Source organism: Aythya fuligula, chromosome Z, assembly GCF_009819795.1.
Source record: "Aythya fuligula isolate bAytFul2 chromosome Z, bAytFul2.pri, whole genome shotgun sequence".
Classification (NCBI taxonomy): Eukaryota; Metazoa; Chordata; class Aves; order Anseriformes; family Anatidae; genus Aythya; species Aythya fuligula.
The window spans coordinates 78,511,727-78,655,905 of record NC_045593.1 but is presented as its reverse complement, the minus strand read 5'-3'; the positions used below and the strand labels follow the sequence as shown (position 1 = coordinate 78,655,905).

Sequence of the window (144,179 nt, the reverse complement as noted above, 5' to 3'; positions counted from 1 at the left end):
CTTTTTCTTTTTCTTTTTCTTTTTCTTTTTCTTTTTCTTTTTCTTTTTCTTTTTCTTTTTCTTTTTCTTTTTCTTTTTCTTTTTCTTTTTATTTTTATTTTTATTTTTATTTTTATTTTTATTTTTCCTTTTCTTTTTCCTTTTCTTCTTTTTCTTTTTCCTTTTCTTTTTCTTTTTCTTTTTCTTTTTCTTTTTCTTTTTCTTTTTCTTTTTCTTTTTCTTTTTCTTTTTCTTTTTCTTTTTCTTTTTCTTTCTCTTTCTCTTTCTCTTTCTCTTTATCTCTCTTTTTCTCTTTTCCTTTTCCTTTTCCTTTTCCTTTTCCTTTTCCTTTTCCTTTTCCTTTTCCTTTTCCTTTTCCTTTTCCTTTTCCTTTTTTTTTTCCTTCTTTTTCCTTCTTCTTTTTCTTCTTCTTTTTCCTTCTTCTTTTTCTTTTTTTGTGCTTTCCCCACTATTAAGGTAAATCTAAATGAAATCACCCCATGTGTTTGCATTTCCTTGCACAATGCTAGCTTGTACAATCAGTCCTTGCTGAAAGTAGGTGGCAGGGGCAACACTTTTCCCACATAACCTCTGACTGTAAGTGAGGGATCCCGGATGGCATTTTTGGCAGTGGGATCTGCTGAGCAGCAACTGCTTGCTTGCTTTGGAGTGAGAGGTCCTAAGCAAACACAGATTCAGGCAGGGGTGGTTTGGGGTGCTCGGTTGCTCTTGGAAGAGCACCAGCCAAAGGAAATTTATGCTGTTGCCCCCACAGAAGGCAGCAAGCCTCCTGCCACATCTGGTCTCCCTCACCCCAAAATGTCTCTTCAGGGTGGAGGGAAAGAGATGTACAGGTTTGCCTTAGACCTGTGTTAGGCTCTGCTCCACAAGCTGTGGAGCCTCTCATGCTCCCAGCAGGCTGCATGGGCATATTAGGCTGAAATTGCACATGCCATAGAAGAGCCAAGAATGACCATGAAGCTGGGTATCAGACCAGTGGGTATCAGCCCTTTTACCTGGGGAGGCCCCTTTTTTCCTTCAACCATACAATTAAATCCCAGTTTATTATATATATTCTGGCCCATCTTTCAGATTGGTTTATTTGCCTCTGCAAAACCAGATCACAATACATCACTGGAAGAGGGTTCCTCCTCTGCCTGGCTTTCTCAGAAACTTCTAGCCAGGGTTCTACATTGGTCCTGCAGAACACTCCTGTACCTTTATCCCTGAATCTCATGCCATGGGTAATTTAGATAGCTGCAAGCAAATGCTAGAACACTCTGCCAGTGAGTATTTGTAACAGTACCTTCACATGTCCTCCCAGGAATCTGTGCTGAGTTCTCCCATGCTCAGATTGCACAGACACACAGGTGGTTGAGTGAACCCATGAAACACTGGGACATTGCTGCAGAAAGGTGCTCAGTTTTTGAGTTAACCATTAGCCACATACCTTATGCCACAAAAGTGGACATAGCAAAACTTTAGTCAGAAAAGCTCGTGGTTCATGTAAGGCAATATAATTGATCAAAAGTAAACTGGATTTCTCCAGTTTTGAAGACATAACATCCCATTCACTACGGGCTGAATCTATACTTAAACCATGTGTGACCACTATTTTAATCTCTAATGGAGTGAAATTAAGGCTATTAAAGATTGTCAGTTTCTCATTACTCTAGGAGACACACACCTTATTGTGATATGCTATACATCTTTTACAAAGTCTGACAGCTTTTGTGAGTTTTTGCAAGCTCGAGAGCATTACCTACTGAATGACACTTTCTGTGTGAGATAGAGGGATGCCTGCTGAGGTCAAAAACTGTTTCTCAGATGCTGGACCATGTAGCATCAGGGTGGGATATCACCATTGTCATATCTCAAGACACACAGGTCTGGAAAATATCTATTATGAAAAGTAATGAGGCAGCAGCAGTTAAATGCTAAGACTGCTGGTTACTTAAATGGTGATACAGCCAAGATAAAAAGAAGTTTACAAAGAAGTTACTGATTTTCCCCTTTAGCTCTTTGCTCATCACCAGTGCAACACAAACTGAAGATTTTCAGCCAAAATATATTATTTCCACAGTGTGAGATCAGCTAGAGGCATTTATACCCCTGTGACCTCAGGAGGTCACTGAACACATAGAGAGGCAGTGCTGGATTTCCAGGTACAGACAGCACTGGACGCTTGGAAGAGAGTAAGAAAAACAAAACAAAACAAAACAAAAACAAACAAACAAACAAACAAACAAAACAACAACAACAACAACAAGAAAACAAGAAAATAAAACTACACATTAACTTTGGTGGGTTATCACCACAGAAGTTGAGAAGATTGTTTTGAATACACTTTATTATTTCTTTACAAAGGAAGGGCAAGATCTGTGAGCTTCAGAGATGTAAAGTGAAGCTTAGCAGCAGCTGGGGAAGGTTTGAAGATGTGCCCTCGAAGGAAGGTGGCTACTCCAAGCCACACATGCAGCAGAGTAGCCAACTGTGTTGTGTGCAGGGACAATTGTTTTGATCTGCACACACTTTTGAGAAGCATAGTGATTTAACAGAAAGAAGATTTACTCCAACAGGAATGAACTGCAGTTATCCAAGTAGCCTGAAGATTTTTTGGACCATGCATATTACCTCTAGTTGCAAATGTAACTCTATTTTCAGGGCATTACCTTGGATGTTTCAGAATACCTGTAGCACCAGCACCAGTTATCCCATGTTCTCCCTTCATCTAACAGCACTTCCCTCCTGCTGTTGCCGAGGCACAGCAACACCACAGCCCCAGTGCTGACCTCAGCAGCCCAGAGTCATCCCTAATCCCACTCCCTTTGGAGGACCAAAGCTGTGCCTGGAGCCAGTTGGGCAGGGCATGACAAAAAGGGTTAAATTTTTGTGATTTCATTCATCTCTCCTTTGGCAAACACTTTTTTTTTTTTTTTTCCTTCCGACCTAAATCATTCCATGATTCTCTGTAATCCTCTAAGGTGAATGCTGATGGTGTTAATACTGCCTTGCAGTCACTCATCTGACTCCATTAATATACAAATATCTTTTTTTTTTTTTTTTTGCCCTGAAAAACAAAGCTTCCAATATGTAAAGCTTGTGATAAAAACAATGTGATAAAATATAAAGTAACTTACTTAGTGTAATTACACATCAGGTACTGTCCACTGTACTTGAAAGCTCAAAAAACGTTTGTTGACCAACCTCCAAGCTTTTCCATAATTTTCATATTCAGAATCTCATGTTCAGGAGGAATCTGCTACTCAAGCAACAGTAAGGGTTGCTGGATGTCTTAAGCTTTTCACTTTAGAAGTCCTTTTACTTCAGGAGTAGGTTGATGTCACTTTAAGTATCTTGAAAAATCTTGTATCTCCATTGCTTGTCATTTTAAACTCGAATGTTCAGCTATATATGTACAAACAGCTGTTCCTAACAATTTCCCAGAACAGGAAAGCCAACAAAAGTGTAGTCCACTTGTACAAACACAGGCTAAAAGTTGTGTATTAAGTCCTAAAGGATAGTAGCAGCTTAAAAATATTGTAACGGAGAGTGCAAATAAACACTGTATTACCAAATGAGAAATCAAACAATTAGGTCTATTTACTGAAAACTACAGCTGTGTATCTTTTGCTATAGCTAGCAATGATGCTCATGTGCATTCACTGAGGATGCCATTGGTTGGCTGCTCTAAATTATTTTGTATAAGCTCAAGTTCTTCCCTAATACAAAGTTAACATGGATTGATTTTCCATTTTCAAATCAATACCTATGTTGTGTTCCTCCCATCATTCTCCCTGCATTTTTCTCACTGACATAACAATTCCCTTTTATAACAGTATTAATTTCACGTGATTTTGGTCTGTCTTAGTCTGCCTCCAGAAATGGCTGTCTGGAAAGCACACCCTTGGGGAGGGAGCCAGGCTGCCGGTATGAAAGGGACACAGGACAGAAGGAATCAAAACATCCCTTTTCCCTTATTTATTTATTTCTCCTTCAAACCACTTTAACTGCTCCTTGACAGTGACGACACAGTGCCAACAGATAAACCTTTGCTCCAAAATGCTGCAGATACCACATGGAGATACCAGATGGATATTGGCTCCACAAGACGAAATGGTGTGAATGATTAGGTGTCATGAATCGCTCTACGCTGTGTGTAGGATCTCCTTATACACTGCAACTACTAGAAAACTAGCACAAACTGTCCAACCCGTTGAAAAGAAGACAATTTTATTTTACCCAGAGCAAAGAGAGATAACCAAATGTGAGGAAAGGGAGTCAAAAGGCTGTAGAGATGCATTAGAGATGCCAGCCTGGGAATCACAGGGCTTTGGCTTAAACGTCCACCTGAGGGCCAGCTCAGGTTGCAACACTAACAAAAAGGTTTGACAATGACTTTTGGGGAGGATTTAAGAGTTGGAACAGTCCACGGTCCTGACACCACTGGGGGTGTTCAAGTAAAGGTTGGAGCTGGTGCATAGGGACGTGGTTTAGTGTGTGACATGGGAAGCAGGGTGATGGTTGGACCGGATGATCTTGGAGGTCTTTTCCAACCTTCATGTTTCTATGACTCTATAGTACACTGCTCAGAGGCTAGAGACAGAGCTGGAAAAGAACATGTGGAACATGTGGACCAAGGCAGATAAGGCTGCGGTTTGCTAGGTCCTGCATTTTTGCCACCTAAGCCAACCCATAGAAGTGGCCTAAAAGAGAGCTGGAGAGGGACTCTATCAGGGAGTGTAGCCACGGAACAAGGGAGAATGGCTTTGAACAAATGGAGGGGAGATTTAGACTAGATGTGATGTGGGGAAGAAATTCTTCAGTCAGAGCACAAGCGCACCTGGGAATTAGGGCTGAAGATGCACCTTGCTTCTCTTCTTTTGCATAAGGAATAGAGCTAATTACCTAAAAACCAGTGTTAAAAAGAAATGCAGGGCACAAGATGGGAGGTGCAGGGCAGTCCCCGTGGCCAAGGCGCAGCCTTTCACTCTGACAAGCCAAATGGCCCGGGGGAGCCAGCCCCACACAAGGGGCCCTCAGCCCCCTATCCCTCCTCCTTCCTCCACGTGAGGGCATCTTCCAGAACACTCCCAATGCAGCCGCCCAAACTTGGCCACGCATGGGCCACTGCATCACTGAGGCTTGCTGAGGTCACAGTGGCCACCACTGCCCCGCCTTTGCCTATAAAAAGCCCCCCCTGCCGCTGGCCCGCCACTCGCTGAGCTTCTAGGCCCTCTGAGAGCCGGCATTGGCGGCAGAAGGAAGACCAGAAGCAGCAAGGTGAGAGGCGGTCCTCGTTGGTGTGAGCGGACAGCGATGCAGTCCCAGCAAGCACCAGCAAGGAAAGCAACTGAGAAGAAGCGTCATGGGCAGAGGCAGAGCACCAGCGGCACAACAGACACCAGTGCCCAAGGCAGCTCTGGCATGCAGCCCATTGACCACTATAAGCGGTACCATTGGCACCGCAATGATGCTGGGAACAGGCCAGCCCCTCAGCCATCCAGCAACAGGGGGCCTGGGCCTTCCCAGTGGCGCAACGGCGGCGTGGGGAGAGAGTGGCAGCATCAGATGGACACCCACGTGAGGCACAGGCGTGCCCACAGTCCACAGCAGAGCGCGGGACCCAGCCATGGCCGCTACACAGATGGCAGCGTCGGTGCCACAAATGGCAAGGAAGCACACCGTGGCATGGGACAGCGGCGTGGAAGCGGACAACCCTCTCGTTCCGCACCCCAACCTGGAACCGTCCCAGATGGAAGGCATCCCATGCGGCCTGTCCCAAGAAGGGACGGACTTGAGCATCAGCCATCCCGGGCCATGCGCAGTCCTTCCCGGCAGCCATCCAGAGACTCCAGGCCTCGTTCCTATGATTGGCGCAACAGCAGCGTGGGGAGAAGGCAGGAGGATCTGGCAGACAGCCATGGGGAGCACAGGCGTGCCTATCATCCCTACCATGGCGCGGGACCCAGCCGTGGCCGTAGCACAGACGGCAGCGTCGGACCCATGCATGGAAATCAAACGCACCGTGGCATGGGACCAAGGCATGGAAGTGGACAGCCCTCTGGTTCCACACCCCAGCCTCAAAACCTCCCAGATGGAAGGCATCCCGTGCGGCCAGTCGCAAGCAAGGATGGGCATGGTCATCAGCCATCCCGGGCCACGCGCAGTCCTTCCCGGCATCCATCCAGAGACTCCAGGCCCCGGTCCTACGAGTGGCGCAACAGCGGCGTTGGGCAAAGGCAGCAGGATCTGGCAGACAGCCGCAGGGAGCACAGGCGTGCCTATTATCCCTACCATGGTGCGGCACCCAGCCAGGGCCATAAACGAGATGGCAACGTCGGATCCACGCATGGCAATCAAGCTGACAGTGGACGTCGGCATGGAACAGAACGATCCCGTGGTTCAGCACCCCGGCCTGGAAAACTTTCATCTGGAAGGCATCCTGTTTGGGCAGTCCCGGGCAAGGACTGGCTCAGCCTTTTGCCCAACACCGAGGAGCCCATGGAGGTGGAACCTCCACAAAACATGGATGAACCAATGCAAGTGGATCCACCTCGGCCAGAACAGGCATGGGACTTCCGCAGTGTGTCTTTGCTGTCTGCTCTGCAAGCACGACAACAGCATCGCAGGAGTGCACGGCCAGCCCCCTACTCGTCGTCGCGCAGGCTCCATCGCAAGCATTAGCTTGCGATGGAGCCCCCAAACACCATGGACGTCCTGCAGGCTTACCTGCAAGACGTCCCGGCAATAAACCACTCTGTTGCCAGTTCTCAGGGGTTGTGTGAGTGCTTCTTTCCCATCCCCCAGCCCTTGTGCCAGAGGTGGCATCCCTTCTGCACAGAGTCTCAAGGAAGAGCACAAGAGAGGAGCCAGCTTCCTTCGGGCTGCTGCACTGGGGTGACAGCAGGAGTCCGCAAGGGCCACCATGCAACTCTACCATTTGTGTCAATAGGAGACCGAGGGGTGAAAATCGGAGTGTGTAAGCAGTTAGAGGTGTCTAATTTCTTATCCTAGGAGTGAGTTCCTCTACCTGAATATTTGTTAAGGAGAGACGTGGAGAAAGCTGAGGTACTCAACAACTTCTTTGCCTCCGTCTGCACTGGTAGGCAGGCTTCCTCAGTCTTTCATTTCCCTGAACCCCTAGATGGAGGCTGGGGGAGCAAAGTCCCACCCTGTACTGGGTCTGGCTGGGATGTTACCTTTCCCAGCAGCAGCCCATACAGTGCTGTACTCTGCACTTGTAGCTGGAATAGCAGTGTTATCACACCAGTGTTGTGCCTACTGCTGAGCAGCACTGGCACAGCATTGGGCCTCTCTCTAACCCTCCTAGGGGGTGGGCAAAAAGTGAGAAGAGAAACATCACTAGGGCAGCTGACCTAAACCAACTACAGGGATATTCCAAACCATGTGGTTTCACACTCAGCAATAAAAGGTGGAAATAGGAAGAAGAGGGGAGGGGTGGGCTCTCGTTGTGAAAACATTGGTCCTCCTCCCGAACACCGGCTATGTGCGTTGAGGCCCTGCTTCAAGGATGTGCTCAAGCATTGCTCATTTGTGGGAAGTAGAGAGTAATTTATTTCCTCTGCACTTCCACATAGCCTCCATTTATTTTATTTGCTTGTTTTCCTCCCTTCTTTTTATCTTCCCTTTCCCCCCTCCCTTTTCTCCTTTCCCTTTTTATTTCCCTTTAGTTAAATTGTTTAGTTCATAATAATCTTTCTTTAATTATTATTATTATTTCCCTTTAATTAAATTATCCTTATCTCAACCCGTGAGTTGTTCTTTGCTTTACTTCTCCCCTTCCTCATCAAAAAAGAGGGGGAGTGAGAGAGCAGTTGTGGGGTTTAGCTGCCCAGCATGGTAAAACCACCACAAACCCCCTGTAAGGGAAGAGTGGGTTCGAGACAAGCTGATGAGTCTAAACAACAGTGACAGTTCTATGGGACCTGATGACATGAATCCCAGGGTACAGAGGGAACAGGCTGGTGTAGCTGTCAAGCCTCTCTCCGTCCTAGCTGGAAAGTGTTGGCAGTCAGGCAATGTCCCTGGTGAGTGCAAAAAGGGAAACATCATACCCCTTTTTCAAAAGGGCTGAGAAAGTCAGGTCGTTTAGAAAGCAGAGGAACTCCTACTCAGTCTGGGGAGGGAGAAGAAGAAGACAAGATAGGCTACTCCAAAGTGGCTGGGCCATCAGAGGAACAGGAAGATGAAGAGGGAGATATCATAAGAGCAAAGGAAACAAAATTACCTAAAAACTTGTGGTAAAAATAAAGCCAGGGCACGGGATGGGAGGTGCAGGGCAGTCCACGTGGCCTTTCTTTCTGTCAAGCCAAACTACCTGTAGTAACCAGGCCCAGAAAAGAGTGGCAGCCAGTACCCGTGCATTCCCCCAGCCAGATGTGGTGGTTTTACCGTGCTGGGCAGCTAAATACCACAACCGCTCTCTCATTCCCCCTCCTTAGATGAGGAGGGGGAGAAGTAAAGCAAGGAACAACTCACGGGTTGAGATAAGGATAATTTAATTAAAGGGAAATAATAATAATAATTAAAGAAAGATTATTATGAACTAAACAATTTAACTAAAGGGAAATAAAAAGGGAAAGGAGAAAAGGGAGGGGGGAAAGGGAAGATAAAAAGAAGGGAGGAAAACAAGCAAATAAAATAAATGGAGGCTATGTGGAAGTGCAGAGGAAATAAATTACTCTCTACTTCCCACAAATGAGCAATGCTTGAGCACATCCTTGAAGCAGGGCCTCAACGCACGTAGCCGGTGTTCGGGAGGAGGACCAATGTTTTCACAACGAGAGCCCACCCCTCCCCTCTTCTTCCTATTTCCACCTTTTATTGCTGAGTGTGAAACCACATGGTTTGGAATATCCCTGTAGTTGGTTTAGGTCAGCTGCCCTAGTGATGTTTCTCTTCTCACTTTTTGCCCACCCCCTAGGAGGGTTAGAGAGAGGCCCAATGCTGTGCCAGTGCTGCTCAGCAGTAGACACAACACTGGTGTGATAACACTGCTGTTCCAGCTACAAGTGCAGAGTACAGCACTGCAGGGGCTGCTACAGGGAAAGTTAATATTCCAGCCAGACCCAGTACACCAGCCACCCCGTATTACTTGTCCAGCATGACACCATATGGTATGCAATACCCCTTTGGCCAGTTGGGGTCAGCTGTCCTGCTTCTGTCCCTTCCTAGCTCCCACTGTACTCCCAGCCTGCCTGCTTGCAGGATAGAGCAAGAAGGTGAAAATAGTAGCTGTCTCAGCAGGCATGTGGGGATGGGGGCTGTCTCCTCTCCTGCCACGAGGTCTGTACGGATGCTGTATTGGGAGTTGTCTCTCGCCCTGTTGATCTACAATGTGCTTACTAAGTCAGGGTTTGATTACCTCAAAAAGCTGCCGTAGTTTAAGATGATCAAGCTGCAGCAGAAGAGGTATGGTCTTTGCTGTCGAAGGAATTCTTCATTCAGAAAGGCATTTAAAATGATAATAGTAATAAGATATTAACTTATATATTGTACATGGGTGAGACCAAAGTTTATTTTAACCCTGAAGAGAGCAGCCTTGGATTCTAATATATTTGGAATCAAAACTTCCATCTTCTGCTTAGAAAAAGTCACACTTGCTTTTAACCTGTGAAGGAACGGTGCCCTTAAAAACCACAAAACCATTTCCTGGGTCTGCTACTGATTTTTGTGTATTTCCTCTCCCAAGCCTCTGCATTATAGTTTTCCATACCATGTAGGAAAATTATTTTTGATTAACAACTTGAACACACTAGTGTAAGAAACACAGGAGCAAAACTCCTGCCATTCACCTGCTACCAAAGGCAACCACACCATTTCTTCCCTCTTCTGAACCGATCTCCTCCTGTGCTAAAGTAGTAAGGACTTCTACCATCACAGAACTTCTCACCACTGGATGAAGCAACTTCTACAGCTTACAACCAGAACTCATGTGGCTGGTACATCAAACTGTTGTGTCTGTGCAGGACCACAACCTGTGTTTGCATTGTGTGTAGCTTCCCCATTCTTCTGACCATCCCAGAAGCAGGATTCTGGATCCCTTCCTGCTTGAATTTGGTTGCCAGTGTCATGAATCCATTCTCATCCTTGGAAGAAATTCCTCAATGACACATCTCCAGGACTGATTTCTCTCTCCCTTTTATTTTATTTTATTTTATTTTATTTTATTTTATTTTATTTTATTTTATTTTATTTTATTTTATTTTATTTTATTTTATTTTATTTTATTTTATTTTTTTCCACCTGCATTAAACCATAAGTTAGCCTCTATCATAGTAGCAGCTGATGGCTTCTTCACTTGAATATATTTGTTTTCCATGGAAGTCAAAGTTTGCATTGCATTGTGTTTTACAGGCCCTTAAATTTCCTTCTATTTCTACCGCTTGGGTGTTCAGGTGATACATATTTTTCTGTATTTCCTCATTTTTCTTCTTTCCTTAGAATGGCTGTGCTTGGCTTCACCATGTTAACAACCTTGCTTGGCATGTTTGCATGTTACAGCTTCCACCAGTGCTTAGTCCAAATATCACTTGTATCCCTTTCACAGCTTGTCAGGAAAAGCAGCATGGTCACAGAGGCTTATGCGCATTGCTGCTTACAATAAGTAATACAATGAAAAGTGGTATGTTTTTGCGGAAAGAGAATACATTTGCCTTTGAGTTTTAGTGCAGCTGAACTGAAAACATTTTTTTTCCCAGTTGTTTTCAGTATGTAAAGACTTAAACATTTCCTGGAGCACTGAAGCTCTGAGGCAGCTGTGGTGGGCTGCCCAGCAGGGCAGGATGCAAGCCTTTTAATCGAGCTAAGAAGGTGGTCACCCATTCGCCCTGCTACCATAGCTCTGGTTCACACCAGGATTCATACCTCTCTGCCCATGAATGCCATGAAAGTTGATGGACTGAATGGATTATCACCACAGAAGTTGAGAAGATTGTTTTGAATACACTTTATTATTTCTTTACAAAGGAAGGGCAAGATCTGTGAGCTTCAGAGATGTAAAGTGAAGCTTAGCAGCAGCTGGGGAAGGTTTGAAGATGTGCCCTCGAAGGAAGGTGGCTACTCCAAGCCACACATGCAGCAGAGTAGCCAACTGTGTTGTGTGCAGGGACAATTGTTTTGATCTGCACACACTTTTGAGAAGCATAGTGATTTAACAGAAAGAAGATTTACTCCAACAGGAATGAACTGCAGTTATCCAAGTAGCCTGAAGATTTTTTGGACCATGCATATTACCTCTAGTTGCAAATGTAACTCTATTTTCAGGGCATTACCTTGGATGTTTCAGAATACCTGTAGCACCAGCACCAGTTATCCCATGTTCTCCCTTCATCTAACAGCACTTCCCTCCTGCTGTTGCCGAGGCACAGCAACACCACAGCCCCAGTGCTGACCTCAGCAGCCCAGAGTCATCCCTAATCCCACTCCCTTTGGAGGACCAAAGCTGTGCCTGGAGCCAGTTGGGCAGGGCATGACAAAAGGGTTAAATTTTGTGATTTCATTCATCTCTCCTTTGGCAAACACTTTTTTTTTTTTTTTTCCTTCCGACCTAAATCATTCCATGATTCTCTGTAATCCTCTAAGGTGAATGCTGATGGTGTTAATACTGCCTTGCAGTCACTCATCTGACTCCATTAATATACAAATATCTTTTTTTTTTTTTTTTTGCCCTGAAAAACAAAGCTTCCAATATGTAAAGCTTGTGATAAAAACAATGTGATAAAATATAAAGTAACTTACTTAGTGTAATTACACATCAGGTACTGTCCACTGTACTTGAAAGCTCAAAAAACGTTTGTTGACCAACCTCCAAGCTTTTCCATAATTTTCATATTCAGAATCTCATGTTCAGGAGGAATCTGCTACTCAAGCAACAGTAAGGGTTGCTGGATGTCTTAAGCTTTTCACTTTAGAAGTCCTTTTACTTCAGGAGTAGGTTGATGTCACTTTAAGTATCTTGAAAAATCTTGTATCTCCATTGCTTGTCATTTTAAACTCGAATGTTCAGCTATATATGTACAAACAGCTGTTCCTAACAATTTCCCAGAACAGGAAAGCCAACAAAAGTGTAGTCCACTTGTACAAACACAGGCTAAAAGTTGTGTATTAAGTCCTAAAGGATAGTAGCAGCTTAAAATATTGTAACGGAGAGTGCAAATAAACACTGTATTACCAAATGAGAAATCAAACAATTAGGTCTATTTACTGAAAACTACAGCTGTGTATCTTTTGCTATAGCTAGCAATGATGCTCATGTGCATTCACTGAGGATGCCATTGGTTGGCTGCTCTAAATTATTTTGTATAAGCTCAAGTTCTTCCCTAATACAAAGTTAACATGGATTGATTTTCCATTTTCAAATCAATACCTATGTTGTGTTCCTCCCATCATTCTCCCTGCATTTTTCTCACTGACATAACAATTCCCTTTTATAACAGTATTAATTTCACGTGATTTTGGTCTGTCTTAGTCTGCCTCCAGAAATGGCTGTCTGGAAAGCACACCCTTGGGGAGGGAGCCAGGCTGCCGGTATGAAAGGGACACAGGACAGAAGGAATCAAAACATCCCTTTTCCCTTATTTATTTATTTCTCCTTCAAACCACTTTAACTGCTCCTTGACAGTGACGACACAGTGCCAACAGATAAACCTTTGCTCCAAAATGCTGCAGATACCACATGGAGATACCAGATGGATATTGGCTCCACAAGACGAAATGGTGTGAATGATTAGGTGTCATGAATCGCTCTACGCTGTGTGTAGGATCTCCTTATACACTGCAACTACTAGAAAACTAGCACAAACTGTCCAACCCGTTGAAAAGAAGACAATTTTATTTTACCCAGAGCAAAGAGAGATAACCAAATGTGAGGAAAGGGAGTCAAAAGGCTGTAGAGATGCATTAGAGATGCCAGCCTGGGAATCACAGGGCTTTGGCTTAAACGTCCACCTGAGGGCCAGCTCAGGTTGCAACACTAACAAAAAGGTTTGACAATGACTTTTGGGGAGGATTTAAGAGTTGGAACAGTCCACGGTCCTGACACCACTGGGGGTGTTCAAGTAAAGGTTGGAGCTGGTGCATAGGGACGTGGTTTAGTGTGTGACATGGGAAGCAGGGTGATGGTTGGACCGGATGATCTTGGAGGTCTTTTCCAACCTTCATGTTTCTATGACTCTATAGTACACTGCTCAGAGGCTAGAGACAGAGCTGGAAAAGAACATGTGGAACATGTGGACCAAGGCAGATAAGGCTGCGGTTTGCTAGGTCCTGCATTTTTGCCACCTAAGCCAACCCATAGAAGTGGCCTAAAAGAGAGCTGGAGAGGGACTCTATCAGGGAGTGTAGCCACGGAACAAGGGAGAATGGCTTTGAACAAATGGAGGGGAGATTTAGACTAGATGTGATGTGGGGAAGAAATTCTTCAGTCAGAGCACAAGCGCACCTGGGAATTAGGGCTGAAGATGCACCTTGCTTCTCTTCTTTTGCATAAGGAATAGAGCTAATTACCTAAAAACCAGTGTTAAAAAGAAATGCAGGGCACAAGATGGGAGGTGCAGGGCAGTCCCCGTGGCCAAGGCGCAGCCTTTCACTCTGACAAGCCAAATGGCCCGGGGGAGCCAGCCCCACACAAGGGGCCCTCAGCCCCCTATCCCTCCTCCTTCCTCCACGTGAGGGCATCTTCCAGAACACTCCCAATGCAGCCGCCCAAACTTGGCCACGCATGGGCCACTGCATCACTGAGGCTTGCTGAGGTCACAGTGGCCACCACTGCCCCGCCTTTGCCTATAAAAAGCCCCCCCTGCCGCTGGCCCGCCACTCGCTGAGCTTCTAGGCCCTCTGAGAGCCGGCATTGGCGGCAGAAGGAAGACCAGAAGCAGCAAGGTGAGAGGCGGTCCTCGTTGGTGTGAGCGGACAGCGATGCAGTCCCAGCAAGCACCAGCAAGGAAAGCAACTGAGAAGAAGCGTCATGGGCAGAGGCAGAGCACCAGCGGCACAACAGACACCAGTGCCCAAGGCAGCTCTGGCATGCAGCCCATTGACCACTATAAGCGGTACCATTGGCACCGCAATGATGCTGGGAACAGGCCAGCCCCTCAGCCATCCAGCAACAGGGGGCCTGGGCCTTCCCAGTGGCGCAACGGCGGCGTGGGGAGAGAGTGGCAGCATCAGATGGACACCCACGTGAGGCACAGGCGTGCCCACAGTCCACAGCAGAGCGCGGGACCCAGCCATGGCCGCTACACAGATGGCAGCGTCGGTGCCACAAATGGCAAGGAAGCACACCGTGGCATGGGACAGCGGCGTGGAAGCGGACAACCCTCTCGTTCCGCACCCCAACCTGGAACCGTCCCAGATGGAAGGCATCCCATGCGGCCTGTCCCAAGAAGGGACGGACTTGAGCATCAGCCATCCCGGGCCATGCGCAGTCCTTCCCGGCAGCCATCCAGAGACTCCAGGCCTCGTTCCTATGATTGGCGCAACAGCAGCGTGGGGAGAAGGCAGGAGGATCTGGCAGACAGCCATGGGGAGCACAGGCGTGCCTATCATCCCTACCATGGCGCGGGACCCAGCCGTGGCCGTAGCACAGACGGCAGCGTCGGACCCATGCATGGAAATCAAACGCACCGTGGCATGGGACCAAGGCATGGAAGTGGACAGCCCTCTGGTTCCACACCCCAGCCTCAAAACCTCCCAGATGGAAGGCATCCCGTGCGGCCAGTCGCAAGCAAGGATGGGCATGGTCATCAGCCATCCCGGGCCACGCGCAGTCCTTCCCGGCATCCATCCAGAGACTCCAGGCCCCGGTCCTACGAGTGGCGCAACAGCGGCGTTGGGCAAAGGCAGCAGGATCTGGCAGACAGCCGCAGGGAGCACAGGCGTGCCTATTATCCCTACCATGGTGCGGCACCCAGCCAGGGCCATAAACGAGATGGCAACGTCGGATCCACGCATGGCAATCAAGCTGACAGTGGACGTCGGCATGGAACAGAACGATCCCGTGGTTCAGCACCCCGGCCTGGAAAACTTTCATCTGGAAGGCATCCTGTTTGGGCAGTCCCGGGCAAGGACTGGCTCAGCCTTTTGCCCAACACCGAGGAGCCCATGGAGGTGGAACCTCCACAAAACATGGATGAACCAATGCAAGTGGATCCACCTCGGCCAGAACAGGCATGGGACTTCCGCAGTGTGTCTTTGCTGTCTGCTCTGCAAGCACGACAACAGCATCGCAGGAGTGCGCGGCCAGCCCCCTACTCGTCGTCGCGCAGGCTCCATCGCAAGCATTAGCTTGCGATGGAGCCCCCAAACACCATGGACGTCCTGCAGGCTTACCTGCAAGACATCCCGGCAATAAACCACTCTGTTGCCAGTTCTCAGGGGTTGTGTGAGTGCTTCTTTCCCATCCCCCAGCCCTTGTGCCAGAGGTGGCATCCCTTCTGCACAGAGTCTCAAGGAAGAGCACAAGAGAGGAGCCAGCTTCCTTCGGGCTGCTGCACTGGGGTGACAGCAGGAGTCCGCAAGGGCCACCATGCAACTCTACCATTTGTGTCAATAGGAGACCGAGGGGTGAAAATCGGAGTGTGTAAGCAGTTAGAGGTGTCTAATTTCTTATCCTAGGAGTGAGTTCCTCTACCTGAATATTTGTTAAGGAGAGACGTGGAGAAAGCTGAGGTACTCAACAACTTCTTTGCCTCCGTCTGCACTGGTAGGCAGGCTTCCTCAGTCTTTCATTTCCCTGAACCCCTAGATGGAGGCTGGGGGAGCAAAGTCCCACCCTGTACTGGGTCTGGCTGGGATGTTACCTTTCCCAGCAGCAGCCCATACAGTGCTGTACTCTGCACTTGTAGCTGGAATAGCAGTGTTATCACACCAGTGTTGTGTCTACTGCTGAGCAGCACTGGCACAGCATTGGGCCTCTCTCTAACCCTCCTAGGGGGTGGGCAAAAAGTGAGAAGAGAAACATCACTAGGGCAGCTGACCTAAACCAACTACAGGGATATTCCAAACCATGTGGTTTCACACTCAGCAATAAAAGGTGGAAATAGGAAGAAGAGGGGAGGGGTGGGCTCTCGTTGTGAAAACATTGGTCCTCCTCCCGAACACCGGCTATGTGCGTTGAGGCCCTGCTTCAAGGATGTGCTCAAGCATTGCTCATTTGTGGGAAGTAGAGAGTAATTTATTTCCTCTGCACTTCCACATAGCCTCCATTTATTTTATTTGCTTGTTTTCCTCCCTTCTTTTTATCTTCCCTTTCCCCCCTCCCTTTTCTCCTTTCCCTTTTTATTTCCCTTTAGTTAAATTGTTTAGTTCATAATAATCTTTCTTTAATTATTATTATTATTTCCCTTTAATTAAATTATCCTTATCTCAACCCGTGAGTTGTTCTTTGCTTTACTTCTCCCCTTCCTCATCAAAAAAGAGGGGGAGTGAGAGAGCAGTTGTGGGGTTTAGCTGCCCAGCATGGTAAAACCACCACAAACCCCCTGTAAGGGAAGAGTGGGTTCGAGACAAGCTGATGAGTCTAAACAACAGTGACAGTTCTATGGGACCTGATGACATGAATCCCAGGGTACAGAGGGAACAGGCTGGTGTAGCTGTCAAGCCTCTCTCCGTCCTAGCTGGAAAGTGTTGGCAGTCAGGCAATGTCCCTGGTGAGTGCAAAAAGGGAAACATCATACCCCTTTTTCAAAAGGGCTGAGAAAGTCAGGTCGTTTAGAAAGCAGAGGAACTCCTACTCAGTCTGGGGAGGGAGAAGAAGAAGACAAGATAGGCTACTCCAAAGTGGCTGGGCCATCAGAGGAACAGGAAGATGAAGAGGGAGATATCATAAGAGCAAAGGAAACAAAATTACCTAAAAACTTGTGGTAAAAATAAAGCCAGGGCACGGGATGGGAGGTGCAGGGCAGTCCACGTGGCCTTTCTTTCTGTCAAGCCAAACTACCTGTAGTAACCAGGCCCAGAAAAGAGTGGCAGCCAGTACCCGTGCATTCCCCCAGCCAGATGTGGTGGTTTTACCGTGCTGGGCAGCTAAATACCACAACCGCTCTCTCATTCCCCCTCCTTAGATGAGGAGGGGGAGAAGTAAAGCAAGGAACAACTCACGGGTTGAGATAAGGATAATTTAATTAAAGGGAAATAATAATAATAATTAAAGAAAGATTATTATGAACTAAACAATTTAACTAAAGGGAAATAAAAAGGGAAAGGAGAAAAGGGAGGGGGGAAAGGGAAGATAAAAAGAAGGGAGGAAAACAAGCAAATAAAATAAATGGAGGCTATGTGGAAGTGCAGAGGAAATAAATTACTCTCTACTTCCCACAAATGAGCAATGCTTGAGCACATCCTTGAAGCAGGGCCTCAACGCACGTAGCCGGTGTTCGGGAGGAGGACCAATGTTTTCACAACGAGAGCCCACCCCTCCCCTCTTCTTCCTATTTCCACCTTTTATTGCTGAGTGTGAAACCACATGGTTTGGAATATCCCTGTAGTTGGTTTAGGTCAGCTGCCCTAGTGATGTTTCTCTTCTCACTTTTTGCCCACCCCCTAGGAGGGTTAGAGAGAGGCCCAATGCTGTGCCAGTGCTGCTCAGCAGTAGACACAACACTGGTGTGATAACACTGCTGTTCCAGCTACAAGTGCAGAGTACAGCACTGCAGGGGCTGCTACAGGGAAAGTTAATATTCCAGCCAGACCCAGTACACCAGCCACCCCGTATTACTTGTCCAGCATGACACCATATGGTATGCAATACCCCTTTGGCCAGTTGGGGTCAGCTGTCCTGCTTCTGTCCCTTCCTAGCTCCCACTGTACTCCCAGCCTGCCTGCTTGCAGGATAGAGCAAGAAGGTGAAAATAGTAGCTGTCTCAGCAGGCATGTGGGGATGGGGGCTGTCTCCTCTCCTGCCACGAGGTCTGTACGGATGCTGTATTGGGAGTTGTCTCTCGCCCTGTTGATCTACAATGTGCTTACTAAGTCAGGGTTTGATTACCTCAAAAAGCTGCCGTAGTTTAAGATGATCAAGCTGCAGCAGAAGAGGTATGGTCTTTGCTGTCGAAGGAATTCTTCATTCAGAAAGGCATTTAAAATGATAATAGTAATAAGATATTAACTTATATATTGTACATGGGCGAGACCAAAGTTTATTTTAACCCTGAAGAGAGCAGCCTTGGATTCTAATATATTTGGAATCAAAACTTCCATCTTCTGCTTAGAAAAAGTCACACTTGCTTTTAACCTGTGAAGGAACGGTGCCCTTAAAAACCACAAAACCATTTCCTGGGTCTGCTACTGATTTTTGTGTATTTCCTCTCCCAAGCCTCTGCATTATAGTTTTCCATACCATGTAGGAAAATTATTTTTGATTAACAACTTGAACACACTAGTGTAAGAAACACAGGAGCAAAACTCCTGCCATTCACCTGCTACCAAAGGCAACCACACCATTTCTTCCCTCTTCTGAACCGATCTCCTCCTGTGCTAAAGTAGTAAGGACTTCTACCATCACAGAACTTCTCACCACTGGATGAAGCAACTTCTACAGCTTACAACCAGAACTCATGTGGCTGGTACATCAAACTGTTGTGTCTGTGCAGGACCACAACCTGTGTTTGCATTGTGTGTAGCTTCCCCATTCTTCTGACCATCCCAGAAGCAGGATTCTGGATCCCTTCCTGCTTGAATTTGGTTGCCAGTGTCATGAATCCATTCTCATCCTTGGAAGAAATTCCTCAATGACACATCTCCAGGACTGATTTCTCTCTCCCTTTTATTTTATTTTATTTTATTTTATTTTATTTTATTTTATTTTATTTTATTTTATTTTATTTTATTTTATTTTATTTTATTTTATTTTATTTTTTTCCACCTGCATTAAACCATAAGTTAGCCTCTATCATAGTAGCAGCTGATGGCTTCTTCACTTGAATATATTTGTTTTCCATGGAAGTCAAAGTTTGCATTGCATTGTGTTTTACAGGCCCTTAAATTTCCTTCTATTTCTACCGCTTGGGTGTTCAGGTGATACATATTTTTCTGTATTTCCTCATTTTTCTTCTTTCCTTAGAATGGCTGTGCTTGGCTTCACCATGTTAACAACCTTGCTTGGCATGTTTGCATGTTACAGCTTCCACCAGTGCTTAGTCCAAATATCACTTGTATCCCTTTCACAGCTTGTCAGGAAAAGCAGCATGGTCACAGAGGCTTATGCGCATTGCTGCTTACAATAAGTAATACAATGAAAAGTGGTATGTTTTTGCGGAAAGAGAATACATTTGCCTTTGAGTTTTAGTGCAGCTGAACTGAAAACATTTTTTTTTCCCAGTTGTTTTCAGTATGTAAAGACTTAAACATTTCCTGGAGCACTGAAGCTCTGAGGCAGCTGTGGTGGGCTGCCCAGCAGGGCAGGATGCAAGCCTTTTAATCGAGCTAAGAAGGTGGTCACCCATTCGCCCTGCTACCATAGCTCTGGTTCACACCAGGATTCATACCTCTCTGCCCATGAATGCCATGAAAGTTGATGGACTGAATGGATTATCACCACAGAAGTTGAGAAGATTGTTTTGAATACACTTTATTATTTCTTTACAAAGGAAGGGCAAGATCTGTGAGCTTCAGAGATGTAAAGTGAAGCTTAGCAGCAGCTGGGGAAGGTTTGAAGATGTGCCCTCGAAGGAAGGTGGCTACTCCAAGCCACACATGCAGCAGAGTAGCCAACTGTGTTGTGTGCAGGGACAATTGTTTTGATCTGCACACACTTTTGAGAAGCATAGTGATTTAACAGAAAGAAGATTTACTCCAACAGGAATGAACTGCAGTTATCCAAGTAGCCTGAAGATTTTTGGACCATGCATATTACCTCTAGTTGCAAATGTAACTCTATTTTCAGGGCATTACCTTGGATGTTTCAGAATACCTGTAGCACCAGCACCAGTTATCCCATGTTCTCCCTTCATCTAACAGCACTTCCCTCCTGCTGTTGCCGAGGCACAGCAACACCACAGCCCCAGTGCTGACCTCAGCAGCCCAGAGTCATCCCTAATCCCACTCCCTTTGGAGGACCAAAGCTGTGCCTGGAGCCAGTTGGGCAGGGCATGACAAAGAGGGTTAAATTTTTGTGATTTCATTCATCTCTCCTTTGGCAAACACTTTTTTTTTTTTTTTTTCCTTCCGACCTAAATCATTCCATGATTCTCTGTAATCCTCTAAGGTGAATGCTGATGGTGTTAATACTGCCTTGCAGTCACTCATCTGACTCCATTAATATACAAATATCTTTTTTTTTTTTTTTTGCCCTGAAAAACAAAGCTTCCAATATGTAAAGCTTGTGATAAAAACAATGTGATAAAATATAAAGTAACTTACTTAGTGTAATTACACATCAGGTACTGTCCACTGTACTTGAAAGCTCAAAAAACGTTTGTTGACCAACCTCCAAGCTTTTCCATAATTTTCATATTCAGAATCTCATGTTCAGGAGGAATCTGCTACTCAAGCAACAGTAAGGGTTGCTGGATGTCTTAAGCTTTTCACTTTAGAAGTCCTTTTACTTCAGGAGTAGGTTGATGTCACTTTAAGTATCTTGAAAAATCTTGTATCTCCATTGCTTGTCATTTTAAACTCGAATGTTCAGCTATATATGTACAAACAGCTGTTCCTAACAATTTCCCAGAACAGGAAAGCCAACAAAAGTGTAGTCCACTTGTACAAACACAGGCTAAAAGTTGTGTATTAAGTCCTAAAGGATAGTAGCAGCTTAAAAATATTGTAACGGAGAGTGCAAATAAACACTGTATTACCAAATGAGAAATCAAACAATTAGGTCTATTTACTGAAAACTACAGCTGTGTATCTTTTGCTATAGCTAGCAATGATGCTCATGTGCATTCACTGAGGATGCCATTGGTTGGCTGCTCTAAATTATTTTGTATAAGCTCAAGTTCTTCCCTAATACAAAGTTAACATGGATTGATTTTCCATTTTCAAATCAATACCTATGTTGTGTTCCTCCCATCATTCTCCCTGCATTTTTCTCACTGACATAACAATTCCCTTTTATAACAGTATTAATTTCACGTGATTTTGGTCTGTCTTAGTCTGCCTCCAGAAATGGCTGTCTGGAAAGCACACCCTTGGGGAGGGAGCCAGGCTGCCGGTATGAAAGGGACACAGGACAGAAGGAATCAAAACATCCCTTTTCCCTTATTTATTTATTTCTCCTTCAAACCACTTTAACTGCTCCTTGACAGTGACGACACAGTGCCAACAGATAAACCTTTGCTCCAAAATGCTGCAGATACCACATGGAGATACCAGATGGATATTGGCTCCACAAGACGAAATGGTGTGAATGATTAGGTGTCATGAATCGCTCTACGCTGTGTGTAGGATCTCCTTATACACTGCAACTACTAGAAAACTAGCACAAACTGTCCAACCCGTTGAAAAGAAGACAATTTTATTTTACCCAGAGCAAAGAGAGATAACCAAATGTGAGGAAAGGGAGTCAAAAGGCTGTAGAGATGCATTAGAGATGCCAGCCTGGGAATCACAGGGCTTTGGCTTAAACGTCCACCTGAGGGCCAGCTCAGGTTGCAACACTAACAAAAAGGTTTGACAATGACTTTTGGGGAGGATTTAAGAGTTGGAACAGTCCACGGTCCTGACACCACTGGGGGTGTTCAAGTAAAGGTTGGAGCTGGTGCATAGGGACGTGGTTTAGTGTGTGACATGGGAAGCAGGGTGATGGTTGGACCGGATGATCTTGGAGGTCTTTTCCAACCTTCATGTTTCTATGACTCTATAGTACACTGCTCAGAGGCTAGAGACAGAGCTGGAAAAGAACATGTGGAACATGTGGACCAAGGCAGATAAGGCTGCGGTTTGCTAGGTCCTGCATTTTTGCCACCTAAGCCAACCCATAGAAGTGGCCTAAAAGAGAGCTGGAGAGGGACTCTATCAGGGAGTGTAGCCACGGAACAAGGGAGAATGGCTTTGAACAAATGGAGGGGAGATTTAGACTAGATGTGATGTGGGGAAGAAATTCTTCAGTCAGAGCACAAGCGCACCTGGGAATTAGGGCTGAAGATGCACCTTGCTTCTCTTCTTTTGCATAAGGAATAGAGCTAATTACCTAAAAACCAGTGTTAAAAAGAAATGCAGGGCACAAGATGGGAGGTGCAGGGCAGTCCCCGTGGCCAAGGCGCAGCCTTTCACTCTGACAAGCCAAATGGCCCGGGGGAGCCAGCCCCACACAAGGGGCCCTCAGCCCCCTATCCCTCCTCCTTCCTCCACGTGAGGGCATCTTCCAGAACACTCCCAATGCAGCCGCCCAAACTTGGCCACGCATGGGCCACTGCATCACTGAGGCTTGCTGAGGTCACAGTGGCCACCACTGCCCCGCCTTTGCCTATAAAAAGCCCCCCCTGCCGCTGGCCCGCCACTCGCTGAGCTTCTAGGCCCTCTGAGAGCCGGCATTGGCGGCAGAAGGAAGACCAGAAGCAGCAAGGTGAGAGGCGGTCCTCGTTGGTGTGAGCGGACAGCGATGCAGTCCCAGCAAGCACCAGCAAGGAAAGCAACTGAGAAGAAGCGTCATGGGCAGAGGCAGAGCACCAGCGGCACAACAGACACCAGTGCCCAAGGCAGCTCTGGCATGCAGCCCATTGACCACTATAAGCGGTACCATTGGCACCGCAATGATGCTGGGAACAGGCCAGCCCCTCAGCCATCCAGCAACAGGGGGCCTGGGCCTTCCCAGTGGCGCAACGGCGGCGTGGGGAGAGAGTGGCAGCATCAGATGGACACCCACGTGAGGCACAGGCGTGCCCACAGTCCACAGCAGAGCGCGGGACCCAGCCATGGCCGCTACACAGATGGCAGCGTCGGTGCCACAAATGGCAAGGAAGCACACCGTGGCATGGGACAGCGGCGTGGAAGCGGACAACCCTCTCGTTCCGCACCCCAACCTGGAACCGTCCCAGATGGAAGGCATCCCATGCGGCCTGTCCCAAGAAGGGACGGACTTGAGCATCAGCCATCCCGGGCCATGCGCAGTCCTTCCCGGCAGCCATCCAGAGACTCCAGGCCTCGTTCCTATGATTGGCGCAACAGCAGCGTGGGGAGAAGGCAGGAGGATCTGGCAGACAGCCATGGGGAGCACAGGCGTGCCTATCATCCCTACCATGGCGCGGGACCCAGCCGTGGCCGTAGCACAGACGGCAGCGTCGGACCCATGCATGGAAATCAAACGCACCGTGGCATGGGACCAAGGCATGGAAGTGGACAGCCCTCTGGTTCCACACCCCAGCCTCAAAACCTCCCAGATGGAAGGCATCCCGTGCGGCCAGTCGCAAGCAAGGATGGGCATGGTCATCAGCCATCCCGGGCCACGCGCAGTCCTTCCCGGCATCCATCCAGAGACTCCAGGCCCCGGTCCTACGAGTGGCGCAACAGCGGCGTTGGGCAAAGGCAGCAGGATCTGGCAGACAGCCGCAGGGAGCACAGGCGTGCCTATTATCCCTACCATGGTGCGGCACCCAGCCAGGGCCATAAACGAGATGGCAACGTCGGATCCACGCATGGCAATCAAGCTGACAGTGGACGTCGGCATGGAACAGAACGATCCCGTGGTTCAGCACCCCGGCCTGGAAAACTTTCATCTGGAAGGCATCCTGTTTGGGCAGTCCCGGGCAAGGACTGGCTCAGCCTTTTGCCCAACACCGAGGAGCCCATGGAGGTGGAACCTCCACAAAACATGGATGAACCAATGCAAGTGGATCCACCTCGGCCAGAACAGGCATGGGACTTCCGCAGTGCGTCTTTGCTGTCTGCTCTGCAAGCACGACAACAGCATCGCAGGAGTGCGCGGCCAGCCCCCTACTCGTCGTCGCGCAGGCTCCATCGCAAGCATTAGCTTGCGATGGAGCCCCCAAACACCATGGACGTCCTGCAGGCTTACCTGCAAGACGTCCCGGCAATAAACCACTCTGTTGCCAGTTCTCAGGGGTTGTGTGAGTGCTTCTTTCCCATCCCCCAGCCCTTGTGCCAGAGGTGGCATCCCTTCTGCACAGAGTCTCAAGGAAGAGCACAAGAGAGGAGCCAGCTTCCTTCGGGCTGCTGCACTGGGGTGACAGCAGGAGTCCGCAAGGGCCACCATGCAACTCTACCATTTGTGTCAATAGGAGACCGAGGGGTGAAAATCGGAGTGTGTAAGCAGTTAGAGGTGTCTAATTTCTTATCCTAGGAGTGAGTTCCTCTACCTGAATATTTGTTAAGGAGAGACGTGGAGAAAGCTGAGGTACTCAACAACTTCTTTGCCTCCGTCTGCACTGGTAGGCAGGCTTCCTCAGTCTTTCATTTCCCTGAACCCCTAGATGGAGGCTGGGGGAGCAAAGTCCCACCCTGTACTGGGTCTGGCTGGGATGTTACCTTTCCCAGCAGCAGCCCATACAGTGCTGTACTCTGCACTTGTAGCTGGAATAGCAGTGTTATCACACCAGTGTTGTGTCTACTGCTGAGCAGCACTGGCACAGCATTGGGCCTCTCTCTAACCCTCCTAGGGGGTGGGCAAAAAGTGAGAAGAGAAACATCACTAGGGCAGCTGACCTAAACCAACTACAGGGATATTCCAAACCATGTGGTTTCACACTCAGCAATAAAAGGTGGAAATAGGAAGAAGAGGGGAGGGGTGGGCTCTCGTTGTGAAACATTGGTCCTCCTCCCGAACACCGGCTACGTGCGTTGAGGCCCTGCTTCAAGGATGTGCTCAAGCATTGCTCATTTGTGGGAAGTAGAGAGTAATTTATTTCCTCTGCACTTCCACATAGCCTCCATTTATTTTATTTGCTTGTTTTCCTCCCTTCTTTTTATCTTCCCTTTCCCCCTCCCTTTTCTCCTTTCCCTTTTTATTTCCCTTTAGTTAAATTGTTTAGTTCATAATAATCTTTCTTTAATTATTATTATTATTTCCCTTTAATTAAATTATCCTTATCTCAACCCGTGAGTTGTTCTTTGCTTTACTTCTCCCCTTCCTCATCAAAAAAGAGGGGGAGTGAGAGAGCAGTTGTGGGGTTTAGCTGCCCAGCATGGTAAAACCACCACAAACCCCCTGTAAGGGAAGAGTGGGTTCGAGACAAGCTGATGAGTCTAAACAACAGTGACAGTTCTATGGGACCTGATGACATGAATCCCAGGGTACAGAGGGAACAGGCTGGTGTAGCTGTCAAGCCTCTCTCCGTCCTAGCTGGAAAGTGTTGGCAGTCAGGCAATGTCCCTGGTGAGTGCAAAAAGGGAAACATCATACCCCTTTTTCAAAAGGGCTGAGAAAGTCAGGTCGTTTAGAAAGCAGAGGAACTCCTACTCAGTCTGGGGAGGGAGAAGAAGAAGACAAGATAGGCTACTCCAAAGTGGCTGGGCCATCAGAGGAACAGGAAGATGAAGAGGGAGATATCATAAGAGCAAAGGAAACAAAATTACCTAAAAACTTGTGGTAAAAATAAAGCCAGGGCACGGGATGGGAGGTGCAGGGCAGTCCACGTGGCCTTTCTTTCTGTCAAGCCAAACTACCTGTAGTAACCAGGCCCAGAAAAGAGTGGCAGCCAGTACCCGTGCATTCCCCCAGCCAGATGTGGTGGTTTTACCGTGCTGGGCAGCTAAATACCACAACCGCTCTCTCATTCCCCCTCCTTAGATGAGGAGGGGGAGAAGTAAAGCAAGGAACAACTCACGGGTTGAGATAAGGATAATTTAATTAAAGGGAAATAATAATAATAATTAAAGAAAGATTATTATGAACTAAACAATTTAACTAAAGGGAAATAAAAAGGGAAAGGAGAAAAGGGAGGGGGGAAAGGGAAGATAAAAAGAAGGGAGGAAAACAAGCAAATAAAATAAATGGAGGCTATGTGGAAGTGCAGAGGAAATAAATTACTCTCTACTTCCCACAAATGAGCAATGCTTGAGCACATCCTTGAAGCAGGGCCTCAACGCACGTAGCCGGTGTTCGGGAGGAGGACCAATGTTTTCACAACGAGAGCCCACCCCTCCCCTCTTCTTCCTATTTCCACCTTTTATTGCTGAGTGTGAAACCACATGGTTTGGAATATCCCTGTAGTTGGTTTAGGTCAGCTGCCCTAGTGATGTTTCTCTTCTCACTTTTTGCCCACCCCCTAGGAGGGTTAGAGAGAGGCCCAATGCTGTGCCAGTGCTGCTCAGCAGTAGACACAACACTGGTGTGATAACACTGCTGTTCCAGCTACAAGTGCAGAGTACAGCACTGTAGGGGCTGCTACAGGGAAAGTTAATATTCCAGCCAGACCCAGTACACCAGCCACCCCGTATTACTTGTCCAGCATGACACCATATGGTATGCAATACCCCTTTGGCCAGTTGGGGTCAGCTGTCCTGCTTCTGTCCCTTCCTAGCTCCCACTGTACTCCCAGCCTGCCTGCTTGCAGGATAGAGCAAGAAGGTGAAAATAGTAGCTGTCTCAGCAGGCATGTGGGGATGGGGGCTGTCTCCTCTCCTGCCACGAGGTCTGTACGGATGCTGTATTGGGAGTTGTCTCTCGCCCTGTTGATCTACAATGTGCTTACTAAGTCAGGGTTTGATTACCTCAAAAAGCTGCCGTAGTTTAAGATGATCAAGCTGCAGCAGAAGAGGTATGGTCTTTGCTGTCGAAGGAATTCTTCATTCAGAAAGGCATTTAAAATGATAATAGTAATAAGATATTAACTTATATATTGTACATGGCGAGACCAAAGTTTATTTTAACCCTGAAGAGAGCAGCCTTGGATTCTAATATATTTGGAATCAAAACTTCCATCTTCTGCTTAGAAAAAGTCACACTTGCTTTTAAACCTGTGAAGGAACGGTGCCCTTAAAAACCACAAAACCATTTCCTGGGTCTGCTACTGATTTTTGTGTATTTCCTCTCCCAAGCCTCTGAATTATAGTTTTCCATACCATGTAGGAAAATTATTTTTGATTAACAACTTGAACACACTAGTGTAAGAAACACAGGAGCAAAACTCCTGCCATTCACCTGCTACCAAAGGCAACCACACCATTTCTTCCCTCTTCTGAACCGATCTCCTCCTGTGCTAAAGTAGTAAGGACTTCTACCATCACAGAACTTCTCACCACTGGATGAAGCAACTTCTACAGCTTACAACCAGAACTCATGTGGCTGGTACATCAAACTGTTGTGTCTGTGCAGGACCACAACCTGTGTTTGCATTGTGTGTAGCTTCCCCATTCTTCTGACCATCCCAGAAGCAGGATTCTGGATCCCTTCCTGCTTGAATTTGGTTGCCAGTGTCATGAATCCATTCTCATCCTTGGAAGAAATTCCTCAATGACACATCTCCAGGACTGATTTCTCTCTCCCTTTTATTTTATTTTATTTTATTTTATTTTATTTATTTTATTTTATTTATTTATTTTATTTTATTTTATTTATTTTATTTATTTTATTTTATTTTATTTTATTTTATTTTATTTTATTTATTTTATTTTATTTTATTTTATTTTATTTTATTTATTTTATTTTATTTATTTTTTTCCACCTGCATTAAACCATAAGTTAGCCTCTATCATAGTAGCAGCTGATGGCTTCTTCACTTGAATATATTTGTTTTCCATGGAAGTCAAAGTTTGCATTGCATTGTGTTTTACAGGCCCTTAAATTTCCTTCTATTTCTACCGCTTGGGTGTTCAGGTGATACATATTTTTCTGTATTTCCTCATTTTTCTTCTTTCCTTAGAATGGCTGTGCTTGGCTTCACCATGTTAACAACCTTGCTTGGCATGTTTGCATGTTACAGCTTCCACCAGTGCTTAGTCCAAATATCACTTGTATCCCTTTCACAGCTTGTCAGGAAAAGCAGCATGGTCACAGAGGCTTATGCGCATTGCTGCTTACAATAAGTAATACAATGAAAAGTGGTATGTTTTGCGGAAAGAGAATACATTTGCCTTTGAGTTTTAGTGCAGCTGAACTGAAAACATTTTTTTTCCCAGTTGTTTTCAGTATGTAAAGACTTAAACATTTCCTGGAGCACTGAAGCTCTGAGGCAGCTGTGGTGGGCTGCCCAGCAGGGCAGGATGCAAGCCTTTTAATCGAGCTAAGAAGGTGGTCACCCATTCGCCCTGCTACCATAGCTCTGGTTCACACCAGGATTCATACCTCTCTGCCCATGAATGCCATGAAAGTTGATGGACCTGCTCTGAAGCCCTAGGAGGCATCTCTGCAGCCTTCCTTGGGGGACGAGGCCTCAGGCCTCAGGCCTCCTCCTGTTTTGGAGGTATACCTGCAAAACTTCTTTTTTGGGTAGACATTTAACAGACAACAGCCCAGCAGATAAAAACATGGCCCTTCTGGATGAAGAGTCAGCACCTACATTGTGGAAATAACAAAGGGGGGGCGGGACAACGACTTATTAAAGCAGCAAACAGCAGCAGAGGGCACTAAGGATTTAATTTTAGTCAGAACTTGTGCGCTTAGGACTCTTGTCAATATCCAGCTTTTCAGCAGTTACACAATAATATATAAATTGGTAGCTGCTGCTGCTCCTCCTCCTCTTGCTTCAGGTTGTTTTCAGTCTGCCAAGCTCCTGTACTGCAGAACTTCTCACAGCTCAAACTTGCACTGGCTTTTGCAGGCTCACCATCCTCTTGTCAAGGAAATATCTCTGCATGTGTGTGCTAGTTTCTGCACCTGCTCAGTGCAAGGATGCTGGCTGCAGAAATGAAGACCTTTCGCTTAAGAAAGTATCAGACATGGACCCACACCATACCCATAGACTGACCCTTGAACAATGTTCCTTCAGCCACTGCTCTGGAAAAAAACATCCTCACTCCAAAGCTCCTTGCAGGCTGTTCCTTGCTTTGGCAGCCCCTTGCCAACCCACTTGTATCTTGCTGGCATGCCTGTTGCATGCCAAGGGACTTGTGATTTCTCCTACATGCCACTTCCATCCACAGTCTCCATCTTGGGTGAGATGTCCCACAGAAATAAATGGCCTGCCAGGAGATCTGCCATCAGGAAGCTGCCTCTTCCTACCTAGCTTCAAGTTATGTGACTTTTAGGGCACAGCTGGGATACAGGGATGTTTCCAGTAGGCAGCACATCCTCTTGAGAACAAAACAAGTAGCCTGGCTCATTTCTACCCTGTGTAGTGCCAGCCTCTAGAGGAGGTAGAGGTGGAGGACTCTCCATCTGCTGGGAAGTCAAATTCAGCCAATGTGGTAAGGGGCAGGAAGACTCTTGGAATAATGAACTCTATTTGCATATTCATAGGCACATGAAACACAGATGCTCCCATGTGGCATTTGAGCCCTGTGCACTGACCTGCAGCTTGATCCTTGTTTGGTCCAAATGCTCCACATGCTGACAGCAATCTGAGGATGTGCAGTGCACACCTGGACTCCTTTCGGCTAAGGACTGTAACCATCAACACCCCATCCTCTACTAACCTTTCGACCTTCTCCTCTACAGCTGTTTCTGCATCCCATTAACAGGACAAAGTGGGTTAGTCGAGAAAAAGTGTTTAATACTTATGCAGCAGGGGGAGACTACTACAGGAGTACTACTCTGGTGTTTGTCTTGCATGGATTTGTCAAATGCAACTTAAAGCAGAGTTTCTGGAGCAGACACCGGGGAACTGGAAAATATTTGACAGGATTCTGGGTTTACCTGGAAGGCAAGAAAGCAGAGCTAAGGAATACTCGTTAAAATAAATAAATAAATAAGTGATCTGTGTTTGAATCTCTGGCTTTGTCTTCTGTTTCTATAGGCTGATCACAGCATCCTGCCACACTCCTGAGCTTGGTGATGCTGCAGATACTGGAACGCAGCTGCTTGCTGCGGTAATGTCCCGGTGTCCCACCAGACCTGTCCCTGCAATGTGAGTGGATGTGTTCCAACTGCATGCTAGCACTGCACCACTTGGGGTTTAGGTCAGGGTTAAAAAGAGTCTTCAGAGCTGAAGAAAGCTCCATTCTCTGTCTAAATAAACAAGCATGGGTAACAGGTTGGTTATTTTTTTTCTTTTTTTTTTTTCTTTTTTTTTTTTTTTAATAAGGAATGTTGTCAGTCCTATTTTATTATGCGTAATAGAAGGAGGTGAAAAAAATCAATATAAGCACTGCACCTAATCTACTTAAACTACAATCACAATGTTATGTGAATGCCTTACAACATTGTTTAAATCCAACAAGAAGACAAGAAAACAACAAATCTATGCAGGGTTTTTTATACATACGGTGAGAAAGTTTGTAAAGCGTTAAAATATATTTTCTGTTCTGTATGCTTCTGGTACAAGGAAGTGATGTGCAGAATACTGTATACTTATGAGCAGAGCCTTGACTTATACAAGCAAAATTCGACTTCAAAACATATACCGTATATCTTAAAATATTACTCCAAATCTCCTACAGTTGCTCATATAAAGTCAAATCCAGCACCTACTAAAGTTCAGCCAGCTGACTCTCTGACTCCAGTGGGCAATTGACTAAGCCCATGATAACTGTGAAGTACCTGACAGTCTAACCGTATTCATATGAAAAAAAATCACATTGCATAGATTTAAACAGGAAGACATGCAATAACAAGACAAGTCACAGTATAGCAAAACCTTGTTTCTTTGGTGAAACAGAAGCAGATATAAAAGTTACAAAGATTTTAGACTTTCATTCACAAAAAACAGACATTCACATTATACACTATACAAGATAATATAAATAGAGAAAAGTATTATGTGCATTGTTTGGGGGTAGGGGTGGGGAATGAACCGGCCAACACAGTGACGCATTGCCATTTTGAACGCACAAAGACTGGGTATCCATGGTGGAGCAGTCACTGCAATTTTTTAAGAGATGTTGCCTGGGACTGTAATCAATGGTCCCAATAAACCATGGCAAGGTCGCCTCATGGGCAGTTCTGCCTGGGACAAACTTGTACATGTTGGCTGGGTTTTTGATTCTTTTCCTTTCCTTTTCAACTTCTTGCATCATATCCCCACACTAACACAAAGGCATAAGCCTCCCAACTCTGTTTGTATTTGCAGTGTTATTTTGAAAGTTGTATGTATGTATCCTAGGGAACTTACTTTATTTATCCTTTATTATTTATTTTTTTTCCTGTGCCCAAAGACGTGCAGGGAACTTTGCAGAAATAACCAGACACAATCCTTTATGTGGAGAAGTCCTTTCAAACATTACCTTCTACACTTACTATACACATCCAGGTCAGTTGTCGCGCTGACCAGGGTAAGAAATCATAATAGAAAACTCCTACATACACACTGCACCAACTACAACCTAAAACCTCTTTGTGCACACACTTCTTCCTAGAAAGCCAAGATCCTGATTCTTCCATAAGTCACACAGTTCTCACCCATCTAACCACAAACAAATGATCCTGTTTAGCAGGAATTTTGTTCTCTGGGAAAATAGCAAAAGATGGTTCCAAAAGTGGAGCTCAGGGGCTAATACTGCACTGGCGAGCTCTTTTAATCTTCTTTGCATGGGTAAAATAACATCCAATAAATTAAATCAGTATGGCTTACTTCATTTATTTATGTACGCTTCACAGCTGCAGCATTCATACACAAACATTCATTACTTTATAAAAAGATTAAAAAATGGTTATATATACAAAATTATTTACTTTTTTGATTTTTGTTTGTTTTTTACAAAAAAAGATCCCCCAAACACTAGGTCTAACTCCATTTTAGAATGCAGAGACCTGTAATATAGACCTTGTGGTTAATGTTGTGAAAGTCTTTTTTTTTTTTTCATTTTTTTTCTTTTTTTTTTTTTCCTCTTTTTTTCTTTCTTTCAGAAAAGGTGGCCCTGGTTGATAAAGTTAATGTATTAGCACTTGGATTTTTACAGGCCCTCCTTGTCATATACAAGTCCTCCATGCAGTCCTTTCTCATGAATGATGAGGCTGGAATGGAGAGCAGAAAAAAAGTTCCACATTGCAGTCCCTAGTTCATGCTATATCCCCACTTTATGTGCTCTAAATTTTGCATCACATGGACACACACTGTACCTTGGATGGTAACTGCACAGTTTTGCATTAAAAAGAAAAAGTCATGTCACTTGTGTGTTTATCTTCACCTGTAATAGCAAATTTCAGTCAGTGAAGTTATTTCAACCATTTCCAGCCTAGGTAAACAACATAAAAAACAATGTCACAAATGACTGAAGACCTCTGAGGCCATTCTAAACCATAAATATGCCTGAACTTAGTGTGACTTTTCATTTTATATACAGGATTTTTAAAACAACACACAATTAAACAACATTAAAATCATCTTATTTACATTTTCATTGGTGCTAAATTGAGCTGTTTAATATTGCAGAAGGCTGGTATATGTCATAAAATGGTCCACACTGATGGCATATAGAAAACTAATAATCATTATAGGCTGGAAATGGTCTCTTTTTATCCCCATAAGCACTTCTCCTCTATATAATTTTTATTTTTATTTTTTTTTTTGTTTTCTGATAAACACAATATTTTTGGCAAAATGCATTGTGAATACCGGACGTCCATAGTTTCAAAACAATTTGATAATACTCCTATAAGTGATAGAAAAGGCACAGAAAGTTAGAACTTTGGCTGAAATGGTGGAAATCCCCATTCACCATTTAGCACTCAGCGCCTTGAGTCCTGCCATGTCCTGATCCAGCGATGGTAGTGTTTTGATGAATTTAATGATGTTCCCTTTCCTGATGAAGAATGTTTATAGTAGTATTTCTTAGAATAAGTCCTTTGGTACGTGGACGCTGCAATGAAAAGGAGGGAGAAAAAGAATATATTAATTAATTTGAAATGATATCAGCATGAATGGACTGGCTACGCTTCACATTAATTTTCTATTATTTGTGATTAATTAGGGAGTTAACAAATGATTAACTGATACTAAGGCCATGTTACAGACAGGAGAAGCATCTCTTGAAAATAGTTAGACCACATCTGCAGAAGGCATTGTTAGCATTATTGAGAACCTATGAATTCAGAGACTTTGTAAGAATGTTGCTGCTTAATTGAAAAGAATCTTAATGGCTTTTCTAAAAACAGAAAAGTAACATTTTTATTAGTTTTATAATCCCAGTGATTTTTCTACAGATAGTGTGAGCTGTACTGCTGTCATAATCTATAATATAAGGTTTGCGCTTCTTTTAAAAATATACTCATTACTTTTCATTACTTATCATTACAGATGCTCATCTTTACATTAATGAATCTATTGTTTCTGAGGCAGCACTGATTCCTTTTCAGAGAACTTACGATTCATGCATGTAATTTTAGGCATATCCCATCTTCCATTCCCTTGGCACCGGATGGTTGGAATATGACGCTGGATGAAGCCATCTTTGCAGTGATATCTAATAAGTGAGTTGATCTCATAACGAGGTTTCATCTTCCCAAAGGTCTTTGCATTTTCCACAACAGGAGGCTGACCACAGGCAACTTAAAGGAAGACAAAACCCCAGTTTGTAAATGCCTTTCTGAGGTAAATTCTGTCTATGGGGACATGTCAAGAGATTTTAGCAAAAATCCCAAGAGACATGTCCAAATAAGGACAGGTAGATCACTTTTTTCTGTAGTTCTCCGGTTCTGTACATCAAATACAATAATGATGGAAATGGTAAAACTGCAAAATGCATGGTTAATATTTCCTTTTTTGGTTTAAATTTCTGATATAATTTTGAACCAAAAAGTTTTCATACTCACACAAGAAAAGATTTTCACTGGAAAGCTGCAAAACCTGAAGAGCAGTGAAGTATTACAAGCATTTGATTAAAAAAAAAATAAAATAAAATAAAAAAAATCTCATTCTTAAAACTTCTCAGGTCTTCCTCAACAGCAGACTTTTTAAAAGCACTTAAAACTCATGCACCCTTCAACACACAATGAACATGTTATCAAAATGCTGTAAATGATAATTGGGCAACAGTGGAGTGCACAAGAGATTTTGGTTTCTTCTTTACTTTCCCAGTCTAAAAAGACAGAGAACAACTAAAGTGTTAATATACATCCCCTGGCAACTCTCGTGTTTGAGGTTTCATTGACCCAGGCAACTACAGGCCACTTCTGTGTTCAGCAGCATCATGGAGCAGACACTCCTGGAAGACCCTCCTTAGCTTGGTCTAAGGCACATGGAAAATAAGGTAGTGATTGGTAACAGCCAGCATGGCTTCACTAAGGGTAGGTTGTGCCTCACAAATCTGATGGCGTTCTATGATGGGGTTACAGCAATGAAGGATAGGGGAAAAGCAACTGACATTATCTACCTGGACATGTGCAAAGCATCTGACACTGACCGCATGATATCCTTGTCCCTAAATTGGAGAGACAGGGATTTGATGGATGGAGCACTCACTGGGTAAGGAATGGTTGCACTCAAAGAGTTGTGGTAGACAGCTCAATAACGATGTGGAGATCAGGAAGGAGTGGTGAACCTCAGGGATTGGTGTTGGGACCATTGCTGTTTGACATCTTTGTAAGTGACATGGGCAGTAGGACCTTGTGCACCCTCAGCAAGTTTGCTGATGACAGCGAGCTGGGTGGTGTGGTCGACACGCTGGAGGGAAGGGATGCCATCCAGAGGGACCTGGATGGGCCTGAGAGGTGGGCCTATGCAAACCTCATGAAGTTCAACAAAGCCAAGTTCAAGGTCCTGCATATGGGTCAGGGCAATCCCAAGCCCAAATACAGGCTGGGCAGAGAATGGATTGAGACCAGCTCTGAGAAGAATAACCTGGGAATGTTTGTTGACAAGAAGCTCAACACAAGCCAGCAATGTGTGATTGCAGCCTGGAAAGCCAACCATACCCTGGGCTACACCAACAGCAGCACGGATAATCTGGGTGAGGGAGGGGATTGTCCTCCTCTGTTCTGCTCTTGTGAGACCCCACCTGGAGTCCTGCACTCAGCTCTGGGACCCCAGCAGAAGAAGGACAGGGGCCTGTAAGAGCGTCCTGTATGATCAAAGAACTGGAACACCTCTCCTATGAAGACAGGCTGAGGAGTTGGAGTTGTTCAGCCTGGAGAAGAGAAGGCTCTGGGAAGACCTTACAGTGGCCTGCCAGTGCCGAAAGAGGGCTATAGGAAATCTGGGGAGGGACTCTGTGTCAGGGGGTATAGTGAGAAGACAAGGAGTAATGATTTTAAACTAAAAGAGAATAGGTTTAGATTACCTATAAAGAAGAAATTCTTCACTCTGAGGGTGGTGAATCCCTGGTACAGGTTGCCCAGAGAAGCTGTGGATGCCTGATCCCTGGAGGTGTTCAAGGCCAGGCTGGATGGGGCCTTGGGCAACCTCGTCTGGTGGGAGGTGTCCCTGCCCATAGCAAGGGGGTTGGAACCAGATGGTCTTTAAATTCCCTTCCAACCCAAGCTATTCTGTGATTGTATGTAAGCATCAGCTCTAGCAGTGTATAAGTCCAATGTGCCTTTCAGATTCCTTCAGTCTGAACCTCCCCTGGTGCAGCTTTGTGCCATTCCTGTGCATTCTGTCACTGCTACGCACATTGTTCACAGTGGCACGCAGGTAAAGCAGGTCTGCCAAGTACGTAAATGCCTCTTTTGTTGAGATCTGCAAATAAGAAATTTGTCTGGTTTCAACTAGGAGTTTCTATTGTGTACCATTTTGACCTTGACTCAAGAGCAGATTAGGAAAAGTTTAATATGTGGATAGAGAAAAACAAGTTTGTGGGGCTAACTCAGCTCTAGGTTCACTCTATTGGTCACCATAAATCACTTAGAATTTGTCCCTTTGTGTTTATAAAACTGGAATTATGCTATAGTTACTGTAAAGTTTGTACCTGTTCCTTTCTTGCAGGTATAGGTCAGGTGATAATTGCATGGAACATCATTCCACTGCCCATTCTCATGCCATATTATAACAACACAGTCTTCTCCAGCAGAAAAGAAACTGTCTGGCTGGTTTGGTCGCCAGTTCTCATATTGCTGCAGAAAAGAGAAGCACACCCATTATTTCCAGTGTTGGAATATATTTACATTTCATTTTACAGAACACAAAATATTACCGTTGATGATGAGCAACCTCAATTGTTTGGTTCAGGCAGTTAAGCACAAACTACACAAAACTAGATTTACAATATCTTCCCACTCTATTAACAGACAAAAAGTATTTTGATGCTACATTTTACTTACTGTAGACTAGTATCAGGTGAGTAAAACAAGTTGACACAATTCAGTTCAAGGACTATCTCAACAAAAATGTGTTGGATCACACTCTACCTTACATAGGCTGAAAGCACAAAGCCAGGAAATGCAATGAATAAGCTACTACCCCTACTAGTCCATGTCTACTAAATGACAAACCACAGGCTGCATTCTCAAATTCAAATTATTTATTCTTCATTAATGAAGCCATGCAATAGGATGACTTTCAGAATTTTGTGTGAAATAAGTAAAGGTGTCAGAAAGTGGCCCCAGATCACTGCAGATTGATATTGCCATTAAAAAGGCTTAGGTGGCAGACTGAGAGTATAGAGCAGCTTGAGAAATTATGATTCAAATTCTGCCTTCTGCAGAGAAATTACCACCACAGACATCTGGATCACATACATATGAGTGAAATGGAAACTGGCACAGTAGTTTTAGAAGTAAAAATCTGATTGTCAGTATGTAACAAGTTTCAAATGGCAGAAAATAGCTTTAGCATTAAATATATATATATAATATATATATATATTATATATATATAATATATATAATAATATATATATATATATTATTTTTTTTTTCTTCCTGGCACTGCACCTGGAACATACAATTGACATGTTGATTTGGGCAGACTCTGCTTTTTAGGTTCGAAGCTGTCAATTTGCAGGTTTGCACTTAATTTAACCAAACAGCTCTGCACCTCCCAGCTCAGCACCTGCCCCTATCAAGAGGGACAGCAGGAAACCAGCAGGAAAACAAAGGGATTATCATACAGATAGATAATCTATCCAATGTCTTTCATAGGGGACATATGCACTACTGTCCTTGAAGTTAGCAGTGGTGGGATACTGTTTACTCCACTTCTTGTTTCATCTTGATCCCAACTGAAGCTCAGTAACTTGAGATTTCCTTAATGTTATGCAAAGAAAAGCTAGAGGAAATATGGGAAACTATTCTTAGCAATTTTCTTTGTGATTCCTGTTGTTTCACTCCAAGAATTTGATGGTGGCTAAAAATAGATATCTAAAAGAACAGGAATTCACATAAATGCCAGGCTTTAATTGGCAGATAGTCCCTTGTATGGTCAAAATGACAGAGTTCCTACAATGCTTACATCTTTCTGTCTAGAGTTGGCCCACATAAATGTCATAAAAGTTTAGCTTTCTATTTGCTTAGCTTTATGAAATAACCACTATTCATTGCCTGTGCAAAACCATTTTAGTAATACAGTTTACATACTCTATACAAGTAGTATTTACCTTACAAGGAATCAAGCTATGAACAATAACAACAACAACAACAACAACAACAAAAGAGTTAAATGCATATTTCCTGTTATGTGTCCATCACTGGTTTTAATTATCCAAGCAATTTAACAATCATGATTTAAATAAATTTGTTCTGCACTGAATCTGTTACCTCTAGCAATTCATAAAACATCTCCTACTTTTGTGGACCTGCTTAACTTCACCCTCTATGCTTTAGTATCTCATAGTCCTAAACTGCAACACATTCTAACTTCCTTACTGATGTCCAGAATTCAAAAACTCACATCAACTGAGAAATGAAGAGTATAACCTTTTGTAAGCATGGTAGTAAAATACCATATACATGTGTCAAATGGGATCTGTTGTGTGTGGGCCTCCTGCAACACCTGGTACAAAAAATAACCAGCAAAATTAACTAAAGAAAATTCTGCATATACCTCCTGATAATCTCCTGGGCCGGTGAGGACAATGGGAGGTAAGGCGTGTGCCATGCACAGTGTGTATTTTTGTAATTTGGAGTGCTCCCTTTTGCAAAAGAATATGTCGGAAGTGCTGCCTCGCCTCAGGTCTAGTGACTTGGCACAGCCAAGCTGGTGAAGGGTCTGGGAATGTGCCGAGGCCATGTGAGATGCCTATTGCTGGCTAAGGCAGGGTGCACACACACGCCAAGGGCTTAGGTTTACCTGTGTTATGGCCCCACGCACTCGTCTCAGTCACCCCTCACATCTCACCACCTGCCCTACTGAAAGGTAGCATCTGCTCCTTTGAGAATATGCCAAGACATAGGGACACAAGGAAAAAGCTGTGAAAACAGCCAGGTTAATGGTAGAAAAGTTTGGTTAGTGACGCCCTGACAGCAAAGCCTCGCGGCTCTGTCTTGTGGAACTGCAGCTGCAGAGAGCTGCATGCTTCTGCAGGGGTCAGTGTGTGGGAACTGGGATGCTTCATGGCAACTGGGGGCGTGTGAGCTGAAGGTGCTCAGCAACTTGCCAGCTCCCACCCGAGCCCAAAATTTGTCTGCTTTGTTGGCAGGGCTGCAGCATAATGGCAAGGGATTATATCTGGGCTGTGTGGTTTACTCAAGAATGTCTGATATCCTCCAGCATGACATGCTGTTACCTCATATCTAATATCATCATTGCATGAGTTTATTTTGGCTGAATACCTCTGATTTCATTTGGTTTCAGTGCCAGAATTGCTTAGCAGAGGAAGTTCCAGACCGCTGAATTGCTTTCTTAGGTCCCCACCCAGCTCCTCTGTAGTTTTTCAGATCCTTATTTAGCCCCTGATAACATGATAATGATACAAAAAGATTCTCACAGTTTGAGTTGAATAAGTTGTTACAAAAATAAACTAATAATTTGCTTTCTTCTTACAGATGACATTTTTGCATGACCATGAGCTTGACTCTGTTTTCCACTTAAACTACTGTAAACCAGGGGTGACTGCACTATGTCCAGTAAAACTACATCAGCAGAAACGTAATGGGAAAGAACCAAATCCCATGTTACATACTGCATTGTACTGTTTGTTTTCAGAGATATTCCTTACAATCTCTCTACAAAGTCTGTGAAATGTACAGATACCCCTCCCCTTGCAAAAAGAAGTATCCTAAACAATTCATAAATCTCCTGTTGGAAAACACCACTCAAAATAATCTAAATAAGATGCCATTCTTTAAGTGGCTACATCATTTAAGTTCTTTGTATTTCAATGCAATTACTGTCTTGTAGAACAGTTATATTGTACAAAGAAAAAAAAAAAAAAAAGAAAGAAAAAAAAAGAAAACAAAACCCAATATTTTAATTTCATTCCTTGGCAACATCTACCATTTGGGTTTGTTCGTTTTTTAAGATCATGTCCAAAACAGATTAGCTATGTTCACAGAGGAGCCAAAGCCCACTTGTATCATTCCAGCCACCCTGCTACTACCTTCTGTCTTCAGGGAAACTGATGCTGTCTCAGCACACCAGCAAAGCCACGCTAAGCAGTGCTGTGTTGGAGTTGATAAAGTCCAAGGCATCCTTTTACCAACAGTCATGCTTCAATCAGCACCATTAGCACTAGTTTTAGCTGTATCATTCATAAGGTATGATTTAGGGTCCTGAAAACCTAAAGAGATTCAAATGCTAAGTTCATACATGGAAGAAAGACCATGAAAAGAAGAAAGGTACTCAGCAGAAATAATTATATTGACCTAATATTTTACTGCCCTGGCTAATGTCAAAGCAATTAAAATGAAAAGCACTTCAGGACATGTAAGGACATATAAGCTTATAGTGAGCTTCACAGAAGGTCTAGCCCTTTCCTCCAGCTGTGAAGCATGTCTTGCTGGGGAGGCTGCAGGACGCTGACACTGCTGTGCCAGGCTCTTGGCAAAGCCCTCAGCATCCATGAAGGCAGGACACTTGCTTCGTGTTATCAAAAAAAATCTGTGTTTTGGTGTGACCAGAAAACAGCAGGAACTGGCCTTGGCAACAACATTTTGATATCTGTACATGAATTTGGTCCTTTGGAAACCACACACTGTTGTGTCTTGCCATCATTTCATGCCAAAAACAGGAGCTCCCACTGCACTCTTTTTGCCTTTTAGGAAATCTTTCTTGTACAGTCTTTTGGCGAAACTGAAACCCATGCTAACACATTGGACTTAGTTGTTCTAGTTTACTTTGCTGAAAAGTACTGAAAACTTCCCCGCAGAAAGAGGGCAGAAGGTCCATGGGCTGGAGCCACAGTGAGGCAGGGGACCAGCTCCTCAGGCTTCCCACATGGCAGCAGACAACACATGGCTGACTGATTGGCAACTGATAGCCTGGGGAACAGTGGCTATATATTTTCTTGCCTCATGGGAGGACCTTGGATCTGATGATTACAAAAGTCCATGAAGATGTTTTTATAATAAAAGTTCAATTTATTTATTTATTCCCTCCCCCCCTCCCCCCCCCCCCCCCCCCCCCCCCATATCAGACTGAATTAAATCACAGCCTTAATCTGCCAGTTAGGTGGCAGGATGACAGTCCACCAATTAAATCCAAGAAAACCAGGATTACAGCAAGAGCTGTAAAGTGGCTGATTTTATTAGCTGGTCACTATTTTTGTCATTCAGATGGCTGGTAATTAAACAGAATAAGCAGAGCCTTCCTGTCACAAACAAGATCCTGCCTTGTGGGAGATTTGTTATTTAAATTTTCAGATAACCAGCCTTACTTGAGGGACTCATTTCCTTTTTAACGAGTAATCCATTCAGCTCTTTCAGATGTTTGCCCTGTCAAGGTGAATCCAGGAGTGAGCAGTATCTCAGCTTTGAGACATGCACTTAGACATTTCAGCAGTTCCTTATCTCCAAAAGGCACACCAAGTGGCTGAGATCAATAGCATGGGCTTTGCATTCAGAATAGTCAACAAACACCATGTTTAACCAAGCACAGCTACTGATGCAAACAAATGTTACTGCTTGGACCTCATTATTGTGCAAAGGCTAATGATCTTTTCTACAAAACTAAAGCTAGGAAACAGTTTACTTGGAATACATGTCTTATTTATATTTGTAGGGTTAATGGCTTTCCTGCAGGGAAAGTAAAGCATGTTTTCAGCATGTCCAAATGAGTTTAAAGTATAAACCTTTCTTGGCACTTTTTGGGACTTATAATTTCCAATAGTATTTTTATTCTATTTCTTTCTGTCTGCTTCCCCCTCTGATTGCTTCTCAATTCAAGATTAATGTAGCAAATAAAATAAAACAAACAATCAAACAAACAAACTCAAGAACAAAAACAAACAAACAAACAAAAAAACGTAAAGCTGCAGGGACTTGGTGACATGATGCTCTCTGTGCCATGTCATCTTAAAATGAAGCACTATTTCCTGTCTCAGATTTTGTCACTAAATTAGTGTAAGACACCACTGCAAAACTTTTTGGCTGCTATCCTCATTTTTTTCCCATAATTCTGCTATGGAACAGGAATACTTTTTTTTTTTTTTTTTTTTTTTTTTTTTTGTTAACAATAGCATGCATTTCTTAAAAAAAAAAAAAAAAGCCTTTTCAGGGAAATCTAGTGAACAAGTCCAGCACTGGGGAAGTTCTCTTATAGCTTGATTGCTTAACTAAAAACTACATCTCTCTTTTAGAGATGTAATAACTTGTTATTGCCCATGGTTTTAGGTTGGCTGAACCACCACAAGATAGATCAGCACAGGGGTAGAATGAGAATAAAGATCAGCTCAGAATGTTTGTGGCTTATGCTGTTAGACAGCACTGAAACTGTTACTTGAGACACTCATGGGAAGTTTGAAAGGGATTGCATTTCTTTTTGGTAGAAATAAAATCAAACAGATCGCTGAGAAGATTTGGCAATGAATAAAATACTTACATTAAATTCACCTAGTATTTAAATACATTTATATACTGAGAAAGACAAGAAACTACCTTACAGCATAGGCTCTGTTTCACTTAATTTCACCCCAAAGATCTGCAAAAGATCTTCTGTTTAATTTTATGAATGGGAGTAGTTTGACAGAATTTACCAAAAGTATTTGTGAGATTAAAAACTCCAGTCACTGAATGCTTAAGCACATGCCTTGCATTAAAGACATGGGTGGTACCCAAACTCCATAGGGTAGATCCCATGCATACTTTAGGCGCATGCTAAAATAAAAGCTAAATGTTTCCCAGCAAATCTTTGCTGGGAGAAATTTGAGTCAATTGGAAGACAACTGCTATGTCTAAACTTGACTATGGGTACAAAAAATATCACATGCCACAATCCCAATATTCTTAATACAGAGATCACAGTAGAATGACTTCCCTCAAGCCTCTAATTTGTGTTTTTTGTTCATGGGATTTGGGAAAGAGGCAGGATTTGGATTGGGCAGGCACCCAAAATTGGCTCCCCATTGCAGTCACACAGGGAGAAAGAAGGAGCTTTGAACTAGAAATGAAATAAGTAAAAATCATCAGCTGATGTAGCTGAAATAAAAATCAGTATCTTTTTTTTTTTTTGGGGGGGAGGGGGTTATCTAGGAGACGACTATCTTTTTTGACTTTTTTTTTTAAACAGAACCTCAAGGTAACAAACTTTCCACTCAAAGCACAAAGTGGCAGGTATGTCAAGAAATTACCACTAGATGGCAGTGTCTACTCACTACTGAGCCCTGAAGCAAACTAAGTAGCTCCGAGATCACAATTCTTCAGAAAAGATCTCTCTCTTATAAACGGCTTAAAAGCTAACTGAAGTCAATGGACAGCACCCCGATGACTTTGACCTGTTTGATCTGCTCTGCACCAAGTCCTCTTAGGGTAGTGACTTTTATCATGGTTCACACACTCTAGAGTTCAATTTTCTGGGTATATTGTGTGTGTTAGATATCCAGAAGTTCCCTTAGGATGGAGAATGAAAAATGAATGCCACAGGGAGCTGGTTAAATTCTCTTGTTATTGGGCAGGTGTCTTGCCGTGGAAGATAAGTGTGGTAGGATGTTAAATGGCATAATACATGTTTTCTGGGATTAACACCAGCTTAATTACGTATTATCAACGTGATGCAAATTGTGTAGGGTGTGACTTGCTCTTTTTGTGCACAGTTTACAGAAGAGTCAGTGGAAAATGAAAATCCTCCACTTTGTCATTTATTTCAACAGTTATTGCAGGTTTGAAGCTGTCCAAGAGCTTTAGCCCAGGGCCAGCTGTAATGAGGCTCTGAAGAAACTGCTGGCCCCCTTGGTAAAAATAAGACAAAAAAAAATCTTTGTACAAGAGGCCCTTCCTTCAGCCTACAACAGGCTGAACTAAAAACATAACTGTCATTAATAATGTTATATACTTCTCCCCCAGTTAAATGCAGGTCAAATGAGCATCTTAAAAAGAGTCTGTAATAACTGACTGCAGCACAAAATCAAAACATTTGGTAGATTTAAAATCTCCTTCTGCAGGGATCCTGTGGGACATTGGCACAATGAGCTTTTTGTTTGCAGCTGACTACAGTATTTTTTAGTTTGTTTGCTTTATTTAACCCTCGGAGACAGGCTACCTCCCTACAAAACCCCATGCCTTTTGAAGGGCTTTGTGTTAAATAACGTTACTCTTTATGCAAGGGGTGCAGTTTTAGATTTGCTCAGGTCAGACCATTCTGATGCACTGACCAATAAAGTGGGGAAAAGAGAGGGCTTTGTTTTCTCCAGGATTAAACTTGGGTTTGGTTTTACTGTGTTTTTTATGCAGCTACCTAGGACTGACAACCGGAGGGCCAGCACTGCGAACACACAGCGTAAAGCTGCTGTGCTGAAGGGAAGAAAAACTAACGTAGAGTCTCTGGACAGTTTTAAAAGTGGCAATATGCCCCATTACTCTCCTAGCTGGCAGCACTCTCCCAGTGACAGACAATCTGGCCACAGACACTAGCCAGCTCCTTATTACGGCACTAATCTTATGTAATGGGAGTGAGCTTACTGCCCTACAAAGCACTAATTATCAACAGCATTTTCCGAAGGATATGAATAACTCCCCTTGTGAGACAGAGGCCCAAGGCACAACCCCAAGTAGCTATATGCGCTTAATCCATAACATGAATAGCTCCAAAGGACTCCTTTACCGCCGTGCCTGCTCACAAGGGCCCTTAACAGAGAAACGCCAGCAGCCCAAACACAATGGAGAAGCTGCCAAAAGCAACACCAGATTTCTTCTATTTGGATGGGTGTGCTTTACAGCTGTAAAAGTTAGTATTCACAGAGCTAAGTGAATTATTTAAATTCAATTTCCCTAAGATACCTTCAAATGTTGCATTGTATTCACAGTGTCTTTGATCAAGCCAATTATTAAATGTTTCCAATGACAGTGTAAATTTTGTTATTTTGTAGTTTGTATTACATCAAATTTAAGATATACAAGGACCTAAGTAGGAATGGACTTCTTTTTATATAGTTGTATAGAAGTATAGAAGTTGTATAGAAGTACAGACTTCTTTTTATATAGTTGTATTACTATTTGGGCTTTGTTTTTTTCTCCTGTACCACTGTGATTTTACCAAACTTATTTGAGTTTTTTTCAAGAATTTTATAAGTGAAATGAAGACTCTCTATGAATCATTGTAAAAGAGTTATTCACTATTCCATAAAAGCAAGGGAAAATCTACAGAAAAGTGCAAGAATAATTTTGATTCTGTATTATTATTTGTAAACAAGCTCTTATTTGTAGCTGTTTTGATTCCCTTGTAAAATATCAAGCTGAGGAAAACTAATGCTTTCCCATACTAAGTATCAATGGGACAGCCCCACAACCACACTGTAATAGAAGGAAAGCAAATTAAAAAAAAAAAAAAAAAAAAAAAAAAAAAAAAAAGCTTTTAAAAATGTTGTATTATTTCCTTCTGCCTCTTCTGTCTGTCAGTGCAGTGAAATGCATATACCTCAAATGTGCTGAGCAGAAATTTGCCTGATTTTGAGGACACAATGAATAATGAAGCTCTAGGAGTGCTGGGGTGCTGTGAGCACTCTGAGCTCACTTCAGTGCCTTTGTTTTTGAGATTAACCTTCTGGAAATTAGGGTCTAGGTGGATGAGTCAAAATTTGCAGGCTACAAATCCCCTGCCTCTGGCCCACATGATCTTGTGTGTGGCTGATGATACAGGTCCAGGCATGTGGCAGTGCCTTATAGCTCTCACCACAGTGAGAGGTGAACTTGCTCCACAAGCCTGGGTCTCAGTTTCCTGAAAGAACATTTTCTTTTTGTGTTGCACTCACACAGCTGCAATCAGCTCTTTTCCCTTGATAGGAAATGGGAACACTGGAAACACTGCCTAAGTGTTTTTCATGTGGCCCATCAGCTCCAGAAGACAAATCCAACTCTCCCAACCACCGGAAATGCTGGAAAGCTCTTTCTTTTCCAAAAGAAAAGAAGCAAGAACACGTTGTAGATGAGAAAAAAAATTGCTTCTTGCCATACAGCTACAGTACAACAAATCAGAACAAATTGGATTCGTGCAGGTGGCCAGCAATACTTTCCAGTGTTAGTGAAATTACATCTCATTTTGGTTTACATATTGGACTAGGTGCCCTAAGCTTAGCCAAGGAGCTTCAGAGCTTTTGCCCTGACCATATGCAAGAAGCTCCCACTTTGTCTTCAAAGGGAATTTGCAATAAACAAACAAACAAAACAAACAAACAAACAAACAAACAAAAAGGGGGGGGTGGGGGGGGGGGGGGGAGGACAAATATAATGTCTGGCCAATAAAAATGTATATAATGAAATACCAGTTTCATGGAAAGCAATCTGTTTATGTGAAAGTAGTACCTGGACTGCCAGCTGAACTTTAGGGCACCAAAGGTGTGACCTAACTACTTTAATCATGTTATTTTGCAGTTTTCAAGATCAATACATTTTTGGAATACAGGGAGTACAGCATGATGAAAAGGTAATGCTTAGCGGGAAGTGCTTAAACTATCTAGACTGCCCAATATGCTGCACAAGGTTATGACATTTTGCCTGAAAAGCAGGAAACTACTGAGAAGGTTTACCTTGAGAACTACTGTACTACTAAGACCTAAAACTTGTCAAAATCCCCTAAAAGCACACAGATAACTATTCATCAGACAGTTCAGTGAGGTAGATCTAAAGGTCTCCTTACACACTGTTTGCAGGAACAGAATCTCACAATAATACGATTTAAAACTGTACATGTTTCTACTTAAAGATAAATGTTCCTTGTCCTAAGAGTTTGTGTTAAAGAAAACATTTTGAAGTCTTCAGCATTTAATGTTGAACATATATTCAAACATAGTCAATCTACAATACAGGCATGGAAAAATGTCATGTGGATTAAAAAATAAAAAAGAAAAAGTGTTTTGAGCATTGTTACTTGTTTTCTCACTGAATTTGATTGTACCTGTTTTGTTATTCAAGAAACAAACATTTTCTTTGGGTATCTCTGAGAATTAGACCATTTCTTCCAAAAGTTGGTTATTGGCTTTATTTTTGCAAGTCACATAAATTCCGGTTGGTATATGAAAAATAAACACAAGGAGAAATGGACTCTTTTGACTGCTGATTTTTTTGACAGTCACTGTTTTCTACGGGGGATCACCAAGAATGTCAAGATACCAAAACTGATTGACAATAGACAGTCCACTATTAGGCACCTAAATAATTGCCCCTTTTTTCAAAATAAGAATATAAGTGTGAATCTGCCTGGGATAATCTAGGCTCAGTTTAGGCTTCCCAGTTAGAACCCTAATTTTATATGCTCAATTTTTAAAAGTCTTGGTCATATTCTCCCTACACAACCTTAAGAAATCTCCTGTCCCACTGAAGTGGCATGATCTGATCTCACAGAAAACCTAAAGGCCCTTGCATATTTGACTGGCAAAACTGATATCCATTGGTTGGTCAGGGAGGGGAAATTTCCACAACTGCATCTGAGATTCTAACCCTTCTCACATTACCAGAACAATAACAAAGATGAATTCATCACCTTCTCCAGCCCCACCACTGCAGCTTTTTAACACTTATCTCACATGAACAGACAAGAAGGCTCTGCAGAAAAAAAAAATAATAAGAAAAAAACAAAAACAAAAACACGGCAAAACAAAACAAAACTGTATTTTGGGAGCATATGGAAGTGAGGCAGCACATGATTTATGTCATTGCTGCATATGACCATGAAGCCCACAAAAAATAGCTGAGCTGGACATGTGTATTCAAGAGCACACTGTAACTGGAAACAATGTACAGTGCACTTGAATGTATGTTTGTTGTTTTTCACTAAGGAACTCATGCAGGTGCTTTTGTTTGACTATCATATTTAATGGTGGCTGGCATTTAGTTTCAGTTTAAAAATTCTGGAAAAACACTTGGCTTGGTTTTGAGCTGAAAATGCTAAAAAGAGGACTGATTTTCTTCTATCAGACTCATTGGTTGAAATACCTTTTAGGTGCAAATAAAATAATAACAATAAAGAAAAAAGTCACCTGATCCTTTTTCCAGAAACTGCTAATAAAAGACATGCCAACACCTGGCAAAAGAGTTCTTTTCAACATACTAACTATTTGAGTTTTGGTCTTCTTATGTCCATGGAAAATGTGTACCAGAGTAATCCAGACCTTATCCCATATTGTCCAAAGGTAAAGCCTGTGGTTCAGGGATTTCTGATTCCAGTTCTAGGTTTGTGTCTCCTTTTATTTGTTTGGTTCAGGAAAACAAACAAACAAACAAACAAAAAAAAAACTCATGTGAAAGAGAAGTCGCAACTCTTATGTGTAAACACTGGTTATCACAGCTATTAATCTGCGCAGTACTAAGTTAGCTGCAGCACTGGGACAATAATTTCATCCATGATGTGTCTTGCTGCTGCTGCTATTCATTTGTTTTTTCTTTTAAATCTACTGAGCATCACAACCCTTTTTAACCCAAAAACTTATGAAATATTATAAGTATGATTTTCAGATTAAACCAAGCTGTTGTCAGAAAACTATCAAGATAAAGATAAATGAATATATATCACTTCTATATGCACTGTCCACCTGAAAGTTGGTGTGGCTTTTCTGATGTTGATAGTGTCTCCAGCTTATCAGGGGGATCCCCAGCAGACATGAAGAATTTTCTACTACACCAGAATTGTTGAATAGAATTCTAGACAGACAATAATCTCTTGGAGAGGAGCTGGGCAACAAAGACAAAAAAAGCTGATGCACCCTGATATGTAGAACACCAGAAGGCTGTTTAAATTTTGATATGCGCAACAGCTGTCTCTCTACTCATAAATTTATTTTAGAGCCTGAGGATGTATGAAATAATGCTTATTTTCATTATTGTAAATTATATTGATTCATTTAACACTATCATAACTGCTTTTCATCTGCAAATGCATAAATGATGTACATTTTTCAACTACATGGTATTCAAATTCATTGGAACTTAAGGACACCATCAAGGAAATACATTTTATGCTTACAGTTGATTTTTTCATTATTTCTATTTATTACCTGAGGTGTAATGAATCACCACCACTAGAGGATAGTGTCATCAAAGTTAAACCATCCTCAGAGAGTGCCTGTTTCAGACAGTGAGGTGCAAGATGCCACATAAGAAACAGAGAATGAAATAATCCAGAATGAGTGAAGCTCAAGGCCATGACCCATCTTGTGCTCCCAAAAATACACGAGAGGCAAGAGAAAGTGATGAAAAGAAACTCCTTCACTTACATCCTGCGAGACTATGTAGCTCCAAGCACAAATGGGTACAAACATGATTTAAGTCGTTTTCACCAAAGAATAACCAAGCAGTCAATTGGGCAACAAACATTTTCATCTTCCTTCCTTTTCTCCCCATTCTGTCACCTCCTACACATGTTTCCCAAGAAATGGCTCATTTATAAGTTATTTTAAAGGACTTTGTGGCTATTTATATAAAAATGTAATAAGTAAAGCTTGCTTTGATCCAGGTGTCTCTCTACATAAGCTGTAGTCACATAGTATGCAGCAATGATCACTGTGTGCATGTGTGAGCATGTGCACATCTGTGTCCTGTAGTCCAGATGCTTTCTCCTCTAAGAATTCACAACTGGGGGTGGGGGGAAATAATAATCATAACTGCTTTTTTATATATATAGTGCTATTCAGTGGGTGTTAAACAGCAATAAATCACCTGTCCCTTCTACAGAAGTGTCTGTTTTGAATTGGAGATACTGTATCAAGCAACTATTTGATTTAGGTCTGCTAAAGGTGGACAGGGAGTGTTTTCCCTCTCCTTCTGCTGACTTTCCTTCCTTCATGTTTTAAGGCATCAGGAGGTATCAACAGCAACTTAAAACTTTATGGACAGATTATTGGTTGCAGGCCTCCTGAACCACCTAAGAATGACTGCTTCAACATCCTAGCCATCAGACTGCCACACCAACTAAAACAGCTCCCCAGAAGACCTGAAAGGTTTCTTCATGCACTCAAAAAGACAAGGGCTCATATGCAGTATCTTCATCTGAAAAAATGCATTCTGCTCTATATATGTAAGGAATCTTCTTAGAGATGAAAAACAAAATCTTCTGCAGCAGTGACCCCTAAGTAATAGTCTCAGACTTTCTGAGCTTTTCTCTTTGGAAACATTAGGAGATCCCACATATAAAATAATAAGAACTAAAATTAAGATTTTAGAACTACATCACAAATGGAAATTATCCTGAAACAAGACAGTATCCTGGCTGTTTGCTTGGATGCATATTTAGTGACTGCATGTTTTCATGCAGCTTCCCTCAGTTCTGATGGGAAATTGATAAGACAGAGCAAAAAGAAAGGAGTGGATGATTTAATTTCAGAGGCATCTTACCAGTGGGCTACCATCAGTCCAGCGGAAGTCACGCTCAAACATTTTGTCATTGAGGCCAATCCACTGGTAGTCATGCCCAATACCTAATGGGAAAGGAAACAGAAGGATATTTTTATTAACTTTCCCATAAATGGGAGAGATTTCATCAAAGAAAAGAAAAAGAATTTGCACAGAATGAATCAGACATCCTGTTCTTAAGATTCTTCTACTCCCTGTGCAAACAACTATTTACAGGCTGTTTTTCAGCATTTTTATTTTAATTTGGATGTCTATAAAAATGGAGATTCTTATCTAACTGTTTTAAACAATCATGCCTATTACTGACTGCATCCCCCCCAAAGAAAACAGATGAGTTTCCTATCTGGGCACACATCAGAAAAAAAGAAAAAAAAAAAAAAAAAAAAAAAAAAAAAAAGAAAAAAAAAAAAAGAGAAACAAAGAGAGAGAGAGAGAAAGAGAGAAAAAGAGAGAGAAAGAGAGAAAGAGAGAAAGAAAGAGAGAAAGAGAGAAAGAGAGAGAAAAAGAAAGGAAAAAAAAAAGACAAATATTTTAATTTACAGTATTTTTTCAAGTTTTGTCTAGGCTGTGACTGAGGTCAAGATTTTGCAGCATTAACTCATAGGAGCTATTCTTTTATACATGCCTACTAACATGATGGCCTGGCCATTTTTGCCATGTGAACAAAAGATCTAAAGCTACCAGAAAAAAAAGTTTAATTAATTTTCTATATCAAAACCATAGGACTAGTTCACTTTCCCCCAGAATGAAACATTTTCTATGTAACAAGTCATAACTTAATAGAGATTAAGGATCTTGCACTTAAAGACAAAGTGACAACCAAGAAAACAAAGTGCATCTTTGCATCTCTATATTCTAAAAGTATATTTTAACATGGAGATGTAAAAGTTTAGTGAACGGCCAATATGATCCTCTCTCTGAATCCTCAGTGCCTGTGCTTGCTTAGAGAGATGACAACAGTACGTACGGTTCACAAAGATCTGCTCCTCGTGGGACAAGATGCTCGTCAGGTGGGCTCCCTGCAGACGGCATTCCCTTTCAGCTGTGTCCCATGTGCGCCGGTGGGCAAAGTATTTGTAGCACTGTCCTTGGAACTTGTGCCAGCCGTAATCACAGGTCTCCGTGTCTGTGACAAATAAACAAACCGTGTTTCTGATAATGGGCATGGAACATGGACATGTTTCACATGGATGGACTCTGTAGAACAAAAGGTTGAAGAAGATGCCCAAAACTCGTTAAGTATCTTGAGTTTTAATTACATTTTCATGTTGTTCTGTTTACCCAGTTTTGGTGTAAACTGCAAGTATATTACTTATGTAAGCAGTATAACTGCACTTGGCAGCTTTGCGATCTTCTACTGTTTAAATTATGCTGTACCCAGACAATCTCATAGGGATATTTTTACTCCATCACTCAGGGTGAATGAAATGACTTTATGTTAGACTGTCATTAGTCTACATTTCATCTAAATTTTCTGAGTCTGTAAGCAGGGATTAAATTTTTCACTTATAAGGGGGAGTAGTTCTTTGAATGACTGCACTGAATTACCTTGGTTTGAAAGAAACTGATAACGGAAAATAATCGTGTAGGAATGTGCTTGTTATTGTTCAGTCCAGACACAAAGCTGCAGTATTATCCTTCTGAATTTACCCCTCCAAATCCTCCTCCAAAACCCATCTTCCATGATAAACTATAATTTAATAAACTCTAGGCATCAGTTTCTAAAGAAGGCTACAAAGCTGAAATACAATGTAATGAAATGCACATTGTCTGTGCTTGTACAAGGGATTGTGCTGATAAGAATACATAATAGACAGAAGTTCGTATCAGCCAGTATTTCTTTTCAACTAAAAAGATATAGAGATATAAATGTGAGCCTTGGAAGAGTAACAATCTGTGGATTTGACGTTAATTATTTCATCAAGGTTAGGCAGCTGCAAAGAGAATAGATGGCAAGAAGCAAGGTTCTCATCCCAAGTCTCTTTCTGCACCAGCACTGTAGAAATGAATCATAGGCAAAAATCAGTGTTAGTAAGATGGACAATAACGAATATGATGCCTGAGTGTGCCTGAGCTGTGCTCAATGACAAGAACCTGTCATTAAGAAATGAGAGTTTTGGGGAGGAATGGGAAAAACAAACAAACAAACAAACAAACAAACAAACAAAAACTACAGAAAACTCAGACTGTTTTGATTTACTGTGTATGAAATGGCACCATAAAGGACACTTCAGCACAAGGTTGTGGCATGTTCTGACTACAGCTGGTTCCAGCAATCTCAGCACATGCTGAGACCCTGACGGGCCTCTGTTGCAGGGTCCTAAAGAACAGAAACAAAAGCTTGGCTTTTTTTTTTTTTTTTTTTTTTTTCCCCCTACAAACAAGAATTTGCCACTTCCCACAAGATTTTGTGTCAATGCCAAAACAAAACTTTGTCTCAAAGGAACCATCTTGCCTTTCCAGAAGTATATGTACTTTCTGGGTGTGAATTAGATCATGTATTTTCAACAAATAAATATATCTAATAGTTAATAAGATGCTCTGGCCTAAGAGGCTCTCTTTACGTTAGTAAAGGGAAATGCCAAACGTAGAATATGCCAATGACATATGACTGCAAATTCCTTAACTATGATATTTTTCAGGTCAGAGCAGCTACCAGCTGAGAGGCAGTTCTGGAAAATAAATAATTCATAACACAAGGCTGATTCTTAACTCAGAGCAGAGAGATGCCATTCACATATCCTGAAGCATGGAAGTGTCAATTTTTTTGGAAGTCTGGTTGCTTTTTTAAATCTCCTAAGATAAAAAAATAGACTTCACATATATATGAATAGATATGTGCAAACATATCACTTCAGAGGCTTACCAGAATTTCTCTGTCAGCTCCTGGCAACATTAATAACACAGCAGTTATTGTCTTAGGAGTCTAGTATCAAAATCCTTTTTTAAAAGTTGTCAGTACAGACATAAATGTACTGAATATGATGGCATAATGAGTTTACACTGGTCGTCTCTCTTCTATTTTCAACAAGTTAAGCTGCAGAAAACTGCTTGTGCTTTGAGTAATCCCAGCTATGAAAAAAATGACTTTAATTTATACTAGCAGCTTGTTAGTTTTTGATGTTTTCCCTCTTTGCATTCTGTACGAGGTGCAGGCTGCTGATACAGCTTTAATCTCTGGGACCTAGGCCATTTTAAAGTTTAGTCTGCCTTTGGCTCCCTTGAACATTTGTTTAACCACACGATGCTGACTAACAGTGATGTGTCCTCTGAAAAGGCACTTAAGTTTTTATTATTCATCTTGTTCAGGGACCACCTTGTCCCACAGGAAAGAAGTCAGATAATAACAAGCAGTATTGCATGCTGAGAACATCATAGCTGGAGAGCAGATCCAGGCTATGCTAAGTTAGCTTTGCCTGCCTCTGCAGGGAGGGGCTCCAGGATTTGAAAGAAGGTCTGATGAAGGGCTGAATGGGAAGCAAAGCAGCTTGAAAATAGCAAAGCCCAATGACTGGGTCCAAAGAATGAGATGTAATGGCCCGAGTATGAACTGTCAGCACCAGAATTCTTCCTCATAAGGCAGAGGATGCAAAACTGCAACATATGTACTCAGAGTTGATATGCACGCACCCATGGTGCACATACAACTCTTCCCTCCTATCCAAAACAACACGGACTTTTTTTTTCTTTTTTTTTTTTTTCCAAGAGGAAAACATTAAATAACTTCTTCAGCACTTGTTTGTAGACCAAAACTACCAAAGAGAAGAAGACAGGGCTGAAGTCTGTAAAATAAATAGGATTTTTAAAAGAGGAAGGGAGAATTTATTTTTTTGAAAGGAAAGAGTCAAAGGAAGAGTGGAAAAGTAAGAAAGGGAGAATCATGAGGCCAGAGGACAACAAATGTGAACCAGGCAAATAAAAATGTGGGGACTGATTCAACTCTGTTGCAGAGAACTGAAAGAAATGCTGATTTACCCTGACTTTGTGTGTGCGCAAGGACATATATACATGCATATACTTTTATACACACACATATATATACAGACACACACATGTATTAATGCATACATATCTTAATGCATTAATACAAATGAAAGAGAGACACAAAGGTAAAGGTAAGTGCTCCATATGGATATAGGTTTTTAATGCCTTTTAATGCCTTTCTTGAACCAGTAAAATCTAATTGCAGGTGGCTGTAAACTTTCTGACTGAATCACCTGTGAGAACAGAGTAGGTGTGAGGACTTACGGAATACAATACTCCATGTTCACTGTAGACTTATCCTGGGAGGTAGTCACAGCTTTCTGTAACCTTATTCCAGAATGTGACAGAAAGACTGAAAACACTACGTGCCATATTTATATTGTCTGACTAAGTTTTAAGATTTATTACAACTTACAGGCTTTTTCAGTGATGTGTGCAAGGAGTTGACTTACACAACTTCTGTTCTTTATAACTGCAATTGTGTATGTGTAACAACTCTAGACTGCATTCAAAAAAAAGAAGAAAAAAAATTCACTTTAGATTTAATACATAAGCAGGTATTGCTTTTTCAACAGCTGCAATATGCTGCTGACAGTAGGGCCCTTGTCTTTAAATACATTTCATACGAGGCTTAAAGCAAACAAAGACAGAAAAAGAGGTGCTAGAACGTAAGGAGAGTCCTGCTCAGCTGTGGATTTTATCTGTGACTGTCTGTCTTCAGGTAATGAACAAACGCCTGAGGCCCATTAGCCCACACATCTTGAGGAGGAACCAAATCTCTGGTAAATATTCAAAACAGTCCTTCCTCAGCTGAAAGACATCAGCTAGAGACCATCTGTTTTCAGAAAGCATCCTTGCACTTAGCCCTTCTCAAACACTTCCATTCCAAGCTACCAAGCTCTGGGAACAAAGTGAATCAAATGAGATAGAAGCCATCACAAGCATTTAAACAAAGAACTTGGGATATAAAAATAAAATAAAATAAAATAAAATAAAATAAAATAAAATAAAATAAAATAAAATAAAATAAAATAAAATAAAATAAAATAATAAAATAAAATAGGTTTCGCATGACAAAAAGAAAAAAAAAGTTTTGTTTTCAGAACCTGGAAGTCAGAGCAGCCATCTATGTTATGCCAGGGAGGCATGTCTATTAACAAACGTGTACCAGCTTAGCACACAGGACCACGCATGCAGCTGCATTTGGTAAGCTGGCTTGGTGAGGTGTGTCTGTAGGGATCCTGCAGTGGAGAAAGCTAGACTTTGAGTTTAAAAGGCAAACACCACTCCTTGAAAGCAGGTAGACAACTGTTAGGATAGCAAGGGGAGGGGACCGGGGGGGGTGGGGGGGTGGGGGAGGAGGTAGGGGGGAAAGAAAAGGGCCAACCAGCCATGGAAGGAAAATGAAGACAGAAAGATGTGCTCATCTACCCAGCTCTGACCTCACTCAATGGGATGCTGAAAGCTCTCCAAAGGGCTTTCCACAGAGGCATGCCAATGAAATGACCACTGGATCTCCTGGGATAAGACTCATACCAAGGCCTGCAGTCACCTTTCCAAAAACCTTTTCTGGGTATTTCAGCATATAAGAAGTGACATGCAAATGTCACTAAGTGGCAAGCATCTGTGCTTTGAAAAGATACACGTGATGGGCAAAAGAGGATATTTTCTAACAGAGGTCCTCTGCTCCCCTTTGATCTAGTCTGAATCAGAAGCAATGCTGGCTTGCTCACCTACCAATCTAGTTTAGAAAGGAAACACCCTTGGTTGCTCTAATTCTAACATTAGACAACTTTAGCTCTCTTTAGGAAGAAGTTCCCGGGCTCAGATTGTCTGCTGAACTGCTTCCACCTGGCAAGAAAAATGTCTGTCAGGGAGCCAATTACAGCTCAGTGATTCTCAGAATTGATTTACTTCACCCTAGGTTAGATCACCCTGAAGGCTTCTTGTCTCCCACCACCTGTTGGAGCTTCCTGACATGCAGCCACACTGTCCCCATGTCACATCTCCTCTTAACTCTAATACTATGCTAGATGTCAGCCAAAGATCTCTTATTCTATAAAAGTCTCACGGGGACATTTTGGTAAAATTCTGAACTCTACTTTTTTTTTTTTTTTTTTCCACACCAGTGTCTTGAGACTGGAGTGTAGTGAAATTGTCTGCTATGTTCTGAGTTTCATTTTCAGTGGCAACATGCATTCACTGCTTCCATTCACTTCCATAATATTTTGAAAACTCAGCAACATGTCTAAAAAAGCCCTTCAACTTTTTTTCTTTTTTTTTTTTTTTTTTTTTTTTCTGAGGCTCTCTAAAATAAATAGTATATACTGGAGGGAAAAAAAAAAAAAAAAGAGAGAGAAGGTAATGAAATATAATCTTGGTGTGCTCAACTCCACCTTTCCTGTGGCACTGAGGTACACGTTCTGTCGTTCTGGCTGGTCTTTAAATCTAGTGAGGTCAGGACTGGTGCCTTGAAATAAAGCCTGCTTGCGAGACAACTGTGTCTGAGTTGCCAACACAATTTTATTTTGTCTGGTGGAGTGGAAATTTGGCACTAACAGTTTTACCAAGTCCCAAACCACTGCAGGACTTTAAGTGGAGGAAATTTAAATTCCAAAGCTGAGTGAACAGGGCTCTGGTTCTGATTGACAAACTAGGAAATGTTCCCATTAACCACCTAAAATGCACTCTCAGGTTGGTCATAAAAAGCAGCTTAAAGCTACCACAGTACTCAGAGCCACTCACTGCTACGGATTTGCTGAAATGACAGGGAGGAGGAGGGGAGTGAGAACATTTATTTCTTTTGTTGTGAAAACACTGTCAACTTGTAATTTTGGAGAGCAGATTCAGAAACTCCTTTCAAATCACAAGGCTGGGCAAACTACTGAAAAAATTAAACAGTGAAAAATGCTGGAGCCAGTCAGCTTTGAGAGGGTTCTACTCTAACAAACAAACCTCTATAGGTTGAGCTGGAAGAGTTTTCAAACTGCCTTTCACTCATTAAAGGTGAAAAACAAACCTGAAAATAGGCAGTATTCATTAAACAAATCCAAAGGTCCAGTTCATTCACCTGTAAATGAAACCACTCAGCTGAAGAAAAAGAGAAAGAAGGATATTTTTATAAGCTTTAGAAAGTACGCTTTAAAGTACCCTTTCTTTTTTTTTTTTCCATGGAAACGCCTTCATTAATTTTAGTGACAGAACAGATTTTGCTACCCTTTCCCCCCTCCTACAAGCACATATTAAGTAAGCATCTTGCAGAGTAAATATTTCTATTAAATACAGCAGGATTTCTTGCAGACACTGCAAATAACAGTTACAGGAACCTGGATGTTTAATCTAGTTTCAATTGCCTGGTTTAGAAGATCTTTTAAAACATCCCTGTAATTGTGATCCTGCACCTACTTGCCCTAAAACAGAGCAAAGCAACCTAGAATAGTGTGGGATGATGATGTCAAGGTTATGGTGCCCTGTGAAAGGACATATAATCTGGCATATTCAGTAGACTATTTCTACTTTCCAGTGACACCTGTTGGAAGAGATGTGTTCTGATGTGTCTTTCGCACTGTATAGATTTTTTAAAGAGAGATGCTCAGTCCAACAGTAACTCTTTCCACTCATTATCCCATAAGTATCACTAGTGATGAAAGGACCTAGTTATGTGTCTTCATAGTAGTCTGCAAGGCAATATGAACAGGCTTTGTTTGCCTTGGTGCCACCTGAAAGCTGTATGGCTGTAGTTACTCTGACACGGAGACTGCCTGATATATCTGTTAATATTCAGTACGGCAATAGTATGAGTTTTGGTCAGTTTAGCATGTGGCTAGTGTTTGCTCTCATTCAACTGCAAAGATGGTGCAGATGCAACCTTAAACAAAAACTCCTGAGCCACAAATCATTGAAGTCTACCATACTCAAATTTTATTGAGACTAAAAATTGTAATGTCTTCTCGTCACTAGCTACTTGCCACAGTTTTTAAGAGTTTCTTCAATCCCCCCTCTTCTAGAGGAGGCTTTGTTTAGCTACTCCAGAAGAGTACTGAAATGAAAGCAGATAGGTATATAAAGTTGGAAGAGTCTTAGCTGGCTGGTGGTATGATTCTTCTCTCAAAAAGAAGTTTTTAGGTTCCTTCACTGATTGGAAAAACAAACAAGTAATCAAAACCACAAAAAGACAAAACAAAACAGGTACACCCCGCTGCTCATGATGAAGAGTAACTCTGTGATGTAACGATGCAAAAGAACAAGAGGGGAAAGGAAGAAAGGATAAACTTCATGGTCTAACAAAATAAATGTACATAAGCATGAATTCAGGTTCTTTTACTCAAGTTAGACCTGAAAGAGTTAATCGTATTTTCATGACTACATGTCTGTGACCTAGGTCACCCTGGATTTTAAAGTACACCTTACCTTGCTCACAAAGAGCACCTATATAGCTTGGCAGACAGAGGCAAGTAAAGGTGTTGAGGCCATCTATACATGTGGCTCCATTGCGGCATGGGTTAGACTGGCATTCATCAATATCTACAAGATAAAGATAAAAGTGTTTTTATAATGCACCCACCTCCCAGAACGGAAATGTTCTTCAGCCTTGCTCATAATCATTACTAGGACCAGTTCAATCCAGAAGAATGAAGTATTGCAAAAGATCCAAGACAGCAGTTTTATTTGTATGATAGCTAATTTCGCTCTGCACAACTTTCCTTTCTCTTCACCCAAAATCAAGCAGTGTTCTCCTCAGGATATGTGACTTTAATGATCCACAATTTTATATCCTGCACTCTGACTCCTGAGTTAATTTCTAAAATCCAGATCTTCAGCCCCACATTGTGCAACTGAGAAAGAAGTCTTGCTGTGCAGTATGCAGTATTTTATCTTATTAGTAGAGAATTTGACGTGAATGTGTGATCATGGCATGAAAAAATCTCATCAAATACTGGAGACTCAAATATCTTCAAATATTTCGTGTTAGAAATTTCATATCATCAGAAAGACTGTTAATTTCAGACTTCAAAGCTGGGTGTCCTAGATTCTTATTATTTTGTAATTTCTTCTTTGTCTCATTTCTTCCTTATCTAATCTTAGCAAAACAAGGGTAAACCATCATAAAGATAATTTCACTGAACACGCGGTCAGATAGCAACATTCACAGCCATGCACAGGTTACTCCTGAGTCAATGGCTCCATATTAAACAAATGACTTCTCTCTCCCCTACTCATCTGGCTTCTTGTTTTCAATTGGATGACCAGTCCATTTACTATAAATACTATGTGGATGTATTTGCACAGGCTATAAACAAGTATGTCCTTTTATAAGAACAAACTGTGTTTCTAATGAAGATTTCGCAAACACCTTAATCAAAGCCAAGCTGTTGTTAGTCATTGGCTATCAAAAAATTAAAAGAAGAATTAAATATGTATCTACAAACCAATAGTTGTGAAATCCTAGGAATGATCACTGCATTAGGTATTTTATTTGCTGTAATCATTTGGATAGCTCTCCTTGACTTTTTGTATTTCATATGTAGAATATTCTGAAATACATGTATAGAAATGCTGAGGTTTACTTTCTCAAGCACCACCAAACATATTTTTAAATGGTAACTGGCAGTGGAGAGTCCCATTCCAAATTACTAATAAAATGGTAAAACTTCTACAGGGTAAGAAGTTGCCAGATTATTCTTTTATGATCTGAAGGAAGAAAGAAAATTATTCTCTCTGATCTCTGGATTGTAAATAGTGGATGGCACATTTCTTGTCAAAGAAGATCTAAGATGAAACATTTAAAATGTGACATCTATCTCTAACAACCCACTAGAGAAATACTGGATTTATCAATAAGCCCTAAGTAAGCAGAGAAAAACACTAGCTAATTGTTTTTTTAACCATAATAATCCTTTCTTGTAGAAGACAAATAAAACCACGGTAGTCCTGATGATTATCCTATACTAATATCAACCTTTGGGTGGATTGAATTTTTCCTCCCTAGATGCACTGATGAGTGGAACTCATTTAAGCAATACTGCATCTATTTTTTTCTTTCAAATTCAGCAAGTGACTGTGTAATAGGCAACCCCCTAAAATTGATCAGGGAATTAAAATGAAAATTAAAAAAAAAAAAAGACTAAAACAGTTTTACACAAAATAGCCAAACAGCCAGTTTCATCATACATTGACTTGTTTGTTTGGAAAGAAAAGCTGGTCACCCTGAACTGTACTGGTCAATCTCTTGAAACCAACATTCATAGCAGGGAATGCCAAATGTCTTAGGCAGGATGAGGAGGTCCTCAGCTGGAAGAGTTACCAAAATACTAATTTGTACTGAAGATGTATCTGACTATGGTCATATTTGCAATTTTCTTGAAAAAATATCAGCAGGCATTCAGTGTTCAGCTTCCTTGCTATGTTTGGGACTAGGCTATTTTAACACCCTTACAAATAATTACAGAAAGATTTTAAGGAATTATCCCAAATAATAATGTAGATGTATTCTTGTTTGATATATTTATGAATTTAGTGTTAACTTGTCTAGGACATGCAGTTAATTTAAATACTTCTCTTATATTTGTATGTGCACCTGTTTGTACAGTTTATGGACAGAAAGAAAAATGGTTAATAGACATTCTTCAGTCCATAAGTAAGGCTTTACTGTAGAATTTATTAAAATGTCTGTCTTCTTCAACCTCAAAAAAAAAAAAAAAATTTGCAAATCTTGTGTATGGAAATTTTATACTTCAATTAATCTGTAGATAATCCAGTATTTAGACGGCATCACCTTACCTAATTCACACTGCTCGCCATTGAAACCTGGCAAACATGTACAGATGTAAAATGAACCACGTGGGTAGCAGGTACCACTATTAAGGCAGGGATTGCTTTTGCATGGATCTTGTCCTGTTAAGTAGAAAAATAAAGTTTACTCTGTAGCCTCAATGAGCTGATATCTTTTTAAATTTTTGGAAAAAGAAATCTGTCTTCATTTCTGCATTGATGTTTCAGGGTTTACTGTTGTTACAGAAACTATAATAGCAAAATAGAATATTAGGAATAAGATAGTTTTGTAAAACAGTAAAGCTTATTTTGAGGCATCACTATTTCCAACTTTTAAAATAACATGGCACTTACTATGAACCAGCATAAATAATTTTCAGAATTACTACATTTTTATAGCAATTTGTATTATATTTGGCAGTCACAATATTATACTGAGGATTTAGTTTGCATGACATGACAATTAATTATAGCTGAAATCAGTTAAACATAAGCAAAATGAATGGAAAATGCTTCTGCTTTTTTTTGAACAGGGTTAGTTTATGTGGAATGATTGGGTACACAGAACATGCATCTCTTTAAAATACTGTCTGTCTGCTGACATTTCATTTCATTATATTCAGTCTATTATATTCAGCCTACAAATTCTTATTTCTTTGAAAGGATGTTTTCACAGATGCACATTTCTCACTTGTCTTTCCTTAAAATACATTTCAAGAATACAAATAAAGGTACCGAATACATACGTAACTGAATTAAACATTAAGATAAAACTTACCTGCAGTGAAATCCTCATTTTTTATGGGAGTTATCATTTGAATAGCTTTTTCTTGCAGAGCTTTGATGCCTTCTAGTGATGTTTATTTCAACTGAGTTTACATACCTGGGTATTTGTAATTGATTTAATCCCTAAGAGCAATCATTCGCATAAACAAAAATTCACTACATAACCATTTCTAGGTATCCACTTCTCACAGTTAGAGGAAAATCATGAAGATAGTCCCTCTGGGACACATGAAGAAAGTCCTAGCTCTAAAAACTTACAAAATGGGTAAGAGACTTTTGTAACCTAAGTTGACCCAGAGACATGAGAAAAGTTTATATTTTTGGTTACATTTTCCTAAAATACTTTGGCTATTCTTTATGAAATAAAAGATAAGATCTATTTTACCCTTTTAATCTAGAAATTAAAGAACTAGTCTTCTTAAAGTACCAAGTACCCCATCAAGTCATTGGAAGGAAGTAGGTTCAGTTGAAAGCCTCTAGGAGAAAATCCTGCCGACATGAATCCAGGAGTGTAAGTGGACAGGATCTTGCTTTGGAGGTTTTCAGAATATCTCATCTCCACAAAACATGGTTCTTGTTTTAGGACTGCCTCACTCCAAGTCCAAAATGAAGGGCTGTATTAAGTACCTAACCATGTTTATTGCATGTTTGTCTTCCTACAGACTGCTTATTTTCCTGCTATGTAATATGTTATAAAACGATTCTAACTGTTTAGCAGCTGCGTAAGTACTATTGTCATGCCAACAGAGAATAGCTATCAGATAAAATAATTATATCTATCTCCACTGAAAACTGGAAAAAATAAGTTATTACATCTGAACTCTTTACCACAATGAGTGTTACCTTCCTGTCTTTTAGAACTTGCTGGTCACCTCAAATCTGATACAGAGCTCCACGATGCAAACACTCAGAAAAAAAAAACACTAAGCATGAGTTTCAGTCCCCCCATCCTTCATTTTGTCACAGTAGGGTTTACAATCATGCCGATTTCAAAGCTTGAGGATCATGAGTTTTGTTGTATTTCACACGATGCTTGTCATACCCTTTATCAGAGTTAAGACATACATTTACATGTATCAAAACAAACAAATATGACAGTGATCGTATGTAGAAGTTACCTGGTATTTGCACTGCTGTGCCTTCAACCGAACCCACACTCGTGCCAATCAGGAAATCTGATCCATTAGTGACTTCCGGAAGGGAAAATGATGAAGTTACAAGTTCAAGAGTGTTTAGCTCCTCAGAACTTATTGTTGATTGCTTATTTGGATAAGGATTTTTTCCAGGGGCTGTATTGTTTGTTGCAATGTTAGAAGACATTGTTGTGATCTCCTCTCGACCAAGCAAAGCTGATTGTGGTTCTATGCTTCTATCCAAAGGTTGTGAAGACAAAGTTAGCATTGTAACTGCTTCCTGTTCAGGTTTGAATAACCCACCTTCTAGACTGTTAGGTGAATCTGAAACAGGTGTGGAAAGAAGCCATGGGATCTCCCTCTCTGTACTCCTGTCACTTTCTTGACTAGGGTTCTTTGCTTTCTCTGAAGAGGATTCAACTTTTATGGTGCTAACATTTGGAACATCTGTGCTTGCTCTTTCTCCAAAATTCAGAAAAGCAGTAGGGAAGGTATGTATTGATGAAGAATCTCCAGAAACAGTAGTTTCTTCCTCAGCAACCAGATCAGTTACAGAAGAATCTGTCTCCTCTGACCTGTCTGTTATGAGTTTATTAAAGTGAGGAGTACTTTCAGTAGTTGGACTTTCTGATTCAGGCTTAGGAGAAAACTCTAGCAGAGAAGCCTCTGTTGTATCTAGAAGGTCTGTAGTGGGTGGTTTATAAGTTGCTGCAATAACAGAACTAAGCTCTTTGAAAGTTCCTTCTGATGAGTGACCAGACTCGGTGCCCTTTGACGATGATGTACTTGGAACGATCATCTCAGGATACTCAGACACTCCATTAACTAACTGAACAGTTACTGAGGATTTAGTTTGAGGTTCAGAATAAAGGCTCACTGAATCCGTTTCTTCATACTCTGCCAATGCTGATTTTGTTTGTATATATACTGTAGGATGCTTTTCATCATTGCTGCTAGATGACACAGTTGTGTGTTGGGAAGGACTCTGTGTGGTGACAATACTTACATCAAGCGTGCCAGTTTTCAAAGCCTTTTCAGTCTCTATAGTTAAATCTGGTGTAAGGGAAGGAACCTCAGGCTTCTTATCATCCAGTTCTTCTTGGCCCATTCCAGAAAAACCAGAAACAGACATTGTTTCACTCTGATCTGCTATGACTCGGTTGTTTGCTGAAGTATTCAGCTCATATGTGTCTTCTGTTGTGCTTGTCATCAGAACATGTTTAGTCTCAAATTCAGATTCTTTAGACTCATGAGGCACATGAGGGCTTACCAATGAGGGTACTGTTGGAAGGAAAATTCTCATCTCATAAAGGCCAGTAGTGGTGAGAGTTTCTGTTGCAAACTTCACAGTATTCCCTGAACCTAAATCCTTGTCATCCAATTTTGGTCTGTGCCCAGATGTTACTGATTCACTACTTAGCTGGGTGGAAGTAGTCAAAGAATGACTATCACCAGTTCCAAGTGAATTTTCTTTGATTACAGAAAAATTAGGTGTTGAATCATATTTATCCATGTCAGCTTTCATGCTATCATCACTGCCATATGTTGACTGTATGGCAGGATTGGGCATTGTCTGCACACTTATAATATCTTCTGGCATTGATTTGGAGTGGTCCATGTCTATAATAGTTGTTTCTTCTGATGGGATTTCAAGTCGTTCTTCAATTAGTGTAATATCACCATAAACAGAAACATTCAATATAACATTTCTTTTATCATCAACCATTGGAATAATTTTCTCATATATGCCAGTATCACTTGTTAGTTCTTCTGATGTAATTGTCTTCGGTTCAGCAGCAGTTTGATTTGCCACAATCTCTTCTTCTTCCATAAAAAGGGATACTAATCCTGTAATCACAGTCTGTGATCCATCTGTCGGTGCCTCTGTTGTCATAACTTCAGAATAAACTTCTCCAGGAACACTAGGTGAAGCAGTTAGTTCGACTTTTGTCCGAGGAGGTATCGACAAATGAGTAAATGTGACATGGGGAAATGAATCTGAAACACCAACCCAGCCAGATCCCTCTCCAGAGCTTTCAGGTAATAATCTGCTTGGCATTTTTGTTGCTGAGGTTGCAAGTGATTCTTCTGTTTCAAGATTAGGAGTTCCACTCAGTATTACAGAAACGGGAGTTATGACATCTTCAGTCAGCAAATGTGAAGTTTCCTCACGAGACACAACTTTAGAAGTAGCTGTTGGCCTGTCTGTTTCATTTTCTCCCCTCCTATGGTTCATTTCCTTATTGTGAGGTTCTTCAGTAACAACAAAATAATGTGTCATCTCCTTGCCTTCAGAGCTGAAGTTCTTGAAACTGTCTTCAGCTAAAGCTGGGGAACTGGTGATCATCGAGTCTGCAGTTCCTGACAGCAGCTCTTCTGCAGAACTTGTAATTCCTTCATTAACTTCAGCATACCTTTCAGCGCTTCCTCTTTCAAAGTCTTGTGTCTTGTCAGTTGAAAGGTTGGGTCCTACATTTGCAGGATGAAAAGGCAGAGGACTTGCAGTACTTGTGATTTCTTTGACAGCCAATGGCACTACAGAAGGAATAACAGTAAACTCATCTCCTGATCCTTGTCCTGAAAATAATGCATCACCAATGAGATCATTATTTGGTAGTTTTTGTTCTTTAGTTGTCAGGAGTGATATGGCAGTATCTTCTGTAGGAAAAATACTTTGCACCAACTCCTCTTTTTCCTCTGTAACTGTAATTGGAGAGCTTACATATTTCCTTTCAATTGTTACAGACTCAGTTACTCTGTCATTATTAAATAGGAAAAATATTTTTTCACCAGACTCAGTTTCTACTTTCTTTTCTTCTGAGTATGGTCTGACAGTGGGAACATTTAAAAACTCCAGATGTTCATGGTTAACCTGCGTACTTCTGAAGAATGGATCTTCAGTTGTTTCTGCAGAAGATTCTATCACTTTGGGGGAAACTTCCCATAGTTTATCTTCCTTTGAACGAGTATCTTCTGACAAAGGAAACTTCGTAGTAAAAGCTCTCACTGTCAGTTCATCAACTGTTTTCTCTTCCATTTTTATGTCAGTTACAGTTCCCATCGTAGTTACTTCATGTTCAGCACTCATGACTGGCTCATTAGGTTCAGTAGTGAAGGCATGATCCACAGATGACGTGCTGACAACACTTCTGCCATATTCCTCTTGTGATTCTTGTTTCCTTGTGGGTGAAACTGCTGTTTTTGTAAATGATTCAGTGAAAGTTTCTGCTTCTCCAGAACCCTGATCAATAAATGGGATATGATCTCCAATTACTTTTTCATTAGGTCCATTAGACATCAGTTCTGTAGTGCTGCTGTCACCTCTGAATTCTTCTCCAGAGCCAGGCTCAATCAGGAGAATTTTGCCCAAAGAGCCAGTTGAAGAACTATCTTTTCCATTTCTGCTTTCTGTAGATTCAACTATTGCTTTTATATTTCCAGTACTGTGTGTCACCATGATGTCAAGAGGGCTGTTATTAACCACTGATTCTGGTGATGATGTGACTTCAGCTGTTTCTAAATCCTTTGCTTTAACTCCTGGTGCAACATGAAGTGTTTTATCTTCTCCAGAAGCATGACTAGATTTTATTTCAGAAGGAGCTCTTGGTTCTACTTCCTCTGTTAGTTCTCCTGGATTTCCTGTACTAAACACAGTCTGAGGCATCTGACTTTCTACTCCAGACTCCATTGTCAAGCCATCTGACCCAGTACTTGAAATTGATCTTGCTGATTCACCTGTTCCCACGTGTTCTTCATATTCTGCTGTTGCATTCTCCAATGAAACATCTGTGATGTAAATTTTTCCTTCATGCTTTTCTGTTTGCATTTCAGTGACAGACCTTGATGGAACTGAACTCAAAGTAGCAGACTCAATGATAATATCTATGTCTCCAGAACCTGCATCAGTAAATGGGGAGCCAGTACTTACCACTTCTCTTGTGGGACTCCCTGATAAAAAGTCTGCTGGTTCTTCAGCTGATCCTTCATTGATAAAAAGCTTCTTCTCTCTCAAGAAAGGAACACTGGTAACCTTTTTGATTTCAGAATGCATGGTACCTGTTACTGGTACTGTTTCTCTGAGTGGGATGGGTTCCTGACTTGCAGTTCTGACTTCATCAGTAGTGCTTCCAAGTTCATTCAATTCTGATTTTCCCTCTGCTATAGTGGCTGAATTTTCCTGACTTGAATAAACTGCAGTCTGTATTTCTTTTTCTACCTCAATTTTATTTTCAGTTGGAACTGAGTTGCCAACTACTTGTTCTGTAATAAGCTTAGACAGAGAATTGGTGGGAACAGTTGCTTCAGAACTTTGATCAAAAGTAGAATAAAGATTGCTTGTTCCTCCAGGCAAAGCAGAGGTGAGTCCTGAAATGGTTACAGAAATTTCTGTGGGCACTACGGTGCCAGAACCTAAAGAAATGTCTTGCATTGGAAGTGTTTCTGTTATTGCCATTTCTGTTGTCATGGCTGAAGTTATAGCAGCATCCTCTTCTACATCCCCAGAACCTTCTAGAACTATAAACGAAGATGCGCTTAACTCAGGCTTTGCTGTCTGACTTGTTTCTTCCAGAAGGCTTTCAAAAGGGTAATTTGCATCAAGTTTAATAGTTGATTTATAATAATTTCCTGGAGCAGAAGTTCCCTCTTCTGGAATAAAGCCTTTCAAAGCTGTGCTGACAGTAGCAGTATCAAAACCAACATCAAGACCAGCAGTTACAGCAGAACTTTCCATGGTAAATGCATTGGGAACAGAAGTTGTACCAGAAACTTTCTCATCATCTTCCTGTCTTGACATTGCCACAATTTCTGTGAATGCAGAACTAGACAAATCAGATTCAGTGGAGCCATCGCCAGAAGATTCGCTAGTAATCAAAAGCAAGTTTTTTACAGTTTTAGTAGAGCTCTCCTCAGTTCCGTGCCATGTTACACTCTCCTTATTTTTTTGTGGTGACTGCTCATATACAGAAGTAATCTCTACTGATTTGTCTGTTGTGGCAGTTTCAGACTCACCACTATACACTGGTTCTAACATTGCAACATCTGCTGTCGGTTGTGTAACTTCAAACGCCCCTATTACTTCCCCAGCTTTGCTTGGTTGCATTGTACCAGAAGCTTCAGTTTCAGGTATTATGAAGGTGTTTGTTTCATTGATTTGTGAAAAGGTTACATTTTTGGAATGTGCAACACTTTCAATTTGGTCACTTCTCGCTTCCTCAGCTTTTGTGCTTTTAGGTGCACTTGTCACCTGTTGCTTTCCATTGATGAACTGCAAAGCTGGAGGGGTTGTAACATCAGTAGTATTTTCACAGTCTTCCTCCTCTTCAAATTCTATAAAGTTTGGAAAGAAAGGATCCAATATTATATATTCAGATGAATCCTGCACAGAGTCTGAAGTACAGGGTTCAGTCTGAGTTGATTCTGCATCAATGTGGGGTTCATCTATTGCATGAGGAAGCATGTGGCGACTGAACAGATCCAAAAGTTCATTCACCGGATGATCTGCAAGAAAAAAAGAGCTTTTCATAATCCCTAAGTAACAGTGATGGTTGTGCATTATAGTAGACACATGAAGTATAACCAATCTATAGGAGAAAAAAAATATTCAAAAAGAAACATAGCAAATTCAGTATATTCTTCCATTAACAATAAGTTAAATGCTCTCCCAGTGTTTTAATTTCTAGTTGAAGGTCCTGTGTATTGAATACATTGCTTATGTAATGCTGTTCATTACTGTAGGTATTCCCAAACCCATGCCAGAGCCAACTTCTCCTGTGCCACATAGCAGAGACAAGATGAAACCAGTTTTTTAGACCAAAAGACTGTGGTTCCAACCTACAGCAACTACTTATACACGTTTGTGATGCTAGCTAGCCTTCACCAAAATTTAGCTTAGATGAAACTAAGCAAAGTGAAGTCTAAAGCAAAATAGAACATAGAGGACATGTCTCTGTAGCTCCATTTATCCTCGTGATAGAGTAATTCAAATTACTAGTGACACCATTTAAAAAAAAAAAAAAAAAAAAAAAAAAAAAAAAAAAAAGCTTTATTCTTTCCACTTCAAACCTTGTGCAGTAAATGAAGTCTTACTTATCAAAGAAGTCTAAATTATTTAACAGATAAAAAGTAAACCAGACTCAAAAATCAGTCACCAGTCAGACAGTATTATGAGTAAAGTCCAGCCATTTTTTTCTGCTTATTACTCACTTTAAATTATTCACACACTCCCACAGACTGCAGACCTCTAATTTTTTTCTCTAGCTAGTAAACCAGATAAAGAAGAAGAACGACGGTCTAAGTAGACAATGTTTTAGCTATGGAAGCCCTTATGTATTCATCTAAGATTTATGATCACAAAGTCCACAGACACTTTAAAAATGCACCTTCTCAGAACAAATGTTACATCAAACCTTCTTTTCTAGACAGTAGACACTGTTCTCATTAAACACATACAAACACCAGACTCAGAAAAATATAAATATATCAGGCTCTGATTGATACAACACTTGTCTGGCTGATTTGAATCTGGAAACTTTGTACTAAATTCTTATTCCATGAACAAATCTTGCTGGTTCTATCTTTAAAACCATTTTGTCCAAAGTGAAATTATTTTTTGTTGTTGTAAACTGGCATAACCAATACACCTCTATTTACATGTACCAGTAGAGACGAACATACAGGACTCTTAGAGTCTCACAGCCTTATCAGTGATGGATGCTTCTCAGAGAACACTTTCAGGTGTTCTGGCATATCAAGTGAATGACAGAGCAAAATTTAGAAGTAAATCTAATCTAAATGTATGAACACTATTTAACCTCTAGAACTATTGAGCCCTCAGAGACAGAGTAATCAGGTGATCATTCTGGAAAAGAATGTATTAAATCATATTAAACTGGTGCACAGCACAGCACTGTGAAAGGCTTGTGATTCCTGTCTTGAGTATTTTGTGCATACAAATTGACTGCAGCTTGGGTCTTGAAAAGGTCATTGCAGCTCTATGGAGAATTAATGTTCTAATATCTCACCCCTTGTTTACTGCTAAACTTATGAAGTATTACTGAGTCTTCATTTCCACTAAAAGATTCAGTTTGTACAGCACTAAGTTCAGGGCTCCCAGAGCAATGAAAAAAGGTTGTCTTGTACCTACCTGTCTGCTGCCCAGCTACTCACTATTGCATCATTGAAGCCTGGTGTTTACTTTGTGCTATGAAAACTCTGTTAGATGACTACAGAATTAAACACCTCCTCTCTCCCCAGCATGTGCTTGTAGGGAATTGTTTTATACAATGCTTGTAATGAGAGAATTTCTCCCTGTTCCTTCCTCCAGTGGTTTTGAAATATTTACACACACTGCCTGCTACCACAGGAAAGTACAGCTTCTGCAGCCATTTGTTTGAGTTTTCCCAGATCTACCTTTCAAATTTTATTCACACAGAAAAGCAGGATTTTTGCTATTTGTCCAAGATGACATGGAGATGCATGTCTACAACTAAGTAATACAGTCACATTCAAAACCCACAAATTTCAGCAAAGAGCAATACTAGTCACTATAACAAGGAATCATATTTTCATAAAAAGTAGAAGCTCCCATCAGCACAGAATTGTACACTTTCTTTTCAGAATAGACAATGCAACAAATACACAAGAACTCAATAAATGAAAAAGGGAAAAGGGAACCACACTAAATGTACAGAACCAGAGAGCTACATAGGAAGATGTGCACAGACAAGAAAGATGGCTTGTACTGTGTACACAGCTTAAGAAGGAATATGTATAAGTTTAAGAAGGAATGTGTATAAATAACCTGGTATATAGGCTAGCCTGGCATAAGCATTGATTATGACTTCATGTACAGCTGTTAGGATTGTGTGCACAAAGCATGTAACATCCTTTTGCACAGAACCATACATATTTAAAAAAAAAAAAATCTGGATGGGACAGGATAGGTTGTAATAGGGTACCATGACTAACAAGTTCTGACCAGTGTATTATTTTTGTAGCAGTGCACACCTGGGAGCCCTAAAATTATTAGCTCATGCTAAATCATTTATGGTAGGTAATAAATTTAATGAACAACATCTGTTCCAAGTTCACCTAGAAGATATATACAAATTCTTACATACACAAAGATCTCTATCAGACATTATTTTTACTTTGTTAGCTTTTTCAAGATCTCACATGCCACAGAGATCCACATAAAAGAATCCTAGCTATGGTATGATATTCCAATAATAAACTTTCAGGAGGCTCTTTCATCAAATACTAAGTATTTTTTTTTCTTTTTTTTTTTCCTTTCAAGAACAAAATCACCAGCTTTTAAGAAAACAGAAAAGAATTCAACTGAATTATTTCTTATTAAAATCTCTTGTCCTTTCTACTGCTTTGATTAATCGGTGTTAGCAATCAGGTTCCTAATGCTCAGCATTAACAGATACGGTAAGTTTTCTTAAACTCTAGAGAAAATCAATAATTAAACAATGCAGGTCATATAACATGTAACCTTGTACTCCAAGAATAAACAAGATACTAGGATGAAAACCTAAGTCCTATCACAAAATATGAATAGGGGACAGAAAACTCTTAAATGGTTTATTTGAATCCTCAGAGCAGACACACAAACACTTGCAATAGTTCTGAACTGGTTACATACAGCTGACAGATGTTGCCCATATTTATGTTAGTGTCCATTTCATCTGCAGGGAAAGACACATAGATATGAGCCTGCTAATAAAAGACAAGATGAGGACTTTAAGAGAAAGGAATTTAGGTCCTAAATATTCCTATCAATAGTTCGCACATTACCAGGACAAACAAGCCAAAAGGAGCACTTGTTCAAATAGGTGTTTTCTTACTATCGCTTCCAGAAAGTAAAATCAAGTAGCTAAAAAGCAGTAAAAACAAGTAGTCAGTCTAGATTTCCAATCCAAACAAGTCCTAAAGGAGAATTGTCAGTAAGGCATTTTACTGAAAAAATTGAAATATGCAGTGAAATAAAGATGAAATAGATAGGTGGATGAGTGCATATGCAGCCGAGAGTGCTTCTTAATCTATTTAATACATGTAGACATTTAAAATTACGTGCATAGTACAGGCATCTATCTCAGTAACAGTCAACTATGTGTAACAAATGGAAATCCCCAGCTCCAGGTGCTTTTTTAGCCACAAGAGGATTTGCCTACTACTACTCAAAACCACAGCACGATGGATTGAGGTGGCATTAATTTCCATTTCAACCCTTCTAATGACAGTTGGTTCTAAGCCCAAATTGTTTTTCATGGGCCAAGGAAAAAGAGATGCTCCAGTGTTATCCAATGCTACCGTCCACACATTCAAAAAAAATTATAAAGTTTGATACCAGTCTTTCTTGAAAAGATTTTTAATATCCTACAAAGATCACTAAAAGGCTTTTCAAGATCATTGTTGGGGGACTGGCAGTAGAAAGTATTTTCTCTCTAAAAATTCTTCAGGTGAACAGCTGAATAAGAATAAATAAAGAATTAAATGAAAAACAGTTTCTCATGTTTTCCAAACTTTCAAAAAAAAAAGAAAAAATATAAATCAGAAGAGTTAAGTATTAAGCATGTTTTTCTGAAGTCTCATTCATAATAGGACAGTTTATATCTGATTTGACACATTGAAGATGACACAATTTCACCTGTGGATTCCTGCATTTTTCCCAAGATGCATGTGAGAAGTAACAGAGTTTAGTTTTCTGTAGAACTACAGGTCTGATAAACTCATGAAACACACTGAAAGATTAAAGAAATATTCTGTGGACTTTGAATCAGGCCCTGTATTTTGATTACAATAGAGATAAAAAGAAGAAAGATCTCTGAAAGAAGACCAAAACCATTTCAGACTGTTCAGACTGCCTTTTAAGTGTGAGTATCATTAGATCGTGGGACACTATCACAAACTATGTTGCAATCACTATCAAGAATCCATAACCACAAGGCTAAGAGGTAATAAATAAGTAAATAAATAATAGTTTGCAGTAGTCATATCTAGTCCTGCACTTGATAACCAGAGAATTTTGGTTTTGGTTTCAACAAAATTATATCATTGTGGATTTAGTTCACAGTATGACTAAAATAACAATAAAATATTGTCCACATTTTATCATATTTCTATACATGTGACATTTAGTGACCGTAAAAAAGGCAATGTGGTAACTTGCAATGAAAATAAGAAAACTTTGTCTCAGAGGGAAAAGCAATAAATCATTTAGGACAAAAACTGGGCTTTACATATTAAACCATCTTGTTTCTTCCCCACAGATATGTACTCTGTGTTTATTTTCAAATGCTACCTCTGCTTTGCTGCAGTTGGTCAGTATGATACCATGACCACTATCTCCTGTAGAAGAATCCCATCGCTTGCAGTACGATAAACTTGCTCCCCACAAGCAATGGCCTTGAATGTCACCTAAAAAAGATTGTGTGCTCAAGGACCAGGGGACAGGCAAAATTGTAATCCCTACCAGTCAGCACTTCTTGGAAGAATGGACCATCAGCTCAGGCAGGCTGTTAAATGACAACTCAAGTCAGATGTCTCGAGCAGATGTCCCTTCATACAAGCTATTGATTAGACCTTTAAAAAACATTACTCTGAGAAAGGCAATGCAAAGCGGGAAGAGATTTTAAAAATTTTCTATGGAAAGCACACCAATAGCAATAAGGACTTAAGGCACATGAATCTGTATCTTACTCATTTTTGTATAATCATAAAATCTAGTCTAGCCTCCCATATGAAATGAGTCACAGAATTTCACTTAGTCCAACCTTATTTTGTGGATCAAAACTGCTTTGAAAAGCTGATCCAAACAGGCAATCTCCAGAATGCTTTAGTAAACATGCACATTGTGTTTGACTAAGACTTTCTGAAGAACTGAAACTCATGGCTTTTTATACATGTACATATACATTCATGGGACACACCTGACAGGTTAGCAAAAATGATCTACCAAAAGTGAGCACACACTCAGCAGGCTTCAACTCAGCCAACAGGAGTCTCCACCTCTTCTGGAAAAATATTTCAGAGCCCTCAAAGTAAGAGTTCAAAAGGAGTTATTTAAACTGTATGAAAGGTCAGTGAAGGCTCAAGTCTGGACTTGGGAGAGGACGTAGCATGAGGAAAGACTTACGCAGCTTTATGTCACACATTGACTCCCCTGAACCTCAGATGTGCTGAGGACCAGCTTGGCAGTCTAGACTGACTCAAGCAGGTTTATGACTACAGCTTTCTGAAACTCTTCCAGTGAAAAAAACTCAACCAATGCCACATGAATGTCAGTCTCAATGAATATTTTCTTTTACTAGCATAGTGAAGAAGGAGCAATCTGACAAGATGGCCCTCATTAAAAAAAAAAAAAAAATCTAAAACTAGGTAACTAGGTGTGTATAGGTGCATAGAATTCTTTTTTTGTTTGTTTGTTTGTTTCCCTAAAAATGTTACATTTAAATTGCTACAGAATGCTTCAATTTTACATATATAAAGCATTCTGATAACATCTTTTGGACCATTTTGTTTAATGGAGTAGGGATTATATTGTTCTTCTTTTCATCTCATTTCAAAGGAAATAAGATTTTGAAACACAGACATTTCCTGCTGAAGGAAAATTCCAAGTGTCAGTCTTAAGTAAACGCAATTCCTCTAACTTGTGCCATCTTGTAATATCATTAACCTACCTAAGCACGGTCAAAGTACAATACTGCTTCAGGCATACCCCATTTCTCCCAGCAGAGAAAGGTGGGAATACTGCCAAGGAGCTGGTCTAAGGTGTTAAAGAAACATAGCTACTATTATACACACCTAAGTAAAAGACAACAAAGAAAGGTCCTGAAATAATTATTTTTTTTTTATTTATTTATTTTCATCCTTCTACCTCCCATTAACATGGACAGTATGTATGATGAGGTCTAGCAAAATCCAGTTCTTGATTACTGTTTAGTCTAAATAAATAAAGGGTTTTATTTAGCTCACTTAAAAATGTTCCCCTGCTGGAGATGTATTTCTAAATCTTTTGTTATCTTTGTCTCCTTTTAGAAACATTTAAGGATGTAATGCACATTTCCATAGGTTTATTTTTTTTACCTTCTAAATTTAATCAACATTTATGTTTTCTTCTTCCTCTGACTGTCAAAAGAGAAAGTAATATTTTTAAAATTCCAACAGCAGGAAAAAGAAAGAAAGAAAGAAAGAAAGAAAGAAAGAAAGAAAGAAAGAAAGAAAGAAAGAAAGAAAGAAAGAAAGAAAGAAAGAAAGAAAGAAAGAAAGAAAGAAAGAAAGAAAGAAAGAAAGAAAGAAAGAAAGAAAGAAAGAAAGAAAGAAAGAAAGAAAGAAAGAAAGAAAAAGAAAGAAAGAGAGAGAGAAAGAGAGAGAGAAAGAGAGAGAGAAAGAGAGAAAGAGAGAGAAAGAGAGAAAGAGAGAGAGAAAGAGAGAAAGAGAGAGAGAAAGAGAGAAAGAAAGATAGAAAGAGAGAAAGAGAGAAAGAAAGAAAGAAAGAGAGAAAGAGAGAAAGAAAGAGAGAAAGAGAGAAAGAGAGAAAGAAAGAGAGAAAGAGAAAGAGAGAAAGAAAGAAAGAGAGAAAGAGAGAAAGAGAGAAAGAGAGAGAGAAAGAAAGAGAGAGAGAGAAAGAAAGAAAGAAAGAAAGAAAGAAAGAAAGAAAGAAAGAAAGAAAGAAAGAAAGAAAGAAAGAAAGAAAGAAAGAAAGAAAGAAAGAGAAAGAAAGAAAGAAAGAAAGAAAAACAATAAAAAATAAATATAAATTATATAAATTAGCCTTGCATAGAAATCTCAAACACCCAAGCAAATCTCTGGAAGAAAATATTTCAAAAGAAGAATTTGTACACAGCTGGATGGGTAGGAGTTGAAAGAGATTCAAGGTGGGTGGTCAGCCTTGCCTGCACCCCATGAATCCGCTGTACCGTATTTCAGTGTCTCTCTTTCCATGCAAGATACAGCCCCACTGAAAACCTCAGTTTCAGTCACTGGCATGTTCTTAAACTGCAGCCTTTTACAGCTATACCATTCCCACAAGTTCCCACTTGACAGAATTGCTGGCGATGACCAGAAACACCTGTGTAGAGTGTATGTCACTTATGCGGACATCTGTTTTGCACAGGACTCTGGCCTGCATGGTTGTGCTACAGCATCCCTGCCAAATTTTAAAGTAATAGACATGATGATACAAAAACCATGTCAGCAATAAATGGACTGTTTTATTGTAAAAGAGTATCACGAAACCTTCTGGCAGTCTTTGGTGTTTCCTTCAGCCTAGTTGCTTCCTGCATTCTCCCCCCTGACACAGTGGTAAACTTGTTAAGAAAAAACAGATTGAGCAAAATGTCAATTTGTTAAAAATGGCACTCCTGCAGTGTCACATCTAAACTCCTGCAAGTGCAGAATACAGTTCCCTGTATAATGACAGAATATTTGTCAAAAAATATCCTAAGGAGGACTATTTTCTTCCTGTTTCCTCTCTGCTCCAATATGTCATTAACAAACCAATGCTCCCATCAGTGGTGTCTCTTCCTGTATGATCCATGAACATCCTTCCAATGACAACATTTTACTTTCTGCCTACAGAGAGGACACTTCTAAAATTTTGCAGGGCTAAACAACCCAAAACAAACCACTGACAAGTACTAAAATCCTTTTCTCCAGCTGAAATCCTAAACACATTAAAAGCCAGACTGTGCAGCCATATGGTATCTGGATTAGCCAGTCTGTCTGGATGCATATATACTACATATAGTATATATAGTATATATACTATATATATATATATATGCAGAAAAGTGCAAACCCAGAGGCCAGCTCACCAGGTCAGGTGGCTAGCAGACGAGCTGGCTGGGAAGGAAAGCAAGACTACTTCAGTCTTGATCTCATGGGAGTTTTTCCATGTCTGAGGAGGAAACAGTGAGAGATCAACAGGCCTTGCCCTCCCTATCCCACTCTCACTGCTGTCTCGTGGTTACACTCACTCCAGGGCAACCCCTAATGCTTTTGCCATTATGCAATGGAATGAGAAAGAACTAATTCTGTCCCTACTAACGTGGGAAGATTGTGCCCCTTCCCAGAAGAAATACAAATGACTTACCAATGCAAAACTCTGGGGCCAACATCAAGATGCTATAGCTACAGTGTTGAAGCAGATGTCCACCATTTGGCAACTCCCATAGCTGCTCTTGAAAAGCTCTATAATAAATATTAATTCTCCTGTCCCTTTCCCTGGTGAACGTCAACAATATTTGGCTTTAGGAATTGAGACTAGACTCCTTCCTGTGGTAATTCTTGAAAAATTTAAGTCAATATCACATTAATGTAGCAGTAATACAGGTTGTTTTATGGAGTAGGCAAGGACTAACTTTTACTTTCTTTTCTTAACCTATGTCATTTGCTTCAAAGGGGGAATTTTATGTGGCAGAAACAAAACCAGAAAATATTTTGATGTTCAAGCTGTAAGACAGACAGTTGTTTTTATATATACAACTACATATTTATGTGAATATGTTATTACCCCAGACTATTGGAGTAATTTATGGAAATGTGCTGCCACTTATCATGATGCTTTTCTGAAATTTTATCCCCTACAATCTTCCAAGCATCTTTCAAGAACCTCGTAAGTGCTCTTTAACCTCTGCACAAGCCCTCTGGTTATGCAGCCAGCACTCAAAACCACAACTGATCAGACACACTGATTGTCTGCAGCCCCCGCTTCCCTATTTGGGACAAATTTAGAGCTATGAATTATGTGATAACACACACTCACTCTGTCATGGCAAATCTATTTTATTCATTGAAATATGAGCAAATCTTTGCTAGAATAGTCCACTGTGGGACAAATCACCCTTGTCCTAGACCTATTTGCTTGTGTTACTACTATTATCTTCATAATAGCTTAAATGCAAATGTATGCTTTAGAATAGTTGAGTGATTACACACACAGATATTGACATACATGGCATATGGATTTTTCAGCATTTTATGCATTGCAAATATTACTCAAAAGACACAGAATGAATTCTATAACTGCAATTTTAATGGACTGTTGTTAGTATCATCTCTTGACTTGGAAGGAAAAAAAAAATTGCACCCATTTGAAATTTATCTTTAGGGGTTAATAAGTATGGTTGTTCTGGGTATTAAAAAAATCTAAAGCAGTCTGGGGATAAACTGGACCAACATAAGGGTGTAAAAGCCTCACTGTTGCAGACAGAATGAAACAAATGTGACTAAAATATATTTTTAGGCAAAGGAGTGCAGTGTCATGCATGTCAAAGTCTTTCAAAAGTCAAATACTAAACTTGACAGATAATTTCTTCCTGGATCAATTTTAGGGTGCCTTTGATCCTCGCTTTTCTCAACTTTGCAGGGACATGTGCACAGCAGATGAAAAAGACAAAAGAGTATAGCTGAAAAGGAGGCCTGATGGAGCAGGAATACTCCAGAATGAGCTAATAACAACAGAAGACTTATCTGAGAGCAACCTGCAGTATACCTGCCAATAATTTACCATTTCATTGCTTGGAGCTGGGAATAGAACATATGACACATACAGAGAATGAGTTTCTCTTTAACCATGTAATCACACACACACACACACAAGAATACAATGAGAAATGTTTTCACTTTAAAAGCAAAGCATTTTTCTATCTACTTTTTTTTTTTTCTTGGAAGATTTGTTTTGGAAAAATACTAATTTGCTTTTAGAAACATTAGAAAAAAAAATCACAACATCTTTCTTAGAAAATACTGGCAATCAAAAGTTTTCAGCCAAGTAGATTGAAAAAAAAAAAATAAATTCAGATGTCCAGCTCTGATAAGCTTGGTGCAGCTCTAAAAAAGGCCGAGGGGGCAGACTATTGACTATAACCCTGCTAGTCAATAACTAACAAACTCTGCTATTCTAATGCAGTTTTATAGCTACTAACTCAGAACTTCAGAACTAGTTCACCATGGCCACTGAGGGTTTCCACCAGGTTCACTCTCCATTACAACTCCCTGACCGCTGTCTCTTTTCACCAGAGATATATCCCCTGGACTTTATCCTAACCTCTCAGCTGGATCGTATCTATGCAGAGTTTACAGAGGACTTGAGAATTTGGCTTATAACATTTAATATTTAACTAAACATGTCACTGGCAATCCACTACAAGCCTGAGTAGCAAATGCATGATCAACACAAGAATCACTTCATCCACCATTTCTATGAGAAAAAAACAACCAAACAACCAAACAACCAACCAAAAAAAAAAAAAAACTTTAGACAAATCCCACAATAAAATCTGACTAAAAAGGATACTAATCTGTGCATATAGGTACTCTGTGTATGTACAGGTATATTCTGTACTATTATATTCTATTTATTGTGGTACAAAAGTGTATTAAGTATGTGGAAATTGTTCTCCAAATGTCAAAAAACTCCCACTGAAACTATGGAACTCTCACCGGACTACATGAAAAACTCAAGACTGTGGTTAGAAAATTTACTGAGAAAAACAAAACAAAACAAAACAAAAAAAAATGGTAACCAAGTACAGACTCAATATACAATACACTCTTTGCTATTGACACAGAGTCAATAGCAAAGCAGGCATGGACTTCTGGAAGACAAAATTACTCCTGGATGGGACCAAACTTCCAACTGCCTTTCTTCATTTATGAAGACAAACTTCTATGTGAGTTTAGATAATGAGTTCTTCTTTAAGCAAGCGTAGTAACAGTGGACTGGTCAGGCAAATACTAAGACAATTCACTGAGCAATCTTTTTTTTTTTTTTAAATAAATGTGAATTATTCCACAGAACAATATAGACAACTTCAGCTCCATGTTCCCAAAGGCTACAGAAAATATGTACAGACACTCTGAACATATTCTGACTTGTGCCAGGAAATAATTCCCAAGTCTCTTGAAAGAAACCAGCGGGTATTATATATATTATTGATCAAATTTATCATCTGAACACTGTCAAAAAGAGGGAAAAGGAAAAAGGCTAGCTGGATCAGCAAGAATGAATTTAATCACTGGATCTAAAATGTGCAAAAAACTGCCAAATGACCACTGAAAAATACATAATAAAAAAGAAAGAATAGCTCACCAAATATTTTTAAAGTGTTATTATCAGACTAAATATTAAGTGATCCATCTTAAAGGGATGGCTTCCTACTAAGAGCTTTAGTCTTTGAATCGCTTATAAAAATATCTTTATATACACTTCCAGGATCATATCCTGTATTCAACCATAGTTTCATTGTATCCAATTAATCATTTCATGAAAAGTAAAACACTATGGCTAATATTGTCTGAAAATGGAAAAAAGTTGATATCCCATCATAAATAGTAAGATTTCTTACAATCTGGATAAATTCAGAAGACTTTGGTACAGACAACCACCTTCCTTAAAAAATTAATTCATATTCTAAATGTAGTTTCCATGTAAATGATCGTTCATCTTTTTTGCCAAAGGATTTCTTAAGACTTTTTCCATGTAAACAAAACTTCTAAAAGGATTCTTCTTCCTTTATAACAGATGTATGAAAAACTACATTGTACCTATGAATAAAATTCCTTCATTTGTCTCATGAATAAACAAAGAGCTATAAGAAAGCTAGAAATGTGTAATCCCTATGTCTAGAACTGAGACGTTTCCTTGGAAACAATGCAAAAACAGCAAGGAATGTGTAGGCATCCTCTGAACAGTATTTAATGTGAGGGCACTGTTCCTTGTATCTATGGAAGTCTATAAAGGAATGTGAAAAAAGAAATTATTGTTCTATAATAAGTCTTCAGGAAGAGCCAGCAATAGTGTCCTAAAAACTATGTGTTAATCCACTGTCTCAGTTTCTTGTGAAACTTTCTGGGTACCAAGTTTTAGCTTTGTTGAATATGGGGTTAGTATTTTCATTTTCCCTTTAAACATAAATAAATAAATAAATAAATAAATAAATAAATAAATAAATAAATAAATAAATAAGTGTCCAAAAAAGCTCAACATTGTTACAGTTATTCATTTACTAGCATTTTCTTTCATGCTGGACATCCTTGCTGTTGCACTTTCAGCATGATTTACATGTGAGAGTGTTCTACTTTTTGTGAAAAGCCCTTCACAGCAACAATGCAATGTGAATATTCTGATACAAAAAAATTCTAGCTGGCTTAATTAAGCAACAGGTCTATCAGTTAGGGTTAAATGTGTTCATTAAGTCCCTATGACACAAATCTGCTTTGAAGAAAAAATAACCTAATTATAGAATGAAACAGAAGCTGTAAATGTTACGAAGACATTCAGATACCAACCAACCCCAAAACAATTCTGCACTAAATCACCTCATTGGAATTACTGTGGTGTAATTACGCTGGGAAAGATGATATCAGAATCTGGCCATATTAGCTGCTATTTAACACTTAACTACTCAAAACAGAATGAAAAAATGGCTCTCTGTATGCCACATTTTACAAATAATATGGAGAATTCATTCATCAAGGGTATGAAAATTACTTGAGCATTACACGAGACGCTGACAAACCTGTTTCATTTGGAAATGTGTTCCCAAACCACTAGGTGTTTTTCTTTCTTAGCTGAACACATAAGCCCAGTGCTTGAAATAAAACACTACGAGGAAGGACTGTACTAACTATTCAAACATTGAAGTAAAATAAAACCTTGTCCATTGACCACAGCAGCAGCAGAGAAGGTGGTCTTTCTCCAGGGCTGGTGAGGGCCATCAGCTGTCATAGTATTAATGCCAGCTGGAAAGTTACAGTCAGTAAGTAGACAAGCCCAGCTTTTGCTAAATAAATAGGAGGTTTTTCATTTAATAAGATGGGAATTTGGAGAGACACCTTACTATTGCTCCAACATCCCATCAGAAATGAGGTTAGCTCAGTCTAGCTCAGTCTAGTAGCACAATGCCAATAGAACTGCAGCCACAGAATATAAACTCAAAAAGTACACAAGTGGGGTTGTACTTGCAAATTAAATGGCATTTTGGTCACCATAATGTTCAGGTGCATTTGGATCTCTCTTTTCTCTTAAGTGAATGACTGATATCAGGAATTAAACTGTTGCAAAGAAAAGCAAACAACTTGTGCAGGCAAGGATGTGCTATACAGACATACATGTATTCATTTAGGTATTTGCATTATGTGCTATCCAGATGTATCCATTTGGGCATGTTAGCAGACACTGCATAAATCACAGAATGGTTTGGCTTGGAAGGGACATTAAAGACCATCTTGTTCTAACCCCCCTGCCATGGGGACGCTACCCACTAGATCTGGCTGGCCAAGGCCCCATCCAGCCTGGCCTAATGGATGAGAATAAAGCAGGAGAATGAATCGAATGCAAGATAAAGATCTCCTCTTTACAATAAACTTTGATTTTAAAAAGGTCCTAAGCATAAATAGTAAGTTTCAGTAGCATATACTTATCATTTGAGGTAGGACACATGTGATTTCAGCACACAAATGAATTTCCTCTCCCTCAGCAGACCTCTCTAACACAATAATTAATACATTGACAGTTTCTGAAAAGTAGACCAAGACTTACACGTAGCACATGTGCCTATGCTACAAAGAGCAATGTCCAGACAGGCATTTGCCAGTGGGCATAGACAAAAGAACCTAGAAGGGAACAATGTGGGTAGAGGTGCAGAGAGCTACAAGCATTCATGAGGGCCACATGGAGAAGGTGCTGGAGGCACGTGCCACCCCTGCCCTCCACACCACCACCTAGCAGCATCCCAGCACCCAGAGCCAGCAGACTCCCAGAGCATTTCCACTCTCCCGGGCACACATTCCCCCACAGAAATGAGCAAAATGAAGGCTGAATGGGGACATGGTTATTCTCTATAACTGAACAGAGAAATAAAAGTATCAAGGGATAAGTGTCAAGAAGACAAAAGACCTATTCAGTCTGAAGACAATGCTGGCAAGAATAAACACGGGTATGAACCAGCCAAGAAACAATTCAGGCAAGATATTAGAATCAGACTTCAGGAGAGCCATGACGGTCTGGAAGAGACTCCCAGAAGGAGCTGAGAAGACAACAGGATTAAATGAATTTTAAGACGAGGCCTAAGACAGACCTGAAAAGACCCTATTCTGCCTCTTTTGTTCAGCTTTATGACTATGACTCATTAACATCCTGCATTCTGCAGTACTCATTTTTATTCAGATTTCACAAACCCTCTTGCATTTCTAAGACAGAAGTATGCATGTCAGAGAATTACATGTTGAAACAGAAAGGTTTGTAACTTCTTTCCATAAAATTCCACATCTACAAAACACAAGTTCCTGCAATTTTATTCCACTCAAAGCTGGAGGGGACAAGAAACCAGACAGCGCTGGTGTGAGTCCCAGGGTCCAATAAGCACTTTGAAATACATTCACTTAGCAAAGACTTTTAAATGTCTCCAAAAAATGCAGGTGTGCAAATTACTCCTGATACAGACAGGAGTTATGTTTCCAGTATCCCCTCAACCACTGTTAAACAACACCCCCACAAGCATTTTTCAGCTCATAAAAGCTTTATGAGCTGAAAAGTTCCTTCAAGATTTTTTTTTTTTCCAGCTGTTGATCCATTACCTTCCAGCAACAGCATCAGAGCTCACCACTACAATAGGTAGGAGAACTGTTAGGAGAAAAAAGAGCACGAAATGGCAAGTTTTCCATCTTTGCATTGAAAGAAGGGATGTCTCCTGTCCTATCCTATGCAACAAAAAAGTTCTAGTGTGGTCAGACGCCACAGCGAGGTCTATTTTTCTTTACCCCTTTGACAACATGGTCACCATCCAGAGGGAGCAGCCTGCAGTTTCACACAAGCGAATGAAGTCCCACACTCACTCCATCATGGAACATCTCTTTGTAACAACACCACCAACAACAACAAAAACAAAAGGATGTTTACCAGTGCACAAATCTATTTTCCTCCTTAATTGGAACACCTGCCACAGATCTGCCATGGGCCATAAGAAATACCATGCTTTATACCTCATTAGTCTGTGCACCTGCCTCACACTTGCTCACATGGACATTTTCTCACTGAAAACTACCATATTCTTATACAAACAAGCAATTTAATCCATCCAGTGATGTGTTCCTTTCTATCAGCATCTGTGTGCATTTAATTTAAGCTAATGAGGATGACCTTCTGCTAGGCCCCCAAATCACTTCTGTTTCCACGGGTATATTTTATTATTCCAAAGTAACAGAAATTCCTTTACGAAATGTTTAATTGATTGCACACATGCATTTTAAAAGCTAAAAGTATACTTATTTAGGTCTTGGATTTCATGAGAAAAGAAGTCCTATAGAAGAAACTGTCCCTGGATGTCTGGTCTAATAAATTTAAGGTGCTACTGTATTTTTAAATAAGAAATATTTAAGCTATATATGGTACTACTTCACGTTAATCTGTGAGAGTATAAGGCAGCCTGAGATCCTTGCCAGTAGCTTTAATTGACTTTAACCCAGTCAACATACAAGGTCTTTCAAGTGCAGCTTGAGTCCACAATAATAATAAAGAATATCCCCCACATTCCATACATCCATAACACATTCCATGCATCTCCAGCACATTCCAGCCAAGGACTTCAAAGCCCCTCAGCAAAGGTGGTGCCAGCTTAACAAGGGTTTGAGACTGAGAAGAAAGACGTGGGGAATTCTCCCTGTTTCTTCTCCCTCTCTGGCAACGTGGACATGGGGACGCATAGGATGCCTCCCTGTTGCTAAGGTTCTGCCACCATCCTGCTCACGGGGACCTGTGGACCACCTGTGCCCCTCCACGCCCCATCAGGGAGCCTTGTGGGACACCTCAGCACATTGAAGATCCATGAAGCACTCAAATACCATCATGCAGTGAAGCCCTGCTTCACTGTTAAGTTGTTGTTTCTGGTGAAAGATAAATAGCAAGGAGGTGAAGAAAGATTTTTTTTAATTTATCTCATAAATATTTCCAGCAATCAGGAAGGAAAATATTATATTCATTTATATACAGTTCCCCTTATACAGCAAACATCTTGAAATTATTCCAGTTTACAACAGCTGTTATCTGAAAGGATTGGTAAGCAAATTGTCATTTCTTAGGATGTACTTCTGGATCTTGACTTTAAAATCATGAAGGCCTTTGCTGATATCCTTCACTGATTATTTTATTTAAGAATGTTAAGCTATACTGTCTGGAATGTATGCCAAAGCAAAGGTGGAAAAACTCTTGTTTTATCAGGGAGATGTAATGATGAAAACTATTTGTTGCTATCATTTATATGAGAAAACAGTCAGAGGTACAATTTAGGTAGTTCATGTATGACACTGTATCAATTTTCAAACAAAGAATGATAGGATAGAAAGTTAAACTACATTCTAGTGAAGAGTATGTGTTAGTAATATTTGTCAATTTCTCTTCAACATCTCCTATATATGTTTTCTTTAGCACAAATGAAAGTTCATGGACTGCGGAACAATGAAGTAAAACTGGGCTGGAAAGGCTTTTTCAGATGCAGGGTGTCGTTTCTGGAGAAAGAAAAGAAAACCCTAATCCAAATTCTCAGACAGAATAAATCTTTGGCAGCTCTGGCCTACCTTGTAGTAAATAGGTATAGGGTGGCTTTTCTCTGTGGATAGCTAACTGGCAGGATTTCCACTGTTAGAGTTTGGAAACAGAAAAATAAAGAAAGCTCATTTTTGACTGTGCACTTGGTACATGGTAAATCCTTTTATGCTTAAAGAGAACACAGATACTGCCATTTAGGGTATTTCATAATATTTCAGGATTTTTTTTATTTTTTTCTTCTATCCTATAGACCAAATCAATCCTACAGGCAGAGTTTTAGGGCTGTATAGCTTTAGTTTGGAATGTAACCACCCCTACATATATGCACATATATATGTGGAAAAAAAAAAAAAAGGATGCACAGTTCAAGAAAATTTGTAAAGATGCAGAAGATAAACTCTGAAGAAAGTCTGTCCTAAGGACTAGATCACCCAAGTGAGACCAAATATAGCTCCTGAGAGTGACTGTACATTGATCAGCTGTCCTTTAGATAGTCCAGAAATCAGAAATTGAGCTAACTCCTAATTTACTGAATCACAGTACCCACACCATGCCAAGGAAAGTATAAAACAAGACTGCCCTTGAGGTATACACAGAGAAATCCTGAACCGTACACCTTATTCACTCTCTGAAGAAGACAATGAGATTCCACACACTCCCAAACCATCCTACTTTTTACCATCCACCCGGAACAGCTGCCCAATGTGATCTACTCTACTGTGTGTAGTACACCAAAGTATAATTCAACAATGTATGCAGGAAAGGTTGTTCACTGCTGCATAGCCCAACTATTAATTATTAAGCTGAATTAACCAAAATTCCTCAGGTACAAAAGCATTTAATATGTATCTTAACTCTTGTCTTCAGAATTCACCTTTCTGTTCTGACTTACCGCTCTTGTCTCATTTGAGACTTCCAGGATACTGGCAACACCTACATCTTCAGCCAAAATAATGATAACGTGTCAGAGAAACAAAAGTAGTGTTCAAATGTTGAAAAAAAGAGAACTGTTATTTTCTCATACAGCAGGTTAAGTCACCACTGATATGACTTGTGCAGTTTTAAATCTTGCAAACATAAAGTAGGATGGGTAACAAGCACAAAGTAAATGAAGATACAAAATCCACCGCATGGAAGATCCAATAGTGATACAGCACATCTCAAGGGATCTACTTCTTCCTTTTGATTTCTGAACATAATTCTACCAAGTGTAAACCTGATAAAACCATTCAAAAAACTTCCTTAAATCATGATTTCTGTTGGAAAAATTCTTCAAAGATATGAATGTTATAGCAAAAAAGTTTCTTATATAACCATTCACGAGCATCACAGACAATTAAGCCATATAAAATAAAAAATAAAAAATAAATAAATAAATAAATAAAAAGATTTTTACTGTTTTTTTTTTCTTCCAAAATAAAATAAGTTTTTAAAAATGCAGTATTGAACCTGCTAGATATTTGAGCTTAATCCTTTTTGTCATTTCTTCTACACCTTATTTTAAAAAATAAGGTTTTACCAAGGCATCTTACATAACAGTCAGTTTACAGTCTTCTTCAATGTAAAATCATATAGAGTCCAGCTATTGTGTTAAGGAGACACAGTCATTATAAAACTCAACAGCTCATCACTACTTCAGGAGTTTCTGTTCTGAATACCCATGGAATTGAAGCTGCATACACATGTACAATGCCATCAGCTAAAAAACAGAATGCAACTGTAAAAATCACATCAATTTGCATCACAGATTCTGTAAAATGGATACAAAAAATACTATGATATGCTACAAAAGCCTGTAAAAACCCTTCCCTCAAATCAAAGGAGATTCCACCTTTGGACACAGCAGAATGCATTAAACTTTTTCAGCTGACTACACTGTACATGGCATTGTTAATTGCTACAGACTAATGGAATGTTAAAATAATCTAGTGCTTCGTTTAGGACTAGTAATGCATGGAATGGAAGCTGTGAAATTAAAATGCTTGTTTCACAGATAGCTGAAGTTAAATCAGTAATGTGGAAATATTAAATAAGAAAACTGGAACATAACAATCATGAGTCTTAATAGGAAAGCAACAGTTTCATACCATTCTTACATAGAAATTAATTTCACCTGAAACCATATCTATAAAACTTTTCTAATCATTTGTATCTATACATAAAACTCTTCTGTTCATTTTTTAATGGATAGAAAAATAGACCTACCAATGCTTAGTAAGTTGCTGTCTAGATAAAACTTGACCTTTGCATGCTTCAGTGATCCAGGAAGAACCTCCAGTATATTCTAAGGGTGTTACACCAGTGTGTTATGATAAACTGTCCATTGTGGTGGACTGCAGGTCTAAAAGGCAAAATCTTACCTGTATCATTGCCTGTGATTTGAATAACATACAATCTTATGTCAGTTCCACTATCAGGGTGTGCAGTAGAAGGAGACACCTCTTGAGGTTGTAAAGCCTCTGTGACCTCCTCCTTCACTGTGGGTGGTGCAGTAGGTCGTGCAACTGCAGTAGCAGTTGATGACGTGAAATATTCCTTATCAATTTCTGGTTCTACCATCTTCCCTGTCAGATCATCTTCAGCAGTGGCTTTACTGGGAGAAATAGATTCCTCAATTATTACGATGTCACTGCTGGTTACCTCCTCCTCTTCTTCAGGAATGATACGTGGTGACTTTTGAGAAACAAAAGGTTGGGATGCTGATGTAGGCTGAATTTTGCCTACTGTGCTAATAGAAGATGTAGTTATATCACTGAGAATTGTTGTCTTCTCTGTTGCACTAGCTGAAAATGTAACTGGTTTCACTTCTTCTGGTTCTTCTAATATTCCTGAACCTTCCAGAGTCTGATTTGCAGAAGCTCCCAAAGTCAGAACAGTAACACTTCCTGCAGTAGAGCGACCTGTGGGCATCGTATCGGGAGGCAGCACAGAACCCCAGCTCCCTACACCTCTCTCTTCTTCTATGGTGGGGGTTCCTCTGCTTTCGTACGTTCTTGCTTGTGTACCAGCTGTTACAGGCATCTCTTCAGTTATCTTCTCTTCTTGATCAGTAGCAGTCTCAGCTTGGGGAGTCACAGTGGGATGCAGGGACCTGGTGCTAGTTTCAACAGGTCCCAGAACTCTTCCATATTCTGTGAGCTTTACTGCTGGCACCGATACTTCCGTTGTTATATATGTATCATCATAGGCTGAACCTGTTTCGTCATGTTTTTCCTGAATGGTTGTTTGGGATGATTCAGATCCTGTCGTCGTCTTTTGTTCATGCATTTGGACAGATGTCATAGAAAAGGTAGACTCCGTGGCAGTATCTGGTTCTTGATCTTGATCTTTCGTGGTGAGTTCCTTTGGGAACACTTCACTATCTTTTGCAGTTGTATCTGTTGCTTCTGTATGAATGCTACCATCAAAAGGAGTCTGATCCGTAACTTGTATATCTCTAATGACCTCACTATCTACAGTAACTGGAACTAGGGAAGCATTGTGTTCTTTCTGTGTCTCCACCTCTGTTACATCTGTAAACATAAATGATTCCTGTGTCCCTCCAAATCCAACTGATGTTGTTCCTTCTCTGTCTTGAAGTGTTGCCAGTGATTCCTCTTCAGTTGATGTCTCAACACCTGTTTGGCCTTCCTCTGTCACTGTGTGTTTTGAGACCTCTGTCATAGAGACTTCTTCAGCAGGTGTCACTACTGATTTCTCAGTAGCCTTTGTTTGTTCTACTTCTGGGGTAGGAATGGATGTTTTCAAAACATACCCTGATGTTTCATCTCCTTTGTGCTCGGTCACCTCTATGACTGTGGGCACAGCACTTGGTAATACAGTACCACTTGAGGAGCTAAAAGGTATTCTTGTTACACTGCTTTCATCCACTGACATTTTAGATACTGTGGTCATTTCCAAATCTAAAGAGCCACTTGTGTGGAAGACATCTGTAGTACTTTTACTCTGATCAAAATCAGCTGATACAGTTTCTTCATCACTTTTTGTTTCCATGCTTGTCTCAGGTTCATCTGTTGCTGCTGACACTGTAGCTCCTGGATGCTTTGTATAGTCTGTCATTTGCCCTGAAGATGACGTAGGCTCCATTCCAGAGATACCGTCTTCTGTATCTAACTCAGTAATTCTCTTAGTATAAGAGGACTCCTCTGTCATATAACCCTGATCTTTATCTGTCTGCAGCCATGTGCCAGAACCTGGAGGAGCATGTGTGAACTTCTCACTTGCAAAACGTTCTTCAGATTCTGCTGTAACAGAAGCAGGAACAACAGTAGTGACATAAGGGACCTTAGTATCTATTGTTCTTATTTCTGGCTCCTTTGTCTTTTCCTGCTTTTCTAAAACATCTGATCCTTCTGTTTGCTGAGATGAATGAATAACAGAAGTGATGCCTTCTCCAAACTTCTGCGGGGAAATGGTACTTCCTGAGAAAGCAGTGGGTTTAGATCCTGTGTGGATGGCAGTCAATACAGAAAAGGATAAAGGCATTCCAGCTGACACGGTGTGCTGCACATCTTTTAAGTCCTCTCTGCTTCCTTCAGCTGACGCCTCATTATCAAGCGCAGTTGCAGAAGAACTATATTTAATGAATGGAGTTGACTCATCTGCTGTAGAAGATTGTCCAGTGGTTACTGCAAGCTCATCTATGAGTGTCTCTGATACAGCAGGCACCTCTGACTCTGGGATGCTACCAGTAGCTCTATCAGGCATAACGGTGTACATGCTCTCTCTGCCCTCCCCCTCTGTAGTAAGATCATACTGATCAGTGAACAAAGCTTTAGGGATTACAACAGTTGTGAGTTTCTTGTCAGATTTTGCTTCCATTGATTTTTTTGTGGGTTCTTTTGTTGAGTGGGCACCCAGATACATATTCGCTTTAGTTAGTGAAACTGAAGTCCCTGTTCTGGGAAACTCTCTCTGAGAAGTCGGTACCAAGCTATCTGTAGCTGTCATCACAGGACCCACTTCTATTTGTTCAGTCTGATTATCAGAATCATGTTTTTGTGTGTCTCCTGTTTCAATATCTTCCCACGAACCAGTAGAACTCTTAGCTACAGCTGTGCTATCCTGAAAAATTACAGAGGTCAAGAAAGCGTCCTCAGTGCTTTCAGACCTACCTTGTTCCTCGGGCAATTCTGCTTCAGAGTAAGTGTGCTCCAGTTCCAAAGCTGCAGATGTGCTCTCTGTTAGCCTAGGTGAAACATCATATTCAGTCCTTCCCAGTGTATCGTAAGGGCTTATTTTGCCATCTGTGACAGTCTGAGGTAGAAGGGTGGTTAACTTAATGTTCTCCATAAGCACCTCCATTTCCCTTTTCTCCTCAGTCACATCAGTAGTCATTTCTGTATCTTCAGTCTCTGCAGTTGTTTGCTCCCAAGCAGGGGCCTTTGTTTTGGTGACAGACACTTCAGTAATCGAAGTCTCAAAAGCAGGAGGTTTAACAGTGACTTTAGCAGATGATGGTTTCTCACTGTCAGTTTTCAGAGCTGTGAACTGCTTAATGGTTGTAGGCTCTGTTACGATTTTTTTACCTTAAAAAGAAAAAAAAAAAAAAAAAAAAAAAAAAAAGGAAAGAAAATAATGTTAAGGAACTGTTCAGTAAGAACATAAATAACATCTTAATTTAGTTTGCATGTTCCTAATAAAATGTTACACTGAGAAATAATATAAGGGTAAAAAACTTTAGACAACTCTTGAGCATATAACAGAGCTTTGAATGACAACATAAAGGACCATATTAAAAAGCTGCAGGACATCTAACTTAATGCTAGATGAAATGAGAACAGGAGCTGTATTCTGTTTAGTCATTGTTTATGTAATTACCCCTAGAAGTCCTAATACTACACAAGTATCCATGAAATAGCTAAGTACTTACCAAAGAATGTAAAAGTTTATTACACAATGTCATGAATGAGTGGTACTGTAAATCTGGGGTTTTCTTCAAAGATTTCTTTACCATACAACTCAAATGCATAGAGTAAAATACCACTTTAGTTTATTTTCAGCACATAATTACAAATCGTAAAAATGAACCCTCACAGGAGTGAGGACATGCTTAAGCAACAGGAACAAACATGCCATCAGAAAATACTGTATTAAAATGCCACAAAAGCTGCTGCCCTGTTTTTAAATTACACAGAGAAATTTAGATTATGAGTAAAGGTGAGAACACTAAATCATAGGACCATAAACTTAGTACTGTAATGATGTTGATCTCTGGAAAACACTTCAAAGATATGCATCTGAACCTCCTCCACAGAGAAAAGTGCTTCTTGGGGAGTGTTGAACATGAAAAGGCAGCATTGAATCTTCTGAATGGTAGGAGCAGAAAGGGTGTCACTATGATAGATAGCTAACAAGACACAAAGAAAGTAAAATCTTTCCAGTGAAGAAAAGTGTGATGGTTTGAAGAATCCTGTTACCCATCCAATGTCTTTTCCTAATACAGATTTCCACCCTAGCGGAAGAAGAAATGCATCCCACTCCAAATTCTGATATTGGATTTAAAACTCCTGAAAAAGGTGAGTTTGTGCTCAGAAAACAAGATTAATTCAGGAAAATCCCAAGGTGGAAACATCTTTCCCTCTTTCAGTTCTTCCAAATCGGTCATCTTCAGAAGGGCAATGGGTATGGACAAGTGGAAGATGCGAATGTCAAAGATCAGTGCTGTCAATTGCCAAGTGACTGAGAGTCAGAAGCCTTACATGGATGACAGTTAAAAGCAAAATATGGCACTTTAAATCACACTGAGTATATGAAGAATACATTAAACTGATTGTGTGTAAGAGAACTAACTGCTTACCAGAGACAGACACAACTATATATATAGCATCTTTCAAAAGAAGATATTGTTGAATATGTATTTGAGCTAAGAAATTTGTTCCTCTAAAATGCAGAAATCAAATCAGATACAGTGTTTTATGAGACAATCCTGAAGCCAAGGGCTCCTTACTATTGCTGTGAAATACTAAAGGAGATAGAAAATTCTGCCTAGTCTGTTACTGGGGAAAAGTGCATTCTGAAATTGGATTTTTACTGCCTGGCATACAGGGATGAAGATGTTCTGGATAATGCAGCAGTCTCTGACTTGGAAGTTATGTTATGCTGGGAAAAGTAAAGGAGTTAATAGTATGCACAAATAACAGAGCATAAACAAAGGAAAAAAAAATAGGAAGGCTCAGTTGAAGGCATATATTTTTAAGAGAGTTTATGCTCAAGCATACCCAGTATGTATGCACAGATCAGTTACTTTCACGCAACCATGCCTAATTGGGTGATTCTTTGATATTATAGATATGGATTCTGCATGCTTAAGTTAGGGACAGACAAATATTTATTCAGTTTCACACACCGAACTTTGAAAGTGCCACCTTTGCAAGAGTGCTATTTGATTTACCCTGACCTAGACAGAAGCGGCTTGCCAGATGCTGTCTGCTTAGGATTTCTAGAACAGGTGGATTTACAGAGCAGTGAAATGAGGAAAAACAACTTTCCTGAAAGAACAGTGAAAGTGAAAAGGAAATTGTGAGGCTAGAAATGTATGACATCGCTGCTTTTAAAAGTGGTAGTTTTCTTTGCCAGCAGAAAAAGGAATGGATTTATTCCCTACCATATGTCAGATCTTTCTTGTGCATGCATGTGGCATTATAAAGGAGATTCAGATACTTATATATATATATATATATATATATATATATATATATATATATATATATATATATATATTATTTATTTACTTACTTATTTATTTTGTACATTAAAGCACTGAGTTGAACAGGAAGGAGTGAAGTTCTTGAAATCCCACTAAGTAAAGCACAGCCTTAACAACAGTGGGTTTTGAGTCTTGGATTTCTACAACCTGAAGTGCCTGCTTATCATTGCTCATGTGTTATTTGAGTGTGAGACAGTGCTCATATAACTGAAAGTTTAAACAGTACTATGCCTTACACTGCTTTTCATTGCTGAGTGCATCGGGTTGGTTTAAGCCACAGGGTTTCACCTCAAAAGTGATAGATGGGTTAGCACTGCTTTGCTGAGTGGTAGTTGGTAATTGCTACTCTTCTACAGAAGAATCCACACGTTTGTCTTACAGCTCTTCTTTATGGCAAGGTGGGAAGCAGGCAACATATAGTCCTGTATCATCTTTTCTAAGCACACAATGGTTTTCCCTAATGCAGACCAAATTTGCCTTCCAGCCAACATTATTTACTCATTCAGTGTCCATTTACTGTATTTCAAGGGTGATGAACATTACTTTTCAATATAATACTATTCAACAAAGCTACACAAAAATGAGGGCGTGAATAAATATTTTACAATCTGTGAAGAAAAAGGTAATTTTATTTCCTCACTGCTGGGAAATTGTGTACACTTACAACTATTTAAATAATTTCTCAATCTCCTGGAAATATTTGATAGACCCAAAAGTTCACAGGTGTACGCCTAAGATACAGTTAGTTGTTCATATGTCATTATCTGCTAATTACTTGATAAAATAGGTGTATGCATTAATGGAGTTAGTCTGACCAAATACCAAGTGCATTTGATTTAGTAAATATTAATTCATATATTGGTTTAAGAAAAGTATGTATGTATTTTAAAGTGTTTATCAATAAGCAACCAAATCTCTTCTATGCAAGCGGACAGGCAATTGCCAGTATGCAAAGAGCAGTTCTGGTTCCTATCAACTTAAGCACCCCTAAAACTGCCTCATCGTAAATACGATATATAAAGCTTTTGATAAACATCATTCAAGTTTTTCATCTTTTTTGAGCAGATCAAAAAAGATGCTTCTTCACGGAGAAATCTATCAATGTTCTTTTTTTTTTTTTTTATTGTGAGAAAAGAGAAAAGCAAAGACAAGGTTGCCTTTTTAATAGGCTGGTCATCAGTTTGAACTGTTGTCCTCTCCACCCAGATGTTTTGTATTACCGTACTCCTTGCATCATGCACGCAATATGCTATCTCCTTTGTCATTCTTCTGGTACAAGACATGAGACAAATTTTCCTAATAAAATTCATGAACATATTAGAAGCAAGAAAGCAAATTATCTCACCAACAGCTGCTCATATCAAAGACTATCATGTAGGTTTTTAATCTATTTCTTTTATATTAAACAGCCTGAATGAAGTTGGTTTTAGATGTAGTATATGGTTTTACAGAGATAGTACATATTTTCATTCTCTGTTTATTTATTTTATGTTTTCACCATGCAGCATTTTTTTTCCTTTTCTCTCCCACCATTGTTTAACTAAGGATTTAAAATAATGGAGCAATATTAAAGCTTAATATCTTTTCAATATTTTCAGGAAATCACACTGCACTACTTTATATATGGTTTGACTTTGCAATTACGAAACAAGGATTTTAATATGTTCTGTGCTGTTTAATAATAATTTCAGGATATCTGGGTGTACTTTCTGGAGGAGAAAATGCTTACTTTAAAGATTACATATATATATTATAACTTTTATATATACACTTTCAGCATAATCAATTCCACAAAATGTTAACCATGTGCCTAAAAAGAACCACTAGAGCAGTTCCTTTGCACTCAGAAAAATTGCTTGTGTGTTTACATTTAGGAATATACTTAGGAACCTGGATGAACAAGGAAAAAAAAAAAAAAAAAAAAAAAAAAATGGAGAGAGATTATTTTGAGTCATTGCCAACACTCAAAACAATTAAAAAATGTTTTAAATCACAGCAAGTCCTGGAAATACTGAATTCTTTCTGTGGATTCTAGCAGCCAAAATAAACTCTTCCAAAATATCACTAGTGTTGAAAGAGTCCAAATTAATGGTTCAATATCTTCCACTCACTTTTAGCATGATGTCTACACTAGCAAGCTGATTCATTTGTTTCATTTTAATATACTGTTACATGTCCATTCCTGTTTGCTGCTTTAAGTTTGTTCTGGGTGCCTGTCCCTTCCCTTCTACCAGTACCTGGTGGAGAGGACAGCCTTCAAAGTTCCCATGTCTCTGCAAGCTATGCCAGCTGGAGTTTAACTTACTGGACAAGCCTAAGAGTAAGACCAGATCAAAACAATAAAAAATAAAAACTGGTCCTCTGGGTTACAGACTGATCCAGAAATTTGTCATTATTATACTTACTCAGTACCCTCTCTCTTGTTCATTTCAGGAAGCAGAAGGGCAGACAGGGGATGTGGAGTTTTGTTCATTTCACATGGGATGTGTGAGACCATAAGGAGGCTTCAACATCTGATACTGCAGATATATAGTTTCCCCATAACTCCAGGCACATACTCTCACTTACCTACACTGTGTTTTGACATCAAAACGTGAGCCAAATATAATGAAAAAAAAAAAAAAAAAAAAAATCCAAATGCAGTATCCTTTATCATTTTGCACACAATATGTGCAAAACCAGAGAAACTAAATGGCATTTTTAAAAAGAGTAATAATAATTAAAATAAATAGCTAGCCAGCAGTCTAACTAATTTGCAAGAAAAACTTAAAAAAAAAAAGATTATGCATCTTCTTCATAGTACTGGCTAAGGTTCCTTTCTGCCAGCTAAGAAAACAGTGAAGACAGCAGTACTATGAGCTCTGTGATCACAAATCTTGTTAAATGAAACCGCTTGCTATTTCATAACATCTGAAGTCAGATGGTTAAAGGGGGAAGGATGTTATCTCCTAGTTTCCCCATAAGTGTTGTTCTGTGAACAAATTATAACCTGCCTATCTACAAAGAACAATAGCAGAAAGCATTTCTCTTTCGCGTTATTCATAATGAAACTGCCAAAAGAAGACAAAATACAGGTGAGTCTCCTTAGTCAGCTCTTCCTAATGAAATATGTGTCCCAGCACCAACGATCTTTGTCTTCTGAATGCAGTAATAATAATAAATGATGGAAGAATGAAGAGAGCTGAGGTTGTCATTTGGTCAGGAACTGACACCAAAAATCTTGCTGCTTTGCTCTCCCCACCTGTTGTGAAAGGAGACAAATTACCCGTGTGTCCCATGAGTTACACAGTTCCCACAGCAGTGAGCACAGATAATAAAGAGCAAAGACAATTTATTTTTCCTCCACTTAAATACCTAAAGAGTGGATCTTTTACCTCTTCCCTTTGTTGCTCCTAATCCCACCCTTGCTTCCTGGTCCTCTGAGCTATCTGAGGGAATGAAAGGAAAATGCCTGCCACCATGTCCCCCTTTCTCCACCCTTTCCCTGAGTTCACAGTGGTTGCCCTCAGGGAATGCTCTCCAGGAACCCACCTGTGAAATCACTCAGGGAACTGCATGTTCACTTTAGCTGACAAACAGCACATCCCTCTGAAGCTATACCTCCTGAGCCACCTAAGGGCTGCAGCTGGATCACTTTTAGAGGACTTGGTCCAGGGGGCTGACTAATAAACCAAGTTCTCTGTCTTCATGCTTCACAACATGCCACCACCTCCTTCTCCTCCTCCTTCTATGGGCCAGGTACTAGAGAAGTGTGTGGCACAAGTTGAGGCCTTCTTGCCCATTTTCAGCATGGCCTGCATGGCTTCTCACAATTCCTCCACCATGTGAACGTGGCAGGATGGGATAAGAAACACGCTAGAAGCTGTTATTGCGCACAGCCTTTGAGACGTCTGCCTGTTGTTACAGACCCTGCAGAGAGCTTTGGGAATGTATTCCTCCTGAACCTGGTCCAACTTATTTCTGGAGATCTCTGCGGCTATGTAGGTCTCATTAAGCATATGTGAGAGAAGAACAGAAATCCACCACCTCAGCAAAATAATAAAAGCCAGAGAACTGTGTGTAGATAAGACCTCAGCTCTACTGAGAGGAAATGGAAGCATAAGCTGAGCAAACAGCCTTGCATACTCTATGGTCAGTGCCATCACATTCAAATGCTTGCCTTTCAAAGGTATTTTGACCATCCTGATACTAGACTGAGCTGTGAAGTGGTGGAGGATGCTGGCTTTAATATTCTCACTACTCTACTGTGCTTCTCCTAAGATGAACTTTTAAAAAAAATTTTTCCTCAGATTTACAGTACTGTTTATGGAGTATCACCGTGCCTAATGTCTCCAGCATTCTGCAGTCTTTCTAAAACTGATAAAAAATGCACAGATACGCCCTAATACTGTCCCCGACATCAGGCTGGAAATAATCTTCTAATCCAGGAAATAGCTGGGATATGTAGCTACCGACGGTTGCTGTGGAGAAGGATAGATCTGCCTAGTTATTCAAAGTTTTCCAAATTAAGTCACATGCAGCAAAAGGGAGGACAACAATTTTTCTGCCAGCTTTTGAGTTATGCCTAAAAATTTTATCCTTTCTGCTGCCGTACAAGTCATGCTCATTCGATGTTTCTGGGCAACAATTTGTGCTTGTGGTGGCTCGTGCTGGAGGACTTTTTTCTTTTTCCCCACTTCAAGAGCCTGCATAGCAAAACACTGCTTTCAAGTCACCTTAGGTTACAAAACCCCACATCCTAGTGAGAATTGGCAAGAAACAGGGGGTTCAGGTTGAAGATGTTATGGGTTGGGCAGCCGAGAGGCTTTCACAGAGACAATTATTTTACCCTTTTGTCTTTCAAAGTCCTAGACTGTAGTGTATTACAAAGGCTGTTGTTTCCTTTGCCTCCTTTGTGAAAATGCACTCTGATTTTGAGCATTAGACAGACAAAGCAGCAAACAAGCAGGCCCCCAGTCATGAGCAGCAGAGGACTCGAAGCCACTCTTAATGAGGCTGTATTAGAGCAATCTAAACAGCATGGACCCCATTTGTGGATGACCACATGCAGTATCTGTCTCTGAACTGGAATTTTCTAATCTCCAGCTAGAATGAAATCATACAAAAAGAGAAATGGCAAAGGTGCATGAAAAAGAAAGTTGAAATGAAAGAGCAAATCTGAAACAAAATGGTCAGTCCAGAAAAATGACTCCAAAATGGTAGACACATGTTTTGAGTCAAGCAAAAAATGTTTTGCTGAGAGGTTCTCCGAAATCAATACAGGTCCATGGAAGTATTCAGCTTTAATAAACCAGTGTTTCTCAGCAAAACACAGATTTATTTTTCAAAACTTCAACCACTTCTCTGTATGTAGTTCATCTAGTTCAGTTTTGTTGTCAGTATGTAAGACAAAAACCATATATATATTGCTTTGCATTTCTGTGCACAATAGTGCATTCCTGGAGCACAATTTTTCTACAGATGTTGTAGTACAAAATGCCTAATCCAACATCTGTTGAAGTCCATGGCAAGATTTATCCTGATGAATTTAACCTGATGAGATGTGGGGTAGGATAGGTGACAGGATTAAATAGCCTATAGCTCCATGCAGCAGCTAAACATTAAGTAGGTACCCATTAAAAATGAAGTATTCTTTACTGAATCTGTTTTATTCTCTTATAAATAAAAACCAGTGTTCTACAACTGTTCTTCTACCTTTAATTCTTTTTTACTTTTTTTTTTTTAAACTGTGACTAGAAGTCCTGTATTTTTACACTTGAAAAACTTTTCCTCTGATGATGAAGGCCATCCGTGGAGGCCAAGGAGCTTCAAGTATTTAATCATGTGTCCAACCAGAAAGTTTTCAAGGCTCATCAGATACATGATTAGGTACCTCTTAAAAAAAAAAAAAAAAAAAAAAAAGAATTAAGAAGTCTGGCAAAAGTCATGGAGGGATGAGATGAAACACACAGATAATGTTTCAGAAACTCAGGGCCATGTGGTTTCTGTAGAGTCAAAAAATCTGTGATCAAAGTGAAGAAGGTTTTTATTTTTTAACAAGATTTTTAGATTTTAAATCATGTATTATTATCCTGGGCCACTTTTATTTTCCAAAAGTCAAGACACTTTGCACAGGGTAGCTTTGTAACCAGAAAACAGCTGACATTAAAATGCTGAATTTAAGCTTACAGTTAATGTTGTCCAGACTGGCTGTTTTGTTGAAATTAGTGCCTACTGGTTTTAATTTACTGCTCCAGTTAATATTTTTTAATATATTTTGATCACTATGACTCCTTTTTAAAAGTAATTCAGATTTTCAAAACACTGATTGAGGTCTCTTTTAACTGCAATTTAAAATTAGTGTTTTTAGATTTTCCATCAAAGAGACTTTAAATCACAAGATAGGAGTGAAGATTTTAAGGAGGGCTGAAGAAAAACCCTTTCTTACCTGCAAGATTAAACTTTGTAATGGTTAAAACAGATGCCTGCTCTGCCACAGACCTATTCCTTCAGAGTACATGTAAATTTGAGTGCTACTCATCCCTTCTAGGGCTGGGTGGCATTTGCTTTGGTGGCCTTACTCAGGGAGTATAGTCTTACGCAGCACAAGTAAAAGCACCAAGAGTAGGTCTTTAATCACTGCCACTGCACTTCAAAAGAAACACGCAGCATGTGGCCAGAGCACTCGAAGCTGGGTCAATGGGAACTTCTCTGGCTTTCGTACAGGAGGCAGAGGAAACTATACAGGGACAGTGTAAAAACTGAGGTCAGTGCATGAACATCTGTGCTGCAGACCCTTGGCACTGGTGCTACCTGGATAGCTAGCTTCGACCTTCCTCATCCACAGAGGCACTCATTGTTTTTCCTTTCAGCAGACCATAAATGCATGTAGCCACCTCCCTCTTTTATTCTTTTTCAGCCACAGAAGTGTTCTGCTGGTATGATTGGGTACTCAGGTGATGAGGAAAGTACAATGGTGTAATGTGAGACACCTAATGAGCACAGAAAGAGCTATCGGCACTGCATTGAAAATAACTGTAAAGAATCAGGGTCTTGGAGAGGACTGTTTTGGCACTGTAGGAACCACTGCATAAAACTTCATATTGAGTTAAAAGAAGTCAGAGCCAACAGAGGATTTCATGTGTTATGTTACTACACTGAAATACTGAAATATTGGGAAGAAATTGAGAATACTGAAAATACTGAATATTGGGAAGTGATAGAGAAAACTTCTGGATAAAAGAAGACTTGAAACAAGGACCTAAAATTAAAGCTAAACTGCCTTTTTTTTTTTTTTTTTTTTAATCCCTCTTTTTCTGCACCAGAAAAGGGAGAGGGTGGCTCGCTCTGCAGTCGCTGTTCAGACAGCTGTCTGAGATGTGAAAGACCAAGACGCTAGGCAGTGCGTCTCATTACTCACCACATGCATAAATCTTATACCAAAAGCAATGAAGAATTATAGCTGGTTGCTGTGAGATCCCGAGTACCTTCTGAGAAGGAGAGAGAAAGTTATCAAAAAATTCAGAAATGTATGGCAGACAGGCATTCTGAAGGAGGGCATACGGTACAGCGTTGCACTTCTGTATTTCCTTGCACAAAAGGAGGTGTATTTGGCAAAACCTGAGTCATCTAACAAACAGCATTTAATTAAGTCTGATGTAATGTTGATTGCAATTAAAATTGCTAGAGAGCAAGCATGGCCTCTACTAAATTATGTTGGTTCTGTTTCCTTTTTTTTTCTTTTCTTGTAAAATGATCCATAATCATAGTCTGTCTAATCCTTGGGTTGCAAACTGATGAAATATTTATTTTCTGGGAAACAAGGGCAACAGTTTGCAGAAAGAGTGATTCTTAACAAGGATGTTTTTAGGACACATGGTATGTTATTAATTTATTATTTTTTTAAGTAAAACTCTCTGAAAGTACATTGAAAAGGTACATGTTGTTTGGAAGGGGTGAAATTCACTCACACTAATGTGTTGAAAATTTGGAATTTGTCCTACCTACAGACTAGATTACAGGCAAACCACAAAGTCCCCCTTCTTTGCCTTTTAGACAGTCTGATGAATGATGTCCACTTTAGTCAATTTTAACCACAACACTTACAAATAATCATAGACAATTTTGGGAATGGACAGAAGGAGTGATTTGACAAAATTCTGCTCTGCAGATTAAAGCAAACACTCCTGAACGTAATCAGTCCTTACTCCTTCATGCAGTTCCTTTGATGTCCACTAGGACTACTTCCACTACTTCCACATGCAAAGTTTTGCAACATCTTTTTTTTTTTTTTTTTTTCCAACAAGCAATAAAGAACAACACAAAATAATAATTTAAAACATTGCAGGTAAGAATGTGTGAGAACAGTCAGAGCATAACATTACAACAGATGTTAGGATTTGTTCTTAGACAGTAAGGTTTGGTCATAAATGAGCCTTCAAAGCCTGAGTTGGAAATATCTGTGGCTGCAGTTCGCTCATCATCCACAAAAATGGGGACAGTACACAATGCACATTTCAAGCATTTGTGACTGATAAAACAAGTCACAGGACTGAGCCCCCTACAAATTCTATTTTCTTAGTTAAAGACCAACTCAACACAAGTTGCCTTCACTCCTTAATGCCAATAGTACCATTTGCAACCAAAGGAACTTCATCAGAGAGGCCTCCAGGGAAATTCTTGAGTAGTCCAACCTCCTTATGCTGCTGAGGAGGCTGCAAGTCCTCGGATGTTTAGCTGGGAAGACACACTCTAATCTAGATGTGACCCACCTTCCAATAGAATCAGTGTCCTCTTGCATCAGGAACAGTCCTGTGATGGAAGGGATCTTAAAGGACAGAAACAAGGTGATGGGTTCCTCTGCTAATAGACACAGTTAGCTGGTCTGTGATATTTGAAAGGCCTACACAGCAGCCCACATGTTGCACATCATGATATGCATGGAAAAGTTATCTGGAGGTGTAGGGGAAGTGGAGCTGTAAGTAGTCATCACTAATGACAGAAGGAAATGTAGGAGGGATGTTCTGCAGAAGGCTGGGCAGATGGGGCCAGGACCACCATGGTGCCATAAGAAGCACGGTCAGTTCCATGAAGGCCTAAGAGACAGGCAGGGATCTACAACTATAATGCAGAGGTAAGATGATGTTATAGGGAAGAGAAGCTCAGCTTTACTAGAAGCTGGTGGACCTTCTGGGACAAATGGAACCTGTTCAAGAAGTAGCTGCACCATAATAGCAGAGCCAGGCTGCTAGTATAGAAGATGGAAGAGGTTACAATGCAATATTTTACCCCAAAGACAAAGGAAAGCTGACGGGCATGGAGGAGGTCTGGATTAGATTGATGCAATCTACTATGTGGATGTGGTAAATACTTGACATGTCTCTGAAAATACCAGGAGGAACAGAAGCGGCAGTAAGAAAGGCAATTTAGAGCAGTGCTGGTTGACCAACACATGAAACATTAGGTGAGTAATTATAACTACTGTAGAAGCCTAAAATATATGGTGCGGCAAAATGTCTTGAATCCAATGATAGCCCCCAGTTCACTGGCATCTCAGAGACCTGAAAAAGGCCTGGCTTGTACACACTCTGTAAACAGCCTGTCTTACTGCCATCACTGGAAGCAGAGCATCAGGCTAGATGATAATCATTTATCTGGTCAAGTACATTTCTTCAGTTCTCGTGTTCATTGGCTTTACACAGAAGAAACCAGGGTGCAATCAGGCACTGAATTATGTATTCCACAGTCCCAGGCTGATTGTGGATATGGTGTGTCACTCCACATAAGTACAACAGTACCCAGGCTGGAATCTTACCTTAAAATTTTGCCTCTATCTGCCAATGTTACTTTAGGACATTTGTTTTAGTTTGGTTTCCTCTATTTTTTTTTCAAAGCCATACTGATAAAACAAATTTTAAAGACTGATGTGCACCGCAAGAACTGAAACAAAACATATATTAAATGCTTTTCAGGGTTAGAGTGGTGAGTGTACTGAAAATTATAACTAAAAAAACGCTTACGTTCATAGCAGTAGGCATCAAACTTGCTATCTGGGTAAGGAAAGCCTGTTTGGTTCTCATAGCGATACAGGGTTCTCACCCCAAGTAAACCTCCACCACACTGGGGCCTAGCCACCGAGGCAGGGTAACGAACACTTCCATCTGCCAGCCAGCCGTAATCACACTGGTCAAAGCCATTCCTCCAGGCAACATACAGGTTCCCAACAGAAGCAAGGACGCCATCTCGTTTCCGACACAACTCTTTAGCTTCCTCGAAGGTGAGCTTCTCAGGAACGGAAACATGAACCACTTCATCTAGAGGAAGAAAAGAATAACAAAGACTGAGCATCAAATTCCACGATCAAGTCAACTTAGCTTCCCTCTTCCTGTCCTGTAAGTTTGCTTTCAAATTTTGCTTGATCAGTTTTTTGCTTACACTTTTGCTCAAAAAAGCAGATATTCAGAAAATCAAAAGTGTCAGATTTCATTATGAAAATGTGCCTACCTCAAAGTACAATTATTTTTATACAAACATTATGCAATGAGTTACATTGTGGTTGGAGATTGGGTCCCTTCCCCAGTCTCTAGGCAGAGGTAACAGGAGCCTGGAAGCTCCTCTGTGACCTCTGTTAGAGTAGACTTTGTGATTCAACTATGCTAATTAAATCCAGTCCAACAGAATTTACTTTCTCAGTAAAACAAATCCTTTACATCTGCAAGCCTTTTACCTCACCTTTTTAGTCGTCACTAGAATCTCACTTGAGACACACACACAAAGCAAATGCTCTTCACTGCTGCTCCGCAGCAACTTCGAATGTTGTATTTACATCAGTCTGGACCTTGCCCCACAGGGAACACAGGTGAGGGAATGCACTAGGCAAGCTGTGTGCACAAAGCACTTTTTGTGTGAAAAGCTGAATTAATCTAGACTGCCCCTGCTATAATTTAGTTTCCATGGAACAGTAATTTGAAAATAATAACTTCTCAGTTGGAAACTGAAAGAAAACAAATAGCATGTCAAGTATTTTACTTCAAAGTCAAATTGCCATTATGCAGTTGGATCTGTTGCCTTGTTCACCCAAACACTATAAATGAAATCAAGGCTCTGATGTCTGTGTCCTGGGAATGAAGTAGTAAGCTGACTCCTTTCTAGTTTTTATTCAGACTTCAGACCTAAAATCAATGCATTCAGATGTAGAAACAGAGCAAATTCAAAATATTTGTTACCAGACGGTACTTCTCTTCCCCACCCCTTGTACGGTGGACCAGAACACAATGGACAGCACTGCTAATTCACATGGGACATGCAATCTGCCATACCTCAGCAGTTGTCTCAGGGTAACCTAGCAAAAGGCAGACAGACTACATCACCCCAAGCACTTTCTTTCACTTCAATATTACGCTTGTTTCGAGCTTGAAAGGAATGCAAGCGTGAAAGGAGGCAACATGCCAATTTTCTTTTTCCTCCTAGGTAGAAACTCTGATTTGTTATTACAGCTGTAATATCAATTCCACTGGGTAAGTTTCTTTATGCATGCTGTAGGGAGTGTCCAACTTAGAGGTAAAGTACTGTAGCTACTGAGGGACAGAGCACGTCTATAAGGCACACTTTAAGGTAAGGAAAGTGAAGAATCATTCACCTCTCAGAAGTGCCAGAGTGCTTCATTCAGCTCTCCAGACCATAAAGAAAATGCACTTTTTTATTAAACACTTCTGCAGAAGACAGCTTTTTCTGCATCAAGGGGCAGATCTGGTATTATGGCCAATAAAGAATGGTGGATGCAGCTATCCCACAACACCATCCCCATGGCAAATATCATGAAACAGCGGAGCACAGAAAGACCACTCTAAAGCAGCCCCTTCTGTTCTGACGACTCTTCAGCCATGCAACAGTTGTGGTGTATATGGAAATTAGTAGTTAAAATTGTTGCAATTAAAAAGCAGATAATATCAATCCAGGTAGACAACAAAATAAGACAAGGGAAACAATGTATTTTATAGGTTTTCTCGCAATAAATACGATGCATCAAAAATAAAATAATGTCAAAAAATCCCACAGCATTCTTCCTGGGAGAAACTTACTGAAGACAGGAAAACAGGTAAACAGTGCAAGATTAAAAACAAGCAAATTTTCCATCAACTAATCTGGATCACTTCCTCCAAATGAAGTTTGTGCATAATATCATTGAAGTTGTGGATATTTAATCCTCTGAGATGATACCTGCAACTTGTTAAAGCAAGGAAACTTAGCGAGCAGTTTTGTCTTGCTATGAGATTTCAAAACACAGAGTTCAAACTGTACTTTTGTAGAGTATTTTGCAGAGACTTACCTATCCAAATTGCACAAGCAGAGTTTTATACAGAAATATACCTTGAATTTGCCTTTGAACATGCCTGTTTATGCAATACTGAGGGCAGTGAAATTTTAAAAGAAGGGTGGTATGTCTTCCTTTATACTCAATCTATTCTACTGTACCATCAGCAATTTATTTTGTTTGTCTGCTGAATTCGGCTGCTCTCATGCAGACACCATCTTTGTCAAAGGGTGTTCTACCAGAAAAACTAAATGATTAAAACACCCACATGTTTAAGAAAAAATGCAGTCTAACCAGAACAGTCCAGCAAGTAAAGTCCAAAGTAATTTTTTTTCTTTGCCACTCATTTGGCAGTTTAACATTATAAATAAATAAATAAATAAATAAATAAATAAATAAATAAATAAATAAATAAAGAGGTTAAATTCACAAGGAATGCAAAAAGGTACCAGAGTGATCAGTAAACTGCTTTTATTGCCATTCCATCATATAACAAGTAAATATTCGTGTATTTCAGGAATGTAGATGACAAAATAAAGGGTAAAAACATGTTAAAACATAGCAGCTTGCAGTTGTTCTGGGTAAAGAGTGGTTTGCAGGAATAGCAGGAATTTATCCTAGGAGATATGACTCTGCAATTTGGCTGTCCAGTATGAAAACAAAATAAATGTATATATGTTTGTTTGAGTGTGCACTTGATATATGTAATAATTGTTGGCACAAATTGCCAAATAAATAAAATAAAGCATGGGTTTAATAAAGGCCCTTCATTATAAATTTTCTGCAATCTTCTTCCAAAGCCACATTACAAATAATAATAAAAAAAAATAATAATAAATAATAATAAAAAAGTTTATGTTTTCTGTCAAGCACTTGAGAAGAAAGCAACTCTCAAAATGCTTCATCAACTGGATAGCATCAATTTCATTTGCAGCAGCCCAAAAATATGTGATGAGCAAGTCTGCACAAACTTTCCTGCACCTTGAGCAGACTATGGTCATGTACACCACATGCACAGAAGTCAGCACTTCAGGAATATACTGACCCAGAGAGCACAGAGGCAATTTGTCAGAACCTACTGTTTGTGTATACCAGTGCAATCACTTGGAATTTAGGGGTATGTAAAAGATTTGTATTTCCTAAAACCAGCCTTATGTAATTGAAACTCATACAGAATTCCCCCATCCATATGATGAGATAAGTTGCTATCCATGTTACCTTTCTGACATGATTAGTGTCCCACAGCAGTGTGGAAATTCAGTTCATAGTATGTAAAAAGAATGCTGGTCCTACTTCTCTGAACATGCATTTAATACATGTAGCCTGTAAAAATTATTCCTGTTTTTGGCAGCAGAGTGGGTTCCATACTTAGCAAGAGGATTGCTCCTATCAGTCTTTTAAAGTGTCTTTATGATGATATTTGAAAGCATCTCCATTCCTCAGCCAAAAGACTAGAAGAGTACCCCAAAGAAACTCTGAAAAACATTGATAAACAAATGGTATAGCCACAAACACCAGAGTAGGGCAGATTTATTATTATTATTATTATTATTTAAAATCTATCTGCAATGTTTTTATATCTGTAGTCCACTCCAAGGAACTTAGCAGTGTTATGCAGGCAAACCCCAGGGCTTAGACCAGCAGACGGAGAGGAACTAGTTATACAGTTCCAGGGAACAAAATGGAGACATGACAGTGTTTAGACTGCAGACAACAAAGTAATGTGTATTATTCCTGGTAACTGTTTAATTTCAAGTTTCAGGTCAATTGCCCACCCATGGTGGTCAGAGCAGTTGAAGAACCCCCAGAACTTTCCTGTTACATGGATTTGTTTTGCCTGGTTAAAACAGACACCTGACATGTCTTTTTCCCCTCTTTCCTTCTCCCCTCTCTTTCAAATACATCAAGCTACATGAAGAAGCCAGCTTTTTCCCTTGAAGACAAAAGCTGATTCAGCCCTAAGGAAAAAAACTTTAGATCCACTGACTTATCAGCTAGTTTTATAGCAATCTTCATTCCTTTGAAGGTTATTTCACTTATTCTGTCTCATCAAGAGACATCTTACTGAGCTGGGCATGTTTGTAGGTGTGAATTTCATGAATCATACATCTTAAAAGCAAGCACAGAAATAAGAGCAGGCTAGAACCATAGCCGGGGGTCAATACACAACGTGTATTGACTAGGGCAAAAGTAATGAATTTAGCTGTAGCCCTCCAGCACAGACCTCATCAGTAATTTCTCTTCCCATAGATGAAACCACAGTTAAGGGATTGGTGTGTTGTTACTTCCTAGAGGAGCTCTTCGAGCCTGGCTATGTGGCAATCTTTCCCCAGAACACAGCATCATACCCTCAGCTTCACATGCCATCATGCAGTGTGCCAGTATCAGCCAAATGAGGTACAAGGCGCTGACACCTGGCAGGTGAAGGTATCATGTGCAAGTGATTTTACACTTGACATGACAGAAATTTTACAGATATTTGAAGGATTCTATGAAACTGCAGAGACATTTAAGAGAGAATATGGGAGTTTCTCACAGAATGCTTTTACAGATCTGGTAACACACCAGGTGGTGTTGATGGTGGCTGGTCAACCACCTAAGAAGTGTCCTCCTTATTAGCCAACCCATTTGGAGAAATGACTAGGAGAGCCTTGCATTTATAATGTAATCCCCCTTTTCACCTATATTAATCTCCCTGAGTAACAAGACTCTTAGTTATGACTGTCCCAACTGGGACTCAGCAACACAGGGAATACATGTAAGTGCTCTCACGTGGTTGGGTGCTCAGATTCTACAGCCTGCACTACTTTCAGTGTTGCGTAAACAAAGACATAAAGAAAAATCAAGGGAATCCAGATGGATATTAAATTCACAGAACACTAATTACCCACAAGAATTTCCATTTTCTCCTTATTTCTTTCTATCTTTAGCCAGAAGGCCCTTGCAAAAAGGCATCTACACTCACCAACAGGACTATCAGACTGCTTGTGTACCAGAGAAGAAGAAATACTGCCCGCATCAATCCCACCTGTACACACATACACGAAGACATCAGAAACCACTACCCTTGTCTTGCTTGCTCTGGAAAAAGTATTATCTGTCTTCACCACAATAAGTGTCCTCAGAGGCTACGTACAGTTAACTTGTTTATTAATCTAGCTCATGCCTCAGCCTTCCTCTCCCAAGCTGCACAGACAAGGTTTGTTGTCTCAGCTGCACTTCTATTCCTCTGTCCTGCTGCTGATAAGGGCTGCTTCTCTGACACACCAGGCTGGTAAAGAGGTATCCTTAACAAAGTCACAGATTATGGTGAAATGCTCTCTAGGAAAGGAAAACCTGGAAAACCACTTTGGATATCCAGCTTCATTCAGCTGTATTCTTTAGAGACAACAGACAGAGTTCTGCTGCTTTGAACATTTTGGCACACAGACCTAAGTAGCTAGGTTCAACTTTAAAGCAGAAGACTAGACAAGATGAAGAAGTCTTTTTCTCTCACACGTTAGAACAAGTTAGTCGATTCCTTTTGATACACATCAGTAACAATTTAATTAAGCTCTCCTGATTGTCTTGAGTCTGTTTTATGCAAAACTATATGCTGAACAGGAATCCATTGCACTTGACAGGACTGGAAGGCTACGCTTCTCCCACAGGCTTGCCCTCAAGCATGACGAGTAGCTTGGCAACCGCTATACCCTTAGATAGCTCTGCTGTAGTTGCGAAGTGTCACTGTGTAATACAAAGGGGAAAAATTAACTTTGAATTCTTTTTTTTTTTTTTTTCCCTTTTGTGCTTTACTCTCACAAAAAGCATTGATAAGTCATGATTTTTGGAACACCCTAAAGACAAGTTTTGTCATGTTCTGAGCTCAAATACCACATTGTGCATAAAAAAGCACTATGGCATTATTTCCTATTCAGTCTCCTCTAACTGGGATCCAATAGAAGCCAATGCAAAAGCTGTGACCCTATCAAAAGTCATGAACTGAGAAGAAAAGACCATTAAAAGACCATGTCTTTTTAAAAATCTCATTGTTGCTCTGGAATCAGAACGGGCTCCACAGAAGATCTTTAGCTGCCCAAAACACAGAAGACACTTCACACCTGAAGCTGTATTTTAGATTATGACTTTTTAAATCATTATTGTTCTCACACAAATTTCCATGACAATAGCAAAAACGTGTGAGACTAAGCAGAAAGTATTTACAGGACATCTGGTTTTGTTTTTTGCCTTTTTTCTTTTTCTTCCCTACACTCACTGGGGGGCTGGAAATGGTGTATGGAAATGAGACTTTATAATCTTCCCCACAGCTAATCCAAAATAACTTTCTTAGCATGACTCCCCATCTGCATATTATATATGCTTATTAGACATATATGGCTTCTAACTGGCTTTGGCCAGAAGATGATGCTACATGGAGTAGTTTCTGCTTTGGCTCTGCAGCATGCTCTCACGGCTCCTCACTTCATCAGTGGGCTTTGGCAAGCAGATTTCACTTTGTCTCCATTTCTGACATCATGGCAGTATCAAATGAATCATATACAACCTTATCTGAAGACAGAACCTCCATCCTCATCAACCACTTCCTTTCAAGGGAGTATCCTGTAGAAGACACTGGTGCAGACACTTTTCAGTTGGAGGTGTGAGGAGAACCTCAGACTTATATCCAAACATTTGGAGCTGAGTTGCTTTAGATTAAGCTCTTTATTAATAAATCACCTCCTGCATTTAAAGGTATTCTAAATGTTTTTTAACACTTAGTACAATGAAATATGCAATGAAATATAATGAATGTAGAATCAGCTTGTAGTAAGAGCCCATGCCAAGTGCCTATTTAATGATATATTGACTCTACATTCTTGTTTTTATCATTAGGAGGTCAGAAATTTTAAATCCTTCCCAGAAGTATTCTCCCATGTTTTTTAGCAAAACTCAAAATATTTTACACATAATTGTACTGTCTATAATTTCTGTGGCTTTTCTCAGAGCAAGGAAATGGCAAGACTTAGCCTAGACAACTGGTTTTAATTTAAGCTAATTTTTTATGTTTCAAGGAGAAATCCATGTCTCTGGCTAACTTTGTGATTTCATGTGGCCAGAAAGGAAGAAAACTGAAATGGTGTTGCTCCTACAAATCCTCAGTGTAGCTACCCAAATAAGTACTGTAAATTCAACACACATTTATGCGATGTATTGAGAGTATTCTTACCACCATTTATGGCCTTCTGGGGTAACAATATCTCTAATACTGGCCAACAGACCATTAACTGTTCATTGATTTCCATGATGACATCTCATTATGGCCCAAATTTTGATATCATTAATCAAACACCATCTTATTCCATGAATAGTCATCCCACTGGCATGAGGTCTCCAAATAAGGATTTATTTATCACAAGTAAGACTATTAGATTTGGCATTGAATAGAACACACAATGCAGATATGAACTTTCAAATTCCCATGGAAGAAAAATCATGTCTAAGCACAGCTCAACAATATGCTAAGTGGGCTCCATCAAAAGAGAAGTGACCAACAGCTTGAGGGAGGTGATTGTCCCTCTCTGCTTTGCCCTGGTGAGTCCCCACTTGGAGTGCTGCATCCAGGTCTGGGGTACCCAACAATAGAAGAATATGGTCTGTTAGAGTGGGTCCAGTGGAGGGCCACAAAGATGATCAGAGGGCTGGAGTACCTCTCCTATGAAGAAAGGCTGAAAGAGATGGGGATGTTCGGCCTGGAGAAGAAAATTACAGCATTTCAGTACTTACAGGGGGCTTGTAAAAAAGATAGAGTGAGTTTTTCCATGGACAAATAATGAAAGGAAAAGGGAGAATAGTTTTAAACTAGAAGAGGCACTGTGTTGAGGCACTGGAACAGGTTGTGCCCAGAGAGGTTGTGGATGCCCCACCCATGGAGAAGTTCAAGGCCAGGTTGGACGAGGCCCTAGGCAATCTAGTGGGTGGCATGGCAGGAGGTTGGAACTGCATGCCCATGGCAGGAGGTTGGAACTAAAAGGTCTTTAAGGCCCCTGCTAACCCAAGCTTTCCTTTGATTCTATGACTCTAAGTATCAGTAGTTATTAATGAACTGCTGACAGCACTCGGTACAAGAGAAGGATTACACTTTGCAGAATCAGCCTTGGTTGGGTGAACAGGGAAATCATAAATTTGACAGAAACTTGAGTCCTGAGTTAAGTCTTCTACCAATGGATAAGTGTGCTACAATACTACAGAAGAGGAAAAAAAAAAAAAAAAAAAAAAAAAGGAGCTATTTTTATGCAATGTTCACTTTCTAATAACTTCTGTTGACATTTTATCTAACTGTCTTCTGTGGATGAGTGGTTGCAAAGAATAATCCCACCGAAGCTATGTAACTTCAAAAAAGTTCTGTATTTAAAATTATCATTTGTTCTTACAAAGACTGTTTCTGCTATATAGACAAAGCCATCTTGGCTCCACAGCTCTTTCTTAAAAAGAAAGTCTGGCTCAGAGACGCAGGTTTAATTGAAGGCAGTGGAAAAAAAATATATATATATATATACATCCTGCATTATACCATGACATGGTACTGTTTCCTTCTAACTGCATCTGTTCCTCTTCATCCAAACAGAATAAATTAACTCCCTTGCATGTCAGTATAACATGCCTACAGCATATATCAATAAAACTAGGACTCTTTGGACTGCTGGAAATTATTTTCTGATTTGAGTTCATTGAAAACTTCTAAACAAAGAGCCATAAAAGAGAGAAAGAAAGAATGAGAGAAAGAGAGAGAGAGAGAGAGAGAGAGAAAGAAGTGAGAAAGTGAGAAAGAGAAAGAGAAAGAGAAAGAGAAAGAGAAAGAGAAAGAGAAAGAGAAAGAGAAAGAGAAAGAGAAAGAGAAAGAGAAAGAGAAAGAGAAAGAGAAAGAGAAAGAGAAAGAGAAAGAGAAAGAGAAAGAGAAAGAGAAAGAGAAAGAGAAAGAGAAAGAGAAAGAGAAAGAGAAAGAGAGAGAGAAAGAGAGAGAGAAAGAGAGAGAGAAAGAGAGAGAGAAAGAGAGAGAGAAAGAGAAAGAGCATATTTCCATGCTCTTTCGATGCTTATTTTCCATGTGCCTTTGCATAGTTTCTTCCTGGAAACTATGCAAAGGCACATGGAAAATAAGGAGGTGATCAGTGACAGCTAACATGGCTTCACTAATGGCAGATTGTGGCTGACAAAGCTGGTGGCCTTCTACCACAGGGTTATAGTGTAGGTTGATATGGGCAGAGAAACTGATGTCATCTACCCGGACTTGTGCAAAGCATTTGACACTGTCCCACACAACATCCTTGTCTCTAAATTGGAGGGACATGGATATGACAGACGGACCACTCAGTGGATAAGGAATTGGCTGGATGGTTGCACTCAAAGAATTGCAATTGATGTCCAGGTGGAGACCAGTGATGAGTGGTGTTCCTCAAGTGCTGGTATTGGGACTGGTATTAATTAACACTTTTATCAGTGACATGGGAAGTGGGCTTGAATGCACCCACAGCAGGTTTGCTGATGACACCAAGCTGTGTGGTGTGGTCAACACACTGGAGGGAAGGGATGCCATCCAGAGGGCCCAGGGCAGGCCTGAGAGATGGGCCTGTGCGAACCTCATGGAGTTCAACAAGGCCACATGAAAGGTCCTGCACCTGGGCCGAGGCAATCCCAAGCACAAACACAGGCTGGGCACAGAATGGATTGAGAGCAGTTCTGAAGAGCAGGACCTGGAGGCAGTGGGTGACAAGAAGCTCACTATGAGCCAGAAGTGTGCATTCACAGCTCAGAAAGCCAACTGTACCCTGGGCTGCACCAAAAGCAGCTGATTCTCCCCCTCTACTCTGCTCCTGTGAGACCTCACCTGGAGTGCTGTGTTAAACTCTGGGGCCCCCAGCACAAGAAGGACATGGACCTGTTAGAGGGGGTCCAGATGAGGGACACGAAGATGCTTAGAGGGCTGGAGCACCTCTCCTATGCTGAGGGAGTTAGGGTTGTCCAGTTCAAAGAAAAGAAAGCTCCAGAAGGACCTTATAGCAGTCTACCAGTACCTAAAAGGGACCTACAAGAATGCTGAAGAGGGAGCTGAAGAGGAGCCCCATCCCTAGAAGTGCCTAAGGCCAGGCTGGATGGGGCTTTGGGCAACTTGGTCTAGTGGGAAGTGTCCCTGCCCATGGCAGGAGGGTTGGAACTAAGTGATCTTTAAGGTAAGGTCCCTTCCAACCCAAACCATTCTGTGAACCTATGAACTACACATGCAGACATCATTTATCACACTTCTATCTCATAATCTCTTCAGAGCAAAAAGAGGTGTACAATATGTACCAGTGTAAGATGGAGTGTTCTTTTCTTAGTTTGGTGGAAAAGATTCTGGAATATTTTTATAAATATGTACTCTGAGAGTATTTAGATAAAGGCTAGGTCAACAAAATTTGCATTTTTTTAGGACCACAGATAAACATGCAGGCATCTTTGCCTCCTGCAGAATTTCATTCTGAGCATGTATCCATCTCTGTGAACAGGCTGTTACCCTACAATGTGCTTTGCAACTGTGTTGGAGAACTTTGTTGGATCAAGTGTTCAACTGCAGTCTTCAAGTCAGAGCAGTTTTTAAAAGTCTTGTCCCAGGCTCTGAAGTACCTTTAAGACAAAGGCTAAAACTGCATTTGCTTTAAACAGTTTTCCACAAGATACAACACAAGGAAGAAGGTAAAATGAGCATACTTATTGTTACGTGGTTTGATAGATCAAACCCCCTTGTATTCTTAAATTTAAGTCTTTTCATAAATGCTAAGAGATTCACATCCAAGACATTTTTTTAAATTAATTTATTTTTTTTTCTTTAAATCTCAGTGAGAATATTTGACTTTGAGAAACTGCTGGCTCAAATGCATCCTGGATGAGCTTCTCCGTATTATCATACTTCTTTGTACTTAGGAGGGAAAGGAAGATTGTTATTTGAAAAACATATTTGGTCTTCATCCCAGGTCAAAATTGGATTTTGTAATATAGGACAGACCTAAATTGAATTTATAAGCCTTGATTCAGGAGTTGATTCAGAATTCAACTCCATCAAGGATTTACAGGTAATGAATGTTATGAATTCTATGTGTTTGTATATGCTGTTCACTGACAGATACAGATGGAGCATAAGTAAAATTAAGACAATACTAAGCACTAACAAAATTCCATTGGTTAATTTTCAGTTTCTAAGCTTGTATGTTTTAACAGTGTTTGCAAGACTTTTATTGCTTTTTTTTTTTTTCTTTGAGAAATCTTTAAAGTAAACATGGTCTGGGACAGATCCTCAACTACTAAATATAACAGAAAAATGCTTACTAGTATCAGTGACTAAAGTCTCTAAAAGATATCATCATCAGAAAACTTTGCATGATCTAATTTATTTCTGCTCTAATATAGAATACAAATGAATGCTGAGCACCTTAATTTTGCATTTGTACATATACAAAGGCAGGCTTGTTCAGAACCATAGCTGACTGTATTGTTCCAATGACTTCAACACTAAACTAAATGTATCAGTCAAGCAGCAGCTCAAAAAACCTATAATTAGTATTTTTTAGAAAGGAACATTGAAACTGGTATGGAATACAAATCTCTCAAGACAGAAGCAGTGTGACATATTCAGACTGTTGCAGTAAATGGAAGATATACTTTGGTCCTGGTTGCAAAGTATTTCTGTACCAGAGTGAAATTCCCATGCACATAACTAGCACAACCCCCCTCCCCCCCCCAAAAAAAAAAAACAAAAAACAAACAAACAAACAAACAAAAAAAACAGGCTACAGAACACAACAGGATATTGCTATGCTTATATTTTAAGTATACATATTTAACTTGTCACAGTAATGTCTAAGCATAAGGATATCTGGTATTTGGAATATATCTATAGGCCCACTGAAAGGATATGGTTAAATTCACTTCAGAAGGGAGTCTATAAGAAATGAATATAATATCACAACTGTAACATGAAGATTCGAGCATGCTAGAACAGCCAAATCACTGAGAAATTTATCATACTTTTTTTTTTTTTGCCATCCAACTCTTTGCAGAATTAATATGGATCACAGAATCTAACCATGGACCATGAGTTACTGTAGGGTTCACACCACGATCTATGGTTTGTAGTTACCATGTGGCAGGATCATAATCCCTCTGCTGCATTAGAGCTGTTTAATTTGCAGCTTTGGCAAAGACTATGATCATACTATTGAACTGCAAATAATTTCACTAAAGATGCCTGCTTATCAATGGAAAGTTCTTAATTGTTTCTTTTTTGACACTGAGATGCCCCTTTTCCAAAGAGATATTATTAAACTTGGATTACAATTAAATATATTTCTAATTTTATGTTCTGGACATCTAAAAACCTTAATTACATACCTTATGTACTATAATACAGTTACTGGCACATGTATTTTATCCATCTTTATATATATATATATGATATATATAGCTTCTCAAACATTTAATGCATTTCTTTGAAAATCCTTTTATAACATTGAAAAAAATAAGATGTTTAAACAGCAACTTTTGTGAGATCTACTGTCACTAACTATAGCAGCTTTAAACTTGACTGCCTCTTTGTACACTCCGCATTGGCTTTTAATTAAGGCCTGCTATACCACAAACTGTAGGTTCACTACATTCAGCAGTTCTCTGCAGATTCAAAACAGTCAAACTGCATTGTACACGGAATTCCTTATTTATTTGCCCTTCCAGTTTAGAATCCCAAGTCACTCTGAATTCTGTCATGTAGAATAAATATGGACCTATCTTACCTTTCATGTGTTCCACATAGCAATACACATCATAAGTTTCATTAGGAAAACGACGCCCATATGTTCTGACTCCTTTTTTTCCCATTTTATCTCCAAAACAGCCAATTCTTGGATGTCTAATTGGATACCTGAAATGCAGCATGTTCATATTTATTATTACAGCAAGTCAGCACATTATGTCTGTACAGGCTAAGCATATTAATTTGGAGAAGCACTCTCAAGGGGCCTTTTAGATATCTCACCTAACAGTCTGGTCAGACAACCAGCCAGCATCGCATTGTTCAAATCCATCTTCATAGGCTGCTTTCAGTTGCTCTGGGCTTGCTATGACAGCACCATTGTCCAGACAAGTCTGCTGAGCTTGTGTAAAATTCAGAGTGTACCTGCTGGTTGCTGCACGATAGTGAAATACAACACCTGAAAAGATAACAAGTTCAGATTACTGACACATCTTACATCACTTCTGCAGTCATCATTATATTGTAACTTTACCTGCATATTGTTACAATGCTGAAAACAGATGGGTACAATTCAAACACCAGAAGGCTAGGAGATATTCCATCATATAAATGATGTCTCCCCCTCTAGTGGCCGCTACCAGTATTTATATGACACCCTATGTTAAAATAGTTGGAACTATACTCAGAGTACACAGAAAAAGTAATGAAACCATCTAAGTATTTTCACCGGTGTGCTACAGAAAATCATGACCAAAAGGAAGACTGCATACTAAGTACATCCATGGCACCACACAGCCACTATGACTAGTCAACCAACTGCACTGTAGGCATGGCACGTATGCTATGGGTGCTACCTGACGCATTGGCTTATTGGCCCATCCATTTGCAAGTCAAACTGTGTTATTAGGCAAGACTAAGCACATCTAGTCATCAGAAAAGGCAGGATTAAAACCAGACTTTCCTAAGCAGCCAGCTGCAGTAGCTGCATGCAGAAATGCCAAGAAGGAAAAGGGCATTCCTTGAGGTCTGGTAGCCGCAGTGAGGCACATGGCCAACGGCAACACCAAACAATTTGTGCTTCTGATACAGTTTTGATCGTTGGTTATGGCCCCATGTCTGTTTCTATGCTTTCAAAACTTACTACAAATGTGACGTTTATAAACATATGTCTGGTGGTCAATTCTTCATAACTAGGTTTTCCTGCACACAGTACGAGTGAAACAGACAAAACAAAGCTTGCTTTTATTTGGGGCCCTTATGGTTCTGGAAAGAATCTAGACAATTTCCAAAGTTGCTTGAACATGTCAGATGTTTGGAGAGGCGGAGGTAGAGTTAAGATGGTTTTGGTTAAGACAGGTTCTGTTGAGGAGACACATTATGTTTTCTATATACATACAATTCCCACTGAATTCGGTAACAGCCGTGCATGCACACCTAAAACAACCTATAAAGGGTGCCAACTGTGAGGTGGCAGAAAACATATAGCCCATCTGGCAAAATCACTTTCCTCTCTATCACTAGTATCTCTTACAGTTTAGCATCAAAAGGATGCCTCCTGATGATGGCTGAAAAATAACTTTTAACCACATTTATTTCACTCTTAAAATATTCAAAAGCATTATAACATCATAAACTACTACACAGAATGTCTACAAAACAGGGAAATAAATCTTTATTTCATTTTTCCAATGATTTTATTACAGTATTTCATGATGAGGAAATAACATACTGTAATAGGGTCCAGAAAAACAGTGGCATTGTGGCAATAATGAATTTAATGAAAACTCTTTGTTATTAGAGCATTGTTGAAAGATGGAAGAAAAATGGAAGAAGTCTGTTAATTTACTACTAAGTAGTAATATGGGTAACTTAGTAAAGTGGTGATTCAAGAGGTTCCAGTGTATTTAGAATTTATTTTTTTTTCTCTTACAGACCAAGTCAGTAAAACTGTGCCATTATCAGAGGTCTGAATATGGCCAATAGTTTCTCAAATGAAAATAGAACACATTTCACAGACAGGAAAGGCAAACTTCAATCATCAGACACCAATTTTCATCAAAGCTACCGGCAGAGAAACAGGAAACAGAAGAGAAATCATTGTGAAACCCTCTATTTTGTTATTCAGTATGGACCCACACACCAGCTACAGCCACTAGCTGGAACCTCACAGACCACTACAGTCCCTATAAAATGCTTTTTCAGAGTTGCTGACAGAATCCATAATGCATAGTGCTTCTTCCAAGCAATGATGTAATTTCAGCTTCAAATGAACCCAAGTGTCAAACTGGCAAGTGAAGAATACATCTTGAAAAAATAGAGCTATGTTTATATTCGTAAATTAAATATTCCAGGTGCCCGCAATTCCATCATCAAGACTGTTAAGTAGTTTGACTAGCTCAATGCATGACTTGGCCCTGGTCCCGTAACACCCTTCCAAACAATTTCTGGGCAAACATGAGGAGTTAGGAAAGCCCAGGAACAACTTCCAGTGGGCACCTTCATCCCCTCCTGGGAGCCAAAAGAACATAATGGTATGGATGGAGCCACACCACTCCAGATGGCCTCCGTGCTACACCACGGTCTTGAGCCAGAACATTTTCTTACTAATGTAAACTCTCTGCAGTGGGAGACACTGAAAGGGAATGTCAGAAGGAGAGCTTCTCCAGCTCCTATAGTTCTGTACTTTCTCTGTTGTAGGACATCCTCCATTGCCTGGTGAAGGTAAATTTATGGACCATTTGTGTTGCCTTAAGTTGTGCAAAACTTTATTTATATATGGATGTCTGTACTTATGTACGTGTGTGTATAGCAGTATTTTGGCTTTGTGTACCCCAACCCACACAGTCCCTTATTCCCTGTCCATCACAGAGCACTACTTACAACATGAAAAGTTAGAAAACAATAACTAATTACTTTTGGAATAATTAAAAGCTTAAAATAATAAAAATATTACTTGGAGATTTTTTTTTTTTAAGCCGTGGTATGCATTATTTATTTTAATTTATTAGGTACTTAGTAACATGGTCAACACCATGGGCCAGGTACTCATGGTGTAAATCAGCACAGCTCTATTCAGTGGTACAAGAGTAAATAAAAAAATGAGGTTCACTTGACTGCTTGGTGCCTGGGGTCTAGACATAAGAAACGGGCAAATTTTACTTAGCTTACGATGGAAGTGGATAAAACGTTTACCCTGAATCGTAAGTATGAACCTGTAATATTATTCACAAGCTGGCCATCTTGGCCTGATTGAAGGTTATTGTACCAATAATATACAATATTTGACACTGAGTATTACTCAGAGTCAAACCAGAAATGCGCAAGTATGTTAAGCACTTTACTCATTTGGTTTGTCATTTTAATAATAACTAAAACATATTTTGTACAAATTTAGATTCATTGCCTGTAATATTTTTCCCCCACAAGTTTGCTTAACTGATGTAGCATGACTTCATCCAGGCGCTGCTTTTCCATACAACCACAGGTTCATTAAGTTAGCACAAGACAGCAACATATTTCTCTGAAATCACTTTTTTTTTTTTTTTAAAGTTTCAGAATGCCTAAATATATGAGTGCTTTCTCAGCAACCAGTTACCTTGCCTCTTGTTTCCTACACGCTGGAAGCAACTACTGCCTTTCTTGACTGGCATATGTGTGGGCTCTCTGCAATACCTGAGTAAGGCAGGACTAAAGAGTTAATGTGACTGCCAATTTAAAGGAGCTTTTGCAGTGCTGAGAAAATGCCTTTGGTCATTTGTAAATCCTGGAAAGGAACTTGGGGAATGCTTTGTTCTCCTCACCCTGATCCAAAAGGTAAACTTCACCTATTCTCAGAGTTTCAGGCTCGTTCATTTCCAGTGAGGAGCCAAAGGACATAAAAGAGCCTCCAAGATGAATGGGAAGGAGGACATGTATGTATAAGCCTGTGCAACAGCTGCAATAATTAGAAGACCCCCTGGGGCTAAGAAGATTAAAGTGCAGGACTTTCATTGTTTCAGTTAGACAGAGAAAGGAGGGAGAAATCCATTGTCCAAGTTTTTGCACTTTAAAACATTTGTAAAGGATTTTTTTTCCCTTTGTCTATTTGCTCTCTGAAAGACAAGGCAAAAAAAGAGTTACCCTAGAAACAAATAAAGCAACTGGAAAACAGACTACAACAGCATAATGTTGTCACTGAACATCTGGCAAACAAAGTCAGTCTAATTACAGGAAGGAGTAGCAGTGTCTGCAAGGAAGGGCACTCATAGGAAAGTAATTTGTAGCATCCAAAATTCACTTCTGTCTGAGAAAAGAGAATGTCTTTTACTCATTCACCTCTGCCTTAGACCAGTGAACGAACGTGTAAAGTATTTCACTTTTAACAAACTAGGACTTCCCTGGGTAAGAGACTTGTTCTATGGTTTCACACCTTTGGGCTGCAGTTTTTCTTTATTACTTGCCAGGGTATCATGCTGCAACATCCCCTGGGATGGCAGGGGAAGGGGTCTTCCAAGATAGTTCTTGCCTTATTGTGTCTAGTAAATGACAGTTCACTTTCACTAGTGAGCTCACACTGCTGCAACATGCCCACGTGGAGTCACATAAAGCCTAAATTTCACAAGTAGTCTCATACAGCAAAGAGTACCTAAAGAGAAAAGATTATGATGGTAGTGGTCATACTGTCAATTTTTAGGTCCAAGCCTTAGTCACAGTGGTGCAGACCCTTCAAATATCCCTCACTGCCACAGTTCTGCACAAATTTAGTGATCCTTCTTGCTTTTAATGTAGAAAACAACTTACATGACAAATATATGCCAAAACAAAGGAAACAGGAGTGAGCACTGTATGAGAAGAAGGAACAGCACAACATTTTCAGCTTTCTGCATGAGTAATTCAGCTGTGTTCCTCATTCAAGGCTTTGCACCCATTTTCTGACGTGTTTTATGCTCTGGCAACCTGAGAGGAACAGGGCTGCATTGCATCAGCAGGAGATTGGTTGCCAAATGCCTCCAGGATCCTCTGAGTGTGCAGAGAAAAAGTATGCACCAACTGCTCTGCTCCATCCTCCTGCTCTCCAGGAGCAGAGATTTATTGCGCCAACTTACACATTGCTCCTCTGTGCAAAATCTTTGCCTCCATCCTCATGAACTAATGCAACAGCTCACAGGTGTATGCAGGCTTCTCTGAACAAGCTGTTCCAGAGAAGGAAAGCAGCTGATGCTGAGCATTACCTATGTTTTTCTTGGGAAGGGGTTGCCAGAGTGGAGGACTGGGTTACTACATCTGCATCACCTTTGAATTGATCACCTGCCTTATTATCTCTGCACTTGACCACATGAGCGTTCACTGAGGCGAAAACACTCATATCAAAATTAAAAGTATTTAAAATTTAAAACCAAAAAATACGCAGTCCCTCTCAGAGCTGCCCTCATGTTGGGTGATGACTGACAGGATAAAAATAAGCGCAGCCATTTGTGTCAGCCTCTGCAGGACGCTCTCTCTGCAGGTCCTCCAGCCCGACCCAAACCACATCCATCAGCCACTGCTTCCACAGTTCTTGCACCAGGGCAAGGGCAGCTGGACCACAGCATCCTCCTCCCTGCCGCTGAGGTGCCCTGTGCTCAGACCCGGCTCTTTCTGACCCTAAAGTCAGTTCCCCCCTCCCTTTGATGGTCATTATGCATTGTGCTCTTTCCTCATAGCTAAGGGAGCTGGAGGTTCCTTAGCATCACTCACTTGGGAAAGTACAAGCTTAAAAAAGAAGCAGACAATTTTTATTTAGTAATCAAGGAAGCACGGAGTTTCATCATCAACAGGTGATAAAGTTTAAAGACAGATAAATCTAAAAGGTTAAAAAAAAATCTTCAAACGCCATACTTCAGCGATAATAAAGGGGAGTTCTGGCTTCAGAGAGAATAAATCAATTAGGTTGTCAACACACAATCTCTCAGGGCTCAGAGCACAATTGCGTGGCAGTGTTCCCACATTGGAAACAACTCCCATTTATTATCATTATAATGCCTGCAAGAAAGAAGAGTTTGCATAAAAATGAAAATGTGAATTACCGTCTACTCTGCCTCCCTAATTGCTGCTTCTTCCCATTAACGAGGCTAGTATTTTAAGCCCAGGAGTTTCCTTACTGTTTTTTTTTTTTTTTTCAAACGCAATTTATAAAAGGCTTCTCAGAAATGCAGTGGATTCAAATAGAAACTAACAAAAGAAGGCCGATGAAAACAGGGGAATCCTGAAACATCAGTAAGAAAAGAGTAATGCTATTGCTAAAACTTAATCACTGACAAGACGGGTATTTAACCACAAGATAAAAAAAGGCAAGAAAATTGAAGGATCATGTTTGCCAATTCAAACCTGCAGACATCTCCAAGGTAGATAAAATAAATAAATAAATAAATAAATAAAATAAAAATCATTTTGTTTACACTTGGTCATCTATATAGCTTTTTAATATCCCATTTCATAACACCACACAAAATGACAAGTTCATTAAATGTTCAATTATGCAATTGTGTTTAAGAATGAAGAATACTGTTACTCTGTACTTTTAGGTCAGCTTTTTATGAGCTATTATGAAACTATTTTATACAAGTGGATTTTATTATACCTAGAGAAAGGGAATGAACATGGAAATAGAGAGGCAGAATAACACTTTTAAATCCTTTTCAGGATACAACTCACCAAAGTTTGTTTGCCTAAAGGTTAGGAGTCTTGTTCACACTATCCATCTAAGTCTCTCTGGTTAGGGAAGAGGGATATGAGCTCCCACAGAGCTCATCTCACCCACAAAACTCAACAGAGAGGAGCTGAGAGTAGCACGAGCCAACATGCTTAGCTTGGGCCAGGCACCTGACTTTAAATTGCTGAAGGTAAAACTTATCCTACATCATTTTCCTGTTTTCTGATTTCATACCTAGCATCCAACTCCCAGTTGTGAAACTGTGATTGGTAAACTATTAGTGGGCAAGCAAAAACTCAAGGATGATCATCAGAGGGCCTGAAGATCACTGCCTATTGGTAGTTAACTTCTACCTTGTCCCTATTAACATGTCTCTACTGGGATACTGGTGAAATGCCCCAGTGCCAAGAAGCAGCTAGAAGTGGGAAGGGAGAGGAAGCTTGGTGTCAGCTAGCAAGAAGGGAAAACCATCTCTCCTCGTTATCTGAAAGCTTCTAGTGCTTGGGATTTTCAGGTAAGAGTGGCAAGGAAACAACGAGGAATGAAGGAAAAAATAACTTTGAGCATCCAAAAATTATGATAATAGAGGAGAATAAAACAGCTGGAAGGGGTCTACAAAATCTGACCACAACTGCCAAGGGCTCATAACGTGAGACAGTTTGTAAAGTGGGTTTAATAATATCAATTACAAGATGTGTCTTGAAGATAAACTCAAAACACATTAGAAAAATACAATTGCAAGAACTGACAAAGAAAAAACGTTCTGAGAAAAGGGGAGAATTTCAAGCAGAAAAGTATAAAGGCGGCAGAGGAGACAACACCTCAAAGGAAAAATAAACATGAATGACATGTGTTCTGCATATTCCACTTTTTGTAAGAGCTCCAAGTGCATAATACTGCAGGACTGTTAGATCTATTTTGAACGCAAAATCTTCCTGTCTGAGAAGCTGATGTAATTACAATAAGCAAGCATGGTGTAAGGAAAGTATTTCCTACAATTAGGGACAGGAAAAGAGGTATCCAGCATGACGAAACTGCCCTTCTGTGTGCGACTGGAGACCTGCCGGCATTGGCTCCTTCCCCAGCCTCACGGACAGCTCCATAGTTGCCATTAACTAGCAGGGTAGGCATCTGGCGGGCCCAAGGCTTCCTGTGTCGACTAAAATTAAGTGTTTCCCTCCCTTCTCTTACGCTTTCACCAGCTGTGAACTGAAAATAGTAACGTGCAGGGTATGGTTCAGTCTAACCGCACAGATCTTTGGGATGAAATACGCAAAGTGCCTGACGAATCATGCAAATGGGCAGTCTTGTTTGATCTTGGGATTAATGAAGGCATATATCACAGCACATAACATTGTTACTTGCAATGCCAAAGGAACCAAATTAAGTGACCCAGCATGTCCTTCTGGTCCTGTGTTGCTGCCTTTCCCGTAATTTATTAACTTGATTTAATGTACAGAACAGCACTGTCACTGAAAGAATAGAAATACAAGAATGTTGCTTTCTGAAGCATCAGTAACACTCCTTCTACCTCTAAATTGTCACCACACAGTCAGTTTGGCAAAAGCTTCCAATTGAGTAATTCTGCTTTACTTTGGGGTTCAGCTGTGATGAAGCAGTTTACTATAATATAAGCTGAACCACAGTAACCACTTTGTCCATGTACTTTTAATTCACTGAAAAGGTGAAGCAAAACATGTCTCTCAGACCTCTGAGAAAGAGTGCTACTCAAATGCACTTTGTCTTTCACTCCATGAGCCTGGAATGTGTAAGTTACCAAAAGTGGTGACAATCTTACCCAGGTTTTATGGGGGTCCATGCAAGCACCAGCTCCAACTCTACTTGGGAGAGTGGACCAAAACAGTGCTGAACCACCCCAGATGTCACCTCGAAAGTTACTGCAATTAACATGGAAAGAGGATTCTCCCATACTATGCTAACAACAGGCGACAAACTATGCACAGGGAGGACACACCTCTCTCCTTTGGCAATTATTATTTTGGGGTACAGGCTCAAAAAGTTGATGTAAATAAATTAAATTACATTTGTGACAAATTCATTTGCTTTTGTTATCTTTTTTTTTTTAAGGTAAAAGTTGAATTTGCAAGCCTGCAGAAACCCTTACTAAAATGAGGGCACAAAATATGAGTGGCAACACTAATATTAAATCTTTAAAAGTCTGATAAATGCCATTTGTAGTTAATATAGAATGGAATATAATATATATTCAATATAATAATAATAATAATAATAATAATAATAATAATAATAATAATAATAATAATAAAAACTTATAATATATAATATAATAAAATGGAAAATCAAGTGCAAAAATGATAACTTAACAATGCTGTTTTCTGTGTGGGTCAAAATCTGGCTTCTTCTCCCCAAATTTTAACATTAAAATAATCATAGAAAAGAGTAGTTTCAGAGAGAAAATGGTGTGTGTGAAACTTTCTTTAAATTCCAAAATGATCTGAATTGTGCATCTCATTACAATGTTCTGAAGGAACACTAACACAAGGTAAAGTATTGCCATAAATCATCTGATATTTTATTGTAGTGAACATCTGCTGCTCCTGGATATAGCTATGTAGTCAAGGGAGCACTTGAAAAGGAAGAAGGAATGCCAGGTACATTCATTAGTGAAAAATAATGTTCAAACCAGGATTTCTTTTGTTTTAGCCATTAGTACTAAACAGCTTATGAAGTTATAAAGACATTAATAGTTACACTGATTTATTGTATTTCCAAATTAAGACCACACCTTCAAAACCTTTCGTTGAATAGACGCCAAAAGACTGCTAAAGTTAAGTTTGACATACTGGATGAACAACGCATTATTAAGCTCACCAAAAATCTTAGCCAAAGCCATGTCTTTCAAAAGCAGATACTAATGTTTGTTTGGAGGTTCAATCACTTGAGTAAATAAATACCCAAAATTCAGAAAACACCTGAGTGCAAAGAAGCACAAGGCAGAGTCCAAATCAAAGCTTGTGAAAGCTGGTACATCTACATAGCACAGTGTTCTCCTAAGTGGAGTAATTTGGGCCCAGACTTCGCACTGACATGGCATAGTGCCTGGGCTAACATGTCCTGCCTTTCAGCAGTTTATTACTTCAGGCTTAGTGCCAAACTGACAGGGATATATAGCATCAGGCTCTGGAGCAGTCTACGCTGTACTTATCATGCTGTAAAAACAGGATCTTAGGAGAACACCTATAGATCCAATGTTCCTTTTGCCATTTACACTCTATTTAAAGCCCTGCCTCTTTTCTTATAGTTCTTTATAAGAACAATTCTCTTCCTCAAAGTTTTGGAGCCTATTTCCTTTTAGTGCTTGCAAGCCAGCTATTAGCCCTGGATCCATGGAAGAATGTTAGCTGCCTTCTCCCTATGTGTTTTCATGCAGCTTCTGGCAGATGATTCTCCAACCTATCCAATAATAATTATGTGAACAAAAGGAACTTTTCCTTTGTGCTTGATGCTCCTATCACAAAAAGAGTGGTTCTCAGTTTACACATGGCAAGTGGCAAGAGAAGCCAGCCACAGCTCCATCAGGGCAAGGCAGTTGCTTCTTTTCATTCTAGAGAAACTATTATAAAGAAACTACTTCTGCCCAGCAACTCTGTCTTCTTGTAAAGACACTGATATTTTCAAATAGATCTATTATATTACATCCCATGGTTCAAAAGCACTGCTTTAGGAAAACTTTAGAAATATCTGCTAAAAACAAATTGTAAAAGCAGGAGCTCGTCTTGCAAAGGAAATAAAACCAATCAAAGAATCAAACTACTATGGGAAGAACTGAAGGGCATTTGTTCCAAAAATCAAAAGTAGCCTCCCAAAAGGTGTAACTGAGAAATGGGAAAGCCACAGGCTGGAAAATATTCCTAAAAATAAACAAAAAGAGAATGGAGCAAGTCAACACTTAAGGAAGGATGACAATTTGCTAAACACGGTCCTTCAAGTTACATGGTAATTATTAACTTTTGCCATGTTGACTGTAATCACTGCTGACTACAAATGAAAAACATAAATTCTTACCATCAACGGCCAATGATACAATGCCTTGTGTGTCCTCAACTCCATACATCACATCACAGCGATACACCCCTGCATCACTTGCACGCAGCTTAGAGAAAGTCAGTGAAGCATCACCAGTCTCCTCTGAATGGGTTGGAACAGACACCCTGTCTTTGTAGTTTTGGCCTATTTTGATGTTCCCATTCTGGGCCACCAGGACCGTGGTTTCTTTTGCATCTTTTCCACTTTTATCCAGTTCAACCTTTGACCATTTAATTCGAAGATATTCAGCTGCATAGCTGGAGGCTATAGTGGGTGTGGTTGAAAAGAAGCATGGCAGGACTGAAGTTCCAGACAGGGATCCTTTCACCAGGGTTTTTTTTTTCTGCTTTAACTAGAAGGTGGAGGGGGAGAGAAAGGAGATATTGCATTAGTGGACCAGCAAAATCAGAAACATACATTTCACTGGCATTTAATGATTAACAGACCAGAATTCCATGAACCTTAGCTGGTTCATAAGAGGTCTGCTCATTGTAAGGTAAAAAAGAGTTTGTACCAACAACCCCAGCCCTTAGTTGAGCCCCTTCCTGTCTGGACAAATTAATTCACTGATTTATTTATTTATGACTCTTTGATTTATTTTCTCCATTTTTTATTGTAGTAAAGTTATCGACTTTCTTTGGAAATTATTTTAAAGTTTATAGATGGCAGTTGAACTGTAAGAACTATGTTTTCATTCTTCAATGGAGTAAAACCACTCTCAGTGACAGCTGGCCAGTTATCACATATTTGTTTCTGGGAAAACAAACAAACAAACAAACAAACAAAAAACAAACAGGCATTTAGGGGAGCTACTGACTTTTACTCCTTGTCTTACCTCAAAAGAGCATGTTCATGTGCTCAAGTCCTAGAAGTACGCAAAGTCATAGGCTGTTTTACATTGCACCACTTACATCATTAGTCTTTCAAGGGTTAACTCTTTATTGCATACATGCTGAAACAAAAGCCTTTCCAGTTATATCCTCCCAACTAGTCATTCTTTCAAAATTATTTCCTTGGAGCCTAGGAGCCATTAACACATTGCAGAAATGAAGTAGTTTAGGATGTTAAAGCGAAAAAGGAAGCAAAGTGTGCAGAAAGTCCCTACTTGGCTCAAACTTGACTTGATAGGACTTTTATCATGTTTATGACATCTCCAGCTGCAAACACTTTACAGTGAAATGCTTCCATCTGACAATATCCTGAGGGGAAAGTTGACTACTGTTCATCCAACCTGCACACAGCAACTGTCTAAAGACAGGATTTCAGTAAGATTTATTTTCTGTGTCATGTTATTTCACCATATTTAATGGCTTAATGAAGATTAAAAGCTGACATATAATAGAACCTATATCTCCTCTTTCACTGACCTGCACTCACACATTTCTTCAAAGGCTGAAAATGATGATCAGCAATTTTAAGTCAGCTAAGATTCGTGACGTTTAGAATGAAAATATCTTCAAATACCAGCCACCAGCACAGTGAAATAAGAGACACCAGCACATGAACATTACCTAGCTATTTATCTATCTCTATTTATCTATCTATCATCTATGCACAAAAGGAGTAGAATATTTTGAAACACAAAAGAGAGAAGGAGAAAGGGAAAAAAAAAAAAAGAAGAAACTGCTTATTGATTATTTTAACAGCAACAGGTGACATTGTGTAGCATAAAGAATTTAATAGTATCATGTAAAGTATCATGTTCAATACAACAATCAGTAGCTTATTGGCCATGAATTTTTATAATAAAGAACTAATCTGAAAAAGAAAAATATTGAACTAACCAAAAAATACCCAGAAATTGGAACAGAAGTCCTTAGGTCATTTCCATTCATGCCTACCTAAACTGAAATGCTTGGGAACACAACACAAAGACAATCAAGATATCTGTATCAAAACTGATTAGACAAGAGAAAGTATAGCAGCAATGGTGTAGTGCTGTGTGAATACAACTGCACTGCATACAATCTCAGCTGAAAAGTCCACATGGAACTGGATTGTTTGAGTAGATCTACCAGCAAGTTGCTTCACTCTATGGTTCAGGCATGCACTGAGATTTTCAGGCTTACTTTATCAAGCAAGCAGAGACTGCTGATGCTACAACTCACATCTAACAGTCAAGCATTAACTGCTTCACACAGCCTGGTCCAGATTTAGCAAGAATCTGTATGTAAAAAAAGGGATAACAAAAACAGGACCAATATAAAACTGAAGACTAGAGAAATTGCAAACTGAAATTGAAGACAATCCTGTAGAAGTTACAAAAGACTAAACACCAGTTCAAAAGCTTTGATTGCTAACACGTTGATTTGGGTAAAATAAATAAATAAACAAACAAACAAACAAACAAACAAACAAATAAAAACACCACCAAACCATTGAAGCAAGAATCTGGGGGAAGTCAGATACCGCTTACAAGGAAATAAAACATTGACTTCCCTAATGTTAATTGATTGCTAAAAACTTGAAATGGCTGCTTTTATTCTGAAGATTTATAGTAGGAAAACATCACTGGCTCTTATATCACCTTTAATTTCTTGAAACATCATTGAACTACCATGGGGTAGAGCCAGAAAAATAGAATGAAGACTTAGTCCTATCAGTTGTGATGGAAAAACTGCCAAATTGCACAGGTGGGAGATTAAAATCAGTCTCTAAATATTTAGCATTTATTATGATCTTTTGTCATCTATATACATTACAGGAACTTCTTAAATGAAAAATGACCTCGTTACAATTATCCTGACTGACAGAATTTTAATAAACTTTCAAGAGAGTTGTTTCTGGTTATGTGTGATCTGGAATATCAGTACTGAACCCTGAGGAAATTTATTCTCTTTAAAAATTGTGTCTTCACATCAGTAGACTGAAACCCTTGGCAGCGAAAACATCATCATGATATGCAAACTAGATTTACCCTACACAGGACCACAATCTAGAAAAGGGGAAGACCACATAGGTACAAATATATATCTAAAGGTAGTAAGCATTATAAAGTGCTTTTTAAAAGCACTTTCTGTTTTGACTAGCAGATGAGGAGAATGAGCAAAAAGACAACAGAAGGTGAGAAAAGATCTTTTTCACTACTGAAAAATAAACAAATATATATATATTTATATATGTGTTTGACATTAAAAGCTAGGAGATGTTACTGCAAGGTAACAAAAAACTTGTTTTTTTGCAGTAGTCCAAGCAGAATTTACTGGCCAATGGAGAAAGTATCAATATCTTTTATTAATCCATATAGCCCTTTTTTTTTTTTTTCTTTAGTATTTTCCCTATGCTTGTACTCTAATGTTGTGTCTCTTTCTGAGCTACTATGGATGTTATGTGACAGACTATTCCTTAGAAGGAATTTGAACATAACTTGAGAAAAGTAAGTATTGCCCACATCACAAGCTTTCCAAGTGTTCCATATCATCACTGTTTCATGACATATCTTCACTTACCCATGTAGGACCTAAAATACTGGTAATATCATGCATTCTTCAGCAAGAGATGGTTCTGAAATGTCTAAACTGTCTGGCAATTAATGTGAGCATTCTGTCACTAACTAAAATGTATCACTCATGGGCATACTTAATTCATTAGTGAAAATGCACAGGCAATAAAAAAATACACAGTTAAATCCGAATCACCTGGCGACAGACACGTCTTGGCAGAATTCCCAGCAAAGTCAATGGGAGCTTTGTACAAGATGATGGGACTGCAGTGTCAGGCTCAGAGCACTTCATACAGTCAGCTTACCAGCAAGTCCTGTGGGCCTTAGCATTTGGGTTTTTGTGTCTTCCTCAATTTAAATATTAAATATCTCCAACATCAGAATAAGTAGCATGAGCAGAATGAAGACCTTTCCTATGTGATACCTCAACAAAAGACAGTCCTGTCAGGTCTAAATTACTGGGTAGGATTTTCACAGACTTAGTATTGTGCTATCTTCCCCTAATCTAAAGGTAAAATATATTAATCTGTTTATCATGGAGATGATGGCACATAGTACTTTTTTTCTTAAAATAAAATAAAATAAAATAAAATAAAATAAAATATAAAATAAAATAAAATAAAATAAAATAAAATAAAATAAAATAAAATAAAATAAAATAAAATAAAATAAAATAAAATAAAATAAAATAAAAATTACATCTTGACTTTTCACACTATTTTTCCCCCCTAGCAAAAATGCTGTAGGTCTTCCTCGTCTACCATTTTGGCTGTAAACATAACTTATCTTGCCAATGACATATGGATTGCTGTCTTTCTTTTGAAGTTGGACAAAAACTATAGAAAAACTTCTCACTTGAAAGCAAAGCATCTTTGTACAGAATAGAATTCTTTGTACATTTTATTTATTTATTTATTTATTTATGGTAAATGTTACAAAACTCTTAAAGTAAAATTTTAAGGGATAAAAAAAGGACAGAACTCTGCCATGTTGTATTACACTAACCATATGACAAGACCAATAGGTATGGAATGGACAAAAAGTGGAACAAATGCCTTACGTGAAGTGACAATGCTTATAGGAACAATTTTGCTATGAAATTAAGCTTCACTGAACAGAATGTTGTTACACATTAAGCAGACAAAAAAATGCTTAAAGGATAAGATTTTATTTAAAACCACATTTATGAGATAAAAGTAATCTCATTTTTTATTTCATCCACAACCTACATATACATACGATATATCTGTCAAGAGCAACTGAAATGACCAATGAAGTTGTGTGTTCTGTTAATCTGACTACTAATAATAAGTCTAAGAGAAGTCTTTTCACTAACCCTAATTTAATTAACCCTTTTTTAAATGAAGATATTCAAAAAATAAAATTAATGGACTGCTTGCACAAACTTATATGAAACTTTGACAGCAGACATAACTGAGGACCAAGACCCAAAGAAAGTTTAATAACATAATAAAAAGCTTGCCATGTAAATATGCTAGGTATTTATGAACGTGACCATTCAAATAAATGAGAGTGGAAGAGAAAACAAATACATGAATAATAATTAGTGATGAATGCATAAAATTTTTAATGCTTATAAGTTGCTCTGTTCTAAATTAAACTTCAGCTTTGTTATGGCTTAATCTGACCCCCAGATTCCAGGATTTACACTTAAAAAAAAAAAAAATAAATAAATAAAGAGGAAGAAGGGAAGGGGAAGGGGAATGTTGAGGTGAACATCGAAATCAAGCCTTTCAGGGTCACTGGCAAAGAAAGGGAAGTCTTTAGGATGATGTTCCTGAATAATTGAAGCAGCCTGAGTGATGCCAAAATTGAACATCAGACTGAATGACACATGATTAGAGAATCAGATAGGAAAATAAGGTTAGTTTCCAAGTATTACAGATGCTTAGAATTTTCAACTGAAGTTTAAAGTTTTCAACAGAACATATTTCCTAGTAGAAAATGCCAACTCACCAGAACTTATTTTTTATAAATTAATTGTTGTTTTTGTCAAATTCCCCATATGAGTTTTGAAAGAAAGACTTTAAGCTTTCAGAACACTTTTGCCTGAAAGGAAATATTGCTATTAATTATATGCAAGTGACTACTTAATTAAGCCATATGGGGTTACCAGATCCATTCCAGGAACAGAGGTATGGGAATCTGTGGTTCATGAAAGATTTTGAGGCATAAATTTTGCATTCAAAAGCAGGATGTTAAAAAAATGGAAACTTAAGAAATTCCTTAATCATCCAAATGTAAACACAGATTTCATTTAAAAGTTTGCTTTGCTTTTAACTAAAGTAACAGCTGTATTGGAAAAGTTTGTGATCTTGTAGCACCTATCCTCAAAAAGGGGTGTATATATACACACAAACTGACTGTTAACTTCTACAAAACAGAAGGATATGGATCAATCCCAGACTCTATTGGATTGATTTATGAAAATGTTTTCATCATCTTTGTCCTCTCCACCATGGCCACACTCTAAGGAATCTCACGTTTAAGAACGTTTGTGGCAAAAGTACAACCCTCAACTTTGAAAATAAAACTCATGAACTTTACAGTGTATTTCTAGGAACAAAAGAGTTTTTCTACACTTCTTCCAAAAGCTTCAGGTGAATAAAAACAACTTGGAACTTGGTCTATATTCCTGAGGTGACCTTTCCAGCATTTTCACATATAACTTTTTGTTTACTTGAAATTCTATTCTGGAGGTCACAAAAGCAATTTTAGAGGTGATCAAAGGCGGATTAAATTAGGAGACATCTAAAGGTGCCATCCTGTGTTCCACCACTATAAGGGTCAGACCCACTTCTCCCCCCAAACTCCCAGGCCCCTAATTCTGCCAGTTCAAGCAGATGTGAAAAGCATTGAGAAAGATCAAAGACATGATCCAACTGAAAACTAAGCTGAAAAAAAAAAAAAAAAAAAAAGTCATCCGCTTTCAGGCAAATCATTTACCTGATTCAGCTGGCCATATATGATAAATAAGTGTCATCACAAAGCAAAACATGCCAACTACCACCAGGGGATAGAGAAAGGGCAGAACTACTCCACCTAATACTAAAATATATGTGAGATTAGATATAATAGCCCAAATATAATAGCCCAAAATAATCACAAACAGACTTTAAATCAATCATAGCAGAAACATCAGGTTTAAATATCTTGTCAGATTCCTTTTGTAGGCATTGGAATGGGCTTCCCAAGGAAATGGTTGAGTCTCTATCCCTGGAGGTCTTTAAAAGATGTTTAGATGTAGATTTTAGTGATACAGTTTAGTAGAGGACTTGTTAGTGTTAGGTCAGAGGTTGGACTAGGTGATCTTGGAAGTCTCTTCCAACCTAGATGATTCTGTGATTCTTTGCCAGGTCCTGCACCTGGGGCACAATAACCCCAAGCAGAGCTACAGGCTGGGAGAGGAATGGTTCGAAAGCTGCCTGGTGGAGAAGGACCTGGGAGTATTGGTTGATAGTCGGCTGAATATGAGCCAGCAGTGTGCACAGGTGGCCAAGAAGGCCAACAGCATCCTGGCTTGTATCAGAAGCAGTGTGGCCAGCAGGGCTAGAGAGGTGATCGTCCCCCTGTACTCAGCTCTGGTGAGGCCATACCTCGAGTACTGTGTTCAGTTTTGGGCCCCTCGCTACAAGAAGGACATCGAGGCGCTTGAGCGAGTCCAGAGAAGGGCGACGAAGCTGGTGAGGGGTCTGGAGAACAAGTCCTACGAGGAGTGGCTGAGGGAGCTGGGCTTGTTCAGCCTGGAGAAAAGGAGGCTCAGGGGCGACCTTATCGCTCTCTATAGGTACCTTAAAGGAGGCTGTAGCGAGGTGGGGGTTGGCCTGTTCTCCCTGTGCCTGGTGACAGGACGAGGGGGAATGGGTTTAAGTTGAGCCAGGGGAGATTTAGGCTGGATGTTAGGAAGAACTTCTTTACCGAAAGGGTTGTGAGGCATTGGAACAGGCTGCCCAGGGAAGTGGTGGAGTCACAATCCCTGGAGGTCTTTAAAAGACATTTAGATGTAGAGCTTAGGGATATGGTTTAGTGGAGACTGTTAATATTAGGTCAGAGGTTGGACTTGATGATCTGGAGGTCTCTTCCAACCTAGAAATTCTGTGATTCTGTGATTCTGTGATCTCTCCTTACATGCTTTCCATCTCAAGATCAGTTATCAGTTTAAAATCTTTATACCTCTACTCCTTTGAGTGATGTACTACAATTCACTCCATTTTAAAGCTGACTAATCATGGATAACACTCTATCGTATCTTAAAACAGACATTTCTGCCATGAAGAAAGCTATAACTTAGCAAATAAAAAGTTGTAAGTTTGCTATGTAGACTTAGATTACCAGTTCATGACCTCTTGTGATCATCATTTACTTTGCCTCTCAGAATGTTTCATATGAACAAATTATTAAATGCCTGGTGTGGATCCAAGAGCCATACATCAATGTACATTTACAGACATTTTACTAAGTAAAAAATGGGGACAAACAGCTTAACATTTAATAATCAAATGAATCTCTGCCCTTCTTGAATTAGAAAACAGAAGCTCAGTTTTCATGTCTTGCCCTCTCTCTGAAGCTTTGAGTTTGTTGTCTGTGAGGATGACTCTAATCATCCTGGTTTGTTGTGTTCTTAGTGAAGACTGGAGTAAAAAATTAATTTTAAGGAAGAAGGCTCCCAACCTGCTTGAGGAAAAGGAGGAAAAAACATATTTTTAAGTCAACTCCACTAAACACAACATTCTTTTCCTTTATCTTACAGGACTACCTAAAGACTTTGCTAGATATGGTATAAAAGTAGGATAAAAATGGGTATATATTTTCTAAAGGCTAAAATCAGTTCCTAAAGAGGAAATAAAGAAAGAAAGAAAAAAAGGAGGGAAAAAAGAAGGTAGGAAGAGAAGAGGGAGGGAAAACTGAGGGAGGAAGGGACAGAGGGAGGAAGGTAGAGAGGGAAAAGCAGAAAGAAGCAGATAAAGCATAAGTAGTAGGAGTACAAGAAGAAAAATTTGTGTCTTGCCTTGAGCCTTGGGGAAGTTATTATCCCAATTTTCTGAGTTTGCAGCAGCTGTAGGGGCTTTTTCCTCACTACTCTTGAATCAAAATGTCAAATACCAATAGCAACCACGTATGAATAGGTACTTCAGTTTTAACATGTTATCACCATGAGAAGCAAACACGGCTCCTCCTTTCCACCCAAAACTAAGACCTGCACCTGCCTTAAGATGTCCTTGCTCTAGGCTCCAGCAGCCAGGAGCCTGCCACCACTCCATCCAGGTAAGCTGACAGCAGCCCCTCACAACAGAATGTCTGGCAGCCGCACTGCCCACCTCAGCTGCATGCTCCTAAGTGGGCCACAGAGCCAAGCATAAATTGGGGCTACTGGTTTTCCCCATACCCCATCTGTATGTATGTATGTACCTTCCACCCTGACTACAGAGAGGGTGTCATTGACCTGTAAACCCAAAAGGCTTCAGTGGTATGACTTACATGAGAACAGTCATTGGAACCTGACGGGTAGGTATGCCCTAAGAATCCCCCACTTTATTCACCACTTCCGCAGCTTGTCTACGTCCATCCTGGCAGTCTGTTCTTGCTCCCCATCAGCAGCACTGAAGCCCTTGTGGAGGGCGTCTGCACTAAAATTAGCCCCTGGCAGCCCTCACCTTATCTACTGCAAAGAAGCTCTTCTGTGAATCAGGCTGAATGTACAAGACATATCTGAACAATAGGTCCAACATTTCACAAGCACAAGCTAAAGGATTAAGACACATTCTTGAACATTTGGAGAAGGCAAGCTGTTTTGCTTCACGCTATGTAATGTTGTTATCACGCTATGCTACTGCCTTTATCATCACTTGAATTATAGTAATGGCACTTACAAGCCTCCGGAAACATCAGACAGGTGTGTAAAAACCTAGTCAAAAGCATGCCCACCCACTAAGTGTTTTTTGTATAAATCAGTAAGGTAATAGGGAGAAAACAGAAACAAAATTAGGTACACAGTACAGTAAAGACAGTGGCAGAGGCAAGAGCAAAAGCCAAATCTCCTGAGTCCTGGGAAATATTCTACCAATTCCCATTTTCACTAAAATAAATATTAATAAATGAAACGGTATATAACAGACTTACCTTTAGGTAGCATATATGTTATAACTAACGTGGAGCACATCCATATGATACTTTTTATATTTAACAACATCTTGACCTACAAATAAAGAAAAAAGGAGTAAGTGGTTAGTAGTACATTGTGTGACAATTCAGTACATTAACATTTATCAATGACATTAGAAGGAGTCATCTGCTCAGGAAAGATGTTCAGCAGGACAGTACAGTAATCCTTAATATAGTGAGCTTTTGGCATTTTATTCACTGTTTTAAACCTAATCCCATACAGCAGTAGCAGTACATGGATACAACATGATGACTTCTCCCTGTTGAGGTCTTGCCAGTTCAGCTCCAACCTTCAGGTGACTTTATGTCTGTAACACAGACTATCTTATCATTTAGCACCAGCAAACAACCTGTTCTGCATGAAACAGTTCTGAAAATGTTTCTCCTGAATCTGCAAATACCCTGAAAAATTAAGAAGCATGCTAACGAAAGCATTATAATTCTCATAAATGTCAACAATTATAATGCTTTTGTAAGTAGTCTCTCCTCCACATAGCTACACATATGCACTATCTAGACATCATAGGGAACAGCTTTCATCAGCAGTTTGTCAAGCACTGACCTTAAAAAAAAAAAAAAAGTTTTTAATCACAAAATCCCAAGTTTCCTGATATTGCTGCCAAAATACACTGCTTGGGTTCTGAACTTGGGCAAGTAACCTGAACTCAAAGACGTCACAGCTGAATTGCTTTATGGAACAGCGAAACAGAGATTTAGTAGATACAGACCTGTGTTATCTCTATGAACCTTGTGTTGCATATACATATTTTAGCATTTTTTGCATTAGCATTTTAATTTCTTGCTCTTTACATGTAAGGTTTCAGGGTTAAGGCATTAACAAACACACCCAAAAACCTCCGCAAGCTATCCTGAACATGACAGCAAGACAGAGTTAACTTCTTCAGAAAGCTACTGGTGATGTGTTCAACCTCAGGAAAGTTTTCTCCACAGCTTACAGCTTTAGCCCAAACTTCACGGAAGTCTGTGTGAATTGGCATCTACCCTGTAATGGCTGGATGGTTGAGAAAAGATGCAAAACATCTTAAACCAAGCCCTTCCAGTGAGTTAATCTCTAGTATAACAGCATCATGTTCAAAATTCCCACCCAAAAGGGTTGAAAACCCAAGAGTTTTCATTCCCTATATGCGGATGGCTAGGGCTGTCTGGTTGCACTGGGAAACATGTGCTGCAGCCTATTCCCAGGGCGTGGAGGAAAGAATACAGCTGCTTTCCATGGAGCAGGCTGCACTTTGCCAAAGACGCCCCATCTCTGCTTCATCCACTCGACAGCGCTCACAGCATGATGTGATATCACTGATTTGGCAATGTTAACTTCACAGGATCTTTATGACCGAATCCCAAACAAGAACCAATACCTCTTTGACTTCATTCAGTTCGAGCACTATCCTCCGTTAAACTTTTCCTGAAGACTCTAACGCCAGACAGACAGTTTTATCTTCCCTACAATTTGCACAAGCAAAGTTGTACATGGAGAAGACAAAAGTGGCTATTTTATAACTCTCTATAGTTATTAGTTTGATAAAAATCTATTCTGTGTTCAGTATACCAAGCCCCCATAACACATTGAAGGCACTGACGAGCAAGAAGGTTGCACATGGTAAGAGCTGCAGATGTCAGAGTCCTAAAGCAGTGGGCCAGTTTTCAGACACAGGCAGATATTTGTTTGCTTAGATAAACACTTAAATTATCTTCATTATTACACAACATCTCAGAAAATGAGAGGTCACGGTGAGCCTACAGATGTGCACAAACCAGAAGATGCTTCAAGCATCCCTTGAGTCCTGAAGCTTCTGGAAAGCCTCAAGCACCAAAGCCACTGCAGAGCAGCTTCTCAAGTAACACAAGCACTCTGAAGAGTGGAGAAGAGAAGACCTACTGCTTTCTCCTCCCTCACATACGGTGAATGGAGGACCCGCCCGCGGAGCAAGAGCTCCGGCCTTTGTGAAGGCATGATGGCTCCAGATCTCCCTTTGAGCTGCTCTGTCCACATGTGTTTCCCATGCGTCACATACTGGCTGTATCAGCTGCTAAACAAAAATCTAGAACAAATTGTTTACAAGTTTAGCTTTTGTGTTTACCCATACGCCTCATCTCCCGCCTCCCTCAGAAGGCAACCTTGGATTTTCTGACCAGAAACAAGGGAATCAACAATGAGATCAAATAAATTCACAAAGAAAAAGGAACTAGCAAAGGGCTTTCATTTTTCCTTGTGCTGTGGCTCCAGCGTGTATGAAGGATCACATCCTCCCATTCCTCTCTACCTCGCACACACACACACAGCACCATAGATCCAGCCCTGCATGGGTGACTGCATTATAAAAGCAATTTGAGGAATTGTATGGAAAACAACATCTTCAGCTTTCAGCCATGAAAAACACATATACCCCAAAAACATATGGAAACAGAAAAGACAGCTGTGGAGAGATAAGTTCCTGCTGAAGACCAGGTGGTACTAAACCATCAGAGTATTCATGGTTGTGATCTCTACTCTTGGCCTTGTACAGAAGGCTGCTGAAATTACACCTGCTGCATTGAGAGCTTGGACAGCTCAAAAATAAATAAATAAATAAAATCACACTCATTTGAGCAGAGTTCAATATGAGATACCTGCCAAAAATCCCCACCCAGCACTGGGAAAATCACCGCTCAGCCCTTTCTTTTTTTAAATCTCCTCCACCCTGAGGCTCCTAAGCAATGAAAAATGCTGGAGAAAGGGTTCATTTCTCACCCCTGAGATTCATGAACATGACTCCCCTGCAACACACCATACATGATGGTTTTCACACTCTGGTCCTCTGCAGGCTCCCATAAACACTCCTGGGTTACTGAGTGCTGCTCCACTACAGCTGCCAGAATTAAATGTGCAATTACCCCACCGCCTTGTCTAAGCAGCAGACAAAAAAAGCAATACCCAACTCAGCCCCCAAGGGCAGTCTCGCCTGGAAGGAGAACACAGAGCTCTTCAGACCTCAGCAATCATTTCTGGAGCTGCAGGCAAGGCAAGACACTGCAATCAGATGGCGCTGCTCCTGCCTACGTTCCTTTTACCACAAAGACTGCAGTTGACTGTGCTCCTGGACAAAATCCCTGCTCTAAAATCAGTGGTATTTCCCATCCTGCTCTCTGCAAAGGCCTCTGCTGGCTGGTTGCTGTACTGCCCCAAAGTCCACAACAATTAGCCAAAGTCTTTCCAATCATACCTTTTTCCAGACACTTTTTTTTTTTTTTTGCCTTGGTGTCATTACACCTTGAGGAAGAGAAAGCCATAATGCTATGGACACAGCAAGAAAATCCTGCCAACTAAAGGCTGCACGACTTGAGTAAGTGTTTAATTTCCACCTTCTATTAAAAAAAAAAAAAAAAAAAAAAAAAGTGTCTTACTTCATGTGACCACACTCGGGTTGCCTGCTGGCTAGTGTCCAGCTGGACTGGTCCAGTTTATTAGGAGCTACTGCATACAGACTGATCCACAGAAGTCATTTGCACTACATTTCTAAATTGGATGCGACCCTGAGCACAGTAAATTTTTTTAACCGAAAGATGCCAAGTCCTTGATATACTTCACATCTTTAAAAACTAGCAGAGGAGGTTCTCTCTTTGGGGAAAGAATAGAGCTCTTATTTTTGCAGGCACTCTTACTTCCCCTGCAAGAGCAAAGAGGCATAGGAGCAAAGTTCTGACCTTATTCCAGCCTGTGCTTAGTTTGCAGTGTAAGCTTGATCTCACACCAATGCTATTTTAATTTAACCAGATGGGAGAACATCACGTCTCTCTTTCTAATACTGGGTTAACAAAGACAGTGAATTGTCCCGGTGTGAGACAGACTGAGATGTACCAACCAAGAAGTCTGCCCAGCTCCTCCGAAGTTGGAAAAATGAGACATTAGCTATTTTCCTAGAGGTGATACTGTCACAAAAGGGTGCAGCTTCTCAGGTTGTGCTGAGATTGATTCAGCACATTTTCCACAGCTGGACTGTGAGAGCTGGATATGTTTGCAGAAAGCAGTCTCTACCCATCTACCCTCCTTGCCTGCACAGTGAAGGTAAGGCTCATACAAAGAAAGAAAGAAGAAAAAAAAAAAAAAAAAAAAAAAAACACCTATGAGAACCTGACACTGGAGACTTGAGGTTGCTGCTCCTACTAATGGGTAAACCAGCAAATTACACAACTTTCCAGCAAAGCCTGGGCAGGCTAGAAATGACCTATCCCAGATGCAGCATCTCTCTTGCTGCTCTCTGAGCACTGGCAGGCACCTTCACGGCTTCCACCCTTCCTCAGAGACACAGGCTGTGTGCCTGATTCTGCATCTGCATGCCTCTAATCCTTCAGTGATATGTCCATTAATTGCCAACACTTATCAGCTTTAGTGTAAGTGCCGTTTAATTGACTTTACTGGTGACACTACGCCTCGGCCATGTGATTAATTAGTGGGCCGTGCTGCCACATGGCCAGCTTGGCCTCGGTCTGCTTCACCAGCGGCATCTGCTCAGCCTGTCACCACTTGCAGAAGAGTCCGTGAGGCCTTCACAGAGGACCTGGGGGCACCTCCAGCATCCCCTCCTCACCACCTAAGGCACGCAGGGGAGCTCCCCAGCCTGCTGCCGGCTGTCCAAGCCGTCATCGGGACGCAGATGGGAGGCTGACCAGAGCACAGCGTGTTCTGGCAGCCGCCCCTGGACATCCCCCCGAGGCCTTCATTTAGCCCAGAAGCAGCCCTGTCCCTTCGGGCAGCCTCACGGCGATGCTCCAGGAACCCCCCCCGAGGGGTGTGGGGGCTCCCAGCACCCCGTGCCCCTTGGCTTCAGGGGACAAGCCGGGCCGAGGCCACCAGTCCCTGCCTCCAGCCCTCCTCCCCGGCGGATTCGGGCCTGTTCCGTGGGAGCCGCCCCCAGCACGGCAACGAGACGGGGACCCCCGCCCCAAGCAGCTCCTCCCTGCCACCATTTTATGGCCGGAGCCCCCCGTCCCCCGCCAGGGGGCGCCCGGGGCCGCCGTCGCGCCCCGACCCGTCCCGTTCCTCGACAGCGCCCCGGGGGGCTCCGCCGCGGCACCCCCCGGCCGGACCCGCCGCCCCCCGGCCCCATTCCGCCCTCCAGCCCCCACTCTGGGTGGGGAGAGAGGATGTGGGGGCGTTTTGGGGTGCAGACGGTGACCCCCGCCTCCCCCGAGAGGCCCCCGGGTCCGCCCCGCCGCCAGGGCGCTGCGCGGCTCGCAGCCCGCCAAGTCTTACTCATCCCCTTTTGGAAGGAAACTTCCTTCTTTCTCGCCCCCCTCCGCCACCTCCCTTTTTATTAAAAAAAAAAAAAAAAAAAAAAGGAAACCACCCAACATTCACGCTCTGGTTGTCCCAGGATGGGTTTCTGCAACACGTTTCGACACTCGTTGCTTAGAGGAAAAAAAAAAAAAAAAAAAAAAAAAAAAGGAAAAGGAAAAAAAAAAAAAGAAAAGGGGGGGGGGGGGGAGGAAGAAAATTTTAAAAAAGAAAAAGAAAAGGAAAAAAAAAAAGAAAAGAAAATGGAAAAAAATAAGGAAAAAGAGAAGGAAAAAGGCAAGAGGGGGTAAAGGGAAGAAGGGGGAAAGAAAAAAGAGGGAAAAAATAAGGAAAAAAAGGGGGAAGAGGGAGAGGAAAAAGACAGGAAAAAAGAGGAAAAATGAGGAAAAAGAAAGGAAAAAAGAGGAAAATGAGGGAAAAAGAGGGGAAAAAAGAGGAAGGGGAGGAAAAAAGACTAGGAAAAGGGAGGAAAAAAGAGGGGAAATAAAAGAGGGGAAAAAAAAAAAAAAAAGGCGGAAAAGGGGGAAAAAGAAAAAAAAAATCATTCGGGGTTTAATCCCCGTGCCCGGCGGGAGAGGGGGCGGCCGGGAGGACGTGACAAGTGGGACAATGAGGGCTGGCCCTCGGCCGCTCCCCGCCGCCCCTTTGTGTGGGGAAGGCACCTCAGAGCTGCATGGAGGGGGCTGCCCGCGGGGCCCCCTCCCCGCGGGGTACCCGAGCCTCTGGCAGAGCCGCCCCCCGGCACACACACACTCACACAGACACGCACACACACCCGCTTTTTCCCGCCGTCGAAACTCCCTTAATTCCTTCCACGATGCTCTCTCACTTTCTTTGTAAAACAAAGGAAAACCCAAGGAGAGCGGCGGGGGAAGGCAGTGCCCCGTGCCCCAGAGAAGCTGGCCGCGGGGGTGAGAGGGGGCGTTTTGCTCCGCTGACCTTGTGATCCTCCTCCTTCTCCTCCTCCTCCTCCCACCCACCCCCCCTTCCAGCGGTGGAAATGTGGCTCGGACGATGCCTGCTTGCCGTCCTCCTCCGGGAGATGCTGCCTGAGCACCTCCGTCCCGCTCTGCCCCGACAGCAGCTTTCCAGGAACATCGGGGAAAGAAAAGGAAACAGAAAGAAAAAAAAAAAATAAAGAAAGAAAAAATAAAAAGGAAAAAAAAAATAAAAAAGAAGAAGAAAGAAAAGAAAGAGAAAAGAGGGAAAGAAAAAAAAAGAAGTAAAAAGAAGGGGAGGGTGGGGGGAGCACACAAGGGCGGAGGAGGCTGAGCACACGCTTTTCCCAGCGCAAGAAGAGACCTGATGGCAGGAAAGGTCCCCTCCTAGCACTGCCGTCGCCCTTGCTACACGAGCGCTTTGTGTATTTAGGATCCGTACAAAGCAGCTTCCTCCCTTCTCCCTCCGGACCCCGTCGCAAACCAAGGTGCCGTTCTACCTTCCCGGCCATTCAATCCAACTGGCACCAAAAACTTCTGCCAGGGCTCCCACCCCAAAATCTTTTTTTCCTAGTTTTCTTTGTTCTCTCCTGCGCACGGAGGGGCTTTTGCGGGTCCCCGAGCATCCCTTCTCCTCTCCCCCCGCGCGTCGCTGAACTTACCCCAGGTTGTTTAAATTCGCCAATCACCGCTATTCTCTCCCGCTCAAGGTTTGCGGTTCAACTCTTTGTCCCTCTCCAGGTACCGCCGGCCAAACGATCGTCTTAAATTTAACAAAGCTAGGTGTTTGCCGGCACCCGCGTGAAAAGGAGGGGGAGAGAGAAAAAGCGTATTGAAAAGAGTTATAGTTACCTTAAAAGGTAGCGTATTGCAGAGATTGCAAAAAAATCACGGCGTGGCGGCTCGGCTAGTCCAGAGATCCCAGTGGCCGCATGAACGAGTTAAAAAAAAAAAAAAAATCCCCTTGGTGGTGGTGGAGCTGGAAGGAGGTGGCCGGCTCCGGGGTGCCCCCTGCTCCCCGAGCACCTGCCTCCGAGCTGCGCCGAGTTGCACGGAGCTCGCCTGCAAGTTCAAATGCGAGGCTCAGCCACCCATCATTATTATATCATTGTACTGCCAGCGCTGCAGAGGAGGGGCGCTGGCTCGGCGAGAGGAGGGTTCTCAGCCTCAGCCAGAGCCTCCCTCGCAATCGCAGCGCCCCCGCAGCTGCTGGGAGCGGGAGAGACCCCAAAGCCCTCCCGCAAGGGGCTCCGCGACCCCCCCTACAAACCCGCACCGCCCTCCGCGGGGAGTCCCCCGGGCAGCCCTTGGGGGTCCCGGCCCCCCGGAGCCACCCTCCCCCCACGGGGACCCCCGGACGGGTCCCTGCGCTCGGCGGCTTCAGCCCCGCGGAGAGGGGCACGCGGGTGCGGGAGGTGCATTGTTCCCCAATTAAACAATTAACCGAGAAGAGAATGGGGAGACCTCCTCCTCTCTGGCTCCCAAAGCCGGTTGCAATGGGGAAAGTGGCTGGGACCGAGATCCCTTTTTTCCCCCCTCTTTGCCTCCCCGACCTCAGCGGAGGCTGCAATGAAAGAATATGTTGGTGATTGTTCCAAACTTCCCCCGCCGCTGCCAATTCACAGGCAGCCTTGCATCGGCAGCCTCCCAAGCCAAGCTTCTCCACCCTAGTTTTACGCATCTCCAGCCACTTTTCTTTTCTTTCTTTCTTCCCCCCCCGCCCCCCCCTTCTTTTTTTTCTTCTTGAGATTAGGCTCTGCATTTGCTGTCCAAACCTCTTACAGATGAAGTCATAAGCAGAGCTC

General features: G+C 40.5%; 1 protein-coding gene across 1 annotated transcript; it reads right to left on the bottom strand.

Moving 5' to 3' along the window:
• Positions 1-31,552: 31,552 nt before the first annotated feature.
• Positions 31,553-143,300, bottom strand: VCAN (versican). Its single transcript, XM_032205361.1, has 15 exons — positions 143,227-143,300; positions 136,094-136,177; positions 126,498-126,861; positions 116,063-116,237; positions 115,821-115,948; positions 102,728-103,021; positions 87,382-90,549; positions 62,455-67,968; positions 60,560-60,673; positions 58,190-58,303; positions 50,763-50,921; positions 49,778-49,860; positions 35,836-35,980; positions 33,296-33,478; positions 31,553-32,790 (listed from the first exon to the last, which is right to left on the bottom strand). Exons 2-15 carry the CDS (start codon positions 136,169-136,171, stop codon positions 32,660-32,662), a joined length of 10,650 nt encoding a protein of 3,549 aa, XP_032061252.1. The 5' UTR covers positions 136,172-136,177; positions 143,227-143,300; the 3' UTR covers positions 31,553-32,659.
• Positions 143,301-144,179: the final 879 nt, after the last annotated feature.

Bases quoted from the DNA above. Each gene is read 5' to 3' on its own strand.
- VCAN (XM_032205361.1), bottom strand. From the start codon at position 136,171: ATGTTGTTAAATATAAAAAGTATCATATGGATGTGCTCCACGTTAGTT. The intron at 67,969-87,381 runs GTAAGATTTTGC...TTTTTCTTGCAG, and splicing joins AATCACAGGCAATGATACAG to ATCATCCGGTGAATGAACTT. The intron at 35,981-49,777 runs GTAAGATGCCTC...TCTTTTCTGCAG, and splicing joins GGACTGATGGTAGCCCACTG to CAATATGAGAACTGGCGACC.